The 129,598-nt window shown below is 37.2% G+C and overlaps 2 protein-coding genes and 2 pseudogenes across 8 annotated transcripts; 1 reads left to right on the top strand and 3 right to left on the bottom strand.

Annotated features, from left to right (window-relative positions):
* Positions 1-21,875: 21,875 nt before the first annotated feature.
* Positions 21,876-23,059, bottom strand: LOC144297746 (large ribosomal subunit protein uL24 pseudogene; annotated as a pseudogene).
* Positions 23,060-52,659: 29,600 nt separating this feature from the next.
* On the bottom strand, positions 52,660-53,095 carry LOC144297745 (protein Cripto-like; annotated as a pseudogene).
* Positions 53,096-66,407: 13,312 nt separating this feature from the next.
* INTS13 (integrator complex subunit 13) lies at positions 66,408-95,673 on the bottom strand. Of its 4 annotated transcripts, none has more exons than XM_077870653.1 (17): positions 95,125-95,673; positions 93,907-94,142; positions 91,879-91,953; positions 87,131-87,333; positions 86,657-86,737; positions 84,927-85,017; positions 83,464-83,592; positions 81,869-81,953; positions 79,029-79,118; positions 78,727-78,816; positions 76,963-77,141; positions 75,734-75,904; positions 75,335-75,489; positions 74,773-75,003; positions 72,526-72,665; positions 67,541-67,676; positions 66,408-66,769 (listed from the first exon to the last, which is right to left on the bottom strand). In XM_077870653.1, exons 2-17 carry the CDS (start codon positions 94,129-94,131, stop codon positions 66,730-66,732), a joined length of 2,121 nt encoding a protein of 706 aa, XP_077726779.1. In that variant the 5' UTR covers positions 94,132-94,142; positions 95,125-95,673; the 3' UTR covers positions 66,408-66,729. The 4 variants fall into 4 exon arrangements, with proteins under 4 accessions (XP_077726779.1, XP_077726780.1, XP_077726781.1 ...); XM_077870654.1 differs by having other exon boundaries at positions 95,541-95,655; XM_077870655.1 differs by lacking the exon at positions 93,907-94,142 and having other exon boundaries at positions 95,125-95,672.
* Positions 95,674-95,789: 116 nt separating this feature from the next.
* FGFR1OP2 (FGFR1 oncogene partner 2) lies at positions 95,790-128,172 on the top strand. 4 transcript variants are annotated; one of them, XR_013364120.1, is made up of 9 exons: positions 95,790-96,088; positions 114,367-114,515; positions 116,305-116,422; positions 118,347-118,489; positions 120,793-120,906; positions 123,692-123,805; positions 125,614-125,758; positions 127,763-127,839; positions 127,973-128,169. XR_013364120.1 is itself a non-coding variant. In XM_077870662.1 (8 exons), the coding sequence occupies exons 2-7, from the start codon at positions 114,381-114,383 to the stop codon at positions 125,749-125,751; spliced, it is 762 nt and encodes a 253-aa protein (XP_077726788.1). In that variant the 5' UTR covers positions 95,790-96,088; positions 114,367-114,380; the 3' UTR covers positions 125,752-125,758; positions 127,763-128,172. The 4 variants fall into 4 exon arrangements, 3 of the variants coding, with proteins under 3 accessions (XP_077726788.1, XP_077726787.1, XP_077726789.1); XM_077870662.1 differs by having other exon boundaries at positions 127,763-128,172; XM_077870661.1 differs by lacking the exons at positions 127,763-127,839; positions 127,973-128,169 and having other exon boundaries at positions 95,791-96,088; positions 125,614-127,641.
* The last annotated feature ends 1,426 nt before the right edge of the window (positions 128,173-129,598 follow it).

Raw genomic sequence — 129,598 nt, 5'->3', positions numbered from 1 at the left:
AGCATCTGCCTCTGGCTCAGGTTGTGATCCTGGGGTCCTGGGATCAAGTACCGTATCAGGAATCCTGCAGGAAGCCTGCTTCTCTCTTGGCTTATGTCTCTACCTCTTTCTCTCTGTGTCTCTCATGAATAAATAAATTAAAAATCGTAACTGGCTTATTAAGCAGTCTGCCTCCTGAAGTACAAATAAAATATGAGTTTTTAAATCGCTGCCTTGCAACATCAAAACTACATATCTGTTCCTTAATGATATTTCAATGACAGCCCTTGGATTTGGTTATTTTCAGCTATTAAATATACACTCATGGCCCCATTCCAGGTCAGTTTAAAATGTTGGTCACATCTCTTCCAAACTTCCTTAGATTAATGAGGCAGCCATGAGGAAGGGAGTATGGGGCTATTCTTTTAATCCTATCCATACATCTTCACATTTGACCTACTTCCATGTTGAGATAGGGAAGTAGGATCATGAGGAAATGGGCAAACATCTTTCTGAACTGAGCGTGTGATTCAGTCATCTTGACTCTTGCTGTTTGGCCAACCCTGACTGGTTGCATTCAGGTAGGTGTCAAATGTTAGCTCTCTATTGGGCCCATGGGTGACGTTTTTAGCAGCTCTTAAGGATTTCTGGGCATAGTTTTTGAAGTGGGAGAGCTGCCCCTGGCCTGACTTCTTCCAAACCCCTATAACTCCATCATTGACAGTATATTCCACAGGCAGACCTCCTCTTGAGTGGAATTCTAGCAAGCATGTTCTCCTTTTGACCATGGGAGATGCAAGCAGGATCTGTTTTATGGTTGTGCAACCTGCACTGTAGCCCATTGTCCAGTGCTTAAAAGAGCCCCATTCTTGGTTTGATATTTTGCTGGCACCATCTTGAAAGTCTCATTTTTTTTTTGAAAGTCTCATTTTTGAACAAGAGGTCCCACATTTTCATTTGCACTGGGCCCTGAAAATTATATAGCCAACTCTAGATTCAGACATCCCTACTGAGCCAGAGTGGCCATACAAAATACTCCGCTGGCCCCTCATCCCATCAATCTTTCCATCTCTCTTCAATTCTCTTTCCCTTCTCAGACAGATCAGCAAGTCTGACATACCAAGTTGCCTCCAATTAGGAGATTCAAGGCCAGGACTCCTTGTCTTACGAGCGCTACCACTCTTTACATGTTCCCTCCAAAACATCATCCATGGAAAAAAACAAAAAACAAAAAACATTATCCATGGAGACAAGGAAAAAGCTCTAGCACTCCTCACTACCTCAGCAGAAAATGGACAACTCTCCCCACTATAATTGATATATATTCCCTATGAAGAATCCATGGATTTGTTTTCTCTTAAATATACATTTGTCATTTATACTTCCTGATGTGAAAATTTGGACTAAAAAATGCTGTGTACTTGAGGTCTCTAACTATATGTTAGAAGAACAGTGGATGGTATTGGGGAGAATATAAAAAGAAAAGCTCATATCTATCCTCACCCACTGTTGAGAGTTAGATACATCCCTGATAGCCATCACCTTTCCCCCAAATCCAACAGAATGGATTAACACCACACCCCAATTCCAAGCATGGCTCCTGACTAGTCTAAACCAATGCTTCTCAAACTTTAGTGTATATAAGACCCATCTGGAGAATTGAAACACAGATCCCTGGGCCCAATTCCCAGAGATTCTGATTTAGCAGGTCTGGGGCGAGGTGCACTATCATTTCTGAACGGAGAACTATGTGTGAGCACAGATTGTAGGAGGCAAGGTTAAAACAAACATTGGCTAGTGGGAGGCCTTGCTGAGAAAATAACTTGTTTTTCATTTCCATTTTTTTTCATTTTAATTTTAAAATAATCACAAACACAGAAAAGTTACAGAGTACATAACTTTGCTCCAAATTCAGCATTTTTATAACTTTCCATGTCTGATCATCATTGTCTTTCTCTATTCTCACACATACACACAACTTGTTTTCAAAATTATTTGAGTGGATTACATCATGCTCTTTATCTCTTGATACTTCATTATTTTTAAAATGAGATTCTCTTATATAGTAGTCCCTGCTTATCCTCAGGAGACACATTCCAAGCCCCCCAGTGGATGCCTAAAACCACGGATAGTACCAAAACATATTTTTGCCTATACATACATACCTATGATGAAATTTAATTTATAAGTTAGGAACAGTAAGAGATTAACAACAATAAGTAATAATAAAAGAGCAATTATAAATAACAATATGCTGTACTCTTATGTGAATTTTATGTGAATGCTTCTCTCTCAAAATATCTTCTCATACTGTAGCTGCACTCTTTCTCTTCTCGTGATGATGTGAGATGACAAAATGCCTATGTGATGAGATGAAGTGAGGTGAATGACATAGACATTGTGACGTAGCATTAGGCTACTGACTTTCTGATGATTCATCGGGAGGATACTCTGCTTCTAAACTACAGTTGATCGAGGGTAACTGAAACCGTCATGGAAAAATGAAAACCAGGGATAAGGGGGGACTACTGTATATCCACAGTACAATGATCAAGTTCAGAAAATATAACATTGATCAAAAACTTTAATCTACTGCCCGTATTCCAATGTATCCATTGTCCAAATAGTGTTCTTTAAAGCACTTTCTTTGTTCCTGTGGCACAGAATCCAACTCAGGATCACATGTAACATTTAGTTGTCCAATCTCTTTAGTCTCTTTTGATCTGTACCAATCCCTCAGCCATCCTCTGTCTTTAATGACATTGACATGTTTAGGAATACAGTCCATACAGGCCACTTATTTAGAGGATATTCCGCAATTTGGATTTGTCTTGCATTTCTTCAGAATTAGATGAAATGAAGCATTTCCAGCCAGAATGCTATATATGTGATGATGTGTTCTTCCCCAGGGAACATCTGCCCCTAGTTGATATTAATTCTGATCACTGTCAAAGTGTTACCTGTTAGACAAGAATTTAAGAATAATCTCAAACCTTCTTTCTTTTTAAGATGTGGTTCACAAGAAACAATCTGTTAGATTGAGAAAGCCCTGGAAGTGCAAGCCAATCTCAAAGCAGCAGCAAGTCTGATTTTCCTGCCAAGAATGCTGTTCGGCCCATCTCCTGACCCTTAACCTCTCTATTTCCAAAGCTGGAGTCTGACATCAGTCTACTTTATTTTCCTACTGAGGACAAACACCAAGCTCCCCAAAGGGAGCCTTTGAAGTTCCTCTCACTCGACTAGATGTAAGAGTCAATCACTACCTCTCCCGGTCCACACCAGGGTCCTCTCCCACGAACTGAGGTGGAGCAGGACTCAGAACACAGCAGCAACTCACTACAAAGCCCTCATCTTTACAGAATTCTCTCTTATCTCCAACAGCTTAACTGTTTTATATCTTTGTTCTGGGAGCAGGGTTTTTACACATGATAGCCCTGGTTTTCAGATAGTTCCTTTTAAAATTTGCATCTTGGTCTCATTGTAATCTGATGCCTCCACTGAAATTCCCAAATTAACATCCAATTAAAATATTCTTCCAACTTATTTGATAGGGTCATAGCGTTTAGAGATATTTACACTACCTGCCATTGAATGGCCTACTTCTGATAACAAAGGAGAATGGAAATTTTAAAGAAAAATACATGAATATTTTGAATCTTGCCTACTTCAATTTACAATGATTCTTTCCCAAATATAATTTTTTATTTCCATCTATATATCAGGATAGCATTTATCAATCATTTCAGAGGATCTCATAACTATTTAGCAGAAGTTTTTAAGTATGTAAGCATCAGGGTTCCTGGGTGGCCCAGTTGGCTAAGTGTCTGCCTTTGGCTTAGGTCATGATTCCAGGGTCCTAGGATTGAGCCCGGCATCTCCCTTTCTGTAGCTCCCCCTGCATGTGCTCAAGCTCATTCACTCTCACTCTCTCTGTCAAATAAATAAAATCTTAAAAAAAAAAAAAAAAAAAGAATATAAGCATCACATAGAACTGATGTAAATTGCTAATTTACCTTTTGCCAGTCTTTACAAAAAAAAATTAATCACTGAGGCTTCATTTTCCTTAACTGTAAAATGAGGATAATCATGGTGCCCTACCTGCTATGGTTTATGTGAGGTTTAAATTAGAAAATACATGAAAAGGGCTTTGTACAGTACCTGCCACAAAGTAAGTGCTCAATTAATGCTAGTTATTGTTATGATTATCATTATCCGAGAGAAAAGCAGTTATTGAGATCGTAAGAAAAACAAGCATCAGAGATATGGTGACCTGTTCAAGAAGACACACTAGTGACTGAGCCAGCACCAGCCTGCCTCCAGAGATCCTGAGTCAACAGCTCTTCCATTTGCACATCAGTCCCTGCAGTAAACATCTGATAATTATTGAAATTTTGACCTTTCAGGAATATTTGAATTTTTTTAAAAAGTCTTTAAGAGAAAGAAATCTAATGTTTATTGTATTTTATTTTACTTTATTTTTTAAAGATTTTATTTACTTTTTCATGAGACACAGGGAGAAAGGGGCAGAGACACAGGCAGAGGGAGAAGCAGGTTCCCTGCAGGGAGCCCGATGCAGGATCCTGGGATCACACCCTGAGCAGTAGGCAGACACTCAACCACTGAGCCACCCAGGTGTCCCAAAACCTAATGTTTAATAGGAAAATTTCAGATTTAATAGGGAACACAAATTTTGAGACAAAAGAAACAAAGGTGACTAAATTTTCAGCCTGGTGCTACAAAATCATCAAAGAATGTGAAACATCAAAGAAGGTTTTTTTTTTTTAACTTCATTCCATTTATTTTGGCTCTAAAGAGATGCATGCATTAAACTTGAAGCATTCTATGCTATTGAAATATTTACATCATTGTACATGTGATATGGAGGAAATTTTCTTCCTATCTTGGGATAGAGGTATAATAGATTTCTAGTCTAGGCTCTTATATTTAAAGTGACTTGTGAAAAAAAAAAAAAAGAAAGTGACTTGTGGTTTTTCTCAAATGAGGGAGATATCCTACTGGGACCAAATTTGCTACAACCTGCCCCCAAATGAGCACAGGGCGCAGTTTTGGACCTTTTGCATCTAATTGTGTTTTGAACTGATTAAGGACACCACCACTGTTAAGTAGTCATGGCTTCCACTATTTTAATCATTGCAGCTGAAAAATATCTTGTTTGGTTTCAGTGTTCTTGCTCTAATTTCACTTTGCCTTGCAGATTTGAAACACAGCAAACATTTTAGTTCAAATTGTGAGATGGGAACTCTGCCTTCCACAAGCTGACTGCTTTTATCTCTTCACAGAAGGGAGCAGATAAAACCCACAGAGAAAATGGCCACCTGAACACCAGAGAAGGCGGTCGTGCTTGTCATGCTTGTGGTCCCTTGGGTGATAATGGGGAAGACATAATGCAGATCTTTGACTATCCCTCACCTCTTACAGACTTTAGGTGATCATCTTATGATCAGGGCTGTTCAAGTCCTGTTCAAGTCCTGACATCCAAATTAAGAGGGATTTTTCAAAGTGTAGTCCAGGTCCCAGGCCCCCCCAGGGTTTACTTCAGAATTTTAAACTGTCCTGATGAGGCAACACAGACAAGGAACACCAAACTCACCAAAAGGAAATGCCAAACTGAATAAAAGACTTCTTCTTTTTTTTTTTTTTTTTTTTGAATGTTTTTTTGAATAAAAGATTTCAGAACAAGTCTGGGAGGGGAAAGACACCGACTGTGAGGAAGGAAGCTAACCTATACTGACAGCATGTTCAATTCTCTGTGCTGAGCACTCGTCATACATTCTGTAATAACTAACCTCCATGGGATCATTGCTACTTTTTAAGGTTTAATTTATTTATTCATGAGAGACACAGAGACAGAGGCAGAGGGAGAAGCAGGCTCCATGCAGGCAGCCTGACATGGGACTCGATCCTGGGTTCCCAGGATCACACCCTGGGCTGAGGCAGACGCTCAGCCACTGAGCCACCCAGGCATCCAGGATAATTGCTATTTTTAACACTGTTTTATAGCTGCAGGAACCGAGACTTAGAGAAGTTGAGGAACCTAACCACGGTAGCCCAGTTTGTAAGATACAGGAGAAAATAGCACCATAATTCAGATAAGGGCAAAACCAGGGAAGATACTCAGGGAGAACTGTGGGAAGTTCTTTTCTGCCACCCCCAGGCCCCCTCCCCAAGTTTGCTGTGGTTTCCTCTCCTTTGTCTCCACGGTATGAACTGCAGTCCCGCGGCTTGCTCATGTGCATGATTTCAGGCAGGTACATCCAGATGACCCCGTTCAAGGCGATACTCTGTCCTGTATCTCTCTCGCATCTCCCCTCCTGCCCACACACAGTGCTGGAGCCATTAATGCAGGAAATACTCTCAAATCCTGGTCATAATACGTCCATTCCATGATCTGCTCAGAGCAAATGCTCTGGAAATGGGCTCTTACCGTCGGTTTTTCTATCTTTTCAAGTCATTTGGTGGTTTGTGAGGCAAGTGAGTATCTGAAGGACAGAGAGGAGGAAGATGAGTGTTTATTTAAATCATAGGCACATTTATAAATCACCAAAGGAGTAAACTTCAGAGAGGTCAGAAGCTGGGGCCTCCCTAGGAATGCTCCTGGAAATGTGACCTGCACTTATCCAGCCTCAGAGCAAACACTCAGAGAGTGGGGAATGTAAGGTGTAAGCTGGGGTGGTGTGCTGTACCAGCTACCTGTGCAGGTAGGTGCATAGCCACAGTCCTCAGCCCTGATTATTTGTAAGAACTCAACAGATGATAAGGGAAGCATCAAAAAGCAATAAGAAAGCATCAGATTACTCAAGAAATGATGCTGAGGTGATTATTTACTTATATGGAGAATACTAGTTTAGTACAGTTTTAGGATAGTACATGGTATCTTGAGATTAAAAATAAATTCAGGTGAATATATTATTACTCAGTAATTCTACAATATCCCCCCTAAATTGAATTTAAATTTTGCACTCCATAAATAAGGGATTTCTTAACTTAGAAATACATATATGTAGGGGCACCTGGGTGGCTCAGTTGGTTAAGTGTCAGCCTTAGGCTCAGGTTATCCTCCCAGGGTCCTGAGATCAAGTCCCGCATAGGGTTGCCTGCTCAGCAGTCTGTTTCTCCCTCTTCTGTTCCCCCTGCTTGTGCTTTCTCTCTCTGTCAAATAAATAAAATCTTTTTTAAGAAAGGAAATACATATACATTAATATAAAAAATATAGGGATCCCTGGGTGGCACAGTGGTTTAGAGCCTGCCTTTGGCCCAGGGTGCGATCCTGGAGACTCGGAATTGAATCCCACGTCGGGCTCCCAGTGCATGGAGCCTGCTTCTCCCTCTGCCTATGTCTCTGCCTCTCTCTCTCTCTCTCTCTGTGACTCTCATAAAAAAAAATTAAAAAAATATAAAATATATAAAGCAAAATATCAAATAAGTTTAATTGCTACCACTTTGAATTTTTATGTGAAAACTAATAAAATTATTTTTTTAAGATTTTATTTATTTATTCATGAGACACAGAGAGAGAGAGAGGCAGAGACACAGGCAGAGGGAGAAGCAGGCTCCATGCACTGGGAGCCTGACATGGGACTCGATCCTGGGTCTTCAGGATCACACCCTGGGCTGAAGCAGTGCTAAACTGCTGAGCCACCCAGGCTGCCCAAACCTCTAATAAAATTAAAAACTAGACAACAAAATGGGAAAACTTTGCAACAAAATGTTATAGGCAAAAGGTTGATTATAGGCAAGAAATTAAAATAATATGTTAATGAGACATCATTTCTCATGTATCATATTAGCAAAAATATTTTTTAGTTATAATAACCAATGCTGATACTGAAAAAAACAATCTCATATATTTCATTACCATTTTTTAAAATTTTTTTCACAACCATTTTAAATGGCAAAATGGAAATATTGACTATATCCTAAGGATATCATCCTATATTTGAAAAATACTTTATTCACAATTGTGCTTTTCATAGTATTAATGATAATAAACACTGAAGATGAAGTAAATATTGAACAAAAGCAAATTAGTGATGTAAACTGTAGCAGCTGACATGTTATGCATCCAATTATTCTTGTTTAGAATATGTAATAATATATAAAACAATTTTATCATGACTTCAAAAGCAGGATAAAAGTTCTACTTTAAGTACGGTCAATAAAATGCAGGAAAAATATACGGAAAAAAAGACTTGCATGATAAAATTATGGGTATATGTTTTTACTTTCCTAATATTTAAGGGAGTACATGTTATTTTTAAGTGAAAAAAATTTAAAAACAGCAATAAACGACATTTGCTTTTAAGTTGAAAAATTAAAAAGAAGAAATTATGGGAAACATTTTTCAAAGAAAGTCTAAGCAGAGTGAAGTAAGGGCAATAGAAAAATGGAATCATTAGATTCAGCCGTGCAGAAGATATGCTTGGAAACTTTTTATTGTGGTGTTTCAATTAATCTTTTCCTATTAATGTGTATTTTCAACAAAATGTTGCTCATGCTCTTTGTAGTGACATCTTAAGCAGAGCCCGTACAGCTTCATGGCATTTTAGTAATTCAGTGTTTACTGGGCCAGTCTTCTGGCATCTTTCAGAACATCTCAGTAGAAAAAGGTGCCAAGTGAAAATCCAAGAAGCCTGCAGAATTTGAATCCACCCTTCTTGGCAGAAATAGATTTAAGATCGGAATGCAATTCTCCATAACAACCTTATCAGTGTTTGGAGTCTGCTTATTTCTTGGTACCATGTTCCAGGAAAGTGTTGCTACTAAACCTGTTACCATTTTTGCCTTAGCTATGAGCCTTGGGCTAAGCCATGATCATTGCTACAATCTCTGCTTATCAAACTGGAGCAGGCATGATATTGAATAAACCTTGCAATAAATGACACAGAAATATTGATAGATAAAATGCTAAACTCTTTTCAATAGGAGCTTTGTACAGATATTCAAATATATGGGCCTAAACGCAGCTCAGATTGTATCCCTCTTAAGAATGCTAATTATACTAATCTACTCTAGTACTTTTCCTATAGAAGTAGGTTTACACTGGAGAACACTGTTTTCCTTCAAAAACTCACCCATCACAGCTGCTTCACACAGACTTTCATTTCCCTGAAAGGATGGACACCTGCCTCAGACGTCACTTCCTACCCATGTTTGGGTGTAAACCAAGATATCACAACACCAGGTTTTGAATACGTGTTCACTTCCTTGTAGTCTGTTTAAGTGTCTGTCTTTGAATTGTAGAATTTCTGAGAGAATATATCAGTGGCAGTGGGTAGTACTAGAGGGTGGCTGGGGAGTAGTGGATGAATATTTAAGAAAACTTGTTAGCACCACCTGTTCTGTTTACTTCTGATGCGCATGCTATTTTATTCACAGGTTACAATTCACCCATTCCCACTGCATTTGAAATCTCTCCCTAAGTGTCTAATACTAATATTAATATTTCTTAATATATACTATCTCCCTGAATTCACAGGCATACACACGCCCATGAAAATTTGTACCACATTGATTTTTCAGTAGCTATATTACAAACCTACATTAACTTTACATTCTTAGAGTTTCATCATCTCTTTTTCAATCATTAGTATTTTCTTCCCATTTAATATTTACATAACCTTCTTTTTCTCCTTTGCAGATTTTCTTGTTGTCAGCCCTATTATTAGACCAAAGACTGGGATATATAGAGAGAGGAGATCTCATTTTCTCTACTCTCACCCCTGTGGCTACACAGCCCACCAATCCAAGTGACATTATCCACAGCACCAGTCATATTTATTTCTGATAGACCTTTTGTCCTTTCTCAAGAGTCCTGTTAAGAGTTCCATTGCATTAGATGCTTTCATGTTGCTCCAGTTCTCAATATTTACCCATTTCTTCCATCAAACTGTTGGAAGTATCAGCCTCTATTATATTTCCCTCAAAACTTAGTCTCTCTGTGCTCTTTTCATCCATGACTAGGTCAGCTTGGACCTGATAAGACACAGGTTTTGGAAACAAAACTAATTGTGTTGTCATCCACCTGAAAATGTTCTTATAAAGCAAGTAGACATGACCATTTTGAATGCTTTAACTGCCATCGTTTATTCAAAGTTAATGAGACATACTGGCATTTTATTTACCCCACAAATATTTGTGAAGCACCTACTATGTGCCAAGAACTATGCTATATGGAGTTATTCAAGAATGAGTAGACAAGACACTATTTCTGCCCTCAAGGAGTTTGACCAAAACATCCATTAGAAAGTGCCAGACTAGGGATGCTTGGGTGGCACAGTTAAGCAACCAACTCTTGATTTTGCCTGGGGTTGGGCTCCATGTTCGCAAGGAAGTCTGCTGTGACTTTCTCTACCTCCCCTTCACCCCTCTGCTCTGTGTCCTCTCTCTCTCTCTCTCTCTCTCTCTCTCAAATAAATAATTTTTTTGAAAAGTGGCAGCCTATTTTTGTAAGTCATTTAAAATTGGATGGGTATTAAGAAAAAAGGAAATCTTGCTGTTAAATATTTTATGTATTTTAAGTCCAGTTCATTGGGCTTGAAGATGGAATTCTAAAATCTGAATTAAGGTAAAATTTGAATCAAATAAAAAATTATCTTTAAGCATTAGAATCTCAGCAAGAACTGTCATATACTCACAGTCTCCAAGTTATGAGGAAGTCACTGAAATAGGGAGGAGCAAATAAACAATTCCCTTCTCATGGAATTATACTCACTGAGAGTTAGGCAAAATCCCATCTCCTACTCAAATTGTTATTTTCCTCTTTATTTTATGAACAATTTTAAACTTTAATATAATAATTTATAAGCTAAAAACTTACAGAAAGAGAAAGAAAGAAAAGCAAAAGGAATAGAAGGGGAGGAAGGAGAGACTGTAAGAGGGATTATGATGGAGGGAGGAGGAAAGTACATCTCAGAATGCATGAAATACAAGTAAAGAATGGACAAGGAAGAAGGTGATGGAGGTGAGATATTCTGAATCTCACTTTAGAAACAGGAGGAGGGAGGAAGGCTCACTGGCTAGTTTGAGGGAAGCACTGAGGAAAGACAAGGGATCTTGCCCTGCTTCCAGTTAGGGTTGCAAAAGGAGGCTGTCTCTCTCAAGCAGTCACCACACTAATGGAAGGGGCAGGATGTCATAGCAGAGAAAAAAATAGTGACCCCGTGTAAATGGACAGAGAAGGAAGTTTGAGACCAAGTCCCCAAAGTTTGTTTCTACTCCGTGTGGTGTAGATGGAACCCCAAAGTGCTGAATCTAAGGGTAAGAATGTAAAGGCATGTGAACGGAGACCTAGTCCGGCTGCCACAGGGCCACTGTATAAATCACTCTCCGCTCTGGTGAAGGGTGAGATGATCCATGATCCAGTAGGCTAGTGGCCAGATAGAGAACAGGGCAGGAACTTGGATGGAACCATATTGAGCAAGATAATGCCAAGTCAGTCAAGGAGAACCACTTTGCTCCGACTGGAGCAGCTATGTGACCAGACCACGAGTCATCAGTGCAGACCTCAGCCAAGAATGCCAGCAGAGCAAGCAGCAACCTGGCAGACAAGAGACATTACCACAGAGAGCAGAGAAACCAGAATACCAAACAAGGAAGCCATCCCCACCTCAAAGCCACAAGGTCACAAAACCAAATCCTGCCAGGTGAAATCTAAAAAACCAAACATTCAACATCTACCTAAAGAGATTGTTTAAATTTATGTAATGGATCAAACTTTAAATGGAAATGGACAGGAGTCAGCTTTTTCTTAATCATCCAGCAGGTGGAGCCTTGATGAAGATCAGATCTGCTTTAGACAATTAAGCTTTATTTTTCTTTTTAGCTTTTTTGAGATATTTGACATTGCATAAGTTTAAGGAGTACAGTGTGTTAATTTGATACAATGAAGTTTTAGAGAAATAATGCAACCACATTTCCTCTGCATCTCTGACTTGGAGAGGTTAGTAAATATAGGACTCCCAAAAATATGACTTCTCTTATTAGTCAATATATGGTAATTGATGTCAAATTGCTGTTTCTAATCACTTGCAGAGAAATAAAGAACGCTCTCCATCCACCTTCCTTGATCTCTGCAGCCAGAAGCAATTCATATCTCTTCTGAATTTTCATAGCAGATCAGTTCTTGAAACGTGGACCCTAGACCATCAGAATCAGTGCCACCTCAGAACTTGTTAGAACTGTTAACTGATGGGATGCCAGCTAAGTGTCCAACTCTTGATTTGGGCTCAGGTCATGATCTCAGTGTCGTGAGACTGAGCCTGGAGAGTAGTTTCACGTTGAGCATGGAACTTGCATAAGATTCTCGCTCTCCCTCTGCCCTTTACTGCCCACCCCCAGCCCCACTTGCATGCACACAAGCACTCTCTCTCTTTCTCAAAAAAAAAAAAAAAAAAAAAAAGGAAAGGAAAGAAATGCAAGTTGTTGGGCTCCATCCCAGACCTACTGTAGCAGGAACTTGGGGAGGGGAGGCAGTAATCTATATTTTAACAAATCACTTAAGAATTATCAGAACACTTGCTAGAGAACCTCTGTCACAGAACTTTGTACCTCTTTTATGAGATCTATTACATTTCATCATTATGGTTTTAGTTTTACTGTTCCATGGCTCTCAGGTTGGAATATCCTATATCATCAGACTATAAATATGCATTAATCATCCTTCTTGCAGTCATCACCAGACCCCTGAGTCATTCCTTGCAGATTTACCTCTGGGTTCACTATTACTCTTGCCAACACTTCTCTGGACATAATTCATAATACTTTCAATATCTATGTAAATGTCTTTCTCATGTCCGGGCCTCTAACGTAATTCATTGCAAGTCCTCCTCTCTGCTTCAGCTGCTCACTCTATGAGCATGCCATCGATCCATTACCAATAATTACAATCCACAATGTCATTCTCAATCAGCTCAGTCACTTACTGCCATCTACTTCCTATCTTTCTAACTACCCTCACTCTTACAGCTTTAAATCCCCATAATCACACTGATCACCACAATTCCATGGCAACCTGCCTCTCACATGTCCTATTTTCCTATCTTACTCAGTTGGATTAGAATGGATCATTATAATCACATCCATGCAGGATTCTCATCTCTCTTCATCTTCTCTTTTTGTGTTATTCACTTAGTGAACTCCAACCCTGGTCAAAGCCAATGCTCAGCTTGGTCTCTCCCTGCACTGCTGACTTATTGGACTAGAGAAAAATGTAAAACCACACTGACCAGTCTCATTCTAAATACTTAACTATTAGACCTCAAGGGAATGTGGCAGTCATAATATATTCTCTTAATCCGTTCATTCCTCCAGTCTTCTAGATGACTACTTCAAACCTTCTGCTCCCTCTTCAAATACCAACAGCTCCTGCTCAATCCTTACTTTCAGCCTGCTGATAGCCTCACCTCTTATTTCACTGAAAGAACAGAAGCAAGTTAAGCAGAGCTTGCGAAAGAACCTGCCAACTCCTCTATGTTATTTCCTGTGCCTTCTGTCCTCTCGTTATGAACTCACCCCCTTACAGAAAATCTTCAGAACAGACTTGTGCAGATTTGCTGCCTCAAATTTTTCTCCTCCTATTATCCTGTTTACCCTTTGACTCTGCCCCATTAATCCACTGAAGCTACTCTTGTCAAAGTCACCTGTGACCTCCATGATGCTAAATCAGTGGTCCTGTTTTCCTCTTAACTTGCCCTGTCAGCAGCACTGTACATTGTTAATCACTCCCTTCTGTTTGATACTTTTTTTTTCACTTGGCTTCTGGGATGCCATACTCTCCTGGTTTACCTTGTATTTCATTGACTCCTTTTCAGACTTTACTAGTTCCTTCCCTTTTCCCCAACACCTAAACAAAGGAGGACCCCAGGGCTCAGACACTGGATCTCTTCTCTTATCAGTCTACCTTTACTAAAGTTTTACACTCCAACTTGAACTCCAAAGTCTACATCCATCTGCATGGACACCTGAACTTGATTGTCTAATAGGGAACTTTCAGTCTGATCAGCAGCATTTGGCACAAAATTGCTCAGGCTGCTGGGTTGAAGAAAGGGCTCAAGGGGAACAAGACATGATATAGGGGCCCTAATGAGAAAGTTAAGTCCAGGTAAAAAGTAATATTGGTGTGAACTCTAGTGGTGGTGATAAAGATGAAAATAAGTGGACTCATTTAAAATTATCTTAAAGGTTGAGTCAAATGACTTGGTGATGAATTGAATGAAGGTGGGAAGGAAGAGAAAAATTATTGTAAAAGACATTACCTCTTAATGTTCAAGGTCATGACAATCTCTCAGAGAAATGAACCAAATTATTCTGTGGGAAGATATGTCAGAGTGTGGTGAAATGATACCAACTTTCTTAGGCCAATTATTTTGTAACAATCAATTTCCTGGCAAAGTTCTATTTTTCTGTAATACCCACTAATTGCTTATCCAGCCCATAGCACATCCAAAACTTCATCTCAGGAGAAAAGTTTTACATACAAATATGTGAATATCTGATAAAAAAAAATGAAAAGAACTCTAGGAAGACTCAGGAATAGGTAATAAACTCATGCCTATAATGAAGGCAGACTCAAGAGCTGTGATCACTACACCTGAGTTCCTATACATCTGCCTCTAAACATAAAACTGTTTCCTGTATACGAGGTAAAAGGGCGATAAATACTTGTGGACTCATTGTCTCAAGCTGAAAACAACCAAATTTTAGGTGTCCCTGTAGGAATTCTGATATCACTTTATTTTTATCTTTTTATGGGGCAAAAATAAGCCTAGCTCACATTTATTGCTCATTTGTGGCCTGTTCCTTTCCACCATGACATCCCCTAATTCTTCATAAACATAGAACTTAGCTCTCCTTTTATCTTTATGAAAAGTGCTTTTCCAAAAAAAAAAAAAAGCAGGAGGAGGAGGAGGAGGAGGAACACTTCTTTCATTAAAACAGAAGGAAAGAGGAAAGTGATGGGCAGAGAAATAGGAGTGTCATGGGATTACTCTTGGGAAAATGAGGGAGCACCATCTGATTGCTTTTTTTTCTTAACAAACTGGAATGAAGGAGAAGGAAAAGTGAGAGAAAGGGAGAAAGCTAAAAGGGAGAGGGAAATAAGTGAAACAGTTAAAGAGAGTAAGAGGGTAAGAGAGGAACTAATTAAGAAAATTCTTATTTGTAGAATGGAAAATGACTAGATTGACAGGAAGTCCCACTTACTATGAGATGCTAGGATGCTGCTGGGTTCTTATTTCATATTTCTGTGTTCAGAATAAAAGGATCCATGGAAAGTTTGGGCATTAAGGAAATCATATGCTGTGTAAATAAACTAAATGTAAACTTTTATCTTAAAATTATAAGACTCTTTAGGTTTTTTACTTTGAAACAAATAGCTACCTATTAGCTGTGCTGAAAACAATAAGGAAAAAAATTAATCAACAGGAATTCTGTTAATTGTCACTTAAGCAAAACCATTTCCTCTCTTTGAAATCCAGCTGGAAATGTTCAGAGGGCAAGGAGTTAGCTGCAAACCCAAGGTACAAACACTCATTACAGGACAAACAGAGGAAATTATTCCATCATAAATCTGTCAGTCATGAAAACAGCCCATTCAGACCCTTACAAAGCCCTTATCTGCTCACTGGCTCTCCTGCTCCAGCTATTTCTCTTTCCTTTCCTCAAGAAGGGACAGAGATTTCGTCATTGGAATCACAGGAACTTGAAATGTGGGAGGGGCATTGAAATTCATCTGGCTCAGGACTCTCCATATGTTCACACTGCTTTTATATAAGTCATAAGGAAGGCAAGCCATAAGATACTCTCAACTCTAGGAAACAAACTGAGGGTTGCTGGAGGGGAGGTGAGGGGGAAGGGGGAAATTGGGTGATGAGCATTAAGTAGAACACTTGAAGTAATGAGCACTGGGTGTTATATGCAACTGATGAATCACTAAATTCTGCTCTGAAACTAATAATACAGTGTATGTTACTTATATTGAATTTAAATCAAAATTTTTAAAAAAAATCATAGTTTATGCACGTAAATCTCCTGTGAAAGAGAACTCCATAGCTCTGTAGGACACCCACTGCAGGTTGGACAGCTCTTCCTTCCATTGAACTGAACTCATTTCCGTGATGTGTCCAGCTCTTTTGTGAGTTTGCCTTTTTATAGGTTTTCATGACTCTAATGCTTATTCCATATGCTGTCCCCTCAAAGAGGGAAGATAGTGATCATGCGCTCTCCTGACCTCTTTCCTCTAGTAGACATTTCTTATTCTTAATTCTATTTCCTCTTATGTTCTTTCAGAATATTTCTTTGTGCCCTGTTTGATTATATTTTCAAGTGTGGTGTTCAGAGCTAGACACAATTACCCAAGTATCGTGCCTGATAAGGAAGAGTAGAGTGAAACTATAAGCCTTTCCTTTGAAGTGTTATATTTATTGTTTGATGTATGATTAATATAGTTATTACATATTATCAAAATGATATTTAATTCAAAATATTAATGGTCCAATGATCCGATATCTTTTGGTGATAACGTCACACTATTGACTCATTGTGGCATATGCTGAATAATGATCCTTTAAAGACATCCATGTCCTCGTCCCTGGAGCCTGGAATATGTTAACTTGCAAGGCAAAGAGAACTTTGCAGATGCCATTAAGTTAAGGATCTTGAAAAGGGGAAGTTATTCTGGATTATCTGGGTGGTTCAATGTAATTCAAAGGTTCTTACAAGAAGGAGGCAGGAGGGCCAGAGTCAGAGAGGGAGCTATGACAACAGAAGCAGTGGTCAGAGTGATGGAGGGCCACAGAACTAGTGTGGGCAGCCTCTAGGAGCTGGAACAGGCAAGCATATTCTCCTCAGGAACGCCACAGAAGAAACACAGCCCTACTGAATCATATTAGACCGCTGACCTCCATAACTGGAAGAGAATGAATTCGTATTCTTTTAAGCCACTCAACTTGTGGCTCAATTTTTATATAGCAGAAACAGGAAACTAAAATACTCATATTTAGCTTAAGTTAATATAAGCTTTCTTCGTAAATACTATAGCAAAACTCCATATCACATTTATATAATTGATTTTATAGATACAAAAACAAAAACTTTAACAATTATCTACATCAATTTTATTTTACTGGCTTCATCTCATCCCTTCAACTATCAACAATTTAGGAAAACCTGATCGTGATATCCAAGTGTGCATAATTCTATCCTCATGGAATCTACAGATGTTTTCATAAGCATTTCTTTCTCTATCATTAATCAAATCAACAATCAAAATATTCATTCAGAGAGATCAAAAGAAAAAAAACAAGAAAGATGTGCCTCCCTCCACATTTTAGAAGTCATCATTTTTCAATGACTGTTGTATTTCATTCAACCTACATGTTGCAGTTGTATCTGAAAGAATTCATGTGGCTTTCACAAAGGCCTTGAACTGGTTCACACTTCTGACACTAATTCTATCATAGAAGAAGTCTAATGAACTTGCTCTTTGTGAATCTGTGCTGGTTTCTGATGACCACAGCTTTCTTTTCTAGGTGCTCCTAAGTCACTAATTTACTAATATAATCAGGAATTTTACCCAGGACCAGCGATGCATTCATTTTTTTTTAAACTTATTTATTTATGAGAGACATATATATAGAGAAAGAGGCAGAGATACAGGAGGAGGGAGAAGCAGGCTCCATGCTGGGAACCCGACGTGGGACTCGATCCCAGGACTCCAGGATCACGCTCTGGGCCAAAGACAGGCGCTAAACCACTGAGCCACCCAGGGATCCCCCAATGATGCATTCATAGACTTCAGTGGGATGAATTTAAATACTTAATAAACTCTTTTTTAATAATAAAAAAGATAAAATATCTGCACATTGCTCATCTTTTAAAAATTATACTCATATACCTCTTTGATGAAGTGTCTGTTCAAGTTTTTTGTCCATTTTTTTGGAAGGAAACTATTTCCTTATTATTAATTTTCAAAGTCCTTTCTAACATTCCGGATATAAGCATTTGTTGAATATGTGATGTGCAAAACTTTCCCCTGTCTATACTTTGTCTTTTCATTCTCTTTGTAATGTCTTCCACAGAGTAAACATTTCACATTCAATAAAATATAATTGGCAAAGTTTTTCTTTTAAAGATGGTGCTTTTGATTTTACATCTAGAAACTCTTGGTCTATCCTCTTTCCTTCTCCTTGTGCCTGAACTAGAAACTTTGGGAGCTCTCTCTCTGTCCACAATGATGTCTGCCTCTTGGTTTCAGATAATCTTGAATCATGCTGGGCAATACAGAGTTTTTTGTTGTTTTGTTTTTTTCAGAGTTTTTAAAAATAGGTAAACTCATGGTCATTTTCATGTTACTTCAAATTCTGATCTTCTGCCCCAGTCTGCCTGTTCTTACTTATTTTTCAGAATCCTCAGGTAGCTGTTCCATGCAGGTTTTTCAGGTTTTATAGCTGTACGCAGTGGGAGACACAAGTAGTGTGCTTGCCACATCCATCCCAGAACAAGAACCATGACGTCAGTGTTTTTTAACATCAAACTCTGGAGTAGGTCTGTGGCAGTTTCTCCCCACCTCCTCTTTCTGACTCATTCTCGGCAACTGGAGTCTTAATTACAGAGGGGACCAGACAAGTGGCAGCAAGACAATGGTAGCATCTGCTGTCACTGAGGCTGAGGTATGGTGCAGCTTCTCTATCTGCCCATCCCCAGTCTTTGTTTGGAGTTCAGGTTTATTTTAAGATATATGTTAACATCATGACATACCACCCATAAATACTTCACTATAAACATTTAGAGAGGATTCTTTTCTATATGACCGCAATGCCATCACCACACTCAAATTAACAATAATTTTCTAAGATCTAGATTATATTCAAATTTCTTCAGCTGTCCCTCAATATGCATCTGACCAAATCTTAATATTTTAAAGGATGGTAACTTTGCAGAAGTAATCTTAGCTGGCATTCAGGAAGAGTCATCATCTTTTTTGTGTGTACAAATATCTTCTCAGTGTCCATATGTCTTACCTACATATCTCTCCCATGATGTTCCCTTACTGGCCTCTTGATCTCCAACAAGGATATGAAACAGAGGAGAACACAAGTAATTTGCAAAACTGTTTGCAGATAATCAAGGAATTAATCATTTTTAGCCTAAATCTATTATTCTTGAAAATCCATCATACGTTGAGTTAAAAATACTTTTTATAGTGGTATGTTTCAGTCCGCCAGTGATGACCTTATTAGTGGGTTACAAAATCAATTTACTGTATCTGGACCGACATCTTTTCAAAAAATAAATAAAAAAGAATAGAAACTTTCAAAGCACATCCCACATAGTAAAGTGCTTTATGACATTTTGTTTTAGTTCTCTGTATGTAAATATATGTGTTGTGTGCTACAATAGAAATATACCCCTTATGATAAGCTGTGGTCAAGAATTTTGAAAGCCATACATCATAGACAATCCAAAGGGGTCTTGTATCTTAGAGGGCTAGCCCCTTTTCCAATATCTGTAGAGAATGCTTAAATCCAGGACCCAGTCTTTCCTTTTTCCCTGTATGTCTGGTTCACATGAGATTTCCTATGGATTCAAATATCTGGATAGTGGAGATGGTCAGCAGTGCACTCACCAACTGGTTGGGCTTTCCCTCTTAGAGGGCTCAGAACACTGTGGAATCAGATGATGTTACCAAAAGGAAAACATAAAGGATATAGACAGAAATCAGAGCATAGAGCAAGAAAGGGGAGAGGACACTGGTATGAACCCTTAGGCCAACAATCCTATTTATAAATCAGCATGCATGAGAGCAAAGATGAGAACACATCACACCATTCCTTTTTTTAAAAGATTTTATTTATTTACTCATGACAGACACACAGAGAGAGAGAAAGGCAGAGACACAGGGAGAGGGGGAAGCAGGCTCCCTGCAGGGAACCTGATGTGGGACTCAATCTCAGGACACAGGGATCACAACCTGAGCCGAAGGCAGACGCTCGACCACTGAGCCACCCAGGTGTCTCCAAGTCAAACCATTGTTGAAGTACAAACCAATGACCAATATACAGAGACACTTCAGGTAGTGGTTGAGGACCTGGGCTGTAGGACTTGACCCTCTGAGAGCTAATCCCTATTCTCTCCTTACTAGTTGTGTGCCCTTGAGAAAGTGAGCCTCTCTGACTCATTTTTGTCACCTATAAACTGGGAGGAAAAACGTTATCTCAGGTTTGTTGTGAGGATTAAATGAGTCGGTATATGTACCAAGTCAGTACATAGCTTCTGCCAAATGAAAGAGTCAATGAAAGTAACCATATTTTTTCAAAGGTTTGTGGAGGTGAAAGGGAAAGTAGAGAGCAATAAAGAGATGACTAGATAAAGCAAAATACAATGCCTTTCAAATGTAATCACAATATTTTCGTTAGACAGATAGGGTTCAATAGCAAGACAGTCCTGAAACTGCTTGTAACATTTTATTCTCTGTTAAATATGTCAGTTGCTCATCATACTAACTTGATTGAAGTTACATTATTGAAATCATGATATTCAGAGAAATTAATACTGAATTGAGAAACAAAATACTAATTTTCTAATATTAGTGTCTATATCTAATCTAAAAGTGCCTTTATTTTTAAATTGCCTTTATTTGGCCACATTCATCCCTCCTACTGGGTGTTGTCTTCTCCACAGAGATACCAGTTATCCTGGGCAGGGAGGACTCAAGCAAGCAGAGCAAGGAGAGCATAGGAAGGAGTGTGTACTGCAGGGTGGAAAGGCAGCTATCTGTTGAGGATGTGTTGGTCCCAGGGGACATGTGGTTCTCAATGATGGGTCCCAGATTCTAGCGAAAGACAATTGGTGAATGAAAAGAGTGGACGTGCTTTGTGGAAGCCCTGTTTCACTAGCAGGCACACAAGTCCTAGAGGGAAATGGCTATTGTAAAATGACAGCCCGTGGGTTAGCTGTCATCCACACCCTCCACCATTAAGGATAACTTTGCCTGATGTATTGTCACAGCTCACAAACATTGTTTTCCCTACCTTCCAAAGTATGAAAGAATAGAGACAAAGCATACTTTTAATCCTTCTTTTTCACCAAATCACTACATATATAAATCTGATTAAAAAACAGTGTTGATCATACTTTACTTTTAATTGGTTACAGACGAAGACACGGACACTTCCTATATGTATTTTTTTTTTTTAAAGTAGAGCCCAATTCAGGTCTTGACCCCATGACCCTGAGATCAAGACCTGAGCTAAGATCAAGAGTCAGACACTTGATCAACTGAGCCACCCAGGCACCCCTCCTATATGTATTAATTACAAACAAATGTCCTTGGTTTTAATAGTGTTTTAAAGGTAAACACTACAGACATCTGGGTGGCTCAGCAGTTGAGTGTCTGCCTTTGGCTCAGGGCTTGATCTCAGGATCTGGGACTGACTCCCACATCGGGCTCCTGCATGGAAACTGCTTCTCCCTCTGCCTATGTCTCTGCTTCTCTCTCTGTGTGTCTCTTATGAATAAATAAATAAAATCTTTAAAAAATGATAAACACTAATTTCTAGGATTCTTAAGGAAATCAGTCCATTTTTTCTTTTATCTTATAAATTAGATGATAGCATTCCTGTTTCATTCCTACTTCCTACTTTTTTCTTTATTTTTAAGATTTTATTTATTTATTCATGAGATACACAGAGAGAGAGAGAGAGGCAGAGACACAGGTAGAGGGAGAAGTAGGCTACATGCAAGGAGCCCAGCGCAGGACTCGATCCAAGGTCTCCAGGACCACACCCTCGGCTGAAGGTGGCACTAAACTGCTGAGCCACCCGGGCTGCCCTTACTTTTTTTCATTTTAATAGTTTTTATTTAAGATATATAAGATTACTTTATTCCTGCATCTTCTCAATTGTTTCTTCCTTCTATTTGCCCTTTTCCTTTCCTACCTGGCAAGATTTGGCTTTACATTCAGGATCTTTTTCAAGCCTTTGTCCGGTTTCAGTCTAGTGATAACCACCTTGCAAGGGTGAATGCCCACATGGACAGCTGTGCCATCCGCCTTCTCTCCCTGTCCTTGTTCAGTGTAGATGACGCATTTCTTCCTGTAAACCTGGACTACTTTGCCAATTTGCTGACCTTTGTAGTGTCCTTGCACAACCTGTACTTCATCATCCTTTCAGATGGCATGGATTGAACATTGCAGTTCTGTCTCAGCGTTTTGGAAAGGAGGGAAGACATAATCTTCCTGTGAATGTGGGAAAGTGTACTGAACTGCCTTTTATAGTTCTTGCTCTGGTCAGAAGTCACAAAGGGATTAAACTTCTTTTTGGCTGTTAGCACTTCCTTAGTTTTTAGTGTTTTTTAAGATTTATTTATTTTTAGAGACAGCACACACACAGGTGTATAAGCAGGAGGAGGGGCAGAGGGAAAAGGAGAGGGAGGTAAAGAATCTCAAGAAGACTCCCTGCAGAGTGTGGAGCCCTACATAGGCTGAATCCCATGACCCTGAGACCATGACCTGAGCTGAAATCAAGAGTTGGATGCTCGAGCAGCCCTGGTGGCTCAGTGGTTTACTGCCGCCTTCAGTCCAGGGTGTGATCCTGGAGACCTGGGATCGAGTCCGTATCAGACTCCCTGCATGGAGCCTGCTTCTCCCTCTGCCTGTGTCTCTGTCTCTCATGAAAAAATAAATAAAATCTTAAAAAAAAAAAAAAAGAGTTGGATGCTCAACCGAGTCACTGAGGCGCCCCTTTTAATTTTTACTTTTATTTATTTTTAAAGATTTTATTTATTTATTCATGAGAGACAGAGAGAGAGAGAGAGAGAGAGAGAGAGGGAGGGAGAGAAGAGACACAGGCAGAGGGAGAAGCAGGCTCCTTGCAGGGAGCCCAACATGGGACTTCATCCCAGGTCTCCAGGATCATGCTCTGGGCTGAAGGCGGTGCTAAACCGCTGAGCCACCCAGGCTGCCCTAATTTTTACTTTTAAATGCAAGTATAAGCTCCCAGCCCTTGGGAGGATTGGATGCATGTACATTAGACTTTACCTTTTTGACTCTCCTTTCCTCGATCATTGCTCAAATGGGGCCCTCTCTGACAATCTTTTATGGTCCCTACCCGCACAGGGTCAATATCACATAGCATCCTAACACATCTGGAGTCCAGAGGGAAGGAAGACAGGGAGTGCGTTTTTCATGTATGCATGCTATTTATATATAATATGCCTCCAGTATTTATGGCTTGAAACAAACCAGCTGTAATGTGAAGCCCTACTGTATAATAAACAGTGTTAATAACCAACTCCTAGAAATTGCTAACTTGTGGAAAGAACAGTTAAGCCAATTAAATACCACCCTTATGACAAATAATGAAGATTGCTTCCCTAAAACCAACATCCAAATTTCAAGTAGTTTAATAGGATTGAATTTTAAAAGAATACTTTTGAAGCAAATAGTGGGAGACAGAAAATGTCTAGTAGAAAAGAGCCTTCTCTAGGTGCATAACATTTGGTTGATCATATGCTCAGAACATTTCATCTACTTTTCACAGGGTTCTATCGTAGGACTGCTAGGTTGGTAACACTGCTTTCCTTTCTCAAATTACAGCAATAATGCCAAGACTTAGTATCCTATCACATGATACACATTTTTGTTGCTAAATTACATAAGAAATGTTGGTATTTTTCTTACTCTCTTGCGCATCATTTGGGCCTCTTCTCTCTTTCCTAGCCTCATGCTTTTTCCTGATAGAAATCTTGGTTTATATAAAAAGTGCCAGCTCGCTTCCTAATTTTACAAAGGAGAAAACAAAAAACTTAATTAGAAATAAAATAACAAACTATAAAAGTCTCTCACTAAAGCTTTCCTTCTTTACTATAAAAAGACATAGGCTAATCATTTCATTTCTCTTGAATTTTCTGTCTTTTTCACAAAAGAGTGTTTTTCTGTACCTCCTCTTCTCATCTCACAGGAAATGTCTCCACACAATGATTATATTTTCTATCAGTTGGTTTGCCTTGATTGGGTTCAACCCAGGTGGGCGGCTTTCTGTTTTTGGTTTTGTTTTTTTGTTTTTGGGTTTTTTTTTTTTTTTCAGAAGTTCAAATTGAGTACTGACTCCCCTCACATAGAAACCACAAGTCTCAGTTTCTCCTACGTTGAGGCAAAAACAATGCTTACCATCTTATTAGTGGTTTTCTGACAAACTTACTATTTCATGATCTCTTTGTTTCATAAACTTGGCCATGTTAATTATCATTAACCCACTAAATTGGCCAAAGCTACCAGTGTTACCTATATCTGTCAAGAAGTAATTTCTGCCAGGAGGCTACTGTGTTCAGAGACATCTTGAAATGACGAATGGAACTTTTTTATCTGAAATAGGAGCTCCTCTCTGTCACTAGTGGGAACAATTTTAAGGCCCATATGAGTTTCCATACTTGGCCCAGATTCACCCAACAGTGTCACCCACTAGTGAGTCCTAAATGCCTGATTCTAGAATCTGTCCCTAATATGATTAGGGCACCTGCTCCAAAATACCTCCTGCAGGAACATTCTAAAATCTCTGGAGAAGGCATTTGGAGGAACTGTAAGACACTAGTGTGGGAGAACTCCTCAACACTAGACCGGATGTGACAACCTCAGTTCAGATCTTGGTTTTGCTATTTCCAACTGTGTGACTTTGGATATGTTACTTTGACCTCTGTGCCTCGGTTTCTTCATAAACTGGTTATTCACTATCCTTTTGCCTCATATTGACCCCATAGTGACTGACACTTCAAACCTGTATCACTGAGACTCCCTTGATGGCAAGCTTCTAGTTGTTTCAGTCAAAGGGAAATTGGAAAGTGGAAGGAAGTATTAAAGGATTTGTTCTCCCAACACCTCACCAACCCCCAAGCTGTTCTCATCACCTGCTACTCCCACCTCCACAGCTTAGGGCTTGGACCACATGTCTTCATGACTGCAGATGGTCTCTTAGAGCTAGGATAGCTCTTCATCAGGCTCTAGTTATACCATTTCCTTGGTTGCCCTTTCAACCTGTGAGTAGGAACAGCTTCCAACAGCAGCTAGTTTGCTGGGTGCCTCAATATCCCTGATTTATTCCATCAAATCTCCCTGCACATCTGCAAATAGTCTTTTCTTTAATTTCTCTTTAGAATTCCATCCGTGCGTGCCTTCTCCTTCTTGCTGGAGCCTTGATCAACACACCTCATAGGACTGTTGTAAGGATTAAATAAATAACCACATATAAAGTACTTAGGACAGCACAGGGCACAGATTCAAGGCTGTATGATTAGGTGTTGTTACCACAAAGGCTTCCTTGTCTTACTTTCCTATCAGTCCTGGGAGACACACCACTGACGTTGCCAAAACAGGTGGGGGTCCTTTACTATATTTCTATTTGATTGAGTCAACCCAGGTGACTTTTGTTTTTGTTTTTTTTTTTTTTTAAGAAGCTCAAATTGAGCTTTTGTTTTTGTTTTTTTTTTTTTTTCTATTTCGGGAGGTCCTTCTCCAACTTCCCTCCAAGAGGGCTTTAGCATGGGCTTGGGTAGGAAAGCTAGAACCAAACTGGCTCAGGTACAATGGGAAAATCAAAAGGCAGAGACAGGGAAGGAGCCCAAGGAGCATCAGAAGATCTGAACACATGGGGGATCCCTGGGTGGCTCAGTGGTTTGGTGCCTACCTTTGGCCCAGGGCGATCCTGGAGTCCCCGGATCGAGTCCCACATTGGGCTCCCGGCATGGAGCCTGCTTCTCCCTCCTCCTGTGTCTCTGCCTCTCTCTCTCTCTATGTCTATCATAAAATAAAATTTAAAAATCTTTGAAAAAAAGAGATCTGAACACAAAAGTGGGTAGAAGCTAAGGGATTTAGTAATTCTGGCAAGATTTGGGCTCCAGGAATTGAAAGAAGAGTCTTTGTTTGGCAGGATGCTTTGAGGGTATGGGCAGAGAACAGAGGAAGATCAGATACCTAAGACAAATTTCATATACCTCATAATTTGGCCAAGGGCCAGCTGTTTTCCAAGTTTCTGAAGACCAGGTGGAGTTAAATGTTTGGGACTAACAGGATCTTATCTAAAAGCATGCCAGCTGGCAGAGTTCGAGCTCACATATTTATACTGGTGAAATCTAGTTCAGGCAGGAACTGAGACCATTCTTTATTAATAGGACTAAGGACCTACCTAGAGGATTAAGAGGCTGTTTACATCAGGGGATGACATACAGGCATGCAGGACAGCCTGACAAGATTCAAAATGAGCCCTGCCATGTTCTAACTATACAGCACTGGGAAAAGTCACTCAGACTCACTAAGCCTCAAATTTTTAGTCTGTAAAATTGTTTTTTTTTTTAATTTTATTTATTTATTCATGAGAGACACAGAGAGAGAGGCAGAGACACAGGCAGAGGGAGAAGCAGGCTCCACGCAGGGAGCCCGATGCAGGACTCGATCCCAAGTCTCCAGGATCACACCCCGGGCTGAAGGTGGCGCTAAACCGCTGAGCCACCCAGCTGCCCAAATCAGGGAATTTTGATGTAGTGGTTTACATAGCACCTGACACAGAGTCAGTGCTCAAAAATGTTTGCCCTCCTGTCATCATCAGTGATCTCCATCATGGTTCTTAATGGTCAAATGGTAAAAATCTTGCAGGCATAAGTTAATGAAAGAATAACTGAGCTTATAAGGCACCATAAAAGAAATGGAAGATGCTATTAAATCAACCAGTTTACTTTTCCTCCTTTTGTCACAATGACAGATGTACGAAATTCAGGCCCAGGAAAACTGTACTTGTTAGTTAAACCTCGGGATGTATCTGCTCTTTAGGATAGTGATGTAAAAGTCAGGTTCTAGAATCAGACCACTTAGTTCAAATCCCAGATCTAGGATTAAGAGCTGTTGGACCTTTGGACAACTTCCTTTATCTCATTAAGCTTCAGTTTTCTCACCTATAAAATGGACCAGTAATAGTTCCTGCCTCACAGAATCATTATGAATATTGAGACAAACCTCTCAATAGTTTACTTCCAACAGATGAAAGTTGTGAGGGTTCTAATGATAAGTAGAAGACATCCCTAAAAACATTTGGGAGATTTTACAATAAATTATGCCATAAAAAAATTCTGTCATATTGGGTATTGACTAGAAAGAGGCATAAGGGTAATTTTTTGGGGGTGATGAAAATGTTAAATTCTTGTTTGGGGTGGTAGTTGAATGGATGTATTGCCAAACTCATTGAATTGAATACTTAAGCTCTGTTAATTTTATTGTATGAAAATCATACTTCAATTAAAACAAAAGGAATGGTTATGAATTCTGCTCTGCACCTAAGATTTTATCCCATCCAACTCTTTATGTAAAGCTGAGAAAATATCATTGATAACATCCATTTAGAGAAGAGGTGAAGGAGATCCTATCGCCCACATTGTGCACAAAGGCTCTCTGTCATTAAAGGTACTATTTCTGCTCAAAGTTCATTTACTAGAAACAAGTAAGGGCAATAGAAAACCCTAGTCATGAGTTTGTTCATCAGATCCATAAGAATAGTGACTATAGGGCTTATCCCCACTGATCCGATCTTAGGGCTTATGTCTATTACTGACTAGAAAAATAGCTAGGGCAGAGTCACACCTGTTACCCAACAGGTGTTTGTACATATTACAAAAGGTTTATTAATGGTGGCTGTAGTCTTGCTATTATAGGAGTAAGGCATGTATACCAGATGAAAGAAAGGATGAACACATGAATGCATGGATGAATGAATGAACAAATAAGCATTTATTGAGTGACTATTAGGCATCAGCTTGATTATTTAATGTAATTTAAATATTTTTAAGAGATTGGTATATTTAAGAAAGAGAGCACACAAGCAGGGGCAGAGGGAGAAAGAGAGAAACTCGAGCATATTCCCTGCTGAGTGCAGAATCCAGGGCCATCCCCCTCCCCTCCCACCCTCCATCCCATGACCCTGAGATAATGACCCAAGCTGAAACCAAGAGTAGGATGCTCAACGGACCTAGCCACCCAAGTACCCCAATGTAATTTAAATCTTATTAAAAACTTGTTAGATGGAGTTATTATTTCCATTCTACAAATGAGAAAAGCCATGCTTAGAAGGTGAAGTGATTAGGGAGGGTTCTACATAGCAATGAACCCCATATAATCTGATTATATCCTAAATCATTTCCATTTATTACAAATAATATTTTTTTCTTTTATTTTTAAGATTTTATTTATGTATTCATGAGAGACACAGGGAGGGTTCTACATAGCAATGAACACCATATAATCTGATTGTATCCTAAATCATTTCCATTTATTACAAATAATATTTTTTTCTTTTATTTTTTAAGATTTTATTTATGTATTCATGAGAGACACAGAACCAGAGAGAGAGGCAGTGACACAGGTAGAGGGAGAAGCAGACTCCATGCTGGGAGCCTGACGCAGGACTCAATCTGGGGTGTCCAGGATCACAACCTGGACTGAAGGCAGCGCTAAACCACTGAGCCCCTGGGCTGCCCCAAATAATATTTTTTTCTTAAGAGTTCCTATGTATTTTATTAGCGCTTGTATACATCATTTAGCATGCATCAAAACATTTAGTCTTTGTTTCAGATGCCATTCCAGCTACATCTGTTTAGGGCATTGATCAGCAGAAAGCTATGAGGTAGGATACACTTATGAAGTATTAGTCAATGTTTTCCCCTAAAATTTTTTCTACTTCTTCATTCTTACCCTCTTTCAAATAGCAGATAGATTATTTTGACTTCTGTTACCCCCACGCAGACTAGGTTAGCAGAAAGCAGAGAAAAAAAATGAACTTCTTTTGGCATTTAAGTCTTCAAAATTCAGGCTGCAAGGGGAGTGGGAATTATACAAGGCATAAATAAGTTGTAGAAGTTTCCTTGGTAATTTAGAGAATAAGTTCCCACCCAAGATTACACAAAGATTTCCCAGGTGTGGGGGAAGGAGACGCGTTAGAAAAAGTCAGAACGTGGCCGCTAAAGTAGCCTCTGAGCAGGGGCTGCCCTGCCTCCATCTCCCTCACCCATTCAAGTGTCAGATAGGGAGAGGGGATAACTGAAGCTCCAGATGGGCTTGTGGATTCTCAGATCAAAGGGAAAGAGCAAGAATGGCCTAAAAGGGAAATGACTGTGAAGTGTGGCCAACAGATAGATGTGAGGGTGTGGCCCCTGTGGGAGCCACAGCAGCAGGAGGTACTACATTCCCAGTGTTGGCTGTCACTGTGGATGCCAGCATGGACTGATAATGGCCAGAGACTAGACTCAAACCCTATATCCCCCATGTCCCACCCCTTGTCTCTTGTAACATGCTCCAGAAATTAGAGGCGACTCTGGGAAGTGTGGGAGGAAATCACCAATATAGCCCGATTTAGCAGAGATCAAGTTCTGCTGCACTGGAGGAATGAGGGCTCAAAACAGAAATTAGGTTACAAAAGAATAAATGTAGATTTCTTGTACAGTGAAGTTGGCGGACTGGCATTCATTTTGCTATGTTGTGTCATAGATGTGATAGATACAGTCATACTTCAGATCAGATGGAGAAGGGAACAGTACTTGAAGCATGCAAATAGAAATCTAGAGGGAAAAATTCCTTTAAGACAAATGTTTTTTTTCAACTCGGCCCCTGTGTTTAATGCTATCATATTTATTGAGATCATCCTTTTTGTATAGCCTCAAGTTTATTTTTGTTTGAAAAGTCCTGGACCTTATTCTTCATAAGTTATGTGATCTTCTGTTCATACCCTTTGGAGTCTCTGATCACATTAAACTTTTGTCCTGGAACTTGTTTATTTTGAAGCAGAAGTTTCTAAGGTGAGAGTCATTTATTGGTTGAATTCTTTGCAAAAATCTTCCACTTCAACATAAACTAGGATATTCTTTTCATAGCTCTACACTCCACAGCAACAATGTGTTGCTACTTATGCAACCCCTAGTTTCCCAGACATCACCTGTCAGGGGATGACCCAGGGATGACCATCCAGATAAGGCAAAAACAAATTGGGGGAGGGGAAGTGACCATGAAGATGATTTCCTTGAAAAAAAAATGTCATTCGAACCTTTGAAGACTTAGTATTTCAACTGGACAGCTGGGTAGATAGGAAACAAAGGGGTCATGGAAGTAAAGAAATCTCTTACAAGGGTAATTCAGTGGTCTAGGAAATAGGTACTGGTGTTTTGGACTAAGAGGGTAATGTTGAGACATACTTGATTTAGGAATATACTATATTTTGAAAGTAAGAACCAGTAGGACTTGGGTATAGGATGTGAGATAAAGAAAAGGGTCAGGTTTGATGCCTGTGCAAGCCTGGACACTTACCTGGAATTTCCCGTGACTGGGAAAATGTGCCTTGAAGGAAGCTTAAAAATGAACTGGCCAACTAGACACCAAACAGGAAAAAAAAGAAAAGAAATCTTGAATGAATATCTTTTTAACTTAGTGAAAATTGAACCTGTCATGGAATCAACAGCAATAATTAAAAAAAAAAAAAAGGGATGCCTGGCTGTTTCAGTGGGTAGGGCATGCAACTCTTGATCTCGGGAGTGTGGGTTCAACCTCCACTTTGGGAATAGAGTTTACTTTTTAAAAAAAGGCAATAAAAACCTCAGTCTAACAAGGTATTTAACCCACCAATAAAGATCTGCATAAAGGGACGGCTGGGTGACTCAGTGGTTGAGCGTCTGCCTTTGGCTCAGGGCGTGACCCTGGAGTCCTGGGATCGAGTCCCACATCGGCTCCCTGCATGGAGCCTGCTTCTCCTCTCTCTGCCTGTGTCTCTGCCTTTCTCTCTGTGTCTCTCATGAATAAATAAATAAAATCTTTAAAAAAAGAATTAAAAAAAGATCTGCATAAAGTTGCGTCTTATTTGAAAGCTACATGCAAAACAAAGGTCCCCAAATTAATGCTGAAATGTCAATTGGACTACTATAGGCTGGGTCCCCCTGCTGGCAACTAGGAAGATTACCTCTGTGTAACTGTATGCGAACTAACAGGTACTATTTGACCTAAGCAAATGTAGACTAAGGCCAAATCTCTTCTTTCATGTTATATCCCTTCTTTCTCTTGATGCCTAACTCACTTCCACCAGCACCAACTATCACCAGCACTCAGGGTTCCCACACAGCATCCCATCTACAGTCTGTATCCTAAGAAATAACATTTCATTTTCCTAGGACTCGTGAAAACCCTCTTTTATGTCCCATTTGTTAACACGATTTATCTTTGTAACCTGACAATGTGAAGCAAAGGGCTAGATACTTGAAACGTAGGTCTCTCAATGTAATGATTTTAACTAAATACAGGCTTTTTTTCTTAGTAGGAAAAAATAAGTGTAAAAATTTCAGATAGGACTACTGATGAGAAAGGCACACAGAACAGAAGAATATGGTTGAAGATACGAAAATACAAAGATTTCTCAGCATGCCAGGCTATGCTGGCAAACATTGTGCCCACAATATTCCTTTTTTTTTTTGCAGATTTCTTTTTTTTTATTGGAGTTCAATTTGCCAACATATAGCATAACACCCAGTGCTCATCCCATCAAGTGCCCCCCTCAGTGCCCGTCACCCAGTCACCCCCACCCCCCACCCACCTCCCTTTCCACCACCCCTTGTTCATTTCCCAGAGTTAGGAGTCTCTCATGTTCTGTCTCCCTTTCTGATATTTCCCACTCATTTTTTTTCTCATTTCCCCTTTATTCCCTTTCACTATTTTTTATATTCCCCAAATGAATGAGACCATATAATGTTTGTCCTTCTCCAACTGACTTACTTCACTCAGCATAATACCCTCCAGTTCCATCCACATCGAAGCAAATGGTGGGTATTTGTCGTTTCTAATGGCTGAGTAATATTCCATTGTATGCAGAGACCACATCTTCTTTATCCATTCATCTTTCGATGGAAACCGAGGCTCCTTCCACAGTTTGGCTATTGTGGACATTGCTGCTAGAAACATCGGGGTGCAGGTGTCCTGGCATTTCATTGCATCTGTATCTTTGGGGTAAATCCCCAGCAGTGCAATTGCTGGGTTGTAGTGCCCACAATATTCCTTTCCCACTCCTACACCCCCCACTCACCTCTTCCTTCTCAGGGAGAATGGTGGTTGCTCTGATCTCCTGATCCAAGAAGACAATGCATGGTGAGTGAGCCAGGTGGCCAGGGCCCAAGAGAAAATATGGCAGCCCTTGCTTTTCCAGGAAGGTGCAGAAGAAAGCTTGCAAGCCTGCAGTCTGGCTTTCACTACAAACAATAGAGGAGAGGTCAAAGGTTATTTCCTACCGTGGTCACCAGGGAGACAGTCATCAAAATACTGAACTATCAAACTCTGCTTTTATGCCCAGAGCTCAAGCAGATAGAACACAGAGAAACCCGCGTGCTGACAAGCAGCAAGAACCAAATTACAAGGTGTGTATAAAGGGAGCTCTGGTTCAGTACGCCAGCACTCAGGTTTGGCTTCTGAAGGAGATAAAATGGTCTTAATGCTCCACTGAAAGTACTAAGCTTTATTTAACAATTATTTCTAAGACAACTCCCAACACTTTTGAGCACTAGAGCTATTCCTGTTCGGTTAAGAGCCTGTGTATTGATGGGCTCTTTAGTCTGTAGTATCTGACTTCCTTACACAGTGGTATTATAATGAGATGTGCTCAGAATTCACAACCAAGATGGAAAATACTCTTTTTTTTTTCATCAAAACTTTATTTTCAAAGCAGTTTTAGGTTCACGGTAAAATTGAGAGGAAGGTACAAATTTCCCATCTACTCCATGCCCCCACATATGCATAGCATCCCCCATTACAACATTCCCCACAGGAACGATGCAGGTGTTACACTGATGAACCAACACGGGCACATCATTATCATCCAAAGTCCCTAGTGTGTATTACAGTTTCCTCTTAATGTTGTGCATCCTATGTGTTTGGACAAATGTATAATGAATCTGTGTTCATCATGAATGATATCATACAGAGTTCTTTGCACAGCCCTAAAAAAAATTCTCTATTTTTAAGGATTTTCTTTCTTTCTTTACTTATTTGAGAGAGAGAGGGAGAGAAGGCACCCACGAATAGGGTGCAGGGAGTGGGGAGAGGAGGAGGGTCAGGGAGAGAGAGAGAGAGAGAGAATCTCTAGCAGAATCCCACTGAGCCCAGAACCTGGCCCCGTCCCAGCTCCATCTCAGGACCCTGAGATCATGAACTGAGCTGAAACCAACAGTCAGACACTCAACCGACTAAACTACTCCAGTATCCCGAGTATGTTCTTCATATAAGGAATTTATTTTTTTAAAGATTTTATTTATTTATTCATGAGAGACACAGAGACAGAGAGAGGCAGAGACACAGGCAGAGGGAGAAGCAGGCTCCATGCAGGGAGCCCAACATGGGACTCGATCCCAAGTCTCCAGGACCACACCCTGGGCCAAGGGTGGCGCTAAACCGCTCAGCCACTCAGGCTGCCCAGGAATTAATTTTTAAAATAAGACTGTTTTTGTGAACATGGAAATATACTAAAATTTGATTCCTTAGTTCCAAACTAAAAATTTTCTTTACTTCCTTTTCCCACTCTTGTCTAAGAGTTGCATATGTACCAATGTTTTACTTATTAAGCTACCTTTCTTGATATAACATATTTAAACCTCCTCTGAAAGATCAAAAATGCTCAAATGATTATAATATTTTCATCATCATCCTTTGCTCCCTTTGCACCCTCCCCTCCCCCACCTTACATATCTCTTTTATGTCAGGGAGATGATTTCTAGCATAAATTTTATATGCTCTGTTGTGACATGTATTACAGTTTTGACTGAAAAGCTCAATGCAGAACCAGTAAAGTGGACATAGAGATGGTTTAGATAGAAGCTTCTAGCATTTCTATCCAGGCCCTCATTAAACTCTAATAATGAAATTATCTCTTTTTTTTGTCTGTCTCCCACCAGAGGATTGTCAACAGTCCCTACAGATGGAATAGATGGGATTATTTTCCTCACTATTATATTTCTAGCACTTAGAACAATGCTGGACAACAGTGGGAACTCAATAATTGAATAAGCTGCTATTTGAGGTTTTCTTTCTTTCTTTTTTTTTTTTTTTTTTTTTTTGAGTACAGTCAACACACATTGTTACCTTAGTTTCAGGTGTAAAACATAGTCATTGGACAAGTTTATACATTATGCTATGCTCACCACAAGTGAGCTATCATCTGCCCTGATACATAGTTATTACAATATCATTGACTATCTTCCTTATGCTGTGCCTCTTATCCCTGTGACTTATTCATTCCATAACTGGAAGACTGTGTCTCCCACTCCCCTTCACCCATTTTGCTGGGGTGGTGCCATCACTGGCCATGAGCTACTCTCCCTCTAGTGAGGAGCCACAGTCAGCTACTGCTTTCCCAGAGATAATGGAAGTTTCTATTAGCAGCCATCAGTGACTCAAAGACATAAAACATTTTTAAGCTGGAAGAAATCTTGATCTATATTGGCTACAAAAAGCAGTAGTTGAGTATAGGACTTCCTGCTTTGCTTTGGTTTGATCAAGAAACTCTTGCTACAGCAGGTTTCATTGTGTTCCCTGGAGGGAGAAACAGGGATGTAGTCATCTTTTTCTAGTGCACAATGTTTACCATCTTGCTATTGGCATCAAGAGTAGTTTATTCGAATGAATTTCCTAAGTGAACTATTTTCTAGAAATGTTCTCAGAAAACAATACCTGTTTCTGACCACAGGGCAAGTGATCAAGTCCAAGAAAAAATAAAAGATGGCATTGAAGAATGTTTTCTCTGGGTGTCAGCACAGCACACCTGGCTACATCCATCAGCGGGATTTACACCTTCCTTCCTACCTAGTATCAAGTATGAACCACTCCCAGTACTTGTTTATTTATTTTTTTAAAAGATTTATTTATTTATTCATGATAGACACTCAGAGAGAGAGGTGGAGATACAGGCAGAGGGAGAAGCGGGCTCCATGCAAGGAACCCGACGCGGGACTCGATCCCGCGACTCCAGGATCACGCCCTGGGCCGAAGGCAGGCGCTAAACCGCTGAGCCACCGAGGGATCCCCTCAGTACTTGTTTATTAACATTAAGTTATCATGAGAAATTTCATCCAAGTCTCATTTATAACTTACATTTCAGATTTCAGAGTTGGTGGTACAGATCCTAACTATAGCGAATCCTGAAAGCTAGTTGAGTGTCATGTTCCACGTGCCATGGATGTCACAGAGTTAGAACTACAGTCTAATTTACCTTGTAATAAATTCTCACTTACTCATTCTTGCTAAGCGTGGTCCAATTGTGTGTCATTTTAGTCACTGGGGTCCTTATGCTAAATAAGAAATGCTGCTGACAAAAACTAATTGCATCGACTTGGAATTTTATAAGACTATACCACATCCAGACTATTCCATATGGCAGATTAGATGCTCTAAATGACTCTCCAAATAAAACAAATAAAATGTTGGATAAAAATATCTTTTTAAATTCCTGAGAGCAGGAAAGTAAATATTCAGACTTTCAAACCAAGTAAAAGCACTCTCTGACAGGAAGCAATGGCCTCTCACTGGCCATTGAGCCTGAATTCATAGTGCCAACTGTGATCCAAGAAAATCAAAAAGCCAAAAACCAAACTTAAGCTAAAAATTTTATTCACAGTAGTGATAGCATCCCTTAGATGTCTGGCAAAAGAGAATAAAATCTAGGCCTCAAAAATTCACATGGAGACCCAAGGAAAAGGAATAACTAAGTTAAATCCCACAAAATTCAAGGAAGCAAGGTGCCATGAGTAAGAGATGGCAGGAACAACAGGGAAAAAAGACTCCATAAGACTTCTAATGTTGGAGCTATTAGACACAGTATATGAAATAACTATATCTAATATGTTTAAAGGAATAAAAGTGAAAACTCAAAAAAATGAGCAAAGAACATGAGACACTAGGGATGAATGAAAAGATTTTTAAAGGAAGCAAAGAGAATTTCTAGAATTCAAAAATTGAATCGATAAAAATATCAATGGACAGGAATAATAGTAGGTTAGCTAGATCTGAAGAGACAATTTGAGAACTGGAAGAAAGATACAAAGAAATTCAGAATATAAAAAAAGAAATTCAGAACATATCTCAGAAATGAAAAATTTGAAATAGAAATTTGAAAGACATAGAATGTAAAGAGATCTCATTAACATTCCAGAATGAGGTAATAGAATAGGTAAGAAATAATATTTGTCAGAATTGTTAAAAGACACAGACCTAAGAAAACCAAAGCAAACCAAACTAAAAAGGCAAAATGAGAGAAAAAAATAATCTGTACCTAGTTACAACTGCAAACATTGAAAGATTAAAATACTCCAAAGGCAAGCAGAGAGAAGCCACATTACCCACAATGGAGTAATAATTACTCACAATGAAATAGCAATTAAGCCAATACCTGAATTTTCAAGCAATGATGAAAGCCAGAAAACAGAATAATATCTTCAATTGGCTATGATAAACAGCTGTCTATCTATTAGTCTATACCTTTTAAGAACTAGGGGGACCTAAAATAATTTTCAGACAAATAAAAACTGAAAGGTCTTGCTACCAAAAGAGCTCACAGAAGGAATTTCAGAGGAAGGACTCAATTGCCAAAGAAATAGTGCTCAAAAACAGCAGGACTGTGTGCGTAAAATAAAGCAACAGTGATTGTTTGTAATAACTGATTACGTTGGGGGACACCTGGGTGGCTCAGTGGTTGAGTGTCTGCCTTTGGCTTAGGTTGTGATCCCAGGGTCCTGCTTCTCCCTCTGCCCGTGTCTCTGCCTCTCTGTGTCTCTCATGAATCAACAAATAAAATCTCTTTTTTAAATTTTATTTATTTATTCACAATAGACAGAGAGAGAGAGAGGCAGAGACACGAGCAGAGGGAGAAGCAGGCTCCATACAGGGAGCCCGACATGGGACTCCATCCTGGGTCTCCAGATTCACACCCTGGGCCAAAGGCAGGCGCTTAAACCGCTGAGCCACCCAGGCTGCCACAAATAAAATCTTTTAAAAAATTGATTACATCGGTTATAATATAATAAAAGTCGATGGCTATAAGTGGCCTCAAACATGGTAGTTTATAAATAATGACTGGTCATCAGGATTAAAACATTCTAAGGGCTTAGCATTTTTTTGAAAGTAAAAATATTGAACTTTGTAAACTCTGAAAACAATTCTTATTAGAATAGCAAAAATTTTTTAAAAACCAGTATATTACTTTTAAGTTAGTGCATATTAAAAAATCAGATAAGAAGAGGAAAAGAAAACTTAATGAATTTGAAAGGCAGCAATAGTGGGGATCCCTGAGTGGCTCAGAGGTTTAGTGCCTGCCTTCCACCCAGGGTGTGATCCTGGAATCCCGGGATCAAATCCTGCATGGGGTGTCCTGCATCAGGCTTCCCACATGGAGCATGCTTCTCCCTCTCTTGTGAATAAATAAATAAAATCTTAAAAAAAAAAGAAAGGCAGCAATAGTGAGGATGGGAGGCAGAAAAGGTAGCACAAAGAAAAAACATAAGATTTATTTCTGTAAACCCTAATATTTCAATAACCATAATAAATGAAAATTTATCACAGTTTCCCATTGAAGGCAAAGGTCTGACTGAATTTTTAACATCTAGCTGTTCAGGGGTGCCTGGCTGGCTCAGTTGGTAAAATATGCAACTCTTGATCTCAGGGTCATGAGTTCAAGCCCCACATCGGGCATGGAGCCTACCTTAAAAAAATAAAAATCTAGTTGTTTAAAACTGGTACTCCTAAAACATAAGAATATACAAAGATTGAAAACCAATGGAATCCAAACTGATAATCAATGAAATAAATCATTCCCTGTCTTGTCTCTGAATTTTCTAGTTTTAGAATTAGGCTTAAAAGAAATGACCCCCATAGTTACCATAAAAAAGCAGTTTCTAAGCAACATTGCATACAGTTGCATGCTGCATGCAATGTATCTACTCTGTGCTGCTGGAGTGCTCAGGGAAGAAAAAGAAGCAAACTCTAATCTTTAAAAGTTCAATACTTCATGAATTTTCTAGCCATAGATTTTGTATTGGCATGGTTTTTAGATCTTGCATATAGAATGTCCTGTACTTTTGGAAAAGTACTTTAAATCAAGATTTTGAAACTATGGGATCATTCCTTGATTATTTACTTCTTCTATCATCTTGTTCACCAAAAGGAATACATAATCTTCAACTCTAGCAAAGCCTGCCTTAATTTAAATTCTAATTGCTACCACTTGTTGCAAAGTAATAGGGGGAAAAAAACCTCCTACATATTTAAATGGATAGTGGCTTTGTAAGTGACTCAATCACATACTCTCAAGCTATCCCGTAATCTAGTTTCAGATTCTTTAAGAGCGTATATTATGAAAGGGAATTTGAAGTGTCCCATCTCTTCAAGCCTCTTGAGTCACTGAATTTCTTCCTTCCTGAGAACCAAGTAAGCAAGAGAAGTTACGTCTTACGTCTGTTATTGCCCTGAAGATTCCCACAGGGGAGAACAATTCACTCTAGAAATGTTCATGACACCTATAACTACAAAATCATAAAATGCAAGAACCAAAAGGGACTGTAGGTAGCTGAGTCTGATGCTCCCTCACTTAACAACTGTAAGCCTGAGACCCAGAGAAAAATGATTTTCCCAAGGTGTCCCACCTAGTTAGTTGCACAGGGGACAAGAACCCTGGTCAAACTCCCTCCAATTCAAAGAACTTGCCACTATTCTAACACCTTCCTTTTATCATTCTGCAGTTAAAACTTCATTTTTTTACATTTTAATTCCACTGTAGTTAACATACAGTGTTCTTTTAGTTTCATATGTACAATACAGTGACTCAACACTTCCATGCAACATCCCGTGCTCATTACAAGTGCTTTCCATCCCCATCACCTATTTCCTGCACCCCACCCCACCCCCAACCTCCCCTCTGGTGACCACCAGTTTGTTGTCTCTAGTTAAGAGTCTGTTTCTTGGGGTTTTTTTTTTTAATTAATTTATTTATTTATGATAGTCACACAGAGAGAGAGAGAGAGGCAGAGACACAGGCAGAGGGAGAAGCAGGCTCCATGCACCGGGAGCCTGATGTGGGATTCGATCCCGGGTCTCCAGGATCGTGCCCTGGGCCAAAGGCAGGCGCTAAACCGCTGCGCCACCCAGGGATCCCTGTTTCTTGGTTTGTATCTCTTGCTCTCTCTCTCTCTCTCTCTCTCTCTTTCCCTTTACTTCTTTGTTTTGTCTCTTAAGTTCCACATATGAGTGAAATCCTATGGTATTTGTCTTTCTCTGATGCATTCTATAGTTAAAACTTTAAATGCCTAATAAGAAGAATACATACTGTAGACTAGAGGGAGCTTTATTTTCAGGACTCATCAGAATGATGGATTCTAACTTTCTTGGGTCATTATCTCCAAGGATAGTTCATGGGCAGAGAAGACTGTCAAGCTGTAGTAGACCCGCTGACTTCTTTCTTTTTTCTTTTTTATTTAATTTTTAAAATATTTTATCTATTTAGAGAGAGAGAGAGAACACAATGAGGAGGAGGGGCAGAGGAAGAGAAAGAGAAAGAAGCTCAAGCAGACTCCACACCAAGTGCAGAACCTGACTCAGGGCTTGATCTCACAACCCTGAGATCATGCCCTGAGCCGGTCAAGAGTCAGACGCTCAACCCACTGAGCCATCCAGGCGCCCCCTTCCACTGACTTCTATCTATGCATTCCCATTTATTTAAAGAAATGACACATGAGAATTTAAATAATGAAAATGTTTTAAAAGCAGCACACATTTAATTGAGAAGCATAAGGTATAGACCAGTAGTTCTCAAGAGGGAGGGAGCCATAGTCTTCTATGGCTGGGGGACCCTTCAAATTATACATTGTCCCTACACCCATGCGCTTAGTTTCTAGTAAAAACCTTTCCTTTACCCATTGAGAATAGATGCATATTGAGCCACTGTTACAAAAGGGCACATTTTATCTCTCGGATAAATTGTTATGGGAAAAAATTGTGAACTACTACTATAAAAAGTGGTTTGGGAATTGTCTGCTAAGGATTCATGGATAGGTTTAAATAGGGTCTTGCAGATGAATTGATAAAGAAGATTTGATATATATATAGTCAGCTACCAAAAAAATGAAATCTTGGGGTGCCTAGATGGCTCAGCAGTTGAGCATCTGCCTTTGACTCAGGTCGTGATCCTGGGTCCTAGGATCAAGTCCCACATCAGGCTCCCCACAGGCAGCCTATTTATCCCTCTACCTATGTCTCTGCCTCTCTCTCTCATGAATAAATGAATAAAATATTTTAAAAATATACGAAACCTTGCCATTTACAATGACATGGATGGAACTAGAGGATATTATGCTAAGCAAAATAAGTCAACAGAGAGACAATTATCATATGATCTCACTCATATGTGGAATTTAAGAAACAAAACAGAGGATCATAGGGGAAGAGAGGAAAAAAATAAAATGACAAAAATCAGAGGAAGACAAATGACAAGATACTTTTAATCATAGGAAAAAAACTGAGGGTCGCTGGAGGGATGAGGGTGGAGAGATGGGGCATTAAGGAGGGCACATGATGTGATGAACAGTGGGTGTTACATAAGACTAATGAATCACTGACCTCTACCTCTGAAACCAATAATATATCATACATTAATTAATTAAATTTAAATAAAAACATTTTTAACCAAATAAATAAATAAACCAGGTCTTGAAGAAGGCATAGGGTTTGGATAGACAGAGAAGGCAAAGATCGTTTCAGATATGATACTTGGTAAAAGGGCAGGAAAATAACTTTGAAATGTTCACTTTCCCCCGGAGCACAAGTTAATGAAGGGAAATAAGTCTGAAAGGATAGATTACGGTGAAATTGCAAAATATAAACTCCATAAAAGTAGGGGGTTTGCCTATATTATTTACTTCTGTACAGCCAGCATCTAGAACAGTGCCTTGCACACTGTGCCCTCATGTATGCTGAATTAATGGGGACTTGACTGTCAAATTAAATATTTAGAACATTATCTTCCAGCATCTAGACAGTGAAGAATAACTGGTGATAGTAGTGGAGATGTGAGCCCAGAGCTCCAGCAAGAGATTGGGAGGAAGCTGTGGGAAGCTAGGGAATAGGAAGAAGGCAAAAGTCAAGAACCAGCCTTCTAGAAACGTTCAGACAGAGGGTGAGGATAAAGAAAATCCAGGAAGAGGGATCCTTGGGTGGCGCAGCGGTTTAGCGCCTGCCTTTGACCCAGGGCACGATCCTGGAGACCCGGGATCGAATCCCATGTTGGGCTCCCGGTGCATGGAGCCTGCTTCTCCCTCTGCCTGTGTCTCTGCCTCTCTCTCTCTCTGTGTCTATCATGAATAAATAAATAAAATCTTTAAAAAAAAAAAAGAAAATCCAGGAAGAGGGGCACCTGAGTGGCTCAGTGGTTGAGCACCTGCCTTCTGCTCAGGCCATGATCCCGGCGTCTTGGGATCAAGTCCTACATCAGACTCCCTGCAGGGAGCCTCCTTCTCCCTCTGCCTCTCTTTCTGTGTCTCTCATGAATAAATAAAATCTTTTAAAAAAATACAGGAAGATAAAGAAGCACTGTTAGATAAATACAACAAACATAAAATATCACCTTATAATTTACAAACTCTTATGCATGATAACACATAAGACAGACATTTCTTCTCCCATTTTACATAGAACTTCAGAGGGAAAATAATAATAAAAACTTTAACAACATAGAGATAAGAAAACATCCAAGCCCATCACGGACACTAAAAGTAATATTAAGAATAACAGGTTAGTGAGGCACACCTGGGGGGTGCAATTGGTAGAGCATCCAACTCTTGGTTTTGGCTCAGTTAGTGATCTCAAGGTGGTGGGATTGAGCCCTGAGTCAGGCTCCACACCCAGCAAAGAGTCTACTTGAGTTTTCTCTCCCTCTGCCCCTCCCCACCCCTGCTCCCATGCTCTCTCTCTTTCTCTTTCTCTCTAAAATAAATAAATCTTAAAGGAGAAAAAAAAAAAAAGAATAACAGAGTAGGTGTGCCTGGCTGGCTTAGTCAGTAGAGCATGTGACTCTTCATCTTGGGGTCATGAGTTCAAGCCCCATGGTGGGTTCAGAGCTTACTTTTTTTTTTTAAGATTTTATTTATTTATTCATGAGAGAGGGAGTGAGAGGGAGGCAGAGACAGAGGGAGAAGTAGGCTCCCTGCTGACCAGGGAGCTGGATGTGAAGGCTCGACCCCAGGACCCTGAGATCATGACCTGAGCTGAAGGCAGATGCTTATCCAACTGAGCCACCCAGGTGCCCTCAGAGCTTACTTAAAAAAAAAAAAAAATCAACTGGATTTAACAACAACAACAACAAAAAGTTAAAAAAAAAAAAAGGAGCACAGATTAATAAGTTTGGGTCCAATCAAGAAACAGAAAACATGCACTAATTTGAACAGGGAAGGTTTTATATAAAGGATTATTAAACTAGAATAGGAGAGTAACTTTGAAAGATACAAAGAGAACTCTAGAGGGTACCTAGGATGTTAGAGAGTGCCCAAGAAAGGGAAAAGTTGGAGAAGGACCCACTCCTCTAGGGTGGAGTTTATTTTTTTTACTTTTTTATTTTTTTTAAGTTTTTTTTTTTTTTTTTTTTTTTTATGATAGTCACAGAGAGAGAGAGAGAGAGAGAGAGGCAGAGACACAGGCAGAGGGAGAAGCAGGCTCCATGCACTGAGAGCCCGATGTGGGATTCGATCCCGGGTCTCCAGGATCACGCCCTGGGCCAAAGGCAGGCGCTAACCCGCTGCGCCACCCAGGGATCCCCTAGGGTGGAGTTTAGACCTCGTTAAAGAAGGTATGTTTGCCACCCATGGAATGGCAGCGAAGCTTGTTGGGTTACCCGAGCCAAAGTGGGCCACAGTCACCTGGCTGCCACAATACCCTCCAAGGCACAGATGAGCCAAGGCTGGTTTACAGAGATAGTGCACACAGAGAGAGTCGAGGTGCCACCACTGACAGGATGTCTGGAACAATTTAGTGTCCATATAAGAAGAGTTGTGGTGAAGTGGTCAACGGGGCCTGGCTGCCAAGTCACCAGGGGACAGTGTGTGGCTGACGCAGAGTGTCTCTGGATATTCCCTCCACACAACATTGATGTACCTTTCAGCAGGAGTTAACAAAGCAAAACACAGCACACTGACACCCGAAATCACCTTCTTCCTGCAATGTCTCTCCCATACCCTCTACTGGCGTTGTGCTCACCATAACAAAGAAATGCTGTAAAAAGCAATCCATGGGCAGCCCAGGTGGCTCAGCAGTTTAGCGCCACCTTCAGCCCAGGGTGTGATCCTGGAGACCCGGGATGGAGTCCCATGTCAGGCTCCCTGCATGGGGCCTGCTTCTCCCTCTGCCTGTGTCTCTGCCTCTCGTGAATAAATAATTTTTTTTTTTAAGAGCAAACCATTAAAACACCTGGGTGGCACAACTGGTTAGCTTCTGACTCTTGAACTTGGCTCACTCAGGTCATGATCTCAGGGTCTTGAGATCAAGCTCCAAGTTGGCTCTGTGCTGGGGGGTGGAGCCTGCTTAAGATCCTGTTTCCCTCTTCCCTCCCTACACATGAGTGCGTGCATTCTCTCTCTCCAAAAACAAAACAAAATAAGACAAAAATCAATCCATTCTCACAAAGTAGATACAGGAGCTGAAAAGAAATTGATAACTGGCACCATGGATTATTCAACATTTTCAAGAGTGCCTGAATATGAGCTGTTCTGAGCTGGACTGGGGTGCTGAGAGAGGATTGAGAGGAGTGGTAAGGGGAAAAAGTAGGGTAAGTAGCTGAAGATTGACATGACAACTCTGGAGAAAAGTGAGAGATTTTATGTCCCAGCATTTTCACGTAAAATCCCAGAAAACAGGAAAGACTCTGATAAACCAATCCTGGAATCTCCTACCCAAACCTGCCCTTTCCAGGTGGCAAGTAGCACTGAGTATCATGATCAACCAAGCCTGAGTCATTTTCTCACCCCTTTGGCCAGAAAGATGAGTCACTGTGATTGGCAGCTGCATCAGGTCATCAAAAGGTAGGAGAGGGAAATTTTCCCAAAGGGAAAGGGTTGTGATGAAAAGTGGGACAGGGATGCCGGTGTCTAACATGTGGACAGATGAAAATGGGAATAAGGCTGTCTCTGAGGAAGGCTTTTTGTTGTTGTTGTTGTTTTGTCTTGTTTTTATTGTATTATTACATTAATTCATTCTTTTAAGAGTCCCATCCTAATCTCTAGGTAGAGCTGGATGGAGATCACTGTAGGAAGCCATGCAAAGTAGATGCTAAGTCAGAATGCATCAGTAGTCTCCTTCTCTTACCCCTTTGACAATCACCATAAAGCACTCATGTTTTGAGATCATAGAACTTTTTTAAAAGGTTTATTTATTTATTTATTTATTTATTTATTTATTTATTTATTTCAGAGAGAGAGAGAGAGAGCGAGTACGAGCATAAGGGGGTGCAAAGGGAGAGGGAGAGAGAATCTCAAGCAGACTCCCCACTTAGCGTGGAGCCTGATGCAGGGCTTAATCTCATGACACTGAGATCATGACCTGAGCTAAAAGCAGGAGTCAGATACCCAACTGACTGAGCCACTCAGTCACCCTCAGAATTTTTAGTTTAATTCTCTGTTACTTGATATGAATGATACATAAAAACAAAAGGATTCTAAACCTTAAATATTGCTCTGAAGATAAATAAAATCTATTTCCCTCTTCCCAAGAAGTACTGGTTGGTTGAGCTCAAATGTTCCTGCTTTTGTTTTCAGTTTGAGGTTCAGTACAGTGATATCCGGTTACCCAAGTGGAGTTAACTATACGGAAGCAATGGATACCAGTAAGAAGATACACAGAAGACAATGCCATCCCCATTTGTTCCTCAGTTGGATCAGAAGAGTTTCAGTGATGCCAAATCTTGTACTGGTTCTGACATCTGTGTCCATGAGAATGCCAAATATGACTGCTCTCATGGCATACCAGGCATAGACACTATTATCAGAAAATTATTCTATTTTCCAAATTTTCCATATGCCAAGGGAAAATAAGTCAGTTTCAGGTAAGCATCCAAGCAGCTCTTCCCTATCTATTCAGCATTGTGTCCTTATAGATACTAAAAATAGATAGGGTTAAAATTTTCTAACTTGATCCCTGTAATGTAGGTGTCTCAGAGCACTAAATAAGAAAATTAAAGTATTTTTAAAGGCTGATAAATAGCAATCAACCATGAGGAAACCAGTCTGAGAAGAAAAATAATTCAATATTCTAACTTAACAGAACATAGCATTTTTAGACACAAGCTTTAATTTTCAGTCATATTAAGTAGTTGCTAGGTTTTAGTAAACTTTTTTTATGAAATACTTAGCCAAATATTTTATTTTGTTTTTTTAGATTTATTTATTTATTCATGAGAGACACAGAGAGAGAGAGAGAGAGAGAGAGAGAGGCAGAGACACAGGCAGAGGGAGAAGGAGGCTCCTGGCAGGGACACCGATGTGAGACTCGATCCCGGATCCCGGGGTCACGACCCAAGCCGAAGGCAGGTGCCCAATCACTGAGCCACCAGGGCGTCCCTTTGCCAAGTATTTTAATGAATTTAAGGATTATATTGTGATTTCTACTCAAAGTTTGTGTGTTTCATATGGACTTTATAAGCCTGAAACAATAGAATGTTTGTTTTATGGATTTATTATTAAACTTGACAAAGACGTCAACAGAGATCTTTAACTTTTGGTATCAATGTTCTGCCACAGAGACAGAGAAAGCAAGTTTCAAACCCCTTCCTATAGGCAACTTCTTTGTTTCAGGTGTAATTGAACATTATACCTGTTCATAGCATCAAACTGCCAAGATAGCTGGAATACAATTCTCCTATCAGGACTTGTAAGCACTGCCCTCAGCAGATGAGGGAAGAGATTACCAAATCATGGTGCTAGTATCTGGAGATTTCTGTTTCCAGCAAACACAAACAGCCTCCATCATCTTTACCCTTCATGTCTCGGCCAAGAATGAAGAAAGAGGAGAAAGCTTGATTGCTTCTCCAAGTGAGCAAGTGTCCTCGTTAAATAGCACCAGGGCAGCTCTGTGTGGTGCTCAGCTTACAGGTTTAGTCAAAGGAGCCAGGGAAGGATTTGAAGAAGTAAAATCTTGGGTGGCTCAGCGGTTGAGCATCTGCCTTTGCCTTAGGGTGTGATCCTGGAGTCCTGGGATCGAGTCCCAAATCAGGCTTCCTGCATGGAGCCTGCTTCTCCCTCTACCTATGTCTCTGCCTCATTCTCTTTGTGTGTCTCTCATGAATAAATAAATAAAATATTTTTTTAAAAAGTACAATCTTATATTGGGGAAAGAGTGAGGAACAGAACACCATCATGAAAGGGGAGAAGTAGAAACATTTTACTAGGATCTTAGAGCAAAGCTTATTGCAGAAATTCACTGAATTGGAAAACAATTTCTCAAAATAAGTGAAATCTTGAGAACTAAAATTTTATTTCTCATATCATCTTATTTTACACTCAGGGACCATGTATTAATTGAAAATAGTCCTTTCTCTTTTTCTCTTTCAAAAGGCAACATCCAATATGCATGCATGTTTTATAAGCATAGTGTATATCTGAAAAAGATGATAACGGTAAGGAGAGAAACTAGAGACTGGGCAAACAGGATGTGGGGGTAAAAAAAAAAGTACCTTATGAGTTTTATATTGCGCTCATGTGGTATCTATGAAAAATAGATTAAAGGCACTTTTACATTTCAAATAATTTTCCAGTATGGAAATAACAATGTTGTTTATGGGGCAGCCGGGGTGGCTCAGCGGTTTAGCGCTGCCTTCGGCCCAGGATGTGGCCCTGGAGACCCGGAATCCTGTCCCATGCTGGGCTCCCTGCATGGAGCCTGCGTCTCCCTCTGCCTGTGTCTCTGCCTCTCTCTCTCTCTGTGTCTCTGATGAATAAATAAATAAAATCTTAAAAAAAAAAAAAAACAATGTTGTTTGCTATTCTTCTTAATCTAAAATGTTGAAGTTTATCTCTGCAAAGTTGCTTTTAATTTCTAAAAAGATTTTAATGCAAAACTACGAAAATTATAGTTCAGGCCAATAATAACTAACTCCTACATAGCAATTCACAATTTATAAAGCATTTTTACATATATTATTGGATATTTTCTCATTGTTTTGTTCATTTACTCATTCATTCGATAAGAATTTGATGACTGCCTACTCTTTGCCAGATCCCTGAACTAGGAGTAGGAGATAATATAGATAAACTGCCGCGAAGGGACTCAGTTAATAGTCCAGAAGGGTATGGAGAAATGTAAAAAATAATAACTAGGACATTATAATATAGTGTACTGAATCCAGTAACAGAACCATATGTTAGATATAGAGGTGAAATTCGTATCTTAGAGTGCCTGAGTGGCTCAGTCCGTTGCATATTGGACTCTTGGTTTCCACTCAAGTCCATGATCTCATGGGTGGTGGGATGAAGCTCTGCCTCGGGGTCCGTGCTCAGTGGGGAGTCTGTTTGAAGAGTTTTTCCCTCTGCCCCTCCTCAACTCATGCATGCCTCTCTCTCTTTCTCTCTCTTTCTCTCAAATGAATAAATAAATCTTTTAAAAATTAGTAGCTTAAGCAAGTTTGGGGAGGATGTTGGCAAAAGTTTTTTTTTTTTATTAATTTATTTATTTATTTATGATAGTCACAGAGAGAGAGAGAGAGAGAGAGAGAGAGAGGCAGAGACACAGGCAGAGGGAGAAGCAGGCTCCATGCACCGGGAGCCCGACGTGGGATTCCATCCCGGGTCTCCAGGATCGCACCCTGGGCCAAAGGTAGGCGCCAAACCACTGTGCCACCCGGGGATCCCGGCAAAAGTTTTTGAATGAAGTAATGCCCATGATAGATTTTTAAAACTGAAGAAGCTAGCTAGAAAAGGAGGAAAGTCACTATAGGTGGAAAGAAGGACCTATTTAATGGTTAGAAAAACCAATGGTTAAAACAAACCTGGTGTATTCAGAAACCCATACAAAATTTGGTATTGCTGGAACACAGGGCAAATGGCAGGAAATAAGGCTGGAGAGGCTAGCAGAGCCTGGATTTTGAAAAGCCTTGTAGGCTCCTCAAGGAGTTACCACATTTGGATCCCTGGGTGGCGCAGCGGTTTGGCGCCTGCCTTTGGCCCAGGGCACGATCCTGGAGACTCAGGATCGAGTCGCACGTCGGGCTCCCGGTGCATGGAGCCTGCTTCTCCCTCTGCCTGTGTCTCTGCCTCTCTCTCCCTCTCTCTGTGTGACTATCATAAATAAATAAAAATTAAAAAAAAAAAGGAGTTACCACATTTTAAATTCCTGGAGATAAAGGAAAGAAATAGAAGCATCACAAACATAATCCATTCATTCCACCCTAAAATAAATCATATGTTCCAATTCTTGAAAAATCTAGAATATTTTTTATCCTTTTTTATACTTAACCTTTTGGTTTAGCATGCCTGCTCATTTCAACAGTAAACTGGGGCTATCCCACCTTCGGAGTCTTTGGGGGTCTGTAAGAGTTATTATTTGAGTTTCCATTCAGCATAGTGAAGGTCTTCTAGAAACTGGCATCATAACTGAACATTGACCTGAAGCCCTGCCATGGGCCCTTTTCCTTAAAAGAGTAGCTTTCATAACTGATACTTCTACAGTATCAAAGTTATTAGAAAAACTAGACTCTACAGAATGGGAAACACACCCTAATCCACAGAACAAAAATACAAAAGCCTCCTGTTTTATCCAAACTTGTCTCAGAATCAATTAGTCGAGCTTGGCATTCACAAGCCCTCCTTGCCTTATCCAAGCACTCTCATTTTCTTGGGTCGTCCATCTCTGAGGAAGTAATACAGGATATAGCCACACCTTCAGAAGGACTGTCTTCAATGACAACATTTCGCAGCTACTGGAGTGGCTCTGTTCCAGTCTATCTGGAGCGATTTGTACGCTCATCTTCTAGTTTCTTGACAGTTTTATAATCAGCAAAGGACACATTGGCAGCCTCCCATTTTCCCCTTGAGTTCAGCCAATTGCACCTGTCAAGTTAGCTAAAACAAAAGCGTCTTCATGAGCATAAGCATATGTCTGAGACTCCCCCAGTTTCTCAATAGATTCATTCATTCTTCATTCCTACAGAAAGAATTTTACCTCCTGACATGAGCATAAATACAAAATTTGTATGGGATGATACATCTGACTTAACATGTGACATGATTATGAAAAATCAATCTTCTAAGGAGATCTCATCATTTACTCAGTTACATGATTTATCTGATTCCTTCTTTTCTGAGTTTCCCAAATTTGAAAACTCCTCTACGTTACCAGAAAGTATGGGCTCAAAGAGTATAAAGCATTTTCTTACTGACTGGTACTCAGGCATAGAGCATTTAGCTTTCAGCAAATTCATAAGAGCTAGCAAACCTTTGTCAGGCAACACAGTATTTAACCTGGATTCTACTGAAATGGTAATAAATCACCCACATAACTCCAAAAACATATTGACAAGAAGATATGGGACTATTTATGATGTTAACACTATACAAGGTAAGATTGCGGTAGTTTCTTACTTCTCTATTTTTCAGTGAATCTTTATAGTAACAAGCAGTAACAGCAAGTGTTGATCAAAATATTAAGATTAAAATACCTAAATATTAACTGTGGTGAAATTATGAGTTTTTTTATTTCCTTCTCTATATATTTTCTGTATTTCCCAATAGTTCTACAAGGAATATGATTTTCAGAAGTAAAAAAATTTAAGATACACTACACAAGAAAAGTCAACAAGAAAATATAGTATCGGGGCACCTGGGTGGCTCAGTGGTTGAGCATCTGCCTTTGGCTCAGGTCGTAATCCCAGGGTCCTGGGATCAAGATCCACATCAGGCTCCTGCATATCCTGCTTCTCCCTTTGCCTATGTTTCTGCCTCTCTCTGTGTGTCTCTCATGAATAAATAAATAATAATAAAAATCTTTAAAAAAAGAAAATACAGTACCATCTTATGCCCCATACACATTAAATATAATATTCAGGTATATCAAAGGATCACAATCCTGTAAGAAGCTTCAAGCTATCACTTGGACCATGCTCTGTCTAGTTACTATTATTCCTAAATTATATGAGAAAGACTTAATCATCTGTTACACACTTATACTTGCTAACAAAGTCAGTTTCTATTGATAAAGTTAACACCATCTTTTCTCATTTAGCTTCTATCTCATGATAAACTGTAAACACCTGCAGTATTGTGATGAAGAATTCAGTATCTACAGTCAAACAGTAGTTTAAAGTCTAGTTCTATAACATACTATGTGTGTCACCTTGGATAGTTACTTAATTTTATTATATCACTTACATCATTTATACATTGAGGATAAAGTTATCCCAATATATTTTTTTGTGAAGATAAATTGAAATATGCACTTAGCAGAATGCCTGGTATATGGTGAATGTTTATGAAATACAAGCTGTTATCGCTGCTCATCCTCTCTTCTCTGTACTAGATAGCCCATATCAGAATGATTTTCTTAGAACTTGTTTTTTTTTTTTTTAGAACTTGTTTTATATGGAAACACATGTAGTATAACTTTCATGGAAAATTTCAGACAATTTTTAATTCTGGGGAATTTCTTATGTTCGAATTTAACATCTAAATTAAATAGGTCCTCACCATCCCAGCTGAATTCACCACAGAGTTTCCAGAAACATTGTTTAAACAAGATGCAACCAGCAATATGAATTGCTTCAAGCAAGAAAGATTCTGGCATGTGCTCTCCATTCTGTATCTCAGAAACCTGAGGACATGTCACACCCAGCTAAGCATTTCTGTCACCAAGGAATGGTAATGCTAATGGAAACTGAGCCTATTTGAAGCTCATCTCCCAAGGAGTCAGAACATATACTGTTAATCAGTCTCATGAAATATGCAACAGGGTTCAGGTCTCACCTTTAAAAAGTCTTTTTGGGGGGCGCCGAGGTGGCCCACCCGGTTAAGCATCCAACTCTTAATTTTGACTTAGTTCACAATCTCAGGGTCATGAGATCAAGCCCCAAGTGGGACTCCCCGCTGGGCGTCGAGCCTTCTTAAGATTCTCTCTCTTTCCCTCTCTCCCTCTGCCCCTCCCCACCACAGCTCACATGCATGTGCATTGCACGCACACACACTTTTTCTCCTGCAAAAAATAAAAATAAATTAAAAACTCTTTTTGTTGTTCATCAAGTGACTGCCCCATTCTGTCTTCTAGATTCATTGTTCTTTTTCCGATAGTATGACACTCCTCATCTTGCCAACTTGGTGCCACCCACAGTATCTAAAGCCCCCTATCCTTGTTTTGTAGCAGCAAATCCCCATTTTTGTGATAATTAGTAACCTCATCTCCTTCCCAGACAACATCACACCATATCTATGCAGAGCTTGAGTTGCTTTCCAGCTTCTTTGAAATTAAATATCTTTTTTTTTATATTTCCCATTTTTACTGGGCACACTCACATACACAAAGTAGTTTTAAAGTGGGTTTTGCCAATACATAGTTTTATCACCTAGTTTACAAGTAAATCTATTGTGAACATTTTCTCTTTTGCAACAGTTAATATGCTTTAAGGTATGGAGAAAACATAACCTATTAAGCTCTCTTGTTGGGGAGATTTAGAGAGATTTTTTCCCAAGGAAGACTTCATTCTCTCTACAATGCATTGAGAAAAAAGGAGTGTCCTTGTCTTCTACAGCTTTCTTTCTTTCTTTCTTTCTTTCTTTCTTTCTTTCTTTCTTTCTTTCTTTCTTTTTTCTTCTACAGTTTTCTATGAAGGATAGAAACTTGCCTTTCAACTTAGCTTTTAAACTTGCTTCTTGGGCTCATCTAATCATCAACCAAGCAGTTCATTTTATTTTTCCCAATCTCTCTCTGATTTCTTCCTCTTTTCTACGCTGTCTCTCTGGTATACACACACACTTCTAATACTTCAACACCTGCTTCCTGCCCCCTTGCCTGCTGTCTTTACAGAGGCTTCCTTTCTTTTCCTTTTAAAGTTAAGGTCTTAATTGATTTTGATCAACTCTACTCAAAACTTTAGCCTCAGGTCCATATTAGGAGTAACCTTTAATAATTTGAAGATAGAATTCAATTGTTTAAGGAAAATAGTAAGAAACACTTGGTAGAGATCCATTGTATCAAGAAACAGATCTTGGTCATAGTGTAGATATACCTGACTTTTTTAAAAATAGATTTTATTTACTTATTTGAGAGAGAGAGTGGGGGAAGAGGCAGATGCCCCACTGAGCAGGGAGCCTAATGTGGGGTTCAGTCCCAGAACCCTGAGATCATGACCCAAGCCAAAGGCAGACGATTAACCAACTGAGCCATCCAGCTGCCCCTATGGCTGACATTTTTTTAAAGACGTTTTTTGGAGAGGGCAGGGCAGAGGAAAGTAGTTGGTACCTTAAGGTAACGTTAGGGACCATGATGAAAATCTATTCACTATTTCAAGGAAATTACCAAATGATCATCTCTAGTTAAGACACTAGAGTGACAGCCTTTACAGGTTATGAAATTTTCATGACAAATATTGCATATGCAAGTGTCCACTAACAGTAACTTTGTAGAGCAAGGCAGATGCCAGCTAGCAAAAAAGTGGTGCCCAAAGACAGTGTTAATTCTGGAGTCCTGGAAACCAGGAAATGCTCATCTATCACGTGGCCATCACACTCTGGTAGAAATGTCTGCCGAAAGCAGTGCAGCCAGCCGCGCCAGCATTTACACATGGAACATCTCTTGGGCAGCCAAGTGTCATGGGGCACAGACTCACAGTTCTCTTCTAGAGAATCGTGCTCACAGTTGCAACCATAAAAGGACAGGGCGGGGGGGGCAGGCACAGAAGGATCCCAGCATGCAGGTTCTCCCATTCAGGCAGCAAGTTTTGTTTAACTCCTTACCAGCAACTAATTCCAATTCAAATGCTTTGGAAATGGCCATAATCAAAATCACCCTGCAACAGAAGCACTCCATCTTTCTGAGGTCCATAGCTTCTAACAAGTCAGGGGAAAAAAATGTCACCATGGCTTTCATTCATGGACATTGCTAAAATACCCAAAGGAAAACATGAATTTCATGAAATGAAAAATGGGAATTTAGCAAAAAGAGTATCTCAGAGAAGGATGTTTTCCCCAGAAGGTCTTAGGAGGAGCAGGATGTCCTGAGAGATTGGGGGCTCATTACTGAGTTGGGTCCTCAGGAATGCTTTGACCTTAGCCAGGGAGCCAGCCCAGCCAGTGGCCTAGGAGAGGCCAATTAAATGTCTTAATTGAAATTAAAGCATTAGTTCATTTCTACATCTTTGTTGCATTGTATGACTTTAATATCCTGAACTTTATTTTTATTTTAAAGATTTTATTTATTTATTCATGAGAGAGAGAGAGAGGCAGAGACACAGGCAGAGGGAGAAGCAGGCTCCATGCAGGGAGCCTGACGTGGGACTCGATCAGGGATCTCCAGGATCACACCCTGGGCTGCAGGCGGCGCTAAACCACTGTGCCACCGGGGCTACCCTATCCTGAACTTAAAAAAAAAAAAAAATCTCCATTGAGACACACACACACACACAGATCAGGTTAGGAATTTGCACCCATGGCCTCCAACTCAGGAACCAAGGTTACTTGACGAGCTAATTTTGAGATTTTCTTCATACTCTCATTTAAAGTTGAAAAGATTAGGAAATTTGGAAACAACAAATTTCATGAATATGTCAAGGCAGCATTGAGCCAAAATGCAAAATCAACCAACTGATTGTGAGGGAAGATTAAGAGGGGAAGAGGAGGGAAGGGAAGAGGAAAAAGGAATATAGAAGAGGAAGGGCAGACAGGGCTTGAGATGGATGAATCTGACTCTTGAGTAGATGGAGGAAGTGACTCAAATCAAAGGCTAAATAAAAACAGTGAGAGAAGTCAGTCCCTTTGACTGGGGCTGACTTATGTGGTCCACAAATACAGGATGGTCTACTAAGGCACACATGTATCTACTGAGTATCAATAGCTGTTTTCCCACTTTCCTACGTGAACCAGATCAAAAAGTGAATATGGGAGAAACAAGTCAACCATTTAAGACAAACTTCAACACTTAAATCAAGAGTGGTATTTGTTTATACTTGTTGAAATTTCTTTCTTATTTGCTCCTTCGAGTCAAACCAGCACATTTCCAACAGTTGTTAATCCAATTCAATTGATAACAGCAACTATTGGACACAGACTTCATTTCCTAATCCCTCATGGCACATTTTATGATCAAGCAACTCAGCTCACTTGACACTTGAAATAAAATCAGTAAATGAGTATCTTTCAGACCCAGAGAGCTGGCTGCAATTTAATGCAACTCATCAAATACTATTGGATTGGATTCTCAGTATTCTCCTCAGGAATTTATTCTTTGTGCCACAGATTCTGGGGGCCTGGCAATTCAGATGCTTTTGACCATTGCACTGAGGCTGTCCACAAGTACTCCCTGCCACAGTTACATGCTCACACTGAACAAAACAAAACAGTCTCTACTCATTTGTAAAGAAAAGAAAATGCTTTATTTTGTTTTGTTTTGTTTTTTTCTAAACTCACTGACTATCTAAATTCCACTAACCCTGAAAAAATTGTATTAACTACCCTGAGACCAAGGTCCACTATTATCTCCTGGTATAACAGCGCTTTATGTTTAGTCAATGTCAGTTCTCTGAAACTGTGTCCTAACAGAAAAGTCCAGGAAGTGATGTTTAACCCAGGAAAGCCTGATGGAAATGTCCATCCAAACTTTGCATATGCTATGTTATCAGAAAACAAAATTGGTGCAATTGAGAACATCACATAGATTGAGATCTGCCTTATTCTGGAGCCAGACAATGGGTCATTAATTGAAAACAGCATTCTTACTTCATCTAGCATAGTAAATAGCACCTGGATTAGAAATCTTTTTCTGGGCAGCCCTGGTGGTTCAGCGGTTTAGTGCCACCTTCAGCCCCGGGCCTGATCCTGGAGACCTGGGATCGAGTCCCATGTTGGGCTCCCTGCATGGAGCCTGCTTCTCCCTCTGCCTGTCTCTGCCTCTCTCTCTGTCATGAATAAATAAATAAAATATTTAAAAAAAGAAATCTTTTTCTGGCTCTATTGGTTAAGTGTATGTATACTGATTGTGGTAGCAACAGCAGGTGTAGCCTACCATTTCTGTAAGACATATAAGACTATATATATATATATATATATATATATATATATATATATATGACTTTTCTTATTCCTCAGTCCCTGGTGTTTCAAGGGAGAATTTTAGTGAGTAATACTGACTAAGAAATGTATGTATTAAGGTCCTGGAAGCCGCCTATCCTAGAGTGTGAAGCTCTGCCTTCACCTCATTACAGAGAGGGGTACCACTGTCTTTACAACATCAACCTTACACAGAAAATATAAACTCTGACACAGAAACAAGAGCCACTATTCTCCCAACCTCCCAAAATATCAGCTCTTGTTCCATTATGAAATGGATCTCATTACCTGAGGAAAAGTAAGTGATGCTATCAGAAATCCATGTGCATCAATAACTGCATTAAAAAAACAAGGCTAATTGATTAGAAATTAGGAAACAACTGATGAATCAAATTGTCAGAAAATGAGCAATAAATAATTTATCCTCTCGTTAATTGAATTAACACACTACCAATTAATGGTAAACACTTATTTCCTCTTGTAAGCTTGGATGATCAATTATAGATTTATCTCATTCAGGTCACCACTACCATAAACAAGTCATGTAATGACTCATTGGTTGTGGAGAGAAATTGCACCATTGGCAACAGCATCTCCAAATGTGAAAAATGCCATAAATGGCCAATCCAAGTTACTCATTACGAGCTTCAGCACAAGGACACAAATAATTTAACATTAAATAATAAATTCTATAATAAGTTAAAGTTCTACTATACATGAGCAAAGAATTATTAGATCTTCACTTCTCCATTGTATTTTTGCCTCTAGATTGCTAAACAAACTCACCATACTGATTTTAAGACTGCCAAAAAGTAACAAATCTTCCTTTAATTCTAGTCTCTTATCATACTATCATAACAAGCAAAGACACATTTGTTACTATACTTCTGGAACCGCTGACAACATTTACATCTTCTACTTCTAACTTCATTCAAGTGACATTTTAATAGCTGCAATGGAGTTTCTACTTTTGCCATTCCATGGAAATAGTTATCAGTATCTTGGTTGGCGTACCCTTTGGTTGGCCTTATCTTAGACTTTAGTCTTCTGAACTTCTCTACGGGTCCTATGACACTTCTTTATTTTTCCTCTTTTATTTTTCCTTCTTTTCAACCCCTTTATTTTTTTTTTAAATGTATTTCTTTATTTGAGAAAGAGAGAGCATGAGCCAGAGGCGGTGCGGGCAGAGGGAGAGAGAAAGAATCCCAAATAGACTCCCCACTGAGCACGGAGCCCAATTTGGGACTCCACTCAGAGCTCCACAAAGACTCGATCCTACAACCCATGAGATCATGACCTGAGTTGAAACCAGAAGCCCGGTACTTAACTGACTGAGCCACTTGGTCACTCCTTTGCCCCTTTAAACATGATCCCTAATGGCTGTCCTTTAAGGTGTTAAGTACATAAATATAATGTGACATCAGTTTTTGAATAGAACAATATTTTCTCTCTCCCTTTAATATTTTAATCTAAGTAGGCTTGTTATTACTCCCATTTCTTACTAAGAAAGAAATTACGGGGCATTTTAACTCAATATCACTTTTCCTCCCTTAGAGCTTTTCACTTTCAATTGATTCGGAGCAAACCATGGAATTAATTTAAAATATTACAAATGGGAACACTTCTAAGCAGACAGGAAGTAGGTTCACACCTTTCAACTAGGAAGAACTTGTTTCAACATGCAGTTTCCTACATTTATAGTTTCTATTGAATATTCAGACATAATATAAAGCCAAATATATATATATATTGAACCATATGAAATTGCCAATATTCAATTATGTTTTGCATGTAAAAATGGCAATTTCATACAGGTCGGTCAAATGTGTTCATTTTAATTATGGAAATAAAGATCTCAACAAAAGAAAACTTAAGAAGTATAAATCCAGATCCCAGAGTTTCTAAATCTTTACAATAATATGGAAATTTCTAGATTTGTTCACATCAGCAGCATGTCCACAACAAAATTAGCATCTGGACACTTTTGTCCTCTACATAGGTGTAATTGTACTGGTGAATTTCATTGAAATGTGCCAGTAATAACAAAGCAAATAACTCAGTGCTTCATAAAATAATCTTGAATAAAGTACCACAGACTGTTTTGTCCTACCTAAGTGTACCATAAGTTAGAAATACAGGAGCATTATTCAACTGATTATGAGGGAAGATTAAGGGAAAGTGACCCTTAATTACAAGATTAAGGGAAGGTCACTTGGTGACCTTCCTCCAAAACTAAGCTGTGTATTGTTCAGGTTAATTCTTAACACTTACATGAAGCATCAATATCATTCAATCCACATATTTAAAAAGTCTATGCCTCATTAAGTGATAACGATGCTTGCACATGTCCATATCATGATTTTGAACAAGATTCAAATAAAATGGAACTTTGTGGAGCAGAATCTCACAATATTTATGACTGTAATTTTTTGTCAAACATATCATGTAATAAGAGGATTGTGAATATTTTGTCTTACACTATGATTACATAAATATAGGAGATTTAAGCAGCCCGGGTGGCTCAGGGGTTTAGCGCCGCCTTTGGGCCAGGGTGTAATTCTGAAGACCCAGGATGGAGTCCTGTGTGGGGTTCCCAGCATGGAGCCTGCTTCTTCCTGCCTGTGTCTCTGCCTCTCTCTCTCTCTCTCTCTCTCTCTCTGTGCCTCTCATGAATAAATTAATTAATTAATTAAAAAAATATTGTTGATATATAACATTGGGTAAGTTTAAGGTGTACACTTGGTTTAATGCACATATATTTTGCAAGATGATTATCACCATAGCATTAACTATCACCTCTACTACAACCCATAATTACTATTTTGCTTTTGTGGTGAGAACATTTAATATCTACTCTCGTAGCAACTTTCAGGTATATTATAGAGTATTACTAATTATAATCACAATGCTGTGCATTAGATCCCCAGAACTTGTTCCAATCTTATAACTTATTTGTGTACTTTGACCAATGTTTCCCTATTTCCCCCAACCACCAGCCATTGGTAACCATTGCTCCATTTTCTAGGAGTTTGGATATTTTTAGATTTCACATGTGAAACATATCACACAGCATTTATCATTCTTTATCCTACTTATTTCACTTGGCATTAATGCCCACAAGGTCCATCTGTGTTATTGCAAATGGCAGGATTTCCTTCTTGGAAATATTCATGTCGAATATTCCATTGTATAAAAATAGCATGTCTACTTTATCCATTCATCCATTGATGGATATTTTCCACATTTTTGCTATTCTGAATAATGCTACAGTGAGCATGGGAATGCAGATATCTCTTCAAGATCATGTTTTTACTTCCTTTGGATATATACCCAGAATTGGGATTGCTGGTCATATAATAGTCCTATTTATAATGTTTTAGAACCTCCATCTTGTTTTCTACAGTAGCTACTCCAATTCACAGTACCACCAACAGATTACCAGGGTTCCATTTCCTCCACATCCTCCTCAAAACTTACTATATTTTGTCTTTTGGTTGATAGCCATTCTAACAGTTGTGAGGTGATATCCTATTGAGGTTTTGATTTGCATTTCCCTGGTGATTAGCAATGTTGAACACTTTTTCATGTACTGTTGGACACATGTATATCTTCTATGGAAAAATGTCTGTTCAATCCCTCTTTTGCTATTGAGTTTATGAGGTCTTTACATTTTTTCTATATTAACCTCTTATCAGATCTATAGTTTGTAAATATTTTTTCCCATTCCATACTTTGCCTTTAAATTTTATTTATTTATTTATTTATTTATTTATTTATTTATTTAGCTTTGTAGAAGTTCTTTAGTTTGAGGTAATCCCACTTGTTTATTTTTGTTTTTGTTGCTTGTGCTTTGTGGGTCATATCCAAAAAAACATTGCTAAGTTCAACACCAAGAACTTTTCCCCCCTTTTCTGTGTGGTGTGTTATGGTTTCAGGTGTATGCTTAAATCTTTAATCCTTTCTAAGCTAGTTTTTGTGAGGTACAGGGGCCAATGTCATTCCTCTGCATGTGGTTATCCAGGTTATTTATTTTTTTATTTATTATTTTTAAAATATTTTATTTATTGATTCATGAGAGACAGAGAGAGAGAGAGGCAGAGATACAGGCAGAGAGAGAAGCAGGCTCCATGTAAGGAGCCCGACACAGGACTCGATCCCGGGTCTCCAGGATCACACCTGGGCTGAAGGCGGCGCTAAACCGCTGAGCCACTCAGGCTGCCTATCCAGGTTTTTTAAACACCATTTATTAGAGACCAGCCTTTCCCATTGAGTACTGTTGGCTTCTTGTTCCGACAATAGTTGACTGTATCTGTGAGATTATTCCTGAGCTCTCAATTGTGTTCTATGGCCTATGTGTCTATTTTTAGTGCAACGCTATACTATTTTGATTAGATAGTTTTGTAGCATAGTTTGAAATCAGGAAGTGTGAGTTCTCCAGCTTTGCTCTTTCTCAAGATTGCTTTGGCTACTCAGGATCATTTGTGATTCCATACAAATTTTAGGATTGTTTTATTTCTGTGAAAAATGTCATTGGAGTTTTTGTAGGGATTGTATTGAATACACAGATGGCTTTGGGTAGTATGGACATCTTAACATTATTAATTATAATTCCTACAGATGGCTTTGGGTAGTATGGACATCTTAACATTATTAATTATAATTCCTTCATCTCCTTGGTTAAATTTATTCCTGTATTGTTTTCTTTTTGATGTTATTTTAAGTGTGGATATTTTATTTCCTTTTCCGACATTTCATTGTTAGTGTACAGAAATGTAACTGAATTCTGTATGTTGATTTTCCATCCTGAAACTTTTCTGAATTCTTGATTTGTTCCAACAAGTTTTTTGGTGGAATCTTTAGGATTTTCTATGTATAAGATAGTATCAATTACAAACAAAGACAATTTTGCTTCTTCCTTTCTGATTTCGATGCCTTTTATCTCTTTTTCTTGCTTGATTCCTCTGGCTAGGACTCCCAGTAGTATGCTGAATGAGCGGTGAGAATGGGCACCCTTATCTTGGTCCTGATCTTAAAGGAAAAGCTCTTGACCTTTCATCATTGGCTATAATGTTAGTGGTGGGCTTGTCATATATGGCCTTAGTCATGTTGATATATGTTCCTTCTATACATAATTTGTTGAGCATTTTTATCGTGGAAGGATGTTTTGTTAATGCTTTTCTGCATCTATTGAGGTGATTTTTATCTTTCCTTCTATTAATGTTGTGTATCACATTTATTGGTTTGCATATATTGAACCATTTTTGCATCCCAGGGATAAATCTGACTTGATCATTGTGTATAAATAATCTTTTTTTCGAATGTGCTGTTGGTTTGCTAATATTGTGTTAATATTTTGTTGAGAATTTCTATCTATATTCATCAGATGCAGCTTTTTGGTAATGTTACCTGGCTTTAGCATGAGGATAATGGGGCCTCATAGAATGAGTTTAGGAATGTTGTCTCTCCAATTTTTTGGAAAAGTTTGAGAAGGATTAGCATTACTTCTTTAAATCTTTGGCAGACTTCACCAATGAAACCATCTAGGTGTAGTTTTTCTTTGTTGGGTGGTTTTTTTTATTATTGATTCAATTTCCTTCTTGTTATTGTCTGCTCAGATATTCTATTTCTTTGTGTCTCAGTCTTGGCAGGTTCTAGGGTTCTAGGAAATTATCCATCTCTTCTAGGTCATCCAATTTGTTGGGATATAATTGTTCATAGTAGTTTCTCATTATCCTTTGTATTTCTTTAGTGTCAGCTGTAATGTCTCCTTTTTCATTTATTATTTTGAGTCTTCTCATTTTCTTAGTTTAGCTGAAGATTTGTCAGTTTTTGCTATTTGTAAATCAGCTTTTAGTTTTGTTGATACAGTCAATTGTTTTTCTGACCACTATTTCATTTATTTCTGCTCTGATCTTTCCGCTAACTTTGGGCTATGTTTGTTCTTTTTCTAGTTCCAAGAAGTGTACATTTAGATTGCTTATTTGAGATCTTTTTTCTTAATGTATATGTTTATCACTACAAACTTCCCTCTTTTGCAGAATAGAATAATTTTGGTATGCTGTGTTACCATTTTGTTTCAAGATATTTTTTTGAATTTCTCCTTTGACCTCTTTTTTGACAGATTGGTTGTTCAGGGTGTGTTAATTTTCACAAATTTGTGAATTTTCCAGTATTCTTATTGATTTCATATCATTGTGGTCAGAATATATGTTGTATGCTTTCAATCTTCTTAAATTTGTTAAGATTTGTTTTGTGACCAATCATGTGATCTATTCCAGAGAATGTTCCACATGTGCTTGAGAATAATGTATATTGTGCTGCTCTTGAATAGAATGAATGTTCTATATGTGTCTGTTGGTGAATTTGGTTTAAAATATGGTTCCAGTCAAATGTTTCCTTTCCATCTGGAGTTTGGCCAGTGTTGAAATTGGGTAATTGAAATCCCCTACTATTATTGTATTATCTATTTTTCCCTTCAGATCACTTACTATACACTTAATATATTTAGGTGGTCTGATTTAGGGTGCATATATACTTATGAGTATTCTATCTTCTTACTGAATTGACCCCTTTATCATTATTCAATAGACTTTTCTGTCTCTTGGTACTGTTTTTTTTTTGTGGTTTTTTGTTTTGTTTTGTTTTGTTTTGTTTTGCTTAGCCTATTTTGTCTAAGTATAGCTACCCTGCTCTCTTTTGGTTTCTATTTGTATGGAATATCTTCTTCCATCTTTTCACTTTGAGCCTATGTATATCCTTAAAACTGAAGTAAGTTTCTGGTAGGCAACATATAGTTGGGTCTTGTTTTTTAATCCATCTAGCCACTCTGTGTCTTTTAATTGAAGAATTCAATGCATTTTCATTTAGAGTGTTGATAGGTAAGGACTTATTACTAATGTCACCTTATTTTTTTCTGGCTATGTATTTCTCTTGATCCCTTTTTCCACTCTTGCTGCCTTCCTTTGTGAAATGATGATTTTCTGTGGTGGCTTGTTTTGATTCCATTCTTTCCTCTTTTGTCAATGTACTGTAGATTTTTGCTTTGTGGTTATTATGAGGCTTACATCAAGTATCTTATATCTGTATATTTTACGCTGATAAGAACTTCAATCACATACAAAATCTCTATGCTTTTACTCCCTTCCCATTTTTGATGATGCACTTTACTTTTTGTGTTCATTAATGAATTATTATAGCTATAGTTATTTTTAATATTTGTCATTTAAGTCTTATACTAGAATTAAGTGGTTAACATTCTATAATAGTATATACTATTAGAGTTTTCTGAATTTGACTACTTACCTTTTCCAGTGTGTCATATATTTTCATGTTACTAATTAGCATCCTCTCATTTCAATTTGAAAAACTCCTATAGTATTTTTCATAAGGCAGGTCTAGTGGTGATTAATTCCCTCAGCTTTCTTTTCTCCCTCAGCTTTTGTCTGGGAAAATTCTTTACCTCTCCTTCATTTCTGAAGGACAGCTTTGCCACAAAGTATTCCTGTTGGGAAGGGAGGGGGAGGAGGTTGTGGTTTTTGGTTTTCTTTTCCTTTCTTTTCTTTCAGCATTTCTGCTAGATCTCTCTCTCTTCTGGCCTGTAAGGTTTCTGCTGAGAAATCTGCTAATAGCTTTATGGGAGTTAATTTGAAAGTTAAAAGGCCCCCCCTTTTTTTTCTTGCTGCTTTTAAGTTTTCCTGTTTTTGATTTTTAAGGGTTTTTGTATATCTTGAAGAGAATCTCTTTAAAGTTAATTTTGCTTGGTGACTTAGGAGATTCATAAATTTGGATTTCCAAAATTTCCCCTAGGTTTGGGTTCTCAGCCATTATTTCTTTATGTTTTTTTAAAGATTTATTTAGTTATTCATTCAGAGAGAGCGAAGAGAGAGGCAGAGACACAGGCAGAGGGAGAAGCAGGCTCCATGCAGGAAGCCCGATGTGGGACTCGATCCTGGGTCTCCAGGATCACACCCCGGGCTGCAGGCGGCGCTAAACCGCTGGGCCACCCGGGCTGCCCCATTATTTCTTTAAATAAGCTTTCTACCCCCCTTTTCTTGTCTGTCTGGAATTCCAATCATTCACAAATTGATTCTTTAGATGGCATTCCATAGAACACCTAGGCTTTCTTCACGCTTTCATGCTTTTTCATTCTCCTCTGACTGGGTAATTTTTCAAAGTCCCTGTCTTCTATCTCACAGATTCTTTCTTCTGACTGATCTATTGTTGATGCTATTTCATTTTCCTTTTTATTTCATCTATTGTATTCTTCATCTCTAGAATTTCATTATGATTTTTGTTATCATTTTGTTCACATTTTTTCCTGATATTGTCAAATTGTCTTTGTGTTTTCTTATAGCTCATAGTTTTCTTAAAACAGCTATTTTGAATTCTTTACTGGGTAAATCATAGGTCTCCATGTCTTTGGGTTCAGTTACTGAAAGACTGTGATCCTTTGGTGAGGTTATGCTGACTTTTCAAGGAACAGTCAACTCCTCCATACTAACTGCCTTTGGGAGAGTGATAGATACTATCAGCCCTCCTAGATTCTGAGGCTATCTCAGACCATCTATGGGTACATCTGTTCCACACTCCTTGCTCCTTCTTGTGGCAACATTATTAGCTTGTATGCCTTCTTTGGATCCTGCAATGCACCAGGCAGAGTGCTATCAGCCTCTCTCACTTTCCCAAAGGTGGCACTAAAGTTTGTTTGATCTCTCTTTGGCTTGCAGATTTGAGCCAGCTTTCTCCATGTGTTCACTATCACATTTCTCACCACTGCCATTTCTCACCATATGCACAGCACGACAGCGAGAGTGGCGGGGGTGTGACTGAGGCATGCGGAGTGGGGTTCCCCATGGGCCAGTTGGGGGAACCATGGGTGAGAAATTCCTAACAGCTTGTATGTTTCTTCCAAGAGTCTGCAATGCAGTTAGTGGGATTCACGTTCCTTTAATGCCCTCCAAGAGTCCTATCTGTCGCTCTTTCAGTCTTTTCCTGTCTCCCAGTCATGTACCTTGTGATTCAGTACTCTAGTTGGGTAGAGAAAGGAAAACTGTTGGCAGTGTCCTGCACAGCTGGGGAAGCCAAGTGCTCACTCACACATTCTCCTTTTCACCTGTGGGACAAACAATGGGCTGAGGTCTCTCTTGGCCTTAAGCTGTGCTGCCTTGGAGGAAGAGTGATGCAGGTAAAGTCAAGCTGTTTCTCATACCCACTTCAAATCCAGATTTGTATTTGTCTTGCTCCAGTGGTGTGCTGAAACTCCTCTAGAAATCTGGACTTCCACAAAGGCTCTTTTGTCCAAGGGGAATTGTCTAAGGTAGTACATTTTAGGGGCTACTGGACCTTGGCTGAGAAGAACTGGATCCAGTCCATTAACTAGTACTTGGTCCCTAGCTGGGGCCAAGATCTGTCTAACTATCACACCCAGGCAAGACTCCTCCCAGGTTCTTTGGCATATAAAGGTGGATCCTGCACAGTTCCCTCAAAGGCACTTTTGTCTTGGGTGAATGCTACATTTTTATTTTTGAAAGTGGAAAGAGACAAAAATGAGGGGCATCTTTTGCTACCATGATGCTATTGTCAGAATCTTTTCATTTAAAATGTACCTGTTCTCTCAAGGGTAACTTTGATTCCTACAATCATTAAATACATGCTTAAGCTTAGGTTTCAGTATTGAATGGGTGGCTTTTTAAACATTTAAATTCTATTTCTCTTGACTAGTAAGTCCTTGATATGGCTTCTGTTTCACAAGAACCAGCAACTAAATCATCCTTCTATGTTTGTCCTAAAATGGTCGCTTCCATCAAAAGACTGGAATGTGATCTCAAGACAAGGCCAACTGTAGCCTGACCCTCTGTAGGGGTAGGAGATGCTCAAAGGACATTTAGTTAAGTAGGTTAAAGGAGTCAGCTAGATAATGCTGACAACCAAGAACATGGAATAATACAGAAGGCTCCTGGCACAGTAGTTCTAAATGCAACCATATATGTATCACCCCCTCCCCCGTGGTAGAGCACATTAACAGTACCTAAAAATGGAGATTGCGAGGTAGATAAGACAAGACTGTCAACTAGTAGCATGGCCTTAGCACACTGGAAAGGGAGAAGCACACTGGAAAGGGAGAAGCATAAGAGTACAAAAGGATCCCAATCTTTGAAGATGCATTGTGAAGGAAACATTTTTGGATGAAGAAATAAACTAGGGATTCCAAGTGGGCATGAGTTGAAAACTGGGTATCAAGAATAAGACACAAAAGATCAGAACCCAAACAGAATTAAATATAATGCAATAATTCAGGATTGGATTATAGCTCCTTAAATTTTCAGGCCTGCCCATTCTTGTGTAGGATTTACACATGGTGGTAAGGATAAAAATGGCTCTATCTTAGTGGAGAGGACAGGGCTGAGACCAACACAGGAGTTGATAAGAGAGAGCAATGTAAATTTCACTGGCTTGACAAGGGAGCCTGCCGAACCCTTGTTCAAACACCAGTAGTTTTAATAGAAAATACTGAATCTCTATGTTTAAACAAAGCTTTTGTCCTCCTCTACCAAACTCTCAAAGAAAAATGACAAGCCTAGAATTAGCATTCAACACTGAAACATGTTTCTTGTAGCATGTTATGAGCCTCTAGCTGAAGAAGCACAAGAAGTCTGATCAAACATAGACCATACAACCATGACATTTCTGAGAGGTAAGGAGATCAAGATTCTATTCTGGGCTAAAAAACAACCTAGTATCTTTCTTTTCTTCTAAGTCTTCTTCTAAGTCTATGAAGTAATCTTTATGTTTTCAATATGAAAAGTCAATGGACAGTACATTTTTAGCAGGAAAAAAACCTGCAACATTATTCAAATGGGTAAACACAAATTCTGCTTTTAAAAGGCCAATACATACACAAAATAATTTAAAGTAAAATATAAAATAAACAAAAACAACATTCTTATTTGGAAAAGCACTGTATATGTTGCAGACTAACAGGAAAGATTTTATATCAAATATTGCAAATCTCACCTAAATCCTGATAGTTTTAATTTTTAAAAATTGTTAGTCATTAAATGAACTATCTTTCTTCTAAAAGAATACTCCCAATATTTTACATTTCAGAAATTTTAATAGTTTTATTTGGCAAAGAGAAGCCTAAGAATTTTTTAAAAAACATTTCGAGAGGGAACATCCTTTTACCATAAAATAAATTTGTGTGATTTGGGAGGACAAATTTCAAATGTATATTTTTTGATATATGTGCCAATTTTACAATTAATACAAAAAAGATAAAGTTAGTTGAAATATTTTAAAAATGTAAAAACCAGTCCAGGCAACGTAACTATACAATCTTGCTGTAAAAGTACTTATATCAAATTCTGCCCAAAATATGTATGCAATATAGTAAATTTTAGTTCTTCAAGTCATTCTTCACTGCCGGCTGGCTTTGCCATTTTCTGCTGTCTCCATTCTGAAAAACAGAAGAAAAAATGAGCTGGTAAAGTAAAATGTTCAGTAACTACTCATATTTTTTCTCCAACTTTCACACGAAATTAAAGTTTATATATTCATAGGACAAAAGAACATCAGTCCTCTAGAAAAGGACTATAATTAGGGTCCCTCTGGTTATCCTGCCTCCCTTGTTTCGCAGATGAATGAAAATTGAAGCTCAGAGAAATAAACTAATCTTGCCAAGGTTTCATTTCAAAGGTCACTTTTTCTATGATAACTCGTCAAGCTTAAAGCAAAGGGAAAAAAACCCCTACCATTTTGCCAAAAATTTATTTCCTTTTCTGCTAAATAAACTCATTTACCAATACATTTTCAAGAGGTCTTCCAAAAAGGATATTACAATAATCAGAACTGAGACTTATTCAATTAAAATCAACACTCCTAATACTGTATTACTTGATAGAAAGGTATTTCTCCCCTATTTTTTTCTCCTCTATTTTTTTTGTAAGATTCAGTATTGTACATTAAGTGTTCCCCGATATTTCCGTCTATGATGTCTACTGAGCAATGAAATGCTCTAAGGAGTAAATACTTTCAGGGTTCTAATCAATATAATCAAGTCTTTTATAAGTACCAAGAATCAAAGAAGTTAATTTTTTCTCTTTATAGGTAACATGTATCAACTTATCATATTAGTAATAAAAATCGCTGAACACAACAGCAGTGATTACTACTTTAATTTTTAATAAAGCAATTAGCAAAACCAGCTTCTACAATATGTAATACAGACCCATTTTCCTCTTTAAGATGTTGATATAATTCAGCTCTGTTATTAACAGAGTTCAAACGTCCAGCAAACTCCTGATGTTTTCTGGAATTGGCAGTATTGATTCTATTACTCCATAGGGATAATAAAGACACTGGCCCTGTTACATGTAAAAGAAGAGGAAAAGGGCAGAATAATTCATTACTTCAAGATTTACAAATTTAAAAAACTTACCTTTAATTCCATTGTTCATTTTATACAATTAAAGCAATATAATCCTTCCTTTATTCTAAATGTTTAGGGGTCACCAATACCCCAAGACTACTAGTCTGGTGATTTGCTGGAAGGATTCAAGTAATTAAACATAAAGTTATAGTCTGAACTAAAAATCACTGCTGCAACAGGGTAAGGATACACAGACAGATCAGTAACAGCAAAAGATACACTAAGCAAAGGACAGAAGAATCCACTTGCAGGCTTTCTATGCTCTCTCCCTACAGTAGGGGTTTACACCAAGGGCACAGTCCCTCCAGCAGCAAAAATGTACCCATGTGGGCACAAAATTTTTTCAGGGAAAGCCCGTGTAAGATTCAGAATCCTGGGTTTGTTTGTTTTTAAAATGTTTTATTTATTTATTCATGAGAGACACACAGAGAGAGGCAGAGACATAGGCAGAGGGAGAAGCAGGCTCCAGGCAAGGAGCCCGATGTGGGACTTGATTCTAGGACTCCAGGATCACGCCCTGGGCCAAAGGCAGGCACCAAACTGCGGGGCCACCCAGGGATCCCCAGAATCCTGGGTTTTTATTAAGAGCTGGACACAAGGGCGTTCTCCACCAAACTACAATTACCAAAAGTCCAGACTCTCAGGTGGAAAGCAAGTGTTCAGTTCAGATGTAAGACCAAATAACATCATCATTTAGGGAATGTTTTAAAAGCCAATTTCCCAGATGCTAACCAAAGGCCAAATTTGTAACAAATTTCTCTTTCCTGTATAATATGAGAAAAAGGCAAAGCACTAGCACAGCCAAAACAATTTTGAAAAGTAGAATAAAGAAAACCCACTACCTGATTTTAAGACTCTAATAGTGATCATAAAAGTATCATATTGGCAAAAGGAAAGATACATGGACCAATGGAACAGAAAACCCAGAAATAAACTCTCACATATAAAATCAACTGGTATCTGATAAACATACAAAGGCAACTCAATGAAGAAAAAGTAGTCTTTTCACAAATGCTGCTGGAACAATTAGGACATTACATAAAAAAAAAAAAAAAAAAAAAGAACATTGACTCATATCTTACACCATATGGAAAAAATAAAAAAAAAACAAACTCAAAATGGATCATGGCCTAAATGTAAAATCTAAAAGTACAGAACTCCTTAAAGAATATGTAGGAACAAACTCATGTGACTTTGGGCAAAGATTTCTTATAGATAACACCAACAGCATAACCATAAAAATTTTTTTTTACATACTGGACATCATCAAAATTGAAAACTGCTCTACAAAAGTCACTGTTAGGAGAAAGACAAACCAGACTGGAAGAAAATACTGCCGAATCACATACTCAACAAAGCATTTGTATTCAGAAAAAATAAAGAATTCTCAAAATCCAACAAAAAACCCTCAGCCCAATTAAATATAACCACAACACCTGAATGATCCCTTTATTATTAAATAAATATGTACGGATGGAACAAAAGGAATTGGAACGAGGCTCACCACCATCAGTCATGAGGGAAATAGGAATTCGAACCACAATGAAATACTACTATATAACCTAATAGAAGAGAAAAAAAAAATCCAACAACTGCTCTCAAGAATGCAGAACAACCAGAACTCTCATTAATTGCTGCTGGGAATGCACAATGATACAGCCAGTTTGGAAAAATGAGTTGGTAGATTCTAATATAGCTAGTTATTTCAATGGGATAAAAAACCCATTGACAAACACACAATGCAGATGAATCTCAAATGCATTATGCTATGTTAAATAGGCCAACCTCAAAAGGCAGCATACTTTGTGCCTTTTTCAGAATGACATATTAATGAAATTATAAAGTATGCTGCCTTGAGAAAACATCAATGGTTATGAGGGGCTGGGGGTAAGGGGAGTGTAGGATGATTACAAAGGCGCAATCCTGGGCAGCCTGGGTAGCTCAGTGGTTTAGCGCTGCCTTCAGCCCAGGGCATAATCCCAGAGACCTGGGACCAAGTCCCACGTCGGGCTCCCTGCATGGAGCCTGCTTTTCCCCCTCTGCCTGTGTCTCTACCTCTCTGTTTCTCATGAATAAATAAATAGAATCTTTTTTTAAAAACAAAACAAAACAAAACCCAAAGGTGCAGTACTAGAGAATCTTTTGAGTGATGGAACTGTTTTTTTATACCCTGATTGTGATGTGGGTTGTCCTGCAACTGTATACACTGCCTAAACTCACAGAATTGCACACCAAAAAAGAGGTTAAATGATTGCATGTACATTTTCCAAAACTATATTAACAAGTCTTTTCTTTTTTTTTCCTTTTCTTTTTTTTTTTTCTTATTATAAAACTAATACAGGTTCATTAGATAAAATCTAGAAAACAACATATAAGAGGAAATAAAATCATCCATAATACCACTGCTCTAACAACTTTAAATATTCCAGTCATTCTTCAAGGCCAATCTATATCAAGAAAATTACATTTTGGTTTTTCGGTTATTGCATCATACAAAGAGAGCTGAAGAGATTTTCACCAAATCTAGAGGGCTTGTTTGGAATAGCCCATGTAGAGTATACATCAGGCACAAAATTCATTTTGGAGAGTCTTGGGAAGTCATTTTCCAAAACAAATGAAACTCAAGTATATAAAAAAAGGCCCATAAAATTCGCTGATCAGAAGAGATATGTGACTTAGGTTTTAAAACAGAATGGAAGAAAAAACAAATTTCAAGTACTAGCCTTGAAAGGAAAGTTACAAGGTTTGAAAACAGCAATTTGCAACCAAGTTGCTTCTCATTCCGGCCACTCTATACAGTGCCTCCTGCGTGAAGCATTAGCAATCTATTTAATTTAATTTAAAGTGACAAAGAAATAAAGTGAAAAGCGCGGTTTAAGTGTGTATACAAACTTCTTTTAAAAATAAAATGGAGATCATGGTATAAATGGCTTTGTAGGCTGCCTTTTTTTCCCTTTACCTTCTATTTTCATTCATTTACTCATTCAACAAGTAATAGCTGAACTTTTACTATGGGCCAGGAAATTGAGTGGTAGTAATAGAACAGTAAATTTTAAAAAGCCCCAGCATTTTGGGCACCTGGCTGACTCAGTTCATAGAGCATGAGACTCTTGGTCTGGGGGCCGTGAGTTCAAGTCCCACACTGGGCATAGATCCTACTTAAAAAATAAAAAGCCCAATCTTTTAAAATGTTTCAAAGTAGTAGTAGAGGCAAGATGTCAAGCAATGTCAGTGCAGGACTCTTAAGTGCTACCCCTGTGTAATCCTGGGATGCAATCGAAGCACCTAACTTAATTATGAATGGAGGTTAGGGAAGTCTTTCCTGAAAAATGACTTGAGTTGAAATCTGAATGATACACATTAGCAAGAAGGAACAATAATCATTATTCTTGAGCTATACAAATTCCACCCTATGGACACTGTTACTTAGTTATTTTCTTACTAATAGTGTTTTGGTTGCTTGTAACTCTTTGCCACTAATAAATAATTTTTACAATTCTATTTTCCAAGGAACATCGAAGCATTGTTTAAATTAAACCTAAATTTGTCATCCTAATCAACTGGTATATTTTGGCCTGTAAGAAATAGAATAATTTATCAAGACATTTATTTATTTTCTAGGCACCCTGGCAAATGCCTGAAAGGCAAGTACAAGATTGCTCTTGAAAAGACATGTGACTTAGGACATGTGACTGATTTCAAAGAAATCAGTTAATGGAGAGTATTTACATGTATCACATTATATATACAGGAAGAGTATACAAAAAATAAACAAGACATATATATAGGCAAAAAATAAACAAGGCATTATATATACAGGAGGAGTATACAAAAAATAAGGCTTTCCCTAGGATGAGATGCCAAAGATCATATGTCCAGACCCCAGGTGTTCTTGCCTTAAGAGAGGCATAGTGGCAAAAAACAAGACAATCTTTTGTTACACCATTTGCCATTTATCCTAAAAAGACTAAATCTAATTTATCTTCAAGACAACTAAGTCTACAATTTCAGGAGCCCCCAAACCCAATTCATATCTCTGATACCCAGAATTCCTTCAAGAAGAAATTAAACATTTGAGTTGATAAATAAGAGATAAAATGAAATGAAAATATTGTGGCTTTTTTCACAATGAAAACATTACTTATAATACCTTTACTGAAACTCACTCAGTGACACCACACTGTAGGCGGGTAATATTAGATATTTCCTTAAGTTCAGAAGGAGTTTAAGGAAAAGAGTTTGTCTTCAACAAACCTAGCATACTTAGTATAGAGTCAGAACATAAATGAATTCAAATTTACATAATTAAAATTTCCTAAAATACAGACTTTACAGTAGAAGTACTTATTTTCCAACGGCTTCTTTAATGAAGGTATGACACTACCTTTCCTTTAATGCCAACAAATAGATTTTTCTGCCTGTATTTTCCAAGGCTGTAAAGAGAATCTCCCAAACAGCATCCAGGAATAGTTTAGTAGTTCTTCCTCATATATGCAACAATTATTAAATGACACTGCAGAAAACAAACTAAATTGGAAAACTTTTTACACACACAGTTACTACCATAGTTCTACTCTTTTTTTTTTCTTTTTTTAAAAATTATTTTATTTATTCATGAGAGACTCAGAGAGAGAGAGAGAGAAGCAGAAAATATAGGCCAGAGAGAGAAGCAGGCTCCCCATAGGGAGCTCAATGCAGGACTCAATTCCAGGACCCCAGGATCACGACCTGAGCCAAAGGCAGACGCTCAACCACTGAACCACCCAGGTGCCCCTCTACCCTACCTTTTGATTTTTCTACTGGTGGAGTTTCATCCATGTCGACAAGGGGCTTTTTGTTTGGAGGTTCTGGGGAATCAGGCGAATCTTTTATAATTTCAGCTTCAGCCAATTCTTCTTTTCCACGTTCCAGGATTCCTTTTAATCTTTTAGAGGGACAAACAATAAAATTTAAAGTTTAAATTTTAAAAAATCTGACTGGTTCAATAATTAAACTAGACTTTGCAAATTACTTTTAAAAAAAGATAAGCTGTCAGAGGAAACCTAGAAACTAATCAAAAGATAAACCTCAACCTAAAATCAGGTAAGAGAACTTAATGAATTAAATACAAAGTTTCCCTTTTCCTTCATCATAATAATGTAATAATTCAGTAATATAGTTCTCTGTAAAATAAAACATGGGCAGAAAATTTAAGTTAAAATTAAAGATGACAGAAATGTCATCTTTGGAAGAAATGTTAAAATCCTATTTCAATTTACAAATAAGATTAAGAAATCTACTACCATTTGTGCTCTAGTTGATGTGCTGTGGGAATGTATTCACATTTCACAAATTAAGAACTAAACTCCATGCTCATTTTGAGTTTCATCGGAAAACAGAAACTTTCAGAATACTTAAAAGATCAGTGGTGTCTAAACAAGAATACTTCCCCCCGCCCCCTTTTTAAAGTGAGCTAATTCTGTTTCAGAAGTTCAGCAGCCCTAAGAAAGAAATGAATTTCTATGGTCAAAGAGAATAAAATGTTCTACTTATTTTTGGATGAAATGATATGATTTCTAGAATTAGTTCAAAATATTCCCATGTGGGTGGAGTGATGGTGGGAGTGGTGAGGTGAGTGGTTGTGGAATATATGAAATAAGATCTGCCATGAATTGTTAAAAATAAATGAGTAACTATTTGTTCTATTGTTGTATATGTTTGAAATTTTCCATAGTAAGTTCTGTTTTGTTTTTAAGGGACTTACTAATATTGCCATCATAGTATTTACCTGATTCTTTGCCTGATTTCTGGCAAGGAGATGTAAGACAAAACCAGCTGAAAAGTTATGATATTTTTATTTAGAAGCCTTTATTACTTTTAATGTTTTTTAAAATTTAACCTTGACATTACCATATAAATCACAAACTAAGGAAAAAGAGTATATTACTGAGGAAGGTTTTTTTTGTTTTTGAAAGATAAGGCCTGGTAATTTTTTTTTTTTAAGATTTTAATTATTCATGAGAGACAGAGAGAGAGAGAAAGAGAGAGAGAGAGGGAGGCAGAGACACAGGCAGAGGGAGAAGCAGGCTCCATGCAGGGAGCCTAATGTGGGACTCGATCCCGGGTCTCCAGGATCACACCCTGGGCCAAAGGCAGGCACCAAACCGCTGAGCCACCCAGGGATCCCCCTGAGGAAGGTTTTCAGAAGTAAAACTATGCTCTTCCTCTATTTTTCAAGGACATCCTGTGTCTATTTTTATAACAGCACCTTCCACACTTTGCTATACTCAATGACTTACATTTCTATCTCTACCATAAGACCGTATGTTCTTCCAGGGCAATAATCTTACACTAAATGCCTGACTGGGGGGAATCCCTGGGTGGCTCAGCAGTTTAGCGCCTGCCTTCCGCCCAGGGTGTGATCCTGGAGTCCAGGGTTCAAGTCTCACATCGGGCTCCCTGCATGGGGCCTGCTTCTCCCTCTGCCCTGTGTCACTGCCCCCCTCTCTCTCTGTCTCGTATGAATAAATTAAAAATCTTAAAAAAAAAAATAAATGCCTCATTGGCATTTAGTATTTATTGAACAAAGAAATAAAAACATGTCTGTGATATTCATAACACATAAAGTGAATAGATACCAAATATGGTATATTATGATTTTCAGAAGTTAAGAAAAAATTAAACACTACCTTTGCCCCAACAGTAAAAAAGAATTACAACTCTTTTTTTTTTTTTTTTTGCGAGAGTGTCTGCCCATAGGGGTAGGGTGGGAGGAGTAGAGGGAGAGGGAGGCTGGATGTGGAGCCTGACAAGGGGCTCCACCTCACAACCCTGAGACCATGACCTGACCTGAAACCAAGAGTCAGATGCTTAACCAAATGAGCCACCTACATGTCCCTACAACTCTTAACCCCATGACATTTTAAATTTTAAAAATGATAAAATCATAGTTAAAACAAAATAAACATATATTTTATGAATGGTTTGAATGTGCTATACGTAGCATGTGACATGCCAAAAGACACCATGATACTATATTATCAACAAGTCACCTCTCTGAATCTTGCCAAGATTTTTCCTGTTCATAATCTTTCACTGCTTTCTCTGATTTGTCCTCTTTGTCCTCCCTCTTTCTTCCTCGTTTCTTTCGTTCTTCTTCTTCTGGGGGTTTGCTCCTACATGCCATCAGACATTCCAAGACTCTCTGATGTTTCTCCGAGTTGTTGATATGAGCTCTGACAAGAGTTTCTAATTCATTCCACATGATACGGTATTGTTCATCTCTGAAGTAAAGATTTAAAATAAGGTTCTGAGAAATACTCTTTAAACAATATTGAAGTGGCACTTGCTACTGGTAAAATAAACTAAAAGGAATCATTAAACATGGACTTTTTCTTCTTTAGACAGTTCACGATGTGATTCTAAGTTATAAAATCCAATTCTGCTATTCTAGATTTTATACCATCTCACCTCAATCATATATGTGTGCGTGTGTGTGTGTGTGTATATATATATATATCCAACCATATAATTTACACATGGAATAATTTAGCTTTAAAAACAGTATATATCAAATAAATGGGCTATATCAAGAATGTAAGAAAAAAGAATTACCTTTTAGGGCCTTTTCCTCTTGTACCAACTGTGGAAATAGGTAGAGGATCATTTTTCCTTTCCATATCAACTAAGTTGTATATTGTTTTTTGACAGTTCAACACATCTTCTTCTGTCAAAGATTCTTTTACGATAACACTGGCTAATGGAACTACCTGTTGGAATTTTTTTAAGAAATAAAAAGAAAATCTGTCTTGAAAAACAAATATCAAAGCATCTAGGTAGAACATCAACTGATTTTAAACATCACCATGGTGAGATAACCTATAACCATCATTTCAATTTTCTAATTCTTTAACTGTAGCAGACTCATATATTCCATTCTTTGCTCAAGAAATGGCATCTGTAAAGAACATATAACTAATCTAGAAAAAAGGCTGAAAACTATTTAATACTTACCGCTTGCATGTTAAAAATGGTGGTTTGTGAAATGATCATAGGCCAGTAACGGGTGTGTTTTTCTAACTGATCTTTTGCTCGTTCCAAAGGGATCTCAAGACTTCCATCGATTTTATATCTGGGGTCTAGAAAAGGAGTTAATCTGTTTTCCCTCATAAATTCACCAAAATCCTAATGATAACCAAATAAAATAAAATTAGAAACTATTTCCTAATGTCTCAGTGTGGATTACATGTAATAGTCTGTTCCCCTGATGTCTTCTGCCCTGTGACATGCAATAGTGTTTCCTCTAACAGCCCCCTTAGTAATCTTTTTCCCTTCTTTTGAACATGAAGCCTATCAGCCTTTATTATGGTAGAGATGAAGAAAGCCTCAAGTACAAAAGCATTTATAGTTTTCTACTTTTTAAAAGCCCAGAAACGCTCATTTTTCTTCACTTCTATAGTTTTACTCTTTTATATCATATACAGACAAAGGAAAAGGTTAAGCATAACATCAAAATGTTAACAGTGGTTATCTTTGGATGATGGAATTATAGGTAATTTATAGCCTTTGTTTTTAAAAGACATCTGTTATATTCCCTAAATCTTCTACAACAAATACTTATTAGTTTTCTTATTAAAAAAGATATAAAAATAATAAAGAAAAGCCTAATCAAAAATCATTACCTACAGCATACACTTTTGTGACTTACAAAGTATGTTCCTATACATTAATCACATTTAATTTTCACAACTCCCTCAAAGTAAATAACCATGAAATACCAAATATAAAAGAGGGGAGGGGGACTGAAAAATTAAAATCAGAATAGAATTTCCACCCCAAATAGACACAACTTCCTCGTATATACCGTTAAGTGACCAAAATTTAATGTTATTTCAAAGTAGCAGCAACCAAATACTGAAATGTTTTTATTTGCCATTAAGTTACTAGAAAATAAACTTCCAACTGAAATATCAGTCAAATCAATTTCCATCCTTTCTTATAATTCCAGGTATCAAGGCTATCTGTATACTTCTAGATATACACTGAATATAGAAGAAAGACTACACAGTGATAAGCAGCTCTTTTAAATGTTAAAGAAAGATCACCTAATTAAAATAATAAATCAGCAACTTCTCCAAACCCCATTTTGTCACAGATCTTAGCATGTTAATAGGCGTTCAATAAGTACTTGCTGAATGGTGACAAGAGTCAAAACACAAAATTTATCAATATTAGAATCTTACTGTGATCCGGTAGTCTGTAACTCTGCCTCCACATCCTTCACTAATTGAAGGTGGATCTTCTAGAATGGATCGAGAACTGCTAAGGACATGCAAAAAAATCTCTCCTCCGTGGCTACTAAGCATATGACTAATGACTTTGGAACCTGACTTTCGTGGCTGTTCCAATAAAACAGAACGACCTGTCAAAAGCAAGATTACTCTATCAGTGATGAAGTTCAAATAGGCTCTAATTTTTTCCCTTAATATTTATCTCTAGATTTTTCATTTCATTAAACCTCACATTTTAAGCAACATTGCTAATTCAGTATATCTGCATTTCAAGTCCTAAAAGTCTAAATTCTAGCCTTAGCTTTCTCTCTTGGTCACTCCAAGCTTACATAATTACATAGTTTTCCAAAATAAGTATAGTAGTCTCTGGCTACTTTTTTTTTTTTTAATTCTGATACTGTCTTTTTATTTTTTTACTTTATTTAGCCATTATTTCTTTTAAAAAAACAAGCACATGCATCACTTCTTGCACAAAGGGTACTATCTGCAAATTGGTGGGGTTTTTTTGGGGTTTTGGTGGTGGTGGTGTTTTTTACTTAGAGAATATCCCAGGGGTCACTCTGTTAACAGTACGGAGATCTTCCTCATTTCATTTTGCAAAAGGATCCATTTCTGGGTGGGCCATGGCTTAATCTGTCCCCCACAGCTGGACATTTAGAAAAATTTTGTTACCAAGTTTTCTATTAGAACAGGAGGACTCCCTTTCTTCTGTAATCCCAGAATGTTTGGTTACATTCTTCACACATTATAAGTAAATTTTTTATCCTGGACATCAAGAAGAAAAGTGAGACAACTGCTGTATAACTCTCCAATTACCAAAGCTACACAATATTTGGGGGAGAAAGCAGTCTCCATTCAATTCCACAATACCTCCTACATACCAACATGGTTATTATAACTACTTTCTATTTCACATGACCGAAGGTTATTTATTTTTAAGATTTTATTTATTTTAGAGAGAGAGAGCACAGAGGAAGAATGAGAGGGAGAAGCAGGCTCCCTGTTGAGCAGCGAGTCCAATGCAGGACTTGATCCTAGGACCACAAGATCACGACCTGAGCCGAAGGCAGACACCTAACCAACTGAGCCACCCAGGTGCCCCTACCGATGGTTATTTAATCTGAACTTCATATAATCTGATAATGAAATTTTGCTTAATTTTGATCTATTATATCAGTGGTTTCAAAGTTAGTTCATCACAAGAATCACTGGGAAAGCTATTAAGAATTTAAATCTAGTAAATGGGCTCTAATAATTTTTAATTTTCACACAAGGAAACCACAGATTTAAAGTCCTATGTGAAAGAATCATATGGCATAATACTAAAAAACTGTTTATTTAGATTAAGGTAAACTGTGCAAAAAGAAGCCCATATATACTATGCAATTCAAAATTCAGTAGGCCAAAATAAATAGTCTGTATTATTCTACCCAAAAAACCCAACTTAGACTCTAACAACCAAATTTTTAAATTAAATATATCAAGTAACACTTTTTTATATACAACAATCTGAAAGACATAAAGTCATCTTATTTTTAAACATTAGTAAAACTGCTAAAAGGGTACTCACAATTATGTAACTTTAGAAGAGTTTTGGGAGATAAAATATGTTTAGACTATCTTAAAAGAGCTTTCTAGAGTTCAGATTTTCACATCTCTTACTAATAATTTCACTTGTATTATTCTCAGACAAAACAATTAAATATTGAAAATTACCATTTAGAAGAAAATTAGTAAGGCAGGAGGAAGGTCTACTATTTACGTCTACAGGTGAAATGCGGTAAGCGCCAGTACAATAGTGTAATTCTGAAATGGAAGAAAATACTGATTTCAGAGAATATACAGGAATATTTCCACAATTAAAAGAGGATAAAGAATGTTCATTGAGCCCCTAAAACAATGAAAACCAAAAATTCAAAAAGAAACAGACTAATGAACCACACACACACACACACATACACACACTTTAAGAACTTTTGGTTTATTCTTTTCTCTTTCAATTTCTTTAAAATACCTACCAATGTTATTTGTCCTGGGAGTGCACCACTTTAATGTTATTGTTTCCTTAAATGAACCTTCTCTACTGCTGCCACCTATGTGGGTATCACCTTTAAGAATAAACCAGAAAAACATTACTAAATAGGTCACAATCTGCAAATTGTTTACCCCAGACTTTCAAAAACAGTTTAAACTCTAGAAAAGAAAATACTTTTGGGAGAACATTATTTTTATACAGTCTTCTAGAAAAATACCAAATGGAATTTGGATACTAGCTCTGATTAAAATAAATATTCAATTTTCCTCCAAAATTTCTCAATAATTAATTTTATCATTTCAGTCACTGCACTGGAAGTCAACAGCAAAAATTTCAAAAAAAATTTTAAGATTCTACAACTGCTCTAACACCATTAAATAAGATAACATGGTTAAATACTGAAAGAAAGCTTCAGGAATCTAAAATACACGACTGATCATACTGAATCCTAATGAATTCATGAAAGGAAACATAAAATGAAGGGTCTAGAAAGTAAATATATAGAAAGATGTAACAAAGATGTAACAGTGAGCATGTTTTGCCTTAACAGAGTTTACAGCAAAATAGAGTGAACAGATGTTAATAAAATAATAATGAACAAATGCAAACTATAAAGTTGACAAAGCTTTGAAGATGTACACAGTACCATGAGCATCTGCACAGATATGTGATCTAATTTAAGACATCAGGGAAGGTTTCTTTGAGAAGTGAAAACTAGTTTCAGTCTAAAAGGATAATAGAAAATAACTAAAGAAATGAAGGAAAGAGTATTTGAGCAAGATGCCAAGATACTGTAACAGGAGGGAGCACGAAGAATTTCAAATTTCAGGTCTGCATGGCTGAAACAGAGGAGAGGAGTACACTGTGAGGAGAAAAGAGGACAGACCAGGCGATGCAGGGCCTACTAAGAAATTTAAATAGCTGGGTCTTTATCCTAAGGCTAATGGAAAAGCAATAAAGGATTGTAAACTAAGGGGAACATGGTCAGGATTAGTATTATGAAAGCTATTCTAGCTAGACAAGAGTAGAGAGACCATTTAGGGGGTGACTATGGGATACTAGGTAAGAAATTAATAGGTTGGATCAGAGAGATGGTAATGATAGTAGAGATATAGTTGTATGGATGTATTTGAGAGACACTTAGTAGATAAAATCCAGAAAATGTGATGATGGACTACATATGAAGAATGACAGATGTCTCAAAGATGACTGAGGTTTCTGCCTTAAATAGCTAGACACACAACAGGGTCATTCACTGATAGGGAACATTAGAAGACCAAGAGGGTGACTCAGCTGGTTAAGCATCTGCCTTCAGCTCAGCTCATAATTGCAGGGTCCTGGGATTGAGCTCCGCAGAGTCTGCTTCTCCCCCCTCTCCCTCAGTTCCTCCCCCGGCTCATGGTCTCTCCCTCTCATTCACTCTAAATCAATAAATAAAATTTTACAAAAAAAAAAAAAAAAAAAAAAAAAAAAAACACCAGTTCAGGGGCAGAGCTTGTTAGTTGTTTTGGGAATGTTGCATTTTAGGTGCCTGCGAGACATCTAATAGATGTAATTAGGCAGTAGAATATGTAGATTTGGAGCCTAGATAAGATATGAGGGCTAAAGTGTAGGTCTACCCAGCTCTAATGTCATCTCTATAAAGCTTGCCTAACTCATGGAGGCATAATCACAGGCAAACTCTGTGTTTCCACAGCACCCTGTTCCTATCCCCACTATAGCATTTTACACATGGTGCCCATGTGTCATACATACAATGGGTGAATCAATAACCATCTTAGAGAAATATTTTGTGTCACAAAGAACACTCTTAACATTATTTGTTTTAAAAATAAATATTTTAAAAGTTGATATTATCTCACAGGTTCTCAGTAATTTCCACATACTATATTTTCAAAAACAAGTTCTTTACATTCCTTTGTTAAACACTAATACATCCATTTATCTTAAGTTTTTCTCATGTTAGAAATCTGTATTAGATTAATTTCAAGATTCCTTATGTACGTAACAAATGTTATGATTGGTTGAAGGTACTAACTTCAGAAAAGATGCATACAACATAGTCAGAGTCAACCATATAGCATCAACTTACACAGAAAACATTCCAAAGGATTTAACCAAATGCCAAAATTTAAAGGCAATGCCACTGAATTTTAGGAATGGATGGAATATTACAGTTCATCTAATAAGTATCTTAATTTATTAAAATGTGCAGACTGAAGTCTAGAAACAGGGATGTTGCCATCTGATGGGAAAGTGTTAGCTAAAATTCTTATCTACTATCTCCAGTTTTCTCCTTCAAACCATGCTGCAACTGCAAACAGTTGCAGAAATATATGATTTCAGTAATGAGATCACTGACTCAAATAATTTTTAGGGGAAAGAAAATGAATTTAAATTTAAATTTCAAGACTGAAATTTTTCATGCAGGCAAGCTGGAAGTCTATCACTCTTTTAAGTCAGTTCTTGTTTTTGCTTTCCCAAACTGGTTTGCTTGCAAAAGAAAAACTATGACATGACTATCATGGCTATCTTTCTCAGTATTGATTCCAGTAGCTAGAGTTCCTAGGTCATTAATAGGTAATACTTTTTTATTTTTTATTTATTTTTTTAATTTTTTATTTTTTTATTTTTTTATTTTTTTCATTAATAGGTAATACTATAGACACTAGTTCCAAGGTCATTAATAGATAATATTGAAGAACAAGTTTGGAGAAATGTACTACTGTCCATCAGGTTTGCTTACTGACAAACTTCTCAAAGTTGTTAGTATGCTTTCATATGTTAGATTTTATAAAATAGTTTTCACCATCCTTTACTTACCACTTTTCAGGAAATCCACATGTGCATCTTTGTGATGAAGTAGCTCCACATCATAATTGGCAGATGTGTTAGCATGTTGTTCTTCCTTAAAGCAAAATTTAAAATAACTTGGTTTTATTTTCAAAATAATTAAGTTATTAATTATTCATTTTGCTTTTTGCTCAAAGTGAAGTAAAATATACCCAGCATTAATTAGCTATAATGGGACAGCTTGCTCAGTAATTAATCTATTTAAAGATGCAATAGTTTCCAAGGCAATGAACTCTACTTAAAAACTACTAGCTATATATGTAATAAAGTATTTAATGATTTTTCTTACATTACATCAGAATTAACATAAACGACTCTTCCAGAACTTGAGATTTCTTTTATGCCAAATGCATTGTCTTGCTAATACATTTTATACATAAATATTATTAACTGAAATAGTTTACATAAATTAAAAGTGAAATAGTTGTTTAAAGGAGGAAATAGCATCTTTAAATACCTTTAGGAAATTAGCAAACATCAATTATATAAATTAGCAAATACATACTAATAAACAAGTTTAGTTACTTGTTTTTACTAATTACTAAGAACTTCAATATTATCTATTTACAAGAAAAAGACAAAGATTGAAGAGAGTCACACCAGTTGCACACAAATATGATCAAATTTAAAAAGTAAGGTATCTGTCACTCTCAGAGTATTTTTCTTGTAACTCAAGAAATTACATATATTAAAATACATTATACCATTTTACTTGATAATTGCTATTGTATCAAACCATTCTATTGGATAAGGCTACAATTTCTATTAAAGAGCCAGCCATTGGTATAAGGAGGAAATTAATAAAGAACAGATCATATTTCTCATGAAATTTAGTGTTCATCATATGGTGGCAAAACAATGAAACTGGACTTAAAGCCAATTTGAATTTTTAGGTATGACGACTACTTCATATTTGCAAACATAACCAATAAAATTAAATTCAACTCCACACAGTAAAAATTCATGTGAAGCTTATTATGGGCCAGGCATTGTCCTGGTCCTAGGCAACTTAATGATAAAATAATGGAAATGAACAGATACCAATAGATTCCTAATAAAATCCATGAATAAAATCATAAGACTTACATCTTCGGTTTTTCAGCTAGAATATAATAAACTTTTTAAAACTATAAGCTATTTTTCCCCATGAGATCTACTAGTTACAAACATTTTCATACTAGATGAACAAGAACAAAAATATAGGAAATAGAAGATCCACTAGAATGCACAAAGTAAAATCTAGTAACATAATCGTCTGGAAAAGAATCACAGAAAAAGTGATCATTTAAGACACAGATTATATTTTAATGACAACATAGTTTAAAAGCTAATATATAGTGCTCTCACTAGAAAGAAAAATAGAGAATTTTGTTCTGTGATCCTTTCTTTGTTGCTTTTCACTATGTACTGACCTGGTCAAAGACACTGAATGTGGGCTAGGCAAAATAGAAAATATGATATAGGGAGAAAAAATTAAGGTTCAATTAAAATAAATAATACGTGTCAAACAAATACTTACAAAGCAAAGCAGAGCTTTCAATATAGCAAGAAAAAGAGCTGCCTACCTTCATTGGAATATTTGTAATAGTAGTTGAAGCCAAGTCAAAATGTTGCTGTACTAAAATATTTAATTTGGTAGCAAGGTGCCGTCCAGCACGAACACTATGAACTTCACTGGTTAAAACAGGAGATAACTATAAAAAAAGTATTAAGAAAAAAACCCATAAAACATTAATATAGTGTGACCTAGTGTCAAATACTTTACTTCAATCTATAAAAATTATTTACTTTTAGAATCTAGAAAAAATAAAAAGGCCCATAAATTAACTATGATCATTATTTTAGCAAAACATTTTCATACACTCACTCAACAGATAAGCACTAAGCAGAACTTACTATGTTATGTGCCAAAACTATGTGAGTTGTTAAAGAATACAGCAGTAAATGGGCAGTCTTTGTCCTCTTGAAACTCAGAGTGAAAGTCTTTAAGTATTTATTTTAATTTACAATTTTTACTTCTATTTATCTATATGCAAAATGGATCTGAAATGGCCCACGGAAATACTGTAGAAAAGTAATTAATTTTGTGGAGAGGAAAACCCATGTAAATAAAACTACTTATTATAATAAAGAATGTGGAAATTGTCACGAACTTCATATTTCATCACCAATAAACGCGGTTAGGCAGCCAAAAGTTACTTACAACAAGGTAACAAACTTTCACTCAGTTCAGGGTATAAGATTTAATGTAAATAAGTTTTTAGTTAACACAAAGTAAAGCCAACTTACCACATTATCAAAAGAGGCAAAAGGAAGTTAACCAAAAAAAGGTTTATGCTGGAAACTACCCAAAAACACAAGGATAGGGCTAATGATCCTAAAATACCACCTAACCATAAAAAACTCAGACTAAGGTAATACTTTACATGTTTATATGAACTAGGCTAAATGAAAAACCAGAATATGAACATATACATTTAATATAATTATATAAATACATAAATCTATATTTCTAAACATACCAATTATGGAGGATATTTTATGATGCAAATCCATTTAAAAATCACCACATTCATCTTTTCCTTTAAAATTGTTCAAATTTATTTAAAAAGTAAACCAAGATTAGAAATTAGTTTCAGCCTTCTGTCCTCTGGCTATGTAAATTATCTTATTAGAGTCTATTTTTGTTAAAAAGTGTATTGCCTTTCTAAAGAGGAAAAGAACTTTCATACAATAAAAAGTCATTAAAGCAAATGAAATCCATTAAAGTGACTGAAATTTTAGGAACAATACTATGTATGGTTTTGCAACACATTTAAACTTCAACAGGCAAGCAAAACAGAAAACATTTTAACATCTAAACTATAACATAAAGAATCAGCGTAGGTGTTTTTCCAGAGACTGCTTTGAAAACTCCAAATATCTGCTTGGCAGAAAATGTTGGCAATGTGATCAGCTTTATGCTAACCCTTCCCAGTGTTTGTCAATAAATAACAGTGATCTTTCCTTCCATTACTTCTGCACTTACCTCTTTTTTAGGACGATCAGATACAAGGCTGTCTTCACCAACTGCATAAGTATGGATCAAGACCAGTTCACACTTCTGAATCTGCATGAGACTTAAAGAGAAACTTTTTACTTAGAATAAGAATACATAGTATATAAAGAATCCAAGTAGGTAAACTATTATAAGTTCAATATACCAAAAAGTATATCTCTATACTCAGATATTACTGTTAACATAAAAGCTAAATATTTATTTATTTATTTAACTTATTTATTCACGAGAGACACAGAGAGAGAGAGAGAGAGAAGCAGAGACACAGGCAGAGGGAGAGGCAGGCTCCACACAAGGAGCCTGACATGGGACTCCATCCCAGGACTCCAAGATCAGGCCCTGGGCTGAAGGCGGCGCTAAACCACTGAGCCACTCAGGCTGCCCCAAAGCTAAATATTTAGAAAAACTGTGTAATTGTTATATTTGTATAGCAATGACCATTTAATGAATATATGAATTTAATTCTAATGCAAAAATGATACTTTGTGTTTGAAAAATAAAGGAAAATGTCTTACAATCAGAAATAATTTTCGATAACTGCCACTAGAGAAACTGAATATATTGTATATTGGTTTCCCTTTTACTATTATTTTTAAGGACAAATCGGACAATAATAACTGAAAATAATCCTGCTCATTAACAATAATACTAGTGCTCCACTTAAGAAAATTAATGCTAGCTTGGAGCACCTGGGTGGCTTGGTCAGTTAAGCATCTGCCTTTGGCTCAGATCATGATCCCAGGGTCCTGGGACCTAGCCCCAGAGTGGGCTCTCTACTCAGCAGGGAATCTGCTTCTCCTTCTGCTTGTGCTCCCAATTGCTCTCTCTGTGTCAAATAAATAAATAAAATCTTAAAAAAAAAAAAAAAAAAAAAAGAAAAGAAGAAGGACGCCTAGGTGGCTCAGCATTTGAGGGTCTGCCTTTGGCTCAGGGCAAGATCCCAGAGTTCTGGGATGGAGTCCTGCATCGGGCTCCCTGCAGGGAGCCTGCTTTTCCCTCTGCCTATGTCTCTGCCTTCTCTCTGTCTCTCTCATGTATAAATAAAATCTTAAAAAAAAAATACCTCAATCTACTATAAACTCCATATTTCAACTGTCCTATACTTGTCTTTAATAGCTTTACTTTTTTTTCTTTTGAGAGTGGAGTTGGGGGAGCATGGAGGAGAGAGACAGAGAGACAGAGAGAGAGCGAGAACCCAGAACCCGAAACAGGTTTCATGCTCAGTGCTGAGCCTGACACAATCTTGATTTCACAACTTTGAGATCATGCCCTGGGCCAAAATCAAGACTCAGACACTCAACCAACTGAGCCACCCAAGTGCCCCAGATTTTTTTTTTTTTAATTATAATGCAATTAGCTGTTATGTTTTGATTTGGTACATATTAAAAAATGCTACCAACAATCTGTTCATTTTACAAATTTGTAACGCAAAGTATAAGAGCAAGCCATCAAACCAGTATGTTTTACAAATGTATTATCTTATCCTTTTGATCACCTTTCCTCTCAAAAAGAAGTAAAATTTTAAAGTGAAAAAGAAAACGGAAAAATTTTCTTATCAAACATACATTTTCTGGCTAACTCGTAGAACTAGTAGAAAATTCAAGGGAATGCCACCAATTACTATTACAATTATTGGAATAATTATGATGAGATACAGGACTATAAAATGAAATACTGATTTGACTTATGATTATACTCACTGATCTGAATTTGCAGCAAGCTTGTTATGCTCATGAATTGTTTCCTGGACACAGTCTTCAAGCATTCGCACATGACTATCACTACAGCATAAAAAAACAAACTTGAATAAACAGAGAAAAAAACATACTATTCAGCTGTAGTACCTTGTAATAGAGACTGAAAATTACTTCAATAAGGACTGTCTTTAACATGTTCGTTCACTCACAATATCAAAGAAGCAGCTGAAAAACTAATGAAGAAAAAAGTCAAAAAAAAAAAAAAAAAAGAAAAAAGTCAAATTAACCTATATGATGACAATCTAAACAGCTTTCAACTGAAATGAGTTATATTAGAACTGGATAAATATGGCTTTAATATTAGAAAAGCTACTTGAGATATGCTTAAATGCTAACATGCTGTTCCTGTTTTTTTTTAAACTGTAATAAGACATTAAAATTCTCTTAGTGAAAGGATTATTCTGATTAATGTCTTACCTTTTTGCATTAGTAATGCAAATTATTCGTCCTCTATTTCCAACACGTTCTGCATTTTCCATTAGTAGAGTACGAGCCTCATGTTGGTATTCTGTAATTTTACACAGGGTTTCCACTGCTGCAACCAGACCATGCAGAATGCTGCAGCATTCTGGGTCTGCTCGTGGATTAGGAGGCCCAACAGCAGCTAATGCTGCCATTAGCTAAAGTAAAAGAGAAAATAATTATGTTGGCAAGAGTATGTACAAGTCAGACACCACAAGAAAAATATAAACCAATGTATCTTACAAATATGGACACAAAAATCCTCAACAAGATAGTAGCAAACAGAATCCAGCAACACATAAAAAGAATTATACACCACGACAAAGTGAGACTTATACTCCAGGAATGCGAAGTTGATTTAACATCTGAAAGTCAATTCATGTAAGTATCAATAGAATTTTTCAAAAATCACATGATCATCTGCATAAACACAGAAAAAACATTTTACAAAATCCAGGACCTTTCATGATAAAAAAAACTCAGCAAACTAGATATAGAAGGGAACTTTTTCCAGCAGAAAATGGCACCTATGTACCCTACGGCCCAGCAATTGCACTACTGGGTATTTACCCCAAAGATACGGATGTAGTGAAACACTGGGACACCTGCACCCCAATGTTATAGCAGCAATGTCCACCACAGTCAAACTGTAGGAGCCACAAGGTCCTTTGACAGATGAATGGATAAAGAAGATGTGGTATATATAAACAATGGAATATTACTCAGCCATCAGAAAGGATGAATACCCACCATTTGCTTCAACGTGGATAGAACTGGAGGGTATTATGCTGAGTGAAAATAAGTCAATCAAAGGACAATCACTCATACATGGAACATAAGAAATAGCGAAAGGGATTATAAGGGAAAGGAAGGGAACTGAGTGGGAAAAATTAGAGAGGGAGACAAACCATGAGAGACTCCTAACTCTGGGAAATAAAGGGTTGCAGAAAGGGAGGTGGCCAGGGGGTTGGAGGTAACTGGGTGATGGGCACTGAGGAGGGCACTTGATGGGATGAGCACAGGGTGTTATACTATATGTTGGCAAATCAAGCTTAAATAAAAACAAATGTAAAAAAAAAAAAAGAAAATGGCACCTATGAAAAACCTACAGATGACATCAGGCTTAACAGTGAAGACTTGATGTGTTCCCTCTAAGATCAGGAACAGAAGGATGTCTTCTCTCATTACTTCTATTCCACACTGTACTGGAGGTCCTAGCCAGAGCAATTAAGAAAAAGAAATAAAAGGAATCCAGATTGGAAAAGAAGTAAAATTATCCCTATGTTGCATATGACATGACCTTGTATGTAGAAAATCATAAGGAATTTACTAAAGACAATTAGAAATGAAAAGCAAGTTCAGTAAATTGCAGGGTACACAATCAATACACAAAAACAAATTGTACTGCTACACACTTGCAATGAACCATCTGAAAATGAAGAATTCCTTTTTTTTTTTTAAGATTTATTTATTTATTTATTCATGAGAAACACACACAGAGAGAGAAAGAGGCAGAGACACAGGCAGAGGGAGAAGCAGGCTCCATGCAAGGAGCCTGATGTGGGATTTGATCCCCGGTCTCCTGAACCACATCCTGGGCTGCAGGCGGCGCTAAACTGCTCCGCCACCAGAGCTGCCCCAAAGAAAACAATTCCATTTGTAATAGTACCAAAAAGAATAAAATCTTTGAAAAAAAAATAAATAATAAAAAAATAAAATCTTTGGAATCAAATCAACAAAGGAAATGTGAATTTTATATTCTGAGAGCTACAAAGCACTTTTAAAAGAAATTAAAGATCTAAATGAATGTAAAATATCCCATGTTTATGGGCTGGAAGACTTAATATTGTTAAAACCGCAACACTACTCCACTGAACTACAGATTAAACTTAATCCATGTCAGAATTCCAGTTGACTTTTTTGTAGAAACTGACAAGGTGATTCTAAAATTCATATGGAATGGCAAGGGTTGGAGAACAGCCAAAACAATTTTGAAAGAGAACAAAGTGGAAGAACTTTGCTTTTATGTGCATAAAGTTACTCTGGAATAAACCATAGAAAACTAATAGTGGTGGAGATAAACAGTGATTTGCTGGTAAATCAGCTCTCCAAAGTCAGGGGTAGGAGGTAAGCCCTAATTAGTAGTGTTTGCCAATATCTATGATTAAATAAAATACTCCCATAATGGCAGATTTCATGCTTCACTAAACACAAAGCTGGTAGGAGTTGAACATACTCACCTCGTAGGCGAGCATAAGTGGGATCTAGTACCACTAATTGGGTCAGGGGACTAATTGGAAAGTTTTCAAGGCTTAACTTTTACTACACATGCACATATGTATAAGTGTACGTATGTCCCTCTGTATGTATATATGTAAACTTAATTTCTAAACTATACAGGTATTACGTATTCATAAAAAGTAATCAAAAAAGAAAGAAAGAAGACTGTGTAAATGACTATACAAAGTCCCTGATACATAGGAGAAACTCAGGAAAAAGTAGCTTTTTAGGGATGTTGTGTTCCAGGGGAAAGTAGCAAAAAGCAAGCTTAAGTTTTGTACTCAGACAGAAATGGCCTGAAATTCTGGCTCTGCCTTTTATTACTGAGTCAATCTCTCCTAACTTGAAAGTGAAAATAATAATATAAACTGTTCCACATTAGCATAATACTTTCAAACTTTATTTAATCAAGTCTACAAAAACTAGACCCAAACTCCTCAACTCTGACAATTTTTGGTGGTAAAATTTAAGATATATAGGATAGAATTATGTCCTGTAGCAAAAAGAGCCCTGGACCCATGTACAGAAGTCAAACAATCTTTGGCCCCTGTGGGCCTCTGTTCTTTCACTTGCACAACGAAGGAGTTGAAGCAAAGGATGTTTACAATCAATCCTTCTAGCCCAAAAATTTGTCTTCCATCTATTTCACTTGTTACTCATGATTCTAAATGATTTTTATTTTTTAATTAATTATTTATTTATTCATGAGAAACAGAGAGAGGCAGAGACACAGGCAGAGGAAGAACTCATGATTCTAGGGAAAAGTGTGACACTGATAACCAAAGCTAAACATTAAATGTGTTAACACAGACAAGATTATACATAATTTATACAAAATGTCAATTATTTTACATAATGTTACGCCATAGTCATCTGCTATATAGTTGCCTTCCTAACTGCAGTTTCTCCTTCTGTTCACAATTTAAAAGCAATCAGTGATACTATGTGCCTTCACATTCAGAAAGCAGAGGGATGTAGCAATTCTCTTAAAATATACATACCATTATCAAATGCACAACTTTTACTGCACTGCAGAGGTGAAGCAAGGAAAACCTATACAAATTTGTGATTTTTATTTATACACAGCTAGAGAGGCTTCAAGCTTCCTTCAAAGAACCTCTTAAAAGAAGTGAAGCAAAATACATGCCCTTTCAAAAAGACAAGGCAGAGACAATGTACCGAATCCTTAATATTATTTTTTAAAATAAAGAAAGAATAAAGAACACTGTGGAGTAATATTAATGCAAAGCTAAACCAATTAAAGCCTACTGCTTGAGTTACCTCAAAAGAATAAAATATTAGGTATGTTTACCTACTATAACACTAATCAGTGTTATAGTATCAGGGGTGGCAGCCTGGGTGGCTCAGCGGTTTAGTGCCGCCTTCAGCCCAGGGCCTGATCCTGGAGACCTGGGACTGAGTCCCATGTCAGGCTCCTTGCATAGAGCCTGCTTCTCCGTCTGCCTCTCTCTCTCTCTGTCTCTCATGAATAAATAAATAAAAATCTTAAAACTTAAAATCTTAAAACTGAAGTCTTCCATCCAACTGAACAGCAAAGAACATAATCTATCACAAATCTCAGTATTCTTAAACAAATAATGTTTAAAAAGCACTAGGCCTAGAAAGCAGCCAGTTCAAGCAAAAGACTGTGCTCTAAGAAGTTTTTCAAGAAAAAAAAGAAACAGTCTGCTAAATTTCTCATACATTTATGATAAAAATATTGACAAGTTTTGCAGAGAAATGAGGAAAAGCAGCAACAGATACATATAAAATTAAGCAAATTACAAAAAAAGAAATGATAAATTGCAAGAATAAACAAAAAGTTACACAAGAAAGGAAAGAATATGTAAGTCAAATCATTGTGTTTTACACCTTAAACTTATACCGTGCTGTATGTCAATATCTCAATAAAACCTTTAAAAAAAAAAAAGGAAATAACCACATATACTACTTAGTTTAACAGTGAATAACACATTATATAGGTATCATAATGCAAATATGCAATTTGAAATAAACAAAAATTCTAATAACACTGAGAAAATGGGGGAAAGGAAGAGGGTGGGCATAAGGGCATGGGTGACAGGAAAGATAGAAGTTAAATTTTCATTAACAACAGTAAAAAAATAAAGTTTTAATTGAGAACTCTATCAATAGTAGTAAAACTATTAGTTTATTTCTAGTTACTACTAATAGTAGTAAACTATCATTTAGAAATATGGAAGTAACTACTAGATGAGCTAGATTTGAAAGTTTGCTTCTAAGAAGTAGGAAAAGACTGGAATGAAGATAGCTGTTTTTCATTATTAGTTTAAAACATGTGCAGATACTATATTGATAAAAAATCTTTTAAATCACTTTCCAAAAAAGTATTACCACGTTCAGATAATTTTCAAAAATGGCCACAGCTCAAAACCTAACCATACCTCCTGCAAATTTTGGTCTTCTTGAGTCCAAGAATTTAAAACATGTGCTCCAGAGTCACTCACAATGAAATTCACCTGATAGATTTCAAAGACATAATTAGTATTCACATCCAATTCCACTCAATCACATCATATTTAAAATAATATGCAGTCTCTAGCACTGGCTTGCTGATTCATTCATTCACTTTATAGTTATAGAATACCTAGTATATGCCAGGTACTATCCTTGGCACTGGGGATTTGGGAATACAGCGATGAATAAAAGTTGCATTGCTCACAATATTGGGAAAGTCAGGGGCTGGGGGCGGGGTGGTAAGTCAGGGGCTGGGGGGAAGAATACAAACAAATAAATGCACAAGATAATTTCAGTGAAATTGGTTAGCTGCTTTAGGTTGGGTGGTCAGAGAAGGGCTCTCTGTGGAAGTGGCAATTGACCCAAAATCAAATGACAAAAAGGAACCAGACATAAATAGAGCTGGGGATAGAGAATTCCTGGTACAGCAAACAGCAAATGCAAAGGGCTCTAAATCCTATGTGTACACTCAAAACGGTGAAAGGGTCAGAGCTGGCAAAGGGGTGGGAGATAAGCTCAGAGAAATAGGTAGTAGCCATAACCCAAAAGGCACTGAAAGTCAAAATAGTGCATTTGGACTTTATAATAAAGTAAAATGCAAACAAAAAATACTATCAAGAAAGAGGATAATGCTAGTAAGGATATATTAGAAAATACATAAAATGATGATTGCTCCCTTTTGAAGGAGCGTGAGATTATTTCTTTCCCCCAGATTATATGATCTTATCCATGATCTTTTTTCCTCATCCATGAAGTGAGTTTTACATCCCTAATAAATTTGATAAGTAGCCTTCTCTTGTAAGGCTTATCTGACAGGGATATATTCTACTAGCCGCTTTAGTTACACTATCTCATTGAAATCTTACATCATAGAAAGAGGTACTAGGCTTACATGGGAGGAAACTGAGGCTTGGAGAAATTAAGCAATATGATCAAGGTCACACTGTGACACACTAGCTAATGATACCAGAATTTGAATCAAAGTCTGCACCCTAAATTACTACTTATCCTCCCTATCACGTTCTTTTACCCTACATAATGCATAATTTGCAGAGGGACTAAAAACACCTTACGTTTTAATTTGGAACATATCTGAAGGTATTAGATTCTCTATGCTCAGCCTTACTGTTACTGCCCTGCCTGTCCTAGTCTAAGAACTGGCGAGGTCCCATCTAGGCTGCTCCAAATGAGACAAAGCAAATCATCCACTTGTGGCTAACCAAATGACTCCCAAAATAAAACAGCTGAGATGATGAAACCTAAAGATAATTTTCATATTTGGAATCTATCAATCTTCAATCTCTCTTCTTGTGGAAAAAAACAATTTCCAGTTAGCATTCTTAAGAGCAATTTCTTTCCAATATGGCCAAATCCTACAGCAGTTTTGTGTGCATTTGCTGAAACTGTAAGCAGCCAGCCTGCTTAGGTTCAAATTCTGGTTCTGCCTCTAAAGAGCTGTGTGACTAGGAAAAGTTTTTGCTCTTTACCTCGATTTATATATCTCCAACATGGCAATAACAAACAAAGCTGATATTCAGATGGTACATACCCTCACAATCTGACACTGCTTACACCCAACATCCCTTGTGCTTAGCCCCGCAACAGTTCTCAACGGTCAGTGCCTGTTTTATTCTGATTATTATATACTTTGAAAAATTTCCCAGTAATTATAGTGGCTACCTTATAGGACTGTTCTGAGACTTAAAAAAGTTAGTGAATATGAAGCACTTTGGAAATGACTGGTACGTGTAAATGCTCCAAAACTGTTAGCTGTTATCATTGCTGTTAGCCCCAGTTAGATGCACACAGCATAATAATTCCAAGGAAGAGTTCTACATACATACATTTTTAAAAGCAGCAAACAGTTTTAAGTCAATCTATAGTACATTCTTACATAAAAAATGTAACAAGCCCATCCCCCCAAATCATGATTTTTGCTTGTATTTCACACTCACCAGCTTTTTGAAAGGAAATATATCATACATTATTCTACAATATTCCATGGAAGATTCTACTGAGCAAGTCCACAATGATTTAGATATGGGGGCCAAAGGGATGATTCCTTGGGTCCTATTCTTCACCAGCATATCAAACTCAACATGCTGTCTGCATGATTCTGCCATATAAGGGCAGTGATCTACAACAAATACTGTTTTATGAGATTCAGAAAAAATCTTCATTTTGTTTTAACCTGTAAGGGATAAAACATATTAGCCGAACGTCTTATACAGGACACTTAATATCCTTAAATTGTTCCTAATTAATGTCTTTTCCTCAAAAAAAGATTTGGTAGGGAACATGAATAATCAGTATTCAAGGAAATTTATCCAACAAAGGACAAGATTTAATGAGGTCATGACCAGAAAGTAACTATCAATTAGAGGGATAAGCCACACCATATTAAGCTGTCACTCTATCAGTCACAGGCAAAACTACAGTCCATATATACGCTTTGCTTTTTGAATGAACTTAAAATTGGCAGGAAAAAAAAAAAACTGTTTACAAATAATTGTACTTGATTCCCTTCCATAATACCAGACATAATAAACGACAAATACTCTGAAATACACTTCTGATGATTCTTGCTACCTGACATCAATCACATATAAACCCCCCCAAACACAAGTCAACAGTTTGGACTTCCTTCGAAAGTCTCGAGACTTCTGAAAAAAGGTTGAGGTGACCCAGAAGGAACAGGAAAGAGGAGTGACAGCAAAAGGAAAGCCCGAATTATAGTAAACCTCTCCTAAAACAACCGCATCTCGGGTCTTCGCATTAGGATAAGGACCCCCAAATGCAAACTCTCCCCCTTAGCTTTCGTTAACACCACAGTAATTTATCACGTAGAACAGAAAAACTTAGTGGCTACCCGTCGCATTGCTGGGGAGGAGAAACTTTTAAACTTACAAAAACTCCCTCGCTTCGCTAATAAAAACCTTACACCGAATAGACAATTCACATTCAAAAAGCACATGGTAAGCAGAGCAGAAGTGTTCATCAAAGCGAACGGACTTTTTACGACCTAGCTATTTTTCTTCTGCTTTCAAACGCATTTCCCCTTCATGCAAACTCTTCTTTGAGAAACCTAAACACACTCTACTGGAGGGTGGGGGGGGGGGTGGAAAGTACAAGGTGAGTGGATAGGGAAGCCCTCGGGATCGAGGTTCGCTTACTTTCGTGCCTGGTCCTGCAGTGAAAACGAACAGAGGCTATGGACCACAGCCTCTCTGCAAAAGGCTGCTGGCTGGGTGGGGAGGGTCAGCGCACAGTCAGGAGTGTCTGGTACCAAAGACGGGGGACTATGCTTTCCCCGCTCATCTCCAAGCACACCGGTCCTTCCCAGGCTTCCTAAATGCAGGAGCGCGCGCGCGTGCGCGTGAACACAAACACTCACACACTCGGACTCGCGCGTGCGCAGAGCCCTCTTCCTCAGCCCCGCCAAGCTGCCCTTCCCCCGTGGTGGGCCAGACGCCCAGCTCGCAGAACAGGAAGAGGGCGGAGCCAAAAAAAAAAAAAATGCCTCCGACCCTCAAGATTTTCTACCCGCTAATTTTCCCAGTAACCCATTGGGAAGATTGATCCAGGCGACCTCAGAGCCTCTCCACCAGCGAAGTACCAACCACAGCACCGGCTAAACCAGCCACGGCCCCTTAAGCGCAAAGGCCCTCCCACCCGGCCTCCCCTTCTTGGTCTCTCCACCCAGGTCGGCTTCCCTTGGCAAAACTCGCGACACTTTGCGAGAAACCAAGCTAAAGCCTAAGTAGATCGATGGGGCGGGGCCTAGAAAGGACCCGCCCCCACCTCTCGCGCATGTCTGCGAGAAGCCGCAAGTAACATCTCTCGGCTCTGCACGCCCGCGGTAACGTGAGGCGGGAAGTCTCGCGAGGTTTGAGCGCTCTGCGCGCTCCGGTCGGAGGCTCTCGGCGCAGGTTTGCCGCGGGCCAGGGATGGGGCTGAGCTCCGCGGTCCCTTGCAGTTCCCGGTGCGCTGACTGTGCCTGCTGGCTTCTGTGTCTGCTCGCTGAAGAAGCTGCACAGGCGAGAGTCGTCTTCTCTTCCCTTGGGTGCGTAGGTCCCTGTTGGCAGAGGCTTTGAGTCCTAACGCCACAGCTGACGGCTGCGAGGGTTTGAGACCAGGGTAAGTGGAATACACCGAGGGACAAGAGCGGGAGTAGGGAGTCGGAAGTTTCCTTCCCTGGGTCGCTCTGGGGCTCTGCCCCCCTCGCGCTGCTGGCCCCCCGCCTGGCCTCACCCCTTTCCCTGCGCCGGTTACCTGCTCCGTGGAGCGGTGCTGCCCTTTCCCGGCCCCAGCTGTGAGCTCCTCTTTCCGGGTCTGAGATGCGGAAAGTTTCCTGAAGCCTTGGTCCCTAACCTTGTCCTGGGCGCATCCTCCGTTTCCCTTTTCTTCCTGCCTGAGCCCACCTGGGAGCTTGCTTACCAATGAGAGGAGGGGAGAGGGACCTTTCGGGTTTCAGTTTACAGCTTTGCAGCATATTACATGGATGGAACTATTACCGTCTTTCTTGAAACAGCCCTCGAAGGAATACTCCTGGTTTTCTTCCTGCCTTTCTTCGGTGTCCCATCTCCGATAACGGTACCAGTGTTCGTCCTCCTGTCCCACCTGGAAACCTTCCTCCTTGATTCTTCATTTGCACTCGCACTGCTCTATTACTCCTCCTTTTACCAGAATTTTTGCAGTTGCCCAGCACCTCTCCCCCCGCCCCCTCCACATTAGTTTCTCCACCATCATCTTTCCATAGAATTATCATCCTAAAATTTGTTTATGTCACTCCTTTCTTTCCACTTTCCCAGTAACCCTATTCCTAATGGAATGAAGTCTTCATTGTTAAGCCTGAATGATAGATAATTCAGGACCTCTCACTGTTCCACTCTGTTTTATATTTTAGTCTCCTCTTGCTTTTCCTCCAGATACCTTAATATCCAGCCATACCAGACCTGGCTGCCCAAACAGGTCATGCACTTTCACAACTCTGTGCCTCTGTGTGTGCTGTACCATATGTCTAGAATGCTTTCTCTCTCTCTCTCTCTCTCTCTCTCCCCCTCTCCCCCACTCCCCACCTATCAAGACTCAATTCACAGATTCTTGTCTTCTCAGACTCCCCCAGGTGACAGTCATAATAATCATTGTGCTCCCAGAACACTTGGAATCGTTCTTCTGCAATATTTATTAGGTTGTATTATTTGTTCATGTATCTGTCTCTATGTCCATTTGAGATTAAGTCTGGAATCCTGGCTTGTCCATCTTTGTAACAAAAGCTAATTCAGTGTCTGGGGGGCATAGCGGGCATTATTTGTGTGTGTGTGTGTGTGTGTGTATATATCTACATATTTATAATGTGATAGTTCTAAAGATTCATAAAAGGAGTCCTTAGTGCTCTTAAAATCACAGGATTTTAGAGCCAGAAGGAACCTTGTATGTTAGCTAAAGGCTCCTGACCTGTTTTGAATATGAAAAACTCTGTACCCCCAGCACAAAAGTAATTGTACTTTTAGTATTTGTTGATTGAGATTATGCATAATGGAAAAAACTATGCTTTTAAATGATTTTATTGTATGCTAGTATCTGTCTATATTTGAAAAATAGAGAAAAAGTCATATGCATGAGAAAAAATATTTTAGACTAAGGATCATACTTGGTGTGTTACATCCATGTAACTCTTCCAATGAGTCCTTGGCCCTTAGGTTATAAATAACTGGTTTAGATTAGGTTAGTTCCTTGACTTGTCATACCTTTTTGAACCTATACATAAATGAAACTTATATTTAGCTACAATTCTAAGGTTAAAAAAAAAATCCTGTACCTTCCAACTTTAAAAATTTATCTTCCTCATAAAGCTGCTTCTTAAAGCAAACGTGTTTATTCCATCATTTTCAAAGATGGTGAAAATTTTCTGTGCTTTCAAATATAGTAATATATTGTATAAGATGCTTATCTATATATGTAATTTGCATACATTTTTTCTTATTTCTTTAGATGAAAGGTTTGTAAGAAAGCTATAACTATGTCTTTTTATTTTTCTGTTTCTATATGTATCTGTTAATATTATCTACTAATTAATATTTGCAACACCTGCCTGAACAGTCCAATAAATTTTTTAACTGAACTAGTTTGTTAATATTTTAAGACAGATTTATGGTGTATGATTAGTCACAGTATTTCTGTGTATGTCCAGCTATATGGGATAGTGGATTTGTGGATAAAAAAGAAAAGAGAGTGACTTGAATTTCTTTAAATTTTTCTTGACCAAAATGTAAAACTAAACAGCTGGCAGTTGCTATCTTGAGTGGGTGATAGTTTCTCTTTTATGAGCAGCAGAATGTTCTGAACCCTCTGCCAGAAGTCTGCCAATATCTTGGGTGGCAAAGTGGGTGAGAATGCAGGCAGGGGAAAGCCTGCTTTAGAAAAATTTCACCTATAATTTGGGCCTACGTATAGAAAATAATGTAAGTGCACTGTGACCAGTTATGACAAGCACTATAAAAATATGCAGATAAATGGAAAACACTCCCTTTTTTACTGGAGTCTATTTTCAAATATTTAAAACTTGTTAGAGAGTTTGGAAAACAGTCTTCTTCCCACTCCACTTATCAGCCATTAAAGGGGGAGAAAGTACAATGACTTTCAAAAAAGGTGGCAAAGTATTATGCATGTTATAAAATATTTTAAACTATTCTGTTATTTCACATACAGGAAATGAACATGCAGATTCTTAGAAACTCTGTGTCACTATTTTTCTGAAGCATTAACAAAATTACACTCTCAATTACCTGATGGTTATAATTCCTTTTCCTGAATAGGTGTATTTTTATAGTTACAAAACAAATTTTAAATATAGTTCATTTTGACAGTATTTCATTATGCAATCTAGAGAAGGTTTTTAAAAGTGGATGTTAATTGTACTTTCAAAAACCCTGTCAATAAACATTAATTGGTTTTATAATGAACTGTGATGCCTAATTAAAGTGGATGGTAGGCTTTTATTATAAGGGGAAATATTTGGAATTTTGGTTTGTTTTTTTAATCTTCATTTACACCTCCATTTATTTTCTATTGCTGGCTTCATATGCAGTTTTTCCAATATCTTGGAAATTCCATTGGTGAAGCAGGTTTAGGGAATTTGCTTTGTTTATTCACTCAGAGAGACAGATGGTTTTTACATAGCTAAAAGTAAACAGGGTCCTGAGGATCCACCTTGGTTTCTGAGTAGAGCACTAGAGACTGAGGATCAGAAATTCTATTTCTGGAACTAGCTTGGCTTCTTCCTTACTGCATGGTACTGTCATTCAGCTCCTTACATATGGGATGCCTGAGTCTTATTTCCTTATTGATAAAATGGGAATAACACTTGTGCTGTTGACCAAAAGGATATAAGATGGTATATAAGAAATCTGCCAACAGTTTAAATTAATTAATGCCTAGGAGTTTGATCTAGAATGCCCTGAAGGTCTAGATATTTTTTGTTTGTTTTTTATTTTTTAAAGGGGGGAAAGACAGGGTAAAGGAGAGAGAGAATCCTAAGCAGGGCTGATGCAGCTTGATGCAGGGCTTTATCTCGTGACCCTGAGATCATGACCTGAGCCAAAATCCCCAGTCACCAGTCAGGTGCCCCTGGAGGGAAATCAGGAGTCTGATGTTTAACTGACTGAGCCACCCACGTGTTCCTCAAGGTCCATTTGGAATGAATTAGGGTGAAGAGAAAATTAAGAATAAGTAAGGAGGGATCCCTGGGTGGCGCAGCGGTTTAGCGCCTGCCTTTGGCCCGGGGCACGATCCTGGAGACCCAGGATCGAATCCCACGTCGGGCTCCCGGTGCACGGAGCCTGCTTCTCCCTCTGCCTGTGTCTCTGCCTCTCTCTCTCTCTCTCTCTTTGTGTGACTATCATAAATAAATAAAAAAAATTTAAAAAAAACAACAAAAAAATAAGTAAAGAATTTTGAAGGAGAAAAGGGTGACTTGCTATGTCAGATAGTAAGAGTATATTTTATAAGTACAACAGTTGACACAGCATAGTATTGTTGTGGAGATAAAAAGACCCAGAGGTAGAATAGAGAGCTCAAAAACATTCCCATACATTTATTGAAAAAACAGGTGTGGCGTTAAAATGAGTGGGAGTATTCCAACCATAAGAGAGAAAGAATGTGACATGATAAAGATGTTAATTCTTATTACAATGGTAATTATATTACAGTACATAAATACCAAATCAATATGTTGTACACCTTATATAATAGTATATGTCAAATATATCTCAATAGGAAAAAATTCAGTGCTGGAAAAATGCACTGTACAATAAATGAAGACGGTTGCAACTAGTTGTCACCATAAGACAAAGGAAATATAAGTAGATAGCTTCCTTACACTAAAATGCAAATCAACACCAGATGAGTTAATGACAAAGGCAAAACCTTGGGGACAGGAAGTATATTGTAGTTTTGTCTTTTAGATAGTGCCAAGTAAAAGGAAACTATGTAACCTTTTGAAACTCTCTTCTTTCACTCAGCATAATGCCCTTGAGATTCATCTCAACTGTTGTCTGTATCAGTACCTCATTCTATTTTATTGCTCTACTAGTTTACTCATTTCTCTGCAGTAAATACAGGAAGTAGTATCGCTACTACTGTAGTAGTAGTGCTACATTGTTATATGGTAACTAGATGTTTAACTTGGTCAGAAGCTGCCAAACCATTTTCTGAAATAGCCATACCATTTTGCATTCTCACCAGCATTGTATGACAGTTCCAGTCACACTGTATCCTTGCAATATTTGGAATGTCAGTAGTTTTTATTTTCGGCATCTTAATAGGGGTATAGTGGATCTCTCTCTCTCTCTCTCTCTTTTTTTTTTTTTTTTTAAGATTTTATTTATTTATTTATGAGTGACACACAGAGAAAGGCAGAGACAAGCAGGGGGAGGACCAGGCTCACTGCGGGGAGCCTGATGTGGGACTCCAGGACCCCAGGATCATGACTGGAGCCAAAGGCAGATGCTCAACCACTGAGCCACCCAGGTGCCCCTGAATCTCATTGTTTTAATTGGATTTCTCTCATAGCTAGTGATGTTGAACATATTTTCATGTGCTTATTTGCCATCTATATATCTTATTTGTTAAATGTTAAAGTCTTTGCTTGTTTTAAAAATTGGATGATTTTCTTGTTAATTCTGAGAGGTTTTATGTATTCTAGATAAAGTCCTTCGTCAGATATGTGGTTTGCAAATTTTGCCTCCTAGTCTGCAGCTTGTCTTTTCAGATTGTCTTAACAGTGCCTTTCCCAGAGCAAAAGTTTCTAGTTTTGATGAAATCTAGTTTCTTAAATCTTTTTTTTCTTTTTTTTTTCTTTTTTTATCAATGAGGCTTCTAATATCATGTCTAAAAAATCTTTGCCTAACACCAGGTCACAAAGATTTTCTCCACTTGCCATTTTACATTTAGATCTGTGGTCCACTTAGAGTTAATTTTTGCATAATGTGTAAGAACTATGTTGGGGTTAATTTTTGGCACATAACCATTTATTGACAAGACTGTCTTTTCCCCTCTGAAGTGTCTGCACCTTTTTAAAAAAACAGTTGACCATGTTTCTGTGTGCTTATGTCTGACTATTCTGTTCTGTCTCTGCCAACACCATGTCGTCTTGATCGCTGTAACTTTATAAGTCCTAAATTCTCCAACTTTGTTGACAAAATTCTTTTAGCTGTTCTAGTTTCTTTGCATTTTCATAGATATCTTAGAATTAGGTTATCAATTTCTCCAACAAGGCCAGCTGTGATTTTGATCAGAGGTTGCACTAAGTCAATAGATAAGTTGTGGAAGATTGACAAGCCTGCTATGTTGACACGCCTACTATGTTGAGTCTTCTAATTTATGAACATGGTGTGTCTCCATTTATTTAGGGCCTCTTTGGTTTCCTTCATTAGCATTTTATAGCTATCAGTGTGCAGATCCTATATATGTTTTGTTAGATTTATACACCAAAATTTCATTTTATGAACTATTATAAATGTGTTTTTAAAATTTTGGTTTCTACATGTTCAGTGCTGATAGAAAAATTTGATTTTTTTTTTTTTTGCACATTTATCTTATATCTTGTGACTGCAGAAGTCACATATTAGTAACAGGAGTTCTTTTTTTGGATTCTTTGGGATTTTTTACATGGGATTTTTTAATAACGATAGTTTTATTCTTTTCTAATCTATATGCCTTTTATTGCACCAGTATGATACTGAATAGGAGTGGTGATTGAGGACATTCTTGTGTTGGTCCTGATTTTAAAGAGGAAATAGTCAGTCTTTCACTTAAGTATAATGTTGTCTATAGTGAAGATGCCCTTTCTCAATTTGAGCCAATCCCTTTCTATTTGCAGAGAATTTTTATTATGAAAGGATGTTTTTTTTCTTCAAATGCACAAATTAGTATGGTGAAGTTTTGTTTTTTTTTTTTTTATGGTGGATTGCATTGATTGATACTTAAATATAGAAATAGCCTTGAGTTCTGGGATAAATCTTACTTGGTCATGGTGTATTATTCATTCAATATGTTGCTGAATTTGGGTTGCTGATATTTTCTTGAGGATTTTATTGGATTGTGGTTCTCTGTCTCTCTTTTGGGAATGTGTCTGATTTTGGTTTCAGAGTAATGCTGGCATCATTTTATGAGTTTGGAAGTACTTTCTTCTATTTTCTCAAAGAGGTTGTAGAAGATTGGCATTATTTCTTTATATGTTCGGTAGAATTTGCCATTGAAATCATCCAAATAGAGTTTTTTTGCAGATTTTTAACTACAAATGTAATTTAATAGTTACAGGACTATTATGGAATAGTTATAGGATTTTAGTAGTTATAACTATAATTACTATACCTAATAGTTATAGGACTATATTAATAGTTACCTATTTTCCTCTTGTATGACTGCAGTTTGTAGTTTTTAGGGAATTAGTCCATTTCATCCAAATTATCCAATTCATGTGTATGGAATTTATTATTGTATTCACTTATCCTTTTAAAGAAGTAGGAGTCTGAAGTGATACCCCTTCTTTCATTTCCAACATCAGTAATTTATATCTTCTCTCTATTTTTCCCCCTTTTATCAGTTTTGCTGGAGGTTTATCCACTCTACTTCCTTTTTCAGAGTTTGGTTTCATTGCTTTTTCTCTGTAGCTTTTCTGTTCCCAGTTTCATTGATTCCTGCTCTTTTATTATTTCCTTCTTTTTACTGTGGAGTTTATTTTGCTCTTTTTCCTGGTTTCATAAGTTTGAGGCTTAGTTAATTTAATTTTCTTTTTTTCTTTTTTTCTTTTTAATTTTCTAATAAAAGAATTTAATGCTACAAATTTTCTTCAAAGTACTGCTATATATGCATGACAAAATTTTAATATTGTGTATTTTCATGTTTATTTAGATGAAAATATTCTCTGATTTCCAAAAAGACTTCTTTTTTGACTTCTGGATTATTTATGTGTTGTTTAATTTCCAAGTGTTTGGAAATTTTCTTATGTCTGTTACTTAGTTTAATTTCATTGTGGTTACAGAACATAATTTGTATGACTACAATTCTTTTAAATTTGTTAAGGTTTGTTTTGTTATCTAGGATAAAATCTATCCTAGTGAATGTCCTGTCTGTCCTTAAAAATAGTGTGTATGCTGTTGTTGATATTAATTCAACCCACATCATTGATAGTGTATGTCCATGCTTTCTGTATCCTTGTTGATTTTCTGTGTACAAATTCAATCAATTACTGAGAAAGAAATTCTCTACATTCTAGCCAATTTGTATTGTATCTGTCTTCTTTATTATAGCCATCCTAGTGGGTGTGAAGCATTTCATTGTGGTTTTGGTTTGCATTTCCCTGATAAGTCATGTTGAACATCTTTTCCTGTGCTTGTTAACACTGACTATTTTGATTAGTGTTTGTGTAGTATATCTTTTTCCATCCTGTTACTTTTAACCTACTTATGTCATATTTGAAGTGAGTTTCATATAGATTATATATTGGTGGATCCTATCTTTTTTTTTTTTTTTAATTTCTATTCCAGGGTTTTTCTTTTCCCTTTTTCTTCTTTTTATTGAATTATCATTAACTTGCAGTGTTATTTGTTTCAGGTGTAGAGCATATTGATTCAGCAATTTCATACATTACTCATTGCTTACCATGAGTGTAGTTATCTGTTGCTATATATTATTACATTATTGACTGTATTCTCTATGCTGTACCTTTCAGCTCCATGACTTATTTACTTTATAACTGGAAGCTTGTACCTCTTAATCACCTTTATCTATTTTACCCATCCCTCACCCCTCTGACAACCACCAGTTTGTTCTCTGTGTTTAAAGTCTGGTATTTTGTTTTGTTTTGTTTTGCTTTGCTTTGCTTGTTTGTTTCTTTTGGTTGTTGTTTTTTTGTTTGTTTTTTGTTTTTTGTTTTTTGTTTTTTGTTTTGATTCTACCATCTTAAATTTCTTTCATCACTGTTTTACAGTTTAGAGAATTTGGGTCTTTCACTTCCTTGGTTAATTTTATTCCTAGGTATTTTATTATTTTTAGAACAATTGTAAGAGGATTGTTTTCCTAATTTCTCTTTTTGCTACCTCATTTTTTTTTTTAATTTTATTTATTTATGATAGTCACAGAGAGAGAGAGAGAGAGGAGGCGCAGAGACAGGCAGAGGGAGAAGCAGGCTCCATGCACCGGGAGCCCGACGTGGGATTCGATCCCGGGTCTCCAGGATCGCGCCCTGGGCCAAAGGCAGGCGCCAAACCGCTGCGCCACCCAGGGATCCCCTTTTTGCTACCTCATTATCAGTGTATAGTAATGTAACAGATTTCTATATATTAATTTTTGTATCCTGAAGCTTTTACTGAATTCATTTATTCTAATAGTTTTTTGAAGATGTTTATTTATTTTAGGAAGACAACGCACAGGGGCAGAGGGAATGGGAGAAGCAGACTCCCCACTGAGCAGGGAGCCCAATGTGAGGCTTGATCCCAGGACCCCGGGAACCATGACCTGAGCCAAAAAAGGCAGACTCTTAACTGACTGAGCCATCCAGGCACCCCTAGTCTAGTAGTTGTTTTGGTGAAGTAATTAGGGTTTTCTATGTATAGTATCATGTCATCTGTGTTTAGTGGCAGTTTTACTTCTTCCTTACTAATTTGGATGCCTTCTATTTCTTTTTCTCATCCGATTGTTGCATCTAGAGCTTCTTGTACTGCGTTGAATAAGATTGGTGAGAGTGGTTATCCTTTTCTTTTTCCTGATCTTGGAGGAAAAGCTCTACAGTTTCTCATCATGGAGTATGATATTAGCTGTGGGTTTTTCATATATGGCCTTTATTCTGCTGAGGCATGTTCTCTCTAAAATTACTTTGTTGACATTTTTTATCGTGCATAGATGTTGTAGTTTGTCAGATGCTTTTTCTGCATTTATTGAGATTGATCATATGTTTTTTATCCTCTTTTGTTAATGTGATATATCACATTGATTTGCAAGTATCAAACCACCCTCGTGTCCTTGGCATAAATTCTAGTTGATTGTGTTGAATGATTTTTTTAATGTATTGTTGAATGCGGTTTGATAATTTTTTTTTAAGATTTTATTTATTTATTCATGAGAGACCGAGAGAGAGAGAGAGGCAGAGACTCAGGCAGAGGGAGAAGCAGACTCCATGCAGGGAGCCCAATGTGGGACCTGATCCCAGGTCTCCAGGATCAGGCCCTGGACTGAAGGTGGCACTAAACCACTGAGCCACTGGGGCTGCCCTAGTTTGCTAATATTTTATTTAGGGTTTCTGCATCTGTGTTCAATGGAAATACTGACCTGTAGCTTCTTTTTTTGTGGTGTCTTTGGTTTTGATATCAGGGTAATGCTGACCTCGTAGAATAAATTTGGAAGTTTTCCTTCCTCTTCTATGTTTTTTGAATAGTTTAGGAACAGGTATTAACTTCTCTGGTAGAATGTTTGGTAGAATTCACCTGTGGAACCTTCTGTTTCTGGACTTCTGTTTTTGGGAATTTTTTGATTACTGATTGAATTTCATTACTACTAATGCTCTGTTCAAATTTTCTATTTCTTTCTGGTTCAGTTTTGGACAAACCTTCTATGTTGTCAGAAATTTATCCATTTCTTATAGGTTGTCCAATGTGTTGGCATATGCTTTTTCCTGATTTTCTCTTTTAATCCTTTGTATTTCTGTGGTGGTGGTTGTTGGTTCTCCTCCTTCATTTCTGATTTTATTTGAGTCTTCCTTTTTTCTTGATGAATATGGTTAAAGGTTTATTGATCTTGTTTTATTGTTTTATTGATCTTTTCAAGGAACCAGTTCCTGGTTTCCTTGATCTTCTCTATTTTTTTATAGCTTTTATTTCATTTATTTCTGATCTGATCTTTATTATTTCCTTCCTCCTGCTGGCGTTGGGCTGTGTTTGTTCTTTTTCTTACTCTTTTAGATATGAAATTAGGTTGTTTGAGATTTTTCTTGTTTCTTAAGATAGGCTTGTATCACTATAAATTTCCCTCTTAGAGCTGCTTTTGCTTCATCCCAAATATTTTGTACCATTGTGTTTTCATTTTTATTTGTCTCCATGTATTTTTTAATTTTTTTCTTTGATTTCTTGGTTAACCCATTCATTAGTAGTATATTGTTTAGCCTCCATGTATTTGTGTTCTTTCCAGAGTTTTTGTAGTTTCATACACTGTTTTGCTTGGAAAAGATGCTTGGTATGATTTCAGTCTTCTTAAATTTATTGGAACTTGTTTTATCACTTAATATGCGATCTATACTGGAGGATGTTGCATGTGCAGTTGAAGTGAATGTGTATTCTGTTTTGAGATGCAGTGTTCTGCGTATATCTGTTAGGTTCGTCTGGTCTAATACATCGTGCAAAGCTATTGTTTCCTTGTTGGTTTTCTGTCTAAATGATCTTTCTATTGATGTAAATGGGGTGTTAAAGTCCCCTACTATTATTGTATTATGTTCACTTCTCCCTTTATGTCTATTAATAATTGTTTTTACATATTTGGGTGCTGCTGTTTGGATGCATAGATATTTACAATTGACATATCCTCTTGATGGATTGATTCCTTTACTGTTATGGAATGCTTTTCTTTGTTGCTTGCTACAATTTGTGATTTAATGTCTGTTTCATCTGGGGCACCTGGCTGGCTCAGTTGGTAGAGCATGAGACTCTTGATCTTGGGGTTGTAAGTTCAAGCTCCATATCTAAAGATTTCTTAAAAATCTTTAAAAATAGTAATAATAAAGTCTATTTTATCTGAAAAATTGGCATGATGTATATTTTTCCATTTTCTAGCCTTTCAGTCTGTACATGTTATTAGGTCTGAAGTGAGTTTCTTGTAGGCAGCACTTTGATGGGCCTTTTTTTTTTTTTTTTTTTTTTTTTTTATTTATGTGCAACACAGAGAGAGACAGAGAGAGGCAGAGACACAGGCAGAGGGAGAAGCAGGCTCCACGCAGGGAGCCTGACGTGAGACTCTATCCTGGGTCCCCAGGATCAGGCCCCGGGCTGCAGGCAGTGCCAAACCGCTGCGCCACCGGGGTTGCCCTGCGTCTTGTTTTTTATCCATTGAGTTACTCTGTGTTTTTTATTGGAGCAGTTAGTTTATTTATATTTAAAGTAGTTATTAGGGGTGGCCCCGGTGGGTCAGTGGTTTAGCACCACCTTTGGCCCAGGGTGGGATCCTGGGGACCCGGGATCGAGTCCCACATCGGGCTCCCTGCATGAAGTCTGCTTCTCCCTCTGCCTGTGTCTCTGCTTCTCTCTCTGTCTCTCATGAATAAATAAATAAAATCTTAAAAAAATAAAGTAGTTATTGATAGATATTTGCTTATTGCCATTTGTTCATTGTTTTGTAGTTATTTTTGTAGTTATTCTCTGTTCCTTTCTTCATCTCTTGCTCACATCCCTTGTGGTTTGATGGCTTTCTTTAGTGTTATTCTTTAGTGTTATGCTTGGATTCTTTTATTTATTGATTTTTTCCATATTGATAGGTTTTTGGTTATCATTAGGTTCATATTATAGTAACTTATATGTATGGCAGTCTGTATTAAATTGATGGTTGCTTAAGTTTAAACACATTCTAAAAGCCTAAATTGGTATTTCCTCCTGCGCATTTTATGTATATGATGTCATATTTTAAATCTTTTTATTTTGTGTATCCCCGAATTTTTGTAGACATATTTTATTGTTGCATTTTAATCTTCATATTTTATAAGTGATTTATCTACTACCTTTATTAAGATTTGTTTTTACCTGTGAAATTTTTTCCTTTTATAATTTTCTTATTTCTACTTAGGGTCTTTTCTTACCACTCAAATAATTCCCTGTAGCATACCTTGTAAGGCTGATGTAAAGTTGATGGATTCTTTGAACTTTTTAGGAAATTTTACCTCTCTTTCTTTTTTTTTCTTTTTGTATATTTTTTTATTGGAGTTCGATTTGCCAACATATAACACCACACCCAGTGCTCATCCTGTCAAGTGTCCCCCTCAGTGCCCATCACCCAGTCACTCCAACCCCCGCCCACCTCCCTTTCCACTACCCCTTGTTTGTTTCCCAGAGTTAGGAGTCTCATGTTCTGTCACCCTCTCTGATATATTCCACTCATTTTCTCTCCTTTCCCCTTTAATCCCTTTCACTATTTTTTATATTCCCCATGTGAATGAAACCATATAATGTTTGTCCTTCTCTGATTGACTTCACTCACCATGATACCCTCCAGTTCTATCCACATTGAAGCAAATGGTGGATATTTGTCATTTCTAATGGCTGAGTAGTACTCCATTGTATATTTATACCACATCTTCTTTATCCATTCATCTTTTGATGGACACCGAGGCTCCTTCCACAGTTTGACTATTGCGGATGTTGCTGCCATAAACATTGGGGTGCAGATGTCTAGGTCTTTCACTGCTTCTGTATCTTTGGGGTAAATCCCCAGTAGTGCAATTGCTGGGTCGTAGGGTAGCTCTATTTTTAACTCTTTAAGGAACCTCCACAGTTTTCCAGAGTGGCTGCACCAGTTCACATTCCCACCAACAGTGCAAGAGGGTTCCCCTTTCTATACATCCTCTCCAACATTTGTTGTTTGTCTTGTTAATTTTCACCATTCTCACTGGTGTGATTTACCTCTCTTTCTATTCTCAATGCTAACTTTGCTAGGTAGAGTATTTTTGTTTGCAAGTTTTTCCCCTTTTTGCATTTTGAATATATCATGCCACTTTCTTCTGGCCTGCAAAGTTTCTGCTGAAAAATCAGCTTATAGACTTTCCATATTGCTTTCATTTCTCTTGCTGCTTTTAAAATTCTCTGTCATTACTTTTAGCCATTTTAATCATTATGTGTTTTCGTGTATACTTCCTTGAGCTAATCTTGTTGGGGCCTCTTGGTGCTTCCTAGATCCTGGAGGATCCCCATGTCTGTTTCCTTTCCCAGGTTAGGGAAGTGTTCAGCTATTAGTTCTTCAAATAGATTTTCTCTCCCTTTTTCTTTTCTCCTTCTGGGATCTCTGTTGCAGAGGTTATTATGCTTGGTGATGTTGCTGAATTCTCTTACTCTAATATCATCTTCAGTTCTTTTTTCTTTTTGATGTTCAGCTTGGTTGCTTTCTGTTACCCCGTCTTCAGATTGTTGACCCTTCTTCTGCCTCCCCTAATCTGTTAATTCCTTCTAGTGTGGTTTTTGTTTCAGTTGTTGAGTTCTTCATTTCTTGCTGGTTCTATTTTATATTTTCTCTTTGTTGAAGTTCTCATGAGTTCATTCAGTCTTTTCTCAAGTTCACTGAATATCTTCATGACCATTACTTTGAATTCTTTATCAGGCATATTGCCTTAGTTTCAGTTAGCTCTTTTGCTGTGATTTTTGTCCTGTTCTTTTATCTGAGACATATTTCTCCATCTCTTCATTTTGTCTAATTCTCTGTGATTGTTTTTGTGTATTATGACAGTCAGCCACAACTCCTTGTCTTGAATATAGTGACTTTATAGAGAAGAGGTCCTGTGGTGCCCTATAGCACAATGTCCTCTGGTCACCAGAATCAGATATTACAGCAGTATCCCCTGTGTGGGCTATATGTGCCCTCCTGTCGTGGCTGAGCCATGTTTTCTCATGGCTGTTTGTGTAGTTGGCTGCAGTAACCTGCTTTGCCTATTGTGGGAGCACTGGGCAGGGGTTAGTCCCTGAGTTGTTGAGAGCCAGGGTGAGAATGCAGTTGGCTGAGAGGTGGGCAGGGTCAGCAGTCAGGCTGTCTGTCTGCAATTAGCCTCTCTATTGGTAGCCTCTGGCTGCAGCTGCACCATATGGCAGAGCATTCTTCCTGTACAGTCTGCTAAAAGACTTGGCTCCTGAAACTGTGGGCAAGCTGGTATGTAGGATTATCCACCCCCTTCCCAGGGCAGGAGTTTCTGGAATGGCACCATTGTCTGCCAGCGCTGCTTGCAGGATGTGGAGGAGCAGGAGCCTCTTCAGAGGGATGCCTACCAAGGTGGGTGGGTTGGAACAAGCAGATGGCAGGGGAATGTGGGGGCAGGGCATGCAGTACCAGCAAAGGTGGAGAGTATTAGCGCTAGTGCCTATAGGTGTCTGGCTATCTAGGCTAGGGGAGGGGAAGAGAAATGGCCCCCACTGTCACTTTTTTCTTGGAGAAATCTCCCGAATATCCCTGCTTCTCCAGCATATGTTCTGAAATTAGAAAATATATCTCCTGCCTATATACCCCAGGCACTTTTCAAATTGCTGCTTCTGTGCCCAAATTATTGGTTATGCTTGTCAGGCCACATTTTGGGTGTCCGTGATGGAATCTTTGAACTTCTCTGTAGATTTGTTATGATTTTATTGTTTTACATGAGGCCTTTTCATTAGGACTTGGAGTCAAAGAAATCTGTTTATAGTATAAGATGGTCACATAATTATACTGTATATACTAGTACATACATAGCATACTACTAGCTCATATGGTATTTTTTTTTTTATTGTATGTCTCTGTTATTTTAGGTAGCATCAAACCATCAAATAGTTAATGTATTCATTGTTTATTAAGGGATATCTGAGGAACTTCTTTTCCTTTGCAGTATTTCAAAAAAGTGAATCATTCCAAAAATGATCCAGCTATTAGTATAAAACTTACTTTTTTTTTTTAAAGCAAGTTATTCTGTCATAGACAGCTCCACTTAAGTCATTTGATCAATTTGGCTTCCAATAAGAAATTGAATTTTATAAGAGTGACTGAAGTGTTTACTGTATGTCGAGCCTCGTATTGTCACTTTTTGTGTTTAATATAAAACCTATTAATAAGCAGTAAAGTCAAGATTAGGTCCTAGAGAATTCAGCAGTTTTGTTTTGGGCTTGGACACCTCATGATTTATGGAAACACAATCATGAAATTCTCTTTCTGTAGGTTGGTGTTGGAGTAAGTGTGTCACTAGTGGATAGTAATATGAAAAGGAGAAAGTAACAGCATTTCATAATTATTCAACTAGTAGAAAATATGGAGTGGTTGCAACGTGACAACATCAGGTTTAAAGACCTAGTACAAGTTTGGAAGGTGCTTTGACCAATGTAGTTGAGGCCTATAATTGCTCTGAGGGAAAAAGGATGTCTTAGCTATTCAATTAAGGCATAGGATTTAATAGGCAGTGGTGCTTTGGTACCATGTTATGAAATAATATCCCCAGAACACAGTATAACTTTTTCATATTTTAAAAAGAAAGATTTATGATTACCTAGGAAGAGTCCATCTAGATTCCTAGGACTCTCTTCCAGTTAATCTGTCAGTCTCTGTGGATTCTTTTATCCAGAGGAATCTAGGAGCTTAGTTGTTTTTTTTGTTTGTTTGTTTTGTTGTTTCTCTTTTCCCCTTGAGGGGGTGGGGGGTGGTTGAGAGGGAGGCAATTTACTGAATTTTACACCATATAGTTTTTTTTCATGTGTATATCACCTATCATCTAATTATATGTAGGAGCCTTAGTACATTCTCTTTGAAAAAAAAATAATGTTTATTATATTTGTAGATGTTGTATTACGCAGCATAAAGAAGTATTCTTCAGATAGAGGTCCCAATAATATTAATTACAGGTTAGGACCTAGGATTGTTAGAAGTTCTTAGTACTTGAGTTGTTCTTATTAAGCCAAGATAAACTGTCTCTAAAGTCTTTTCCAGTTTTCTCTAGGCTTTTTCTAAAATTTGTTTTTTTATTTTATTATTTCCTTTGACCATCTGTTAGAACCCATCTTCTTTACTGTAAGACAAATAGTCTTTTTTTTTTTTTCCTCACTCATTACAAGTCAATTTGCTCCCTTCTCTCCCTCCCAGTTTTGTTTCTTTGATTTTGTTTCTTTTTGGTGAGGGGGTGTAAATAACTTCAGAATTTTACTCTGAAAGATCTCATGTTTCATAGTAGTGGGGTTGGTTAATGGGAGATATGGTGGCTCCCTTATGAATAAGAAATCTGTATTATTATCCATGTATAAGTTTAGGTAATTCTCCTTGGAAGTTTAGAGAAAGGACAGGGCATTGTTGGATGCTAATGTCTTCCTTGGAGCAGCATCTTGGACAGAACTGGATAGTTGTCCTTTGTGTTTTAGCCAGTATGAGACAGTTGTGACTTTTTTTTTTTTTTTTTGACAGCTGTAACTTTAATGACCCTTTTGCTTTTTGTTTTTTCAAGTACCTTTTTCTAAACCTCTCAGATCTTAGGAGATCAATCTTTCAATTATTTTATCTGGAGAACCAGAACTTGTATTAATTTCCAGCTTGTTTAATTTTTAAAGCTCCCTGAAAATGTCATATTGAATATTTTTCTAAATTGGCAGTTTTACATTGTAATTTATTCTGATTAAATCCTCTTATTCAGGTTTGAACCAGTACAGTAGAATTTAACAGTCTTGCATTCTGTAACAAATTTCTGTCTTCCTAAAGTTGATGAAATTCTTAATTATAGCCCTTAGCTTGGATCCATACCAGAGTTTTAATTTAACTTCTATAGACCTGGCTTCTGGCCTAGTAAATTTACAGTGTGATTTTACTTTTAGAGAAAACCCTGAAGAAAGGATGGCTCATATAGAAGGTAAGGTAAAACTTACCTTACGACGAGAAAAATCCAAAGATTAAGTTTCAGAAGATTGAAGTCTTTGAAAGAGATTATTTTAAAATTAAGATTTTGTTTTGAGGTCTCAGTACTAAATGAAGAAGCTAACTGTTGAGTGTTTCGTATTTTTCTGCTAATTTTTTTAGCTCTTCTTAAACACATTATTTATTGATTTTTAACATATCAAAAATTTCCCGTATGGCTGGTGTTCTAAGTCATATGTTTTTTTAACCACTTAATAAGGAAAGCACAAGACTTAGGATTATAATACTTCATATATGAAGTATTTCCTCCAGCGATGCCTGGGTGGCTCAGCAGTTGAGCAAGCCTGCCTTTGGCTCAGGGCATGATCCTGGAGTCCCATGTGGGCGGGCTCCCTGCATGGAGCCTGCTTCTCCCTCTGCCTGTGTCTCTGCCTCTCTCTCCGTGTCTCTCATGAATAAATAAATAAAATATTTATTTATTTATTTTTACTTTTTGGTAAAAGTCTTTAAAAAAAAAAAAAAAAAGTATTTCCTTCAGTCAGGATGCCTGACTGGCTCAGTCAGTTAAACATCTGCCTTCTGCTCAGGTCATGACTCCTGGATCCTGGGATGGAATCCTGTATGGGTTTCCCTGCTCAGCAGGGAGTCTCTTTCTCCCTCTGCCCCTCCCCGCTGCTTATGTTCTTACGCATGTGTGTTTTCTCCCTCTTTCTCTTTTTCAAATAAGTGAAATCTTAAAAACATTTTTTTTAAAAAAGTAGTTCCTTCAAAAGAAGGACACTCTGAAGGACACTCTGACATAGTATGACACATAGAGACGACTTTAGCTGGTCAATAAGTGTGAGTTGTGAAATGGTTGGTGTCTCAGGTCACTTAACCAAGCAAAGGCTAGAAAGGATCTCATAGCTAGCGACTGACAATCATGGACCACAGAGTATGGACTAATAAAGTGATCTTTTTCACAAATATCAGGAGAAGGGAATGATCTCATGAAGAACACAATTTCTGTGTAATATAAAATGTATTTACTTGATTTGTACTTTTTTTCCCCACTATAAATTCAGAGTGTTTTAAATACACGCAGATTACGTCTGCAAATCATTTATATATGCTCTAATTTTTTAATATTATAAATTTACTTTTAAGCTTGTGCCCTCCGAACAGAAGCAAAACCACAAGTGTTCTTACATGTTTTCTCTCCCCAGTGAACAATCCTGTAATAAATGTAACTTACAAAGCATATCGATGTTAACATGAAACTAAAATAATAAGATGATAAGCTGGCTTTGTTTAGAGTCTTGATTTTAATTTTATAGGTATTCCTTTAGAAATGAGTTGCACAATTGAGAAGGCACTTGCTGATGCTAAAGCTCTTGTTGAAAGATTGAGAGATCATGACGATGCAGCAGAATCTCTGATTGAGCAAACCACAGCTCTCAATAAGCGAGTAGAAGCGATGAAGCAGGTTTGATTTCTTTTCTTTCTTGTTGATTCCACTTTGAAAAAAGCAGTCAGATATTTATGTATTGCTTGAATCATAAATTTCTGCTTAATACCGTTTTTTTAATGTTTTATAAAATTTAAAAGTAACTTGATTTGTATATTTTAATTTTATTTTAGATTATCATATAATTTTGTCATGTCCAGGTGATACAGATATATATATGTATATTCTAAAAACCATATATTTGATTATTTGTTTTTCTGGCAGAGTTGCACATTGGAGTTTAGAAAATATATTAGGTTCTGATATATTAGAGACCAATAATATCTTTCACTAATAGTGATATATTTTGCTCTCTTATTTTTATAATGTAGAAATGTTTATATTTTTCTTTGTAAAAGTACTTAGGTGATGTTATTTAACAACAGAATTTTCAAAAATGGCATAAGGCAATATCTGGTTTATATATTATGCAGTTGTTGAATTTGTACTTCCTACCTTAATTTCCATTTAGTGCTACCAATTAAAGAAAAATTGAAAAGGGTTTCAGTTATTATCCTTATAATGTACATAGGAAGTTTCTTATATAAGAATCGTATATAAGAATTTTCCAGTGGTCCACGGGGTTAAGGTACCATTTTAAGCCTACTTATGATAAAAATTTTCAACTTTAAGATAATTATACAGTCTCTCCTTATGATGGAAATCATTTAGGGGGAAATGTATATTCATAGCCTACTCTTGTGAAACTCATCCATTTTGTAAAAGGAAGCAACCCTGGAATACCGCTTTTAACAAAGCTATTGGAAATAATAGAGCAAATTTACTTGTTTTGTTGCCTTAAACAGATTACATATCTCCCTAACTGTCCAGCTTGACTCATGCATTCCAAGGAACTAATATCTGGTACTGAGTCATAAAAACAAAGGAGTTTGACAACTAAAGAACCAGAAATGTTATAATGAATACATTACTAAGCAGCACATCAAAATGCCTTGAAAATGAAGGAGTACAATTTTAAAGTTAGATTCACATTTATTTCTAGGTTTTTTATTTCTTTTTTACATGTTCTTTTGCTATTGCTATTGAGATATAATTCACAATACCCATAAAGTTTACCCTCCTAAAGGGCATAGTTCATTGGATTTTAGTACATTCATAGGTTGCGCAACCACAATCACTATCTAATTCCAGAACATTCTCCTCACCCCAAAAGCTTACCTCCATTAGCAAGCTAGGTATTCCCTAGCTCTCCCTTCCCTCAGCCCCTGGCAACTAATCTTTCTATCTCTATAGATTTGTCTCTTTGGGATATTTCATGTGAATGGAATCATACAATATGTGGCTTTTTGTAACTTTTTTAAATGTAATGTTCTTGAGGTTCATCCATATTATAGCATGTTTTAAGTTTTTTATTCCTTTTTATTGCTGAATAATATTCCATCATAAGGATATAGTACATTGTGTCTATCCATTCATCAGTTGATGGGACATTTGGATTATTTCTATTTGGGGGCTGTTATGAATAATACTGCTGTGAATATTTGTGTACAAATTTCTGTGTAGACCTATATTTTCAGTTATCTTGGGTATATACGTGGGGGTAGAATTATAGTCATCCTGCTATACATTAGATTCTCCAGAACTTACTCATCGTTTGCCCATTTTTAATACATCATCATTAAATTATTATTATTATTGAGAGTTGTTAAGAATTCTTTATATATTCTGGATTAGGCCCTTATATATATTGAGATATGTATTTTCAAATATTTTCTCCCAACATGTTCTTTTTTGATCTTTTCATTAGTATCAGGAGGAAATTCAAGAACTTAATGAAGTTGCAAGGCATCGGCCACGGTCCACATTAGTTATGGGAATCCAGCAAGAAAACAGACAAATCAGAGAACTGCAACAAGAGAACAAAGGTGGGGTCCTGAGGTGGCTCAGTGGGCTAAGCAGCTGCCTTTGGCTTAGGTCTCAGGATCCTGGGATGGAGCCCCACATTGGGCTCTCTGCTCATTGGGGAGCCTGCTTCTCCCTCTCCCTCTGCCTGCCACTCCCCTTCTCTCTCTCTCTCTTTAATAAATAAATAAAATCTTTATAAAATAAAAGAGAATGAAGGTAAGATATATAATTTTAAGATTATTAAGAACATATGATTGTAAAAAACAAAGGAGTTTGACAAATAAAGCTAAAAACCAGTAATGTTATAATGAATTATGTTACTAAGTCACTCAGCAAAATGCCTTGAGAATAAAAGAGTAGGCTTTAAAGTTAGATTCACATTTATTTAAAAAATTTTTTCATTTCTTTTGCACATACTCTTTTATTACTATTGAGATATAATTCACATACCATAAAATATACTCTTTGGGAAGGCATAGTTCATTGGATTTTAGTTAAAATTAAACTTGGTTGACCATTTGCTTCAACGTGAATAGAACTGGAGGCTATTATGCTGAGTGAAGTAAGTCAATCAGAGAAGGACAAACATTATATGGTCTCATTCATTTGGGGAATATAAAAATAGTGAAAGGGAATAAAGGGGAAAGGAGAGAAAATGAGTGGGAAATATCAGAGAGGGAGACAGAACATGAGAGACTTCTAACTCTGAGAAACAAAGGGTAGTGGAAGGGGAGGTAGGCAGGGGGAAGGGGTGACTGGATGATGGGCACTGAGGGGGGCACTTGATGGGATGAGCCTGGGTGTTATACTGTATGTTGGCAAATCAAACTCCAATAAAAATACATACAAAAAAAGGGAAAAAATTAAACTTGGTTGAAAGAGCTATAATACACAGTTGGACTCTTAATTTGGGATCAATTAATATTTTTAAAAACAGGGAAATGGGCAACTAAATTTCCTTTTCGGTATTCTCATTTCTGGTCCAAATGCCCAAATCATATGTAGTAGTCTTTATCCTTTCCTACATGTGAATGTCTACCTTACTTGGAGTCATCTTAGATTCCCACTCTCAATATCCAGTTTATGCCGTTATTACCTATGAAGTAACTCACTTTCTTCTCTACGGAACAACTGCTTTAGTCCCTTGCTTAGATGTTCATGGTCTGTTGCCAGAACTATCCTAATTGGCCTCAATGATTCCAGTTTCTTTTCCCCCTCTAGTCTGTCTCCCAACACAGGCATCCAATTCATTTTTCAAAGATCTCTCTGATCATGTTATTCTTTTGCTTTAGAACCTTCATTGTATACTTATTTCCATATCCAGAAGCTTTCAAAATCAACTCCAAGCCTTTTTTACTGTCTCCTTCCCATCCTTCTCTTCTCTATGAAACCTTCTTGCTGTCCTGAACCAGTTCTGAACCCACCATCTGCTTTCATGCCTCCCTGTGTAGAACGCCTTTTCCTTTTTCAGCTTAAGGAATGCAAGTTCATCTCAATAATGTGAAACTTTCACCAATTTCTCCTCACTGACTACATATATATATCATATATATATATATATATATGATATATATATATCAGAGTTCTGATCTGGACTTTACACGTTGTATTAGAATTATATGTATTTGCTTTTTCTTCTAGACTGAGCTCTGTGGCCTTTTGGGTATTCCTAATGTAGAGCGTTATCTCGTACTTAATTGTTATTCAGTAAATGTTTGTTGAAATAATTCTTTAAAAATGAGCTTTAAATGGTCATTTAAAAAGCTAATAAAGAACTATTTGGTGTGCTTTATTTCTTTATGGCAAGATTCTTAGATGTTTTCTATTCAAAACACCCTCTTTTTATGTTGCTTTTCTGATAAATATAGTGAGGAAGAGAATATTTTGTAGATCTTTAACTCAAGTTTGAGTAAAATAGACTATTTTTCTTGTTATTCTTGATAGAATTGCGTACATCCCTGGAAGAACATCAGTCTGCCTTGGAACTGATAATGAGCAAGTATCGAGAACAAATGTTTAGACTTCTAATGGCTAGCAAAAAAGACGATCCGGGTATAATAACGAAGTTAAAAGAGCAGCACTCCAAGGTAGTTCATTTTATAAATATAATTTGAAATGAAAAAGAATCACAGTTGATTAACTTGTGTTGAGACTTTTTTTTTTAAATCACAGGTATCTAACATGATATTGAATATTCATCTTTCTGACGTTTTCTGCCTTTCCTTATTTTTGTCATTTCTTGCTACATATTTTGTTTGATTTACTCTCCTAACTCCTGTTGTTCCCTAGTTCTTTAACATATTTTCAAAAGTAAATTTTATTTGGGAAGTACAGGTAAGTGTATTCAATTCAAAATTATTTTATAAGGTAATCTGCTTTTAAGAAATATTCTAATTTGTGTGTTGCCGTTTGTTGCAAAAACAAAAACTGAAATGCTGAAAACATTTTCAGAAATTTGAAACCAGCTCAAGGTAGATTTGTTTTCCTTAAGACTGTTTTCTGAATGAAGCTAATTAATCCAGACTGTAAATAATACTGATTATGATGGAAAAAACATGGGTGGGGCCAGTGGGGAGGAAAAGAACTAACATATTAAGATTTTGGACCTCTCCTCCCCCAATCATGTATCACTTAACATCATTTTTAGAGACAGAGCTGAACTGGTTAGAAATTAGTGTTTTTCCCTTTGTTCATTTACTTATTGACATCCCTGTGTCTCTTTCCGTTGTGTATGTCTCTGTGTTCATTAGAAACTGCTATGAAGACAAGTAGAATAATCCTTTTCTATTTACATTTTAAGTCGAATTTTAACTGCTGGTGTGAAATAAAAATATTAGTATATTGTGATTTCTAACTATTACCTGTATTGGATAATGGTGAGCTAACTATTATAACTAACATTATTTAAGAAATCATTGTTTTAAGACTTGTTTTATCTTTCTCAATTATTGAAACACATTTTAGAGTCTTTAATTCTTCCATCGTGGTGCTTATAGGTACTTTTAAATTATTAATTATTTCTATTAAATACCTAGTAAATAGACCTTTGTGTTACAACTTTGCATATTAAGAAAGTTAGTAATAGATACCTTTTGTGTCAGTTGAATAATTAATAACTATGGGTTTAATGTTATCTAATTATACTATTCATCTTCTAACCAAAAGGAATAACGTTGGATGTTTAAGTGGCAATCTTTTGAATACAAATTTATCTATTGTTAATGAGATCATTATAAAAACATAAATTTAAATGTATAGTGTTTCTTTTAAAGGTACAAAGATGAATTGACTTAAATTATTGGTTAAATAAATACAATCTTGAGAAATTCCAAAAGGCCCTTCTGTTTAAAAAAGAAACAAATTTCTTGAGATCTAAAGAGATTGCTCTACCAAAAAATGTTTAGTATAAGATACTGCAGGTTGCTAGTTCCATCTGGTAGTAGCTATGCCAGAAGCAAATATTTTCTAGAACACGATAGATTTTACCAGTGATTAGAGCAGTTTTATTATTAGCAAAGTTAAACATTTCTTAAGATAGCTGTAAACCATCTTTTATTATATAGATTGACTTCATCTAAGTGCTGATCCTTCCATAAAATGACTGTTCAATTCTTGTTAATTCCAACTAATACATATTAATGTTTGTGATTTTGATTTTTCCCAAAAAGGAGACACTTCAACTCAAACATTATTAACATTTGCACTGGCTTAGTTATTATTAATAATAAGATGAAATAAATAAGTTCCATTAGTCTGCCATAGTAATTTACAGTGTAAAAGAAGATAGATACAAACATAATATATAAGGTAGGATGAATCCTAAAATAGAGATATGATTTAATATGGGAATACTAATGGAAGTAAGGTTAGGTCTCTTGAGGAGAATCTGGGAAGGTGTCAAGAAAGAAAAATCTATCTAAATCTAGCCTTGAATTAATTACTGGGAGAGGAAGGTCAACAAGCAGAAGTGGATGAGCAGAGAAACTTGTATTATAAAGGTGTAAAAATATGAGATTCCAGCATGTGTTTAGGTATTGATGCTCTGATGACCCTAAACACACAAAAAATTTTATAACACATTTAAGAGTAACAAGCAGGGTTACACATAACAGCATTTTGGCATAAGAGATCCTCTGAGACCACCGTAGTACAGAATTTCACCCTCACTTAAAGGTTTTGAGCACAGATTCAAAAATCAACATAAAGTTTGAGAAGAATTCATTTTTGTCCAAATACTCATTTTTACATTATTTTTGAACAGCTGCCTTTTTGGAAATCTTAAAAAAACAAACATTTCAAACAGTTGGCTAACACGCATGAACTAACACTCATTCAGTTTTTAAATTACGGATAATATCCGTATTAACATTATAATGACTCTATACTACAGATTGACATGGTACATCGTAACAGCTCCGAAGGATTCTTCCTTGATGCATCTCGACACATCTTTGAAGCATCTCAACATGGACTGGAGAGGAGGCACTTGGAAGCAAATCAGAATGTACACTAAATAAAACAGTCAACTTTTGGGGTGTGGATGGAAGGGGGGAGGTCCATTTAAAACCTTCTTTGACATTGAATTTTCCTGCCAGTTTAAATCAGCAAATAAATGAAATTGCTTTTAAAAATACTGTGCTTTTGATAGCCATGCAAAAATATTCAGCATTGAAACTTTAATCTGTCATTAATTCTGTGTATTATATCATATACAGCCTGTTAGATAATTGCAAGCTTTAAAGATTGGTTAAGCCAGCTTTTCATTTTGTTGCTGCAAAATTTTATAAACAGTTTTCCTCTTTGTGGACGTCAGAGGTGTTTTCTTGGAAGTCATTTTAATCTGATTTCATAAAAATTTTGTTTGAACTATTAAAGGAACAATTTTAATTCAGTTTTTGATCATTTGTAGTCTTTTAGTTTGAGTTCACAATAACCTAAAAATGCCTTTGTTTAGGTGTTACATGTATGTGTTAGTAGTATATACTATATTGTCTTTTTGTGTGTATATGTGTGTGTGTGGCAGATCACTATTGAGCAAGTTGAAATAACCCTAAACAAAAGTTACAAATGAAAGGCATTTCAAGAAAGTTCAAGAATTATATTACTGATAGTCCAAAGAATATGTTACTGACACTTCTTGCCTTTCAGACAGTTTTGAAAGCATGGGTCTTGGCCTCTTATGTTCATTAAAAGACCTATGAGATTTCCCTAAGGATTTTATTGTAATAAATGAACCATTGAACTGGGCCTATAAAAATACTATTAAAAAAATCAGTAGAATTTCATTTTCTTCCATTTTAAAAGCAAAGAATGATTTGCTTCCTGTACAGTCTTTTACCCTAAAAAGACACTAAAATGATAAGCTAAAGAAAGTGTTGGTATTCAGAATTTTTTCTCATACCCTTAATCTGCTGCTGCAGTTACCGGTACTTAACTTGCTTTTAAACATTCTGCTCCCAGGAATCCCTGGGTGGCTCAGCGGTTTAGCGCCTGCTTTCAGCCCAGGGCGTGATCCTGGAGACCTGGGATTGAGTCCCATGTCAGGCTCCCTGCGTGGAGCCTGCTTCTCCCTCTGCCTGTGTCTCTGCCTTTCTCTTTCTCTCTCTCTGTCTTTCATGAATAAATAAATAAAATCTGAAAAAAAAAAATTCTCCCTTCCCAGAGGGAGAGATTTTAATCATTTTTTAAAAACTATTTCGGATTATGACAGATGGATGTTTGTCTTGATACTATTCTTGCTACCATAATCTAATCCAGAACTGCCTAATAGCACTCTCTGAAATGATAGAAATGTTCTTCATCTGTGCTATTCATCATGGAAGCCACCAGCCCCATGAAGCTGTTGAGCACATGGAAGTGTCGCTAGTACAACTCAGGAACTGAAATTTTAATTTTTTAAAAGATGTTTAATTTTAATTAATATTTATATAGCATCATGTTGGATAGTGTAGATTAGTCCTTTTATTTTGCCTTCTTTTTGCATATACATTAGCATTGTATAGGTGTCCCCATCAAAATAATATGACCTGCATTTTTGTTGGTTAGAAAGTACTAAATGTGTGGTAAGCCAAAGATACTATTTGTTCTCCATATTTCTTCCACAGTTCACTAGTTTTGTAGGTTTTGCAGGTTCTCTTCAAATCCTTTTTACAAATAGGATATATACAATTATTTAAGAGACAAGGTTATTAGGGAAGTTTTTAGCTTTTACATTTAAATTTTGACCTCAATATAATAAAATCACCCTCAACTGCCAGTGAACAATGGTCTAGAGAAACTGTTCATTGAAAAAAAGGATTATTCTCAAATTTCTGTTGATTCTTAAACCTCGTGTCTTTCACTTGACTCTAAAAGCTCCTTGAAATCAGGGAATGTGTCTTGATAGGTTTCATATTCCTATTGCCTAGCATAGTGCCTGGAATATCATAGGTGTGGAAAAAAATAATGGCATAAGATTGGAAGAAATTTATGCTCCCTGCTGCACCAATACATGTGGCTATTTTATACTTAAATATTTTGAACAGTTTGTAAAGGCCATTTAATATTTAAATGCTCAGGGGATCCCTGGGTGGCCCAGCGGTTTAGCGCCACCTTGAGCCCCAGGGCATAATCCTGGAGACCTAGGATCCAGTCCCACATCTGGGCTCCCTGCATGGAACCTGCTTCTCCCTCTGCCTGTGTCTCTGCCTCTCTCTCTCCCTCTCTCTGTGTCTCTCATGAATAAATAAAATCATCTTTAAAAAAATATTTTAATGTTCAAAAGCAGATTTCTGTTCATTTTATTCAGTGTTTATTATACATTATGCACCAGACACAGGCAAATATAAACAAGATACAGTTCCTACTCTCAAGAAGGATTATAATCTGGAAAAATGTCTAGGTTGGATTGAGATTAATTTTTAGACATGGATAATATAGAAAAGACTTGTAAATCATGAGGCCATTAGGGGTAAAGAGACTGTCAATTTTGTCTTTCCCATTACTTTGTAGTATATGTAGGTATTTTAAAAACTGTTGATCATTTGTGGTGAAAAGAATGTGAAATAGAGCTAGTGGGTTTATATTGTGCTGCTTATCTTTACTTGTAGCCCTAACGGAAATCTGATTTCAAAAGCACATTGATGGTCAGTGAACTTTCTTGTAAATATGTTTGATATAGTACCTTCACGTTAAATGGCAATGTAAGAATATTACATTCATATTAAGTGGCAATGCAGATTTTTTTTTAAAGGAGAGAATCCAAAAATAAAGTATTTCACTGATTTGCAACTCCTATCTTTTTTTTTCAGGAATTACAAGCACATGTTGATCAAATAACAGAAATGGCAGCAGTAATGAGGAAAGCCATTGAAATTGATGAGCAACAGGGTTGCAAGGAACAGGAACGAATATTTCAACTGGAAGTAAGTTTTAAATTGCAAATGTGGGTGAAAACTGTCCATACAAAGATTGATAGCAGAAAATACACCCCATTTAAAAATATATGTATACACTTCTCTGGAAAACTGGTAATGTTTTCTTTCTTAACCTGGATACTGGTTATATGGGTATATAATGCAAGACCATTTACATAGTAATACAAAAGTTCAGAATGAGTAGTAACTTAGAGCGATATTCGAGAAAATTGATGTTTTGATCTTATGTTGCTCCTGTTACTGGGCAAATATAATTTTTAATTTAGTAATTTTAAAAATTTCTTCATTCTGTTGGAGATCATTATGATGCAGGGAAAATTTTTTTAAGTCCACAAATATTCTCTGGGCACTTGTATTTTTCTGGGGAATGTATAAAAACCTTTTTTCCTTTATTTTGTGATAGCAAAAGCATAAATCATTGTTGAACAATTTAAATTAGTGGAATAAAGTTTCATACTTTAAAAGCTTCATTTTGAAGTCATGGTGGAGATATTGGTTATAAAGGGCCAAAATAAATTTCTGTTTCTAAGCATTCTTTAAGGGTAAGCAAACTTTTTCAGTAAAGGACCAGATAGAAAATATTTTAGGCTTTGCAAGCCAGTCATTCCCTGTTGCAACTACTCACCTATGCCACTGTAATACAAAAGCAGCCATACACACAAAAAAGATTGAGCTTACCTATGTTCCTGTAAAGTTTAATTTACAAACAACAGGTCTCAAGCCAGGCTGAATGTAGTTTGCTGATTCCCTATTTTGTACCATGGAAACAGAAAGTAAGCCTGAAGACAAAGTGGTTGAGAATTATAGAAGTTATTTTTAAATACCTGCTAATTGGGATCCCTGGGTGGTGCAGCGGTTTGGCGCCTGCCTTTGGCCCAGGGCGCGATCCTGGAGACCCGGGATCAAATCCCACATCGGGCTCCCCGTGCGTGGAGCCTGCTTCTCCCTCTGCCTGTGTCTCTGCCTCTCTCTCTCTCTGTGTGTGTGTGTGTGTGTGTGTGTGACTATCATAAATAAATAAAAATTTAAAAAAAATAATAAACACCTGCTAATTTTGGGATGCCTGGGTAGCTCAGTGGTTAAGCAATGCTACCTTCAGGTGAAGTCATGATCCTGGGATCCCAGGATTTTGAGTCCCACATCAGGCTCACCACAGGGAGCCTGCTTCTCCCTCTGCCTCTTTCTCTGTGTCTCGAATGAATGAATGAATAAAATCTTAAAAAAAATAAGTCTGCTAATTTCTTATAGTAACTAATCTAGAAAAGAGTTATCAAAAAAAAAAAAGTTATCAGTGCTAGATTGGGTCACTTTCTTGAAAAACATCATGATCACTCAGCCAGCCCTGCTACTTTCAAATTCCAGTTGGGAAAACAATCCAAACCAGATGGCTTGTCCTACATTCCACGCTCTCATGGAAAGGAGTAAAAGTACTAAAGTACTAAGAGGTTCTAGTCCCAGGGTATTATTCACAGGCTTTGTTGGGTTTATATAAATATAAATCTAGATGTTATTTCTTCATTTATACTGTGAGTGTAAAATAAGGCAGTTTTTGAGATTCTATCCACAGTTAGAGCTGCATAAATAAGTCTTTGTACTGGTGGAAAACGCTGAGCACAATTCCTACTTCTTTATAAAAAGTATTCTCTAGATTCAAGTTGTCAACTTCAACTGTATATATCATTTAATATACGTCTGCCAATTATAGAACTTTGTCACACTTTTAGGTTTGGCTTAAGATATGTTTTCATTCTTGTGGCTGTCTTGGTAATTATGTCTTTCTTTTTGTCCTCTTTTAGCAAGAAAACAAAGGCTTGAGAGAGATTCTTCAAATAACTCGAGAATCATTTCTGAATCTTAGGAAGGATGATGTGTCTGAAAGTTCATCTTTGTCAGCATTAGTGACCAATAGTGACCTGAGTCTGAGGAAGAGCTGAAGAGCCTGTAAGTCCATGAGTTTCTTACAAGGCTCCAAATAGTCACTGGGACTGGCCTACTAAAGTCAATGAATTAACAGAAAAATCTGTCTCAAGCTACCCTTGCTTTATTTTTTTTTTATAGTATGTACAGTGCACTGGCAATGACATTCTTGAGATAGCAAAAAAAAAAAAAAAAAACATAGTTAATGGTCATAGACTTTATTCCAAAATAAAATTTAAAACAAACTCTTGTTAACTGATAAACAAACTAAAGATTTTCTGAGTGACTGCTGAACTGTCAAGAGCTTTCAGCAGTATAGGTGGCACTCTGGATGATACTTGGATAAGCATGAATATTCCCAGTAAATGTATGGGAATTCATAAAATTATTCAAATTTTAAAATACATAGTTTTGCCTCAGTTTTGTGAATGGAAGATCGTCATACTAAATTTTATTTCACCTCCCTGTTTGGTGTCAGAGTTAACAAATAAGCTTGTGTACCATGAGACTTCAGCTTTAATGACTGTGTGGTCTACCTTCCCATAAATTTAAATTTTTGTCAAAGAAAATTTAGTTAGGAAGGCTGTAGGAATGTTTCATATGCACCATAAACAAGACGTAATTTAATTTTAGTTAATTTACCAAATTAAAGTAGCTAACAGTTGTCCATAAGTTGCTTACATACATGAAATATCATTTCAGGAATGAAAGAGAAAGAATATTACTTTCTAAGAAAGAAGATCTTATAAGAGACATATTAGTAGGTTAAACTACTCCTTTGAAAGATTAAGTTTTGGTTCTAAATAATGAAGATGAGATTTTTCTCTTCTCTGGTTGATCTTTAAGGATATTATGTAGCTCTTTTAGCTAACAGAGTTGAAATGTTTGATATAGCAAGCTACATGTGGTAATTTCAAAGTAAATTGGGAATTCCTCTGCCTCATTGAACCCTTTCCTTAAAAGTATTCTTAAGAGATACAGAAAGTAAATTAAATTTTTTTTTAATTTTGTTTTTTGGATCTATTCTTAAGCTCTGTCTGGTCCTCATAACCTGTAAGATTTTTCTTACAATCTCTCAAGTCAAAAGGGCTGGGGGGTAGCGGGGGTGGAAATCTATGGATTTATAAGTATTTGTTTGATTTTTTTATAAAATATATATCCAGTATGTAAATTTTTAAAAGCCACTAGACATAGAAATGTACTTTAACCAATTGAAATCTAAATTTTTCTTATTTTGTGATTATAGAATAAAATAGGATAAAAGAAAAATGTCACATGTGATTAAATACACTCATTTATATTAAAATTAGCACAATAGAAAATTCTACTTTTGGGTATGTAATTTGTTAAATAAATATTCACATGGTAATTTTGTGTATAATTTCATATGTTGGTAAAATTCAAAACTACTTTTCACTTTGGAATTTTTCTACCTTAAGTTTGGGGTAAGTGGGGCTGACTGAAAAGGGCTTATGGCCCAAACACTGAAAAGATTTCTTTTCTCAGAGCCTTAATTGATATTTTATAAATGAAGTTTTTTTTTTTTTAACTTTTCTATTGGTTTTGGGGAAAGTATCTGTTAATTTGGTGGCACGTTCATTCATATAGTTTTTATCCCAAGTTAGAATTAAAGACAATAAGCTACACAGTCGAGATTAAATCTGAGGCAATTCATTGAGGCAGCTCTATTACAAAATGTTACTTGATAATTATTTTTATAACAAGTTAATTTATTCTTGGTCTTATTTGGATATAATTTTAAGATCTTGGTGTTTAAAGACATTTACTTTGTTATACAGCAAGATTTCCATCCACACTTTTTTTTTTAAAGCAGAACCTTAATTTATGTCTGAGAGTGTACTGCATAGGAGCCTATTTTATCAATAAAGATGAGTTGTTGAAATTGATATGGTCTCCAAGTTAATTTGAGAACAATGCTTACATTCTTACATATAGTCTATTTTTATGGCATCTTATCTCTTACCATAAAACTAGTACTTAGCAACAACTTCTATCTGTATTTCTTAGGAATTGGCCAGCAACTTATTCCTGATCCTGCAAGCCTTTTTATTATATGCGGTGGGTTTAAGCGTTTCCCCGCAAAGGTATGTCCAGGTTCTAACCTCCTGTACCTGTGAATGTGACCACATTTTAAGTCTTGACAGGGGTAGGGACCTTTGGATGAGATCATCCTGGATTTAGGATGGGCCCTATATCCAATGACTAGTGTCCTTACAGGAGAGAAGGAATTTTGAAACAGAGGCACAAGGAGAAAGCCCTGTGAAGACAGAAGCAGAGAGTTAATGCACGCCTCAGGGCCCTGAGGTGCCACCAGAAACTAGGAGAAGGGTATGAAATGCTACCCCTCAGAGCCTCCAGAAGGGGCCAACCCTGCTTGATTTCCCCCTCCTTGTGCTTTCTGGCTCTCTCCCCCCCCCCCCATCCCGCTCTGTCAAATAAAATTTTTAAACCAAACCCTGCCTTCTTGATTTTTTTAGAACTGTGAGAGAATAAATTTCTGCTAAGCCACCCAGCCTGTGGTAACTTGTTATGGCAGCCCTAGAAAACAGATATTTATCATCTGTCCTCTATACTTTTTATTTATTTTTTATTTTTTTATACTTTTTTTTTATATAGGAAATACAATTCTAAAAAACTGATTATATACAACCTCACAGATAAAGTCACCTTTAAAGAGTATTTCTAAACTGCCTTAATGATTAGAAGATCGTATCCATTACCTCAAATTTTTACGGTCAGAGTAAAATAGGAGTTAATTTTTCAGTGAAAAACATCAATGAAAAATAATTTCTCATTTGAATTTGAAGGGGCTCTCTTTTTACTTCAGTGGCTGCTTTTGTTCTTTTTTCTGACTTAAAATTAGGGAGCCCTCGGGCTCAGTCCTTACTCCTACTCACATCCTTGGTGATCTCATCCAGTCTCATGACTTTAAATACCACCTGTAATGCAAAAGACTCCCAAATTTACAGCTCTCATTAAAACCTCTCCTTAACCCTGGACTCTTTCAACTGTCACTATCAAAGAGAAATCTCAGACTCCACATGCTCAAAGCAATTTACTCTCCAGCCTCCATATTCCTCCCCATCTCATCTGATGACAACTCCATCTTTTCGGCCACAAAGGCCAAAAGATGGTAGTTTGACGTCACTTCCTCTTTTATCATACACCCAATTCACCAGCAAATTCTACTGACCTTCCCTTCTAAATATATCAGAATCTACCATTTCTCACCACCTACACTGCTTCCCCTGGTTAAAGCCACATTATGACAGGTACTACAGTGATCCAATTATACAATTATATTCAACCTAAATATCATACAATAGGGAAATAGTTTATGTCTAGATTATTAATTTACTATCTATCTACATAGTACATATGGCTTAAAGACTCTAGCAATGGGGACAAAAAAAGTACCTAAATTTGCATAATAAAAACCTTAATACTGAATTGCACATATAATTACAACTATGTAAAAATCAAATGCATAGGGGGGAAATGTCCAGAAGCAAATAATATCTGTATACTTCCAACTAATTCTGTTGTTTTACATAAACTAGCCAGTAAGTTACAAAAAATTGTGGCTTGCTGGCAACAGAAACTTTGTTTATATAGATATATCATAACTTATTCAACTTTTTCTCCTGATATTCAGACTGCAATTTTTATTATTAAAAAAATGCTTCCTTAAACATCTGTGTACATATCTTATGTAGTGTACCTATTTCTGGTGTATAAATCATCAGAAATTTGTTAGCTTATGTTTCTTTTTGTTATAATTTATCTTCTACATAAAGGAAAAAATAAATGTATACCATAAAAATCCAACATACAGAAAATATT

The sequence above is a fragment of the Canis aureus genome, chromosome 25, assembly GCF_053574225.1.
Source record: "Canis aureus isolate CA01 chromosome 25, VMU_Caureus_v.1.0, whole genome shotgun sequence".
In the NCBI taxonomy this organism is placed as follows: Eukaryota; Metazoa; Chordata; class Mammalia; order Carnivora; family Canidae; genus Canis; species Canis aureus.
Note: the sequence above shows the minus strand (reverse complement) of the source record. Positions and strands in the feature narration are given on the sequence as shown.

Coding starts and splice junctions, on each gene's coding strand:
- INTS13 (XM_077870653.1), bottom strand. CDS start 94,131: ATGAAGATTTTTTCTGAATCTCATAAAACAGTATTTGTTGTAGATCAC. Junction 83,593..84,926: donor CTGATCGTCCTAAAAAAGAG/GTAAGTGCAGAA, acceptor CTTTTTTTATAG/TTATCTCCTGTTTTAACCAG. Junction 75,905..76,962: donor TTACAGACTACCGGATCACA/GTAAGATTCTAA, acceptor GGTTATCATTAG/GATTTTGGTGAATTTATGAG.
- FGFR1OP2 (XM_077870662.1), top strand. CDS start 114,381: ATGAGTTGCACAATTGAGAAGGCACTTGCTGATGCTAAAGCTCTTGTT. Junction 116,423..118,346: donor ACTGCAACAAGAGAACAAAG/GTGGGGTCCTGA, acceptor TATTCTTGATAG/AATTGCGTACATCCCTGGAA. Junction 118,490..120,792: donor TAAAAGAGCAGCACTCCAAG/GTAGTTCATTTT, acceptor TCTATACTACAG/ATTGACATGGTACATCGTAA.